Source organism: Lemur catta, chromosome 15, assembly GCF_020740605.2.
Source record: "Lemur catta isolate mLemCat1 chromosome 15, mLemCat1.pri, whole genome shotgun sequence".
Taxonomy (NCBI): domain Eukaryota; kingdom Metazoa; phylum Chordata; class Mammalia; order Primates; family Lemuridae; genus Lemur; species Lemur catta.
In genome coordinates, this window is record NC_059142.1 from 12,525,412 (window position 1) to 12,652,833 (window position 127,422).

Sequence of the window (127,422 nt, forward strand, 5' to 3'; positions counted from 1 at the left end):
ACAGTTTTTTCCACTGATTTCAATGTCTGTGGAAAGGTACACAAAACATGTTTCTAACTCACTCTATCATCTGATATTAACAGTACTATTAGGGATTCAAAACTGTCTTAGAAATTGTAGTTACAAGAACTTAAATTGAAAGCTTTAGTTTTCCCTTGATCTTGTCCACTCTTGATTTGCTAGCAGGTTATCTGTACATTATGTTGCTATAACAAAGTTTTTGCCTAGAAAAAAAATTCCTAAACTGTTAATTTTTGTATAGTAATTTATTTTAAGATAAAAAGTGAATGATTGTTAAAATCCAAAGAGAATCTCAAAACAGTCTCACTCTTTAGAAATATTGGCTGGGTGCAGTGGCTCACGCCTGTAATCCTAGCACTCTGGGAGGTCGAGGCAGGGATGGATTGCTCAAGGTCAGGAGTTCGAGACCAGCCTGAGCAAGAGCGAGACCCCGTCTCTACTAAAAAAATAGAAAGAAATTTTCTGGCCAACTAAAATATATATAGCAAAAATTAGCCGGGCATGGTGGCACGTGCCTGTAGTCCCAGCTACTCCGGAGGCTGAGGCAGAAGGATCGCTTGAGTCCAGGAGTTTGAGGTTGCTGTGAGCTAGGCTGATGCCATAGCACTCACTCTAGCCCGGGCAACAAAGCGAGACTCTGTCTCAAAAAAAAAAAAAAAATTAAATAAAATTTAAAAAAATAAAAAAATAGAAATATTGGTGTACTCAAGTTTACACCCAAGTTGGAAAATGTTTTGAGACTATTTCAATTGTTTTTAAAACAGCTTAATCTTGATCCTCATGTAAAAAAAAAAATTACCACTTTGTGTCATTGTTTGAAGTGCTAAGGATTGGTGCTGAAGGGTTTTTTTCCAGTCTACAGTCAGGTGATCACATGTCAATGGGGTTCAGAAAACCAAAATGAAGTCCCCAGAAGCAAAAGTTCTCTGACCTTGCCTTGTCCTCCTTCCTCTTGTTTCAATTCTTCCCTGAGGCTAGCCATAAAAAATCAGAATCCCTCTTCCCCAAGGCAGGTCATAAAAGCCAGAACCCCTTTTTCTGAAAGCTAGCCATAAAATCTAAAATTATTCTATGTAAAAACTGGCCATAAAGTAATTATCTGACCTACTTTGTTTTACTGTAAAACCCCCATTCCAGAAATTGCCCTGCCCCACACCCAGAAGAAAGGAAGGCGCGCTCAGAGAGGCCAAACTGAATCTAGATATTAGGTTGGTGCAAAAGTAATTGCGGTTTTAGCATTGTTGAAATTTGCCGTTTGATATTGGAATACATTCTTAAATAAATGTGGTTATGTTATACATCTTTTTTTTTAAAACTGGACCATTTAATGTTTTATACAATTTAATAAATTGTTCTTTTGATGACTGCAGACATGTAAGGCTATTTGGTGGCATTCAGAAACATCACAGTAATGGTGGTTTTCCCAACTGGTATGTAGTCTTCAATAAGAAGTTACTTGTATGAAACTGCTATCAGACCAGTAAGACTGCATTTATACATCCATCATTTTCAGGACTGTTGGTAACCTGGGCATATTTCCCCCAGATAACCTTGCCCCCTTGTGTCACAAGGCCCAACTCACTCACATTGACCTCAATGATAGTACCTTTGGTAATAACACGCAAAGCTGTATATAACGGGGATAAGGGATTCTTCTTTACACCAAGTATTGGTAGGTAAAAGGTAGCTTTCAGTTCAGGATATGTTACATGGGCCTTCTTGAAATGTAAACCCATTGCCCTAATGAATCTTTCATATTTAGGTGGTTTTCTTGTAAAGCCATCTCCAAGAAAGCAGACTTTAGTAACCATCCTCTTCCCTGCCTTTTTCTTTCTCTTTCCTATTTGAATAACTTCTGTTTCTCCCTCGGCACGAACTTTGGGCAAAGGGACATTCCATTTTCTTGCTTTCTCTTTTCATTTTTGCTTAATCATATTGGTTTTTTTGTTTTGTTTTGTTTTGTTTTTGAGACAGAGTCTCGTTTTGTTGCCCGAGCTAGAGTGAGTGCCCTGGCATCAGCCTAGCTCACAGGAACCTCAAACTCCTGGGCTTCAGCGATCCTACTGCCTCAGCCTCCCGAGTAGCTGGGACTACAGGCATCCGCCACCATGCCCGGCTAATTTTTTCTATATATATATATATTTTTAGTTGTCCAGCTAATTTCTTTCTATTTTTAGTAGAGACGGGGTCTCGCTCTTGCTCAGGCTGGTCTCGAACTCCTGACCTCGAGCGATCCACCAGCCTCAGCCTCCCAGAGTGCTAGGATTACAGGCGTGAGCCACCGCGCCCGGCCTGTTTAATCATATTGGAAAGTACTTTGGCTTGGGCCTGTCCTTCTCTGTCCAGCAGATAGGCAGGTACTGCTCCCTGTGGAGTCCTTTCATCATTCTTCTGTTTGGTGTTTCTCTTTTCATGCATCCTGATAGTCTTTTTCGTTTGTATTTTCTCAGCATGGCGCTGCTTGTGGTAAAGCTTGGCCTTCAGACCAATCATCTTCTTTGCCTTCTTTGACCATTCATGAGCCTCTCAACTTTCCTTTTTTCTCTTTTTCTCATGGTAATGCAAACGATACCCATAGCATACCCATAGCATTGACAGTGTCATTCAACATATTCATTTTGTGGCATGGTGACGGCTGCAGAGCCGCCAGTCTCAACCCCTCCGGCACGAAGAAGCTCTCAAACTTCAGCTCTCAGAGATCCACTAGCCGACTCCTCGCAGACCGTGACAGGTAAGGTCACTCTTTAAAAGATGTTATACATCATTTTAATGTGCATTTCTCACTTTATGATTCTTGCTAATGACATTATTACTTGCTGTTTATTTTTATTTATTTTAGACTATGGAAATGATGTTAGACAAAAAGCAAATTCGAAGAGATTTTTTTTTTTTTTTTTTTTTTTTTTGAGACAGAGTCTTGCTCTGTTGCCCAGGCTAGAGTGGATTTTATATACCAACCAGTGACAACCAGCTCAGTGGTTGGACTGAGAGAAGCACTTCCCAAAGCCAAACTTGCACCAAAAAAGGTCATGGTTACTGTTTGGTGGTCTGCTGCCACTCCGATCCACTGCAGCTTTCTGAATCCCAGAGGAACCATGACAGCTGAGAAGTATGCTCAGCAAATCCATGAGATACACCGAAAACTGCAAGGCTTGCGGCCAGCACTGGTCAACAGAAAGGGCCCAATTCTTTACCACAACACTCTACCCCACATGGCACAACCAATGCTTCAAAAATTGAATGAATTGGGCTACAAAGTTTTGGCTCATCCGCCATATTCACCTGACCTCTCACCAATTGATTACACTTCTTCAAGCATCTCGTCAGCTTTTGCAGGGAAACACTTCCACAACCAGCAGGATGCAAAAAATGCTTTCCAAGAGTTCACTGAATCCCAAAGCATGGATTTTTACGCTACAGGAATAAACAAACTTATTTCTCATTGGCAAAAATGTGTTGATCGTAATGGTTCCTATGTTGATTAATAAACATGTGTTTGAGTCTAGTTATAATGATTTAAAATTCACAGTCTGAAACTGCAATTACTTTTGCACCAACCTAATAGGCTTTGCTGGGTTCCCCACTCAGCCTGTTAGCATAAGTTCACACCCTTTTTGCCCAATCATATTTCTACATGGCTGTCCATACTTTGTTGACCCTAAACATAAACTTGGACAATTGCCCCTGCATCTTTGAGTATTTATTCTGAAGGTACCCATGTATAAGTTTGTAATTTTTTTCTCCTATTAATTAATCTACTTCATGTCAGCAAATTTTCAGCAAATCTTTATGGCAACAGTGGCCTTTGCTCCCTACAGTTTGAGTAAATTTTGGAAGCCAGGGACACTTTGATCCCTACATTGTAGACGTTGTAGTATTTACAAAATATTAAAACATTATTAAACATAAGTTTAAGGGCCAGGCGAGATGGCTCACGCCTGTAATCCTAACACTCTGGGAGGCTGAGGCAGGAGGATCGCTTGAGCTCAGGAGTTTGAGACCAGCCTGAGCAAGAGTGACACCCCGTCTCTACTAAAAATAGATAGAAATGATCTGGACAACTAAAAATATATGGAGAAAAAATTAGCTGGCGCTAATAACAGGCATGGTGGCGCATGCCTGTAGTCCCAGCTACTCGGGAGGCTGAGGCGGAAGGATTGCTTGAGTCCAGGAGCTTGAGGTTGCTGTGAGCTAGGCTGACGCCACAGCACTCTAGCTTGGGCAACAGAGCGAGACTCTGTCTCAAAACAAAAACAAAAAAAAAAAAAAAAACCTGACAGATTCAGGAGCCACTTAAGGAAAAGTCAAGAAGACTTGAGGTCTGGCTGGGTACAGGATTAAAGTTTTCTAGCCTGGGTGACTATTTCCACTGATGGAGACAAGAAAGTCAAAGCGAGATGAGTTTGGGGAATAGTATGAGGTCAGTACGAAACTGGCTGAATTTGAGTTAAAACCAAGACATTCAAGTGACCATATCCTTCAGGCAGTTAGATTTGGATCTGGAGGCATCAATTTTGGAGGTGACTATTGGCAGAGGGAACAGCTAATTCCCTGGGAGGGGATGGGCTTTGTCAGGAAGGCTACAAGGAGAAAAAAAAAGACCTGGAGCTGAATCTTGGCCAGATGCGGTGGCTCAGGCCTGTAATTCTAGCACTCTGGGAGGCCGAGGTGGGAGGATCGCTTGAGGTCAGGAGTTTGAGACCAGCCTGAGCAAGAGCGAGACCCCATCTCTACTAAAAATAGGAAAAAAATTATCCAGTCAACTAAAAAGAGAAACAAAAAATTAGCCAGACGTGGTGGCTCATGCCTGTTGTCCCAGCTACTTGAGAGGCTGAGGCAAGAGGATCATTTGAGCCCAGGAGTTTGTTCCCAGGCAACAAAGTGAGACTCTGTCTCAAAAAATAAAATAAAATAAAATAAAATAAAATAAACATAAGTTTAAGTTTATATACCTTGATACCTTCTTTTCATATTTAGGAGTGCTAACATAATAAAATTGGGGACTGATAACAATACAAAGTTACTTTAACTTTCTGGGTATTTCTAAGAGTTGACATTTTGATTAATATATGTAATTAAAACTACAAGATAAAAGAGGAACAATTCTATATGAAAAATAAGTTTTTGGCCGGGCGCGGTGGCTCACGCCTGTAATCCTAGCACTTGGGAGGCCGAGGCGGGTGGATCGTTTGAGCTCAGTAGTTCGAGACCAGCCTGAGCAAGAGCAAGACCCCGTCTTTACTAAAAATAGAAAGAAATTATATGGACAACTAAATATATATAGAAAAAATTAGCCGGGCATGGTGGCATGTGCCTGTAGTCCCAGCTACTCGGGAGGCTGAGGCAGGAGGATCGCTTGAGCCCAGGAGTTTGAGGTTGCTGTGAGCTAGGCTGACGCCACGGCACTCTAGCCACGGCAACAGAGCGAGACTCTGTCTCAAAAAAAAAAAAAACTAAAAAAAAAAAAAAGAAAAATAAGTTTTTTTCATAAAAAAGGTTATAAAGACATACAAATAGGGTTTTTTTCTTTTTTTTTGAGACAGAGTCTTGCTCTGTTGTCGTGGCTAGAGTGCCATGGCGTCAGCCTAGCTCACAGCAACCTCAAACTCCTGAGCTCAAGCGATCCTCCTGCCTCAGCCTCCCAAGCAGCTAGGACTACAGGCATGCGCCACCATGCCTGGCTAATTTTTTTTTCTATATATATTTTTAGTTGTCCGGCTAACTTCTTTCTATTTTTTTAGTAGAGACGGGGTCTCGCTCTTGCTCAGGCTGGTCTCGAACTCCTGAGCTCAAACGATCCACCTGCCTCAGCCTCCCAGAGTGCTAGGATTACAGGCGTGAGCCACCGCGCCTGGCCTACTTTCATTCTTCTTAAACAAGAGTTTATAATCAGCTACAGTCCAAGATTTGCTTCTTTAAGAAAAATGTCATGGAAAGAACTAAAATATTTTTTATGACTTTTTATTTAAAACATTACTGATTCTCTTGCTTTGTTTTCCAGAGTCATGGTGAGTTTTAAGTAAATAGGAAGTTTCCTTGATATCTCTGGGATTTAAAAGGATTGAATCCAGAGGGGAGAGGTGGTGGGGAACAGAAAAAAAAAGGATCGAATCCAGCAGGGCCCAACATGTTATTCACTGCGGACGCCCTGTGACTAAGACTGAAAACATCCTCCCTCTAGGCCCAGGGACTATTACGAAAGAGGGGGTGTGTGAGATTGTAAGGACTGATTCCGAGGCACAGAATTAGTTTAGTCTCTCCAGATCAAGGATGGGTGCACGGAGGCCTTAAACAAATACTAAATGAGAGACTTGCCTTTCCGGGCCACGCGGTACAGATATCCATCTCAATCATAAAAAATTTCCTGCTTCCCATAGACTTAGAACTTCTTGGGTATAATTGTTCTCAGTTTTGAGGTCTATACAAAAGGAGATACAGCAAGAAATTTATCAGCCACCTTAGGACAAATTACTAAAGAGACTAAAGTATTGCGATGCAACAAGTCTCTAAATTCCTTAGCCTGAATGGTTAACAATGCTTATGTTTGCTATAAGTCTACAACTAAGCCCAAGAATATAAGAGCTCAATACTTATAGACATATTAATTTTGTAGCCTTGCCTTTGACATTTTGGTTTTACTCTTATGTTGACTAGGTTTTAAAGGGTGGATGAGTGCCTGTCTATCTCCAGTCCCATCTGGCCTAAAGCATTTGATTGGCTGTAAGCCCTTTTGGCTATTCAGTGCTCTTGGCCACAAGGACCCAGGGCAGGTAGCCACACCACCCCCGCAAGAGATGGGACAAAATAAAAGTCTGGCCATAGATCTTACCTCTGGCAGATCTTGACCAAAAGGGAAGGATTGTGGACTAAAATAAAATCTTAAGCTCCACCCCCCGCCCCCAGCTGACTGAATGGATCCCCTCTTGGCCAAGAGGATACCCTAAAATTGAGTTATTGGCCATGAGAAGGGAGGTCAGACAGGCCTCATCATCCCCCTCCCTTTTTGTAGGTACCCTTTGTAACTCATTACAAAGCTGTCTCTGATTAACAGACTTCCTTACCTTCATTTAAAATATTCCAAACCTTTAGACAAAGCTTCATTTCTTTAACCAATTACAAGTCAAACAGTCTTTAAACTCACCTATAACCTGTAATTCCCCCCACCAACCTTTTCAAGACAAAGCAATGTATGCCTTCCACGTATTGATTCATGACTTTACCTGTAATTCTCCCAGAAGTGTACAAAATCAAACCGTAACCCAACCACAGTGAGTCCACTTGGTCAAGGCTTGTTGGGTGTGGCTCTGGGCCATGGTCCTCAAGTTTGGCTCAGAACAAATCTCTTTAAATTATTTTACAGAGTTTGGCTTCTTTTCTGTTGATAATATACTGAAGTCCTAACCCCCAGGACCTCAGAATGTGACTGTATTTGGAGATAGAGTCATTAAAGAGCTAATTAAGTTAAATATGATGGATGTCCTTATAAAAAGAGGACATTCGGACACAGACACACACAGAGAACAGACCATGTGAAGACACAGAGAGAAGACTGGCAAGCCAACGAGAGAGGCCTTAAAGAAAATCAACCCTGTTGACACCTTGATCTTGGACTTCTAGCCTCCAGAACTGTGAGAAAATAAATCTCTGTTGTTTAAGCCACCCAGTCTGTGGTATTTTGTTATGGCAGCCCTAGCAAACTAATACACTACTCAAAATAACTCAAGGAAATGGGAGACCCAGGTGGCAAGCCCCTTCTCTTCTTCCCAGGTATGTTTCTAATGACCCTTTAGGGAGAAATCCACGGAGAGGGAGGGGATAGAGCATAATGTGTTCCAGCCAGGCTGCCACTCAATGGTCCCTAATAAGGAAGTAGTGATGCCTGTTAGATGACAGTGAGTTGATTCCCTGTTCAGATTCTGCCTTGCTAGCCTCCCCTGATATGATATGTCATAAGGGGTTGTCTTTTTTTTTTTTTTTTTTTTGAGACAGAGTCTCATTCTGTTGCCCAGGCTAGAGTGCCGTGGCATCAGCCTAGCTCACAGCAACCTCAAACCCCTGGGCTCGAGCAATCCTCCTGCCTCAGCCTCCTGAGTAGCTGGGACTACAGGCATGTACCACCATGCCCAGCTAATTATATATATATATATATATATATATATATATATATATATGTTTTTAGCTGTCTGTATAATTTCTTTTCTATTTTTAGTGGAGACGGGGTCTCGCTCTTGCTCAGGCTGATCTCGAACTCCTGAGCTCAAACAATCCGTCCGCCTCGGCCTCCCAGAGTGCTAGGATTACAGGCGTGAGCCACCGCGAACGGCCAAGGGGTTGTCTTTACTACAACATTTAGAACATTTCTCCTGGGGTTAAGGAGAGAGACCTCGGGTGGAGCTCCTGCTTTTGCAACCTCGCTCCTGGCACTGCACCTAAGATGAGGACTCACTTGTAGATAACTCATAGACAGCTCCTCATTCCTAAGACTCCACCTCTGTCCACAGTTCTCTCCTAATCCCTGCTGAGACGGTGCCGTTTCTCAGTAAACATCATCTTTTCCTCCCTATGAAAAGAATCTATTCCCAATACCTTCTTGTGTCTTGCAAATATTACAGCCAAATGCATTTTTTTTCATACTTCAGTCTTTATTCACCAAAGACATATAGTAGAAGGTGAGGGGGACATTGAACTCTGGTCTCCTTGTCTACAGGGTTCTAAGCTGTGAGAAGGAAGAGGAGAAAAATGCCAAGGGGCTACATTTGCAGGGTTTCTACTGAAAAATCTGAATTCAGCCGGGTGTGGCAGCTCATGCACATAATCGTAGCATCTCAGGAGGCTGAGATGGGAGGATTGCTTGAGGTCGGGAGTTTGAGATGAGCCTGGACAATATAGCAAGATCCCACCTCTAAAAATTTTTTTTTTTTAAAGTAGCTGGGCATGGTGGTACATGCCCGTAGTCCCAGTGTAAAACCCTCCAATGGCTTCTAAACTCCTCACAAGGCCCAATGTGACCTAGACCCTGACTATCTTTCTGACCTCATCTTGGACAATTCTTCCCCATCCTAATCTTTGGAAGTTCAGTAAACTGAACTTTTTTTTGGTTCCTTAATGTAAGCTCTTCTCCCCTGAGATGAACTTTGCCTGTTCCCTCAACCCTGACTGTGCTCTTCCTCCAGCTCATCACGTGGCTGTCTCTTCTGTCCTTCAGGCTTCCTCCAAGAGGCTCCCTTCTCTGGGTGGTGGTGACAGAGCATTGTGGTCAAGAGCACAGATGCTGGAGCCAAACTGCAAAATCCCCTGTCTCCTTATCGGCAGGGGTGATGATCATAGCTCTGATTCCTCAGAGGTGTGTTATAAGAATTATGGGATTTAATATATGTAACTCAGAACAGAGTCTGGGATACAAGCTAACTGTTAGTTATTATTACTATATCCTGAAGGCCCACTGCTAATTTGTAGGGGCCAAGAGAGCAGCACAAATGGAGGCCCACATATGGCAAGTCTAAATATTTATTCATTTATTCATTCATTCATTCATTCATTTACTTATTTTGGAGACAGAGTCTCCCTCATTGCCCAGACTAGAGTGCAGTGGCGTCATCATAGCTCACTACTACCTCAAACTCCTGGGCTCAAGTGATCCTCCTGTCTCCCAAGTAACTAGGACTACATGTGCACATCATCATGTCCAGCTAATTTTTTAATTTTTTGTAGACACAGGGTCTTGCTATGTTGTCAAGGCTGGTCTCAAACACCTGGCCTCAAGCGATCCGCCCATCTCAGCCTTCCAAAATGTTGGGATTACAGGTACGAGCCACAGTGCCCAGCCAGGTAAGTCTAAAGATTTAAATGTATAACACGAGCTATGCCAAGGCCTGGCCCACATTCACACCCTTAGCTTGCTCACCTGGGACAGTCCTCACAATCCAGAAGCTAGAGGAGCCAAACTCTTCCCTGGGCCAGGGCTGCCACCTGCAAGCCTGAGCGTCAGCCCAGAACTGCTGGGGCAGGGTGGACAGGGCTGCTCTGGGCCCAGACTCCCGTGCAGTTTACGGTGCAGTTTACAGACCCCACCAACACGCAGGCTCTCAGCTCACTTCCACTTCAACTCACACATTTCTCTTCCATGATTCCCATCTGCTCAGTTGGTTACTGAAGTTTGGAAAACTTTCTTACAAGGTAAAAATGAAAAGGGGGTTTGTGTTTCAGTATTTGTGATATGCAGGGCCCTCTACAGTAGTATCAGCATCACCTGGGAGCTTGTTAGAGATGCTGGTCCCACCCCAGACCTACTGAATCAGAATCTGCATTTTCACAAGATGCCCAGGAGATGTGTATGAAGTTAGAGAAGCACTGGACTAAGCAGAGAGTCCTGCCCAGGTCTAGGTGTGGTTTTGATTCCCTGGCCACCAAATCTAGAGCAGCCCTCTGCCCAGTCACCCTCTACCACACCACTCGGTTTATTCCCTTCATATAATTTGGCATAATCTTTATTTATTTTTTTTAGAGTTTGGTGTGTTACTTTTGGAATTTATACTAATTTCAATTTAGCATAATCTTGAATTTCTAGTTTGTTGCCTGTCTCTCCAAACTATTATATAAACTACAGGAAGGTTCCTTGTCTGTCGCGTTTAGTGCTGTATCCACTGGGTCCATAACTGGGCCCATACAGAGCAGGTTCTCACTACTGAATTTCCATGATTCAAAGACATCTTCAAATATAATACGTCATTTTATGTACCACTAAGAAAAAATGCTGTCAGTTAAACTATGATTCAATGCCTTCTTAACACCTGAATTTTTATTTTATGCTAATTATAAGCTTTTCCAGATCTTTTTTTTTTTTTTTTTTGAGACAGAGTCTCGCTCTTTTGCCCTGGCTAGAGTGCTGTGGCAGCCTAGCTCACAGCAACCTCAAATTCCTGGGCTTAAGCAATCCTTCTGCCTTAGCCTCCCGAGTAGCTGGGACTATAGGCATGTGCCATCATGCTCAGCTAATTTTTTTCTATATATAATTTTAGCTGTCCAAACCATTTCTTTCTATTTTTAGTAGAGACAGGGTCTCGCTCTTGCTCACTCTAGTCTCGAACTCCTGACCTTGAGCAATCCTCCCGCTTCGGCCTCCCAGAGTGCTAGGATCACAGGAGTGAGCCACCGCACCCAGCCTTTCAGACCATTTTTAAAAATCATTCTGGTGCATACGTGAAAAGAAAAATGTTAGTAAAATGAATGGGTTAAAATATTCTCAGAAATGCATTTTTTACATTTTAACTTTAATTTCCTTTTTAGAGACGGGTCTTGCTCTGTTGCCCAAACTAGAGTGCAATGGCAGAATCATAGCTCATTGCAGCCTCAAATTCCTGGACTCAAGGGATCCTCCTCCCTCAGCCTCCAAAAGTAGGTGGGATTATAGGCATGAGGCACCTCAATCAGCCCAAAAATGCCTTTAAAGTCTGACTCCTCTGAATCACTTTCTGATAATCAATGACTGTTTTCCACACAATATTGTCCTCTGCCATCAAGGACATTGGTGAGGCAATATTTCTTAAAAGAGGGTTCCGCTATTGTCTCCAAGACTTTCTTCTAGGCTGTGGGCATGTCCCTGTTTTACTAGATAGTGTCAGCAGAATTCACACCTTCACTAACAACAAATTTTCACTCTGCTACTTTGTTTCCATGCTTTTCTAAATATATCATTACCTTTTTGTTCCATTTTAAAACACGATGTAATCTTTATGAAGACTTTTAAAAAAATAGACTTTATTTTTTAGAACAGTTTTAAGTTTCTTAATGTCTGCAAAATTAAGCAGAAAGTACAGAGAGTTCCCTTATATCCCTACCCCTCACCATACACACAGCCTCTCCCACTATCTGCATCCTGCACTAGAGTGTACATTTGTTGCAATCAATGAACCTACATTGACACATCATTAGCCAAAGTCCGTAGTTTACATTAGGGTTCACTCTGGGTGTTGTACGTTCTATAGGTTTGGACAAATATATAATGACATGTATCTACCATTATAGTATCATACAGAGTAGTTTCACTGCCCTAAGAAAATTATCTGTGTTCCACCTATTCATCCCTCCCTCTTCCCACCAACCCCTGGCAACCACTGACCTTTTGACTGTCTCCTGAGTTTTGCCTTTTCCAGAATGTCATATAGTTGGAATCATACAGTATGTAGCCTTTTCAGATTGGCTTCTTTCACTTAGTAATATGTCTTTAAACGTTCTTCTGTATCTTTTTACGGTTTGATAGTGCATTTCTTTTTAGCACTGAGTAATATTCCACTGTCTGGATGTACCAGTTTATCCCTTCACCTACTAAAGGACATCTTGGTTGCTTCTAAGTTTTGGCAACTTGAATAAGATTGCTCTAAACATCCTGTGTGCAGGTTTTTGTATGAACACAAGTTTTCAAGTCATTTGGGTATAAATACCAAAGAGCGAGATTGCTGGATTGTACGGTAACAGTTTAGTTTTATAAGAAACTGTCAAACTTTCTTCCAAAGTGGCCATACCATTTTGCATTGTCACCAGCAATAAATGAGAGTTCTTGTTGCTCCACATTCTTACTAGCATTTGGTGTTATCAGTATTCTGGATTTTTACTGTTCTAAAAGATATGTAGTTGTATCTCATTGTTCTTTTAATTTGCAGTTCCCTAATGACATATGATGTGGATGACATATGCTTATTTGCCATCTGTATATCTTCTTTGGTAAGGTATCTGTTCAGGTCTTTGGCCCATTTTTTAATGGGTTTATTCATTTTCTTATTGTTTTCAGAGTTATTTGTATATTTTGGATAACAGTTCTTTATCAGATTTGTCTTTTGCAAATATTTTCTCCCAGGCTATGGCTTGTCTTCACAGAGCCTACGTTTTTCATTTTAATGAGGTCCAGCTTATCAATTATTTCTCTCATGGATCATGAAAGTCATTGTCAAGCCAAAGCTCAATTAGATTTTCTCCTATATTATCTCTAGAAGTTTTATAGTTTTGCATTTTACATTTAGGTATATGATTTATTTTGAGTTAATTTTTGTGAAGCACGTAAGGTCTGTGTCTAGATTCACTTTTCTTTTTCAAATGCTGATGCCCAGTTGTTCTAGCACCATTTGTTGAAAAAGACTGTCTTTTTCTCCACTGTATTGACTTTGCTCCTTTGTCAAAAATCAATAGATTCAGAAATAAGGATGGTATTTAAAAAACAAAAGAAAAAAAATCAATAGATTACATTCATGTGGTTCTATTTCTAGACTTTCTAGTCTGTTCAATTGACCCATTTGTCTATTCTTTAACCAATACCACGCTGTCTTGATTACTGTATTTTCTTCTTATCAGGACGATTTACAAATAGTATCTGGTCCCCTAAAGCCTTCACAGCTTTCTGGCAATTGGGCAGTCCCTCTTCTATGTTTTCTAAAAGAATCCCTCCTAATGCTCTCTGGTCATGCTTATCTAAGAGCCTAAGCAGAGCCTTCCTATCTTTCAAGTTGTACTTGGGCTTGAAAAGCACACTCCCCAGCTATTATTAAATACTTCAATTTTCAGATTGTTGACTAATGCCTCAGTCATTAGCCATTGCTGCCATTGTTTCTGCTTGAGCCCAATAGCTAAATGTTGTGTTTCATCCAAGATTTCTTCTAAAGTTGGAGGGTATGTATCTCCTGGCTGATGTGTCTTCCTGTAATTCACAATCTCAGCAAGAACACCAAACTTATATCCAGAGCTTCCTGATAGGGCTTTCAAGTTAAATCATCCATTGTTCTGATCAGAATTTTGTTTAGCACCTGATGATCCCCTATGTTCTACCGTTGCTTCCTTCTTCTTGGATGATGATGGTGATGATGACGATTGAGAAGATACTGCACATTTTTCTGTTTCAGGACTGGAAAGAGCTCGTTTTTTGAGCAGCTCCCTCTCTCTCAGCAGGCTCGGGTCCACAACGCTGAGCCAGGAGGGCGGCCCCGCGCGACCTGCCACTCCGCCGCCCCCGCGTGCCTAGGTTCAGCCAGCCGCCCACGCCGGCGCGCCCGCACTTCCTGCTTGTCGCCAGCGCCCCCGGCCGCCAGCGCACGCCCCGGGCGGACCGGCCCGCAGTCTCGCCGCTGGCGCTGGCGGCGGCCGCGGAGGAGGTGACTGCGGCCTGGGGCTCCCAGGATAGAAGTTTATTTCTTGCTCATGAAACAGTAAGGAAGCAGGTGGTCCACGGCTGCAACAGTCCTCCTCAGGGCTGTCCAGGGGCCCAGAATCCGCCGAGCTTGTCTCACCATCTGTAGGGGCTGTCCTCATCCGCAGAGTCTAAATGGCTCAACTCCTGGCCTGCATTCCCGGAGGGGAAGGGAAAGGCACGCTCATTCCCTAAAGTACACTACCAAAGCTGAACACATCGCCTCTGTGCCCTCTCATAGGTCATAACTTAGTCACATGGTCACAGTTAGTTTCAAAAGAAGCTGGACAATATAGTTTTTAGCTGAGCACCCATGTTCCCAGCTAAAAAGCCTGCTACTACATAAACACAGAAGAATGGGGCTAACTCATAAGCTCTGCCATATACTTGCTCAGGCATACACCTCTGGCCTTCTCAGCTATGGCCAGAGAGTATGGGATCATGGAGTTTAGACAGATTCCCTGGAGAGGTAATTTGTTGGATGCCTCTCCCATCATTCATTCCATCCTTCCTAATAGTGACCCTAATTTCCCATCCTGATGGTTTAGAAGGAATTGACAACTCCTCCTGTTCTAGAGTAGTCCCTGAGTGACTTAAGTCAATTAGCATGTTCTACCTCCTGGCCACAGTGAGCTGGGTAAGCAACAGGCACAGAACCAATCCAAGCCAAGAAGTTCTCTGGGATATGTAGGCAAGAAGCTTCTTCGCTCCTCAGGGAAAGCTATGGGAAGAGATTCTCTTCCTCCTGATGGTATGGTGTAAAGACATGAGGTCTGGAACTGCTGCAACTAATGCCACTATCAGGAGGTGGGTCCAGCTTAAGGAGGGAGCCAAAACCAAAAAGAAATAGAGAGAATGGCAGAGAAACAATATAAGAACAGCGATGACATCTTGAACTTGAAGATCAAAAGTGAACACCCAGGCCTATCCCCTGGGTATACTGCAAAAAAATTGGGTGAAATGTGGTCTGAACAGTCAGCCAAAGATAAACAACCATATGAACAGAAGGCAGCTAAGATAAAGGAGACATATGAAAAAGATATTGCTGCATACCATGCCAAGGGCAAAGGTGAAGCAGGAAAGAAGGGCCCTGGCAGGCCAACAGGCTCAAAGAAGAAGAATAAACTAGAAAATGAGGAGGAAGAAGAAGATGAGGATGATGATGAGGAGGAAGAAGACGAAGAATAAATGGCTATCCTGTAATGATGAGTATGGAGTGTGTGTGTATGCTCAGGCAATTGTTTTGCTAAGAATGTGAATTCAAGTGCAGTTCAATATTAGCTCAGTATAAAAATAGAGTGCTCATTTATAGATAAAAAAACAAAACCCACTACCTGAAGTAGTGCTACCTTGTTTTCATTGGCTGAACTAGTAATTTCCCTTTCTCTTTCAAAAGAGTTGAGTTTTCTGTTACTTAATATAGTTCCTTAAAATGGACTTGGCGTGGCAGGCAATAAATGATTGATATCTTTAGTACTGTCAATATCATTTGTATTTTTATTTTTTTATTTATCTTGTATTGAGACAGGATCGTACTCTGTTGCCTAGGCTGGAGTACAGTGGCTCCCCCAATCATAGTTCACTGTAACCTCAAATTCCTGTGCTCAACCAATCCTCTTGCCTCAGCCTCCCGAGTAGCTGAGACTACAGGTGTGGTGTATGCCACCACACCCAGCTAATTTTTTTATTTTTTATTTTTTGTGCTGGGATATTAGGCGCCCAGCCTAATTTCATTTTTAGAATTTATATTCTATGTTTTCTCTTTAAATGATTTTTGAAACTTACACCTAGTTTTGTGACTAGATTTATAAAAATTATTTAGACTTAAGCGAAGACTTCCCCATTTGGAAGTTTTTATTTTACTTCATCTCTTGATGAGCTAAGATGACTTCCCCAAAAAGGAGAAGAAGGAGACACAGGGTTATTTCCAAATCCAAACATTCTCAGAAATGCAATTCTGTTGCTTTTTACACACAAAAAGCAACTTGAACATGTATACAATAATTGAGTAATAACTTCTTTTTGTTGATTCAGCACTCCAACAAAAAGAGAACTTCTTTGACCTCAGAATGCCAACCAAAAATACCCAGAGATTGATTCGCACAGTACTGGCTTGGATCACGTGGCCGTCGCTGAATCAAACATGGAGGCCAGAGAGCTAGAATGCGCTAATCAGTCAGGCCTCAGTCTCAAGCCAACCCTCAGAAACAGGTATGGCCTCAACAGGAGGAAGGGTCAATAATCAGATACTGAGGAAAAGAAATGAAAGGACAATGAAAGCCCACTATCATCTTTTTAGTTTCTTTCTAGGAGGAACTCTCCCTGTGGCACCAATAAAAAGGATGAGGCCACCATACATCTGCTTTGTGCTTCCTAGTTTACAAAATACTTCTCATGTTGCCCCCATTTGATCCTCAGAACCCCCCATGAGGCAAGTGACATCCCTATACCCTTTATACAGATGAGGCGACTGAGACTCAGAAACATTAAGGGGCTTGGCTAAGCCACAGTGTAGTTAAGGGACCGACAGAGGGGCTGTGGAGAGGTGCATGCACAAAAAAGAGCAAGACACTAACCCCAGGCAGCTTCCTCTGCGTGTCAAGCTCCCCCATCTCTGCCCACCACCGCATCCCCCACTTCACTTCAGGGCTGCAGCACCTCTCCCTCTCCCTCCTGTGCCACTCTCCCTTATCGCTGTCATCCAGCCAGTTTCTGCCACTCCTCTTCCCTGACCTTTGCTCCTGCTCCGGGCTTGTTTTCCTCTGGACCTGGGAACCTCCTGCACTTTCACTCACCACCTGGCCTTCCTATCGCTTTAGCATGTGCACGGGAAAGTGTGCCCGCTGTGTGGGGCTCTGCCTCATCCCCCTCTCCCTGATCTGCATCGTGGCCAATGCCCTCCTGCTGGTGCCTAACGGAGAGACCACCTGGACCAGTGACCACCTCAGCTTGCAAGTCTGGCTCATGGCGGGCTTCATCGGCGGGGGCCTGATGGTGAGAAGGCTGGGGACTGGGGGCTCAATGCCACTCTAAGGGGCTCTGAACAGGAGGGAGAGGGAGAGGGAGAGAGGAAAAAAGGATGGTTGCCTGGGAAAGGATAGCAATGGCTTTGTGGGAACAAGAAGTCCACCCAATTCTTCCCTACACTAGTTAGGCACACTTTGCCTAGGGTCCTAGGCTGAATGTCTGAGGGAAACAGGAAGGAAGGAAGCCTCACTGCTCTAAAGAGCTTCCTGACTGGGTAGGGAGCGTGTCCTACCTGTTCCTCCCCACTCCCACTGTTGAGCAGATGCTGGGGACACCTCACTACTAGGGTCGAGGCAGAAGGAGCAGCTGGCTGTGAGAGATGTCATCAGGGCAGGATAATAATAATAGGCATAGTAGGGTGAGTGTAGTGAATATGTCTGAAGCCAGGGAGTGACATCACAGATTAGTAACTCTACACTGTTAACTCAGTGTCACCCTCCCCCACATCCACATCTGTTCCCTCTCTGCCCACGTTTCTGCATGCCCACTCTGTGCTGGGTGCTAAGAATAAACTCAGAGCCTAGGGCAGTATGGCAGAGAAGGTGCCCCCAAGTTGTCCTTGAGACTAGGATCTGTCAGGAGAAGTGAAGGAAGAGGAGACAGATTTCCAGACTTCCTAACCCCCATCCTCCAACTCCCTCCCCATTTAGGGGAACTTCTGAATGGCCAACCTAGTTCAAATCTTCATGGGATAAAAACAAAAGATCTACCCAGCACAGGTTTCCACTTCTCAGGACAGTTCACTGATGACATTCTCTAGGAAAGATCTCACCTTCCTCCCTTTTGTGGTCATGCTTCTGTTAGCTAACAGTGGATACCTCTCCTTTATCCAACAATCCTCTCTTACCGTCTGGTGTCTTTTCTCCTCCTCCTCCTCCTGCATGGATTCATGGCTTTTGGACTCTCTCTATTCCTCTGAATGCAACTCTCTCTGAGATGTCACACTCCTTTACCCAGTGTCACACTGCACCCCGTCTCCAGCCTAAACCACCTCCACCCCCGCCCACACTCCTCTGCCCAATCTAACCAGCCCGCTTCAGGGGAGATCTCCAAGGCTGTCCCCCAACACACTGATTCACAGCTGCCTTCCCCCACCTCTGTGCCCAGAGTCACTCTCAAGAAGCACCACCCTAAGCCATGGGGACACAGACAAGATCTCTGCTCTCCCAGAAGCTTGTGTTCCTGTTGGTGAGGCAACTGGTATCAAGGAAGCAAGACCACAAGCCCTGTAAGAGCAAGGACTGCCTATTTTGTTGGCTACGATGTGCCTGGTGCCTGGATTAGTCCCTAGCACTTAACAAGCACTCAATTAACAGTCATTAAATGAATGAAGTAAATAAATAAGAGAGATGATTTCAGATACAAGTAGGTGACATCAAGATATAAAGCAGGTTGCTATCATAAAGAGTTCCTAAGCAAGGTGGGGGAACCACTTTTTTTTTTTTTTTTTTTTTTTGAGACAGAGTCTCGCTCTGTTGCCCAGTCTGGAGTGCCGTGGCATCAGCCTAGCTCACAGCAACCTCAAACTCCCGGGCTCAAGTGATCTTCCTGCCTCAGCCTCCCAAGTAGCTGGGACCACAGGCATGCACCACCATGCCTGGCTAATTTTTTCTATATATTTTTAGTTGTCCAGATAATTTCTTTCTATTTTTAGTAGAGACGGCGTCTCGCTCTTGTTCGGGCTGGTCTCAAACTCCTGACCTCGAACAATCCTCCTGCCTCAACCTCCCAGAGTGCTAGGATTACAGGTGTGAGTTACCATGCCTGGCCTGGGAACCACTTTTTATAGCATTTTGGGGAAGGCCTCCACGAGGTGATGTCTGAACTGAGACCCAAATGACAAAAAGAAGTTGTGAGCATTGGCCTGGTGTGGTGGCTCACGCCTGTAATCCTAGCACTCTGGGAGGCCGAGGCAGGTGGATCGTCTGAGCTCAGGAGTTTGAGACCAGCCTGAGCAAGAGCGAGACCCCGTCTCTACTAAAAATAGAAAGAAATTAGCTGGACAACTAAACATATATAGAAAAAATTAGCTGGGATGGTGGCACGTGCCTGTAGTCCCAGCTACTTGGGAGGCTGAGGCAGGAGGATCGCTTGAGCCCAGGAGTTTGAGGTTGCTGTGAGCTAGGCTGACGCCATGGCACTCTAGCCACGGCAACAGAGTGAGACTCTGTCTCAAAAAAAAAAAAAATGAATCTCGGGATATCCTACACTGCACATCACAGCAACCACTAGCATAATCCTTCCACTCTCTACCATAATCCCAATTCAGCAGACACTCCAACGCCACTATCTCTTCCTGCTGCTGAGAGAATTTATAGTTATTGAGCATTTACTCTGAGCCAGTCTTGAAACCAAGTCAGCTTGTTATCTCATTAAATCTTAAGAACAGCTCTGTGAGGTACCTCCTGCAGACCCATTTTACATAGGACACAACTGAGACTCAGAGAGATGAATCAATTCATAGAGTGTGAAGTAGTGCAGGGTTGGCATTAAAACTCAGGCCTCCTGACTCCCATTCAGTTGGGCACCTACTGTGTGTCAAGGAATATAATGATATTGGACTCTACCCTCCAGTAAGCTACAATCTGGACAGAGATAAGGTAGGCACGTAAATAATGATATACTATTTATGTAAAGCCCAGCAGCTCTGGGAGAAGTAACGATAAGGTCTCCCTATAGTCCAATGTGTTGAGGGCATCACAGCAGCCTCCCAGAAGAGATAAGCGTTAATACAAGCAAGGCTTTGTGGATAGGGGGTCAGGGTGGGAAGTGAGGGTTGTGGGGACTTGTTATCACACTGACTCTTGCCCCACAGGTACTGTGTCCAGGAATTGCAGCTGTTCGTGCAGGGGGCAAGGGCTGTTGTGGTGCAGGCTGCTGTGGAAATCGCTGCAGGGTAAGATCCAAATTAAGAAGGAGGTCAGGGCCAGGCGTTGTGGCCCATGCCTGTAATCCTAGCAATCTGGGAGGCTGAGGCAGGAGGATCCCTTGAGCTCAGGAGTTCGAGACCAGCCTGAGCAAGAGCGAGACCCCGTCTCTACTAAAAAATAGAAAGAAATTATATGGACAACTAAAAAAAATATACAGAAAAAATTAGCCAGGCATGGTGGCACATGCCTGTAGTCCCAGCTACTCGGGAGGCTGAGGCAGGAGGATCGCTTGAGCCCAGGAGTTTGAGGTTGCTGTGAGCTAGGCTAACGCCACGCACTTTAGCCCGGGCAACAAGTCAAGACTCAGTCTTTGAACCTGTCCTCGCAGAGCCACAGCACTCTGTACAGAATTCCTAGCTACAGGAGCTTGTCTGCAGAGTCCCAGGCTCTGCTTCACCCGTCCCTCACACCCGCACCCACACCCGCAAATCCTAGGCCTCAATGTGCCTGGCCGGAGGGGACTACAATCCCCATGAACCTCTGCCCGCTGGCTCCTAGGGTTAGCCTAACTCCAAGCCTGGGGTTTGATGGGAAATGTATTTTAAACCTGACTCAAGAGGAGCGCGGTGATGTGGGGGCCAAGCCAGGTGCGGTGGGACAAGTGGGGAGGTTGTGGTCGGATTCACCTCACCTTCCACACCACATCCAGATGCTCCGCTCGGTCTTCTCCTCGGCATTCGGGGTGCTTGGTGCCATATACTGCCTCTCAGTGTCGGGAGCAGGGCTCCGAATTGGACCCAAATGCTTAATGAACGGCAAGTGGAACTACCACTTTGAAGATACCGAGTAAGGTTTAGCCTGTATTCCTGTCTTCCATTCTTTGCCTCTTCCCACCTATCCTTCCCACTGGGAAACGTGGGCAGGTCTCAGCTTTGAGAGAGCTCCCTTCACGTGGGCCAACTGAGCCCTTTGCAAATGCCCTAGACGTGTGCGTGGGGGTGGGGGGGGCACGCCAGATGACCTCCTCTCACGTGACCCTGTCCCACCCACAGAGGTGCTTACTTGCTCAACCGGACTCAATGGGATTTGTGCGAGGAGCCGCCTAACGTGGTCCCCTGGAATGTGACACTATTCTCCTTGCTGGTGGCGGCCTCATGCCTAGAAATCGTGCTGTGTGGGATACAACTGGTGAACGCAACCATTGGTGTCTTCTGTGGAGACTGCAGGAAAAAGGAGGTAGGATGGCATGGGGTGGAGTTGTAGAAGGAACCTGCTTGCTCCTGGCTGCGTCCTCACTTTCTCTTTTCCGCAGGGCACCCCTCACTGAGGCTTCACTGACCATCCAGTTACACCTGCTGGTTTGTTTGTCGACACCCGCTTGGCCCCTCCACACCCTGGTTGGCTGGAATAAACTCTTTGAGCTCTCTTCGCATCTCAGATTGTGCCCTATGCAAGGAGGAGTATGCGAGGGCTTCCAGATACACTCAGGCTTGGGGCTCTCATGTTTGGGATCCCTGTACCCTCTTATTATTATCTTAACAAATGGATACTGAGCTATTAGGGGTTGCACTGAAAATAAAGTGGTAAACAAGATAGACGGGTTCTGGGTTCTCAAAGAACTTAACATTCCAGGAGTGAAAGATGGGCAATTTATTAAAGAGGCAAAAGATTATTTCAATTGGTAATAAGCACTTTTTTAAAACTCATTGGTAGGCTGGGTGAGGTGGCTCAGCCTGTAATTCCCGCACTTGGGAGGCTGAGGCGAGAGGATCACTTGAGGCCAGGAGTTCAAGACCAGCCTGGTTAATGTAGCCAGATGCAGTCTCAATTTAAAAAAAATTAACCAGGAGTGGTGGCATGTACCTGTAGTCCCAGCTACTTGAGAGGCTGAGGCAGTAGGATTCCTTGAGCCCAAGTGTTTGAGGCTGCAGTGAGCTATGATTGAGCCACTGCACTCCAACCTGGGCAACAGAGTGAGGCCCTGTCTCTTTAAAAAAAAAAAAAAAAAGGAGGTGTGTGGTAGCTCACAGCTTGTAATTCTAGCACTTTGGGGAAGCCATGAAGTTTGAGGTTGTAGTGGGCTCTGATCAGTCCCCTGCACTCTAACCCTGGCAACAGAGCAGATGCTGTCTCAAATGTACACAAAAAGAAAAACCCAAACCACACACAAAATAAAATTCTTTTAAAAAGTTGGTAATGGGATAGAGGTTGACTAACAGAGGGACTATTTTTTATGATAGGTGAAGTCTGAGAAAGTGAGATTTGAGCTGACATCTAGTAGGTTCGCTAACCATCTGGATTGGGTGAAGGGGTTCCAGGCAGAGAGAACAGGAAACAGGAATCGGTATTTATAAAAGCCACTGTTTGGGTTTTGTAGGAGAAAATAAGGGAAATTATGAAAAAGACACTTTAGCCTCTTAAACTCTAGAAAAGGAAGCCTTAAAGCCTTGTCACATCCTAATTTGGTAGAATTTTCTTAATCTGAGGTCACTGGTGGTTCAGAAAGGAGGCAGCCTGGGCTCTTACTGGGGGCGGGGTGTCTGCAGGTGGGCTCAGAAAGCCAGAGACCTCCTTTACCTGTCTGAACAAGTATGTGTTTAGGTGCATTTTTCTGGACTATGGATCCGTATCTTTCAGCGGTCTGCCACGGACCCCTGAGACCAAACCCCAATGTACGCCTTGCCCAGTGCTAGATAGAAGGGAAAAAGGAGACGCGGTTTCCCATCCCTAAAACAGGCAAGACCAAACCCGAGACCTAGAAGCTTTAATAGCGGGACGTGGGACTAGCCTTTGGGTAGCGGAGAGGGCGGCGGCGGTGTCAACTGTGGCAGCAGAATAAGCGCGCGTCGTTCAGCGCCGTGTCATCGCGGAGACCTCTAGGTCCCTCGATCTTGGTCTGCAGGCCGCAGGAGCCTTTGGGGCATGGGTCGCTCCAGTCTCCATACTCTCCCCAGCTCAGCCCAGGCCCCTCCATTTCCGTGCCGTCGGAGCAGCGGAAGCGCACGTTGTTAGCTGCTGTGTTGTCCCCGGGGGTCACGGGTGCCTCCACGCGAAGCGAGAAGGCCACTAGGAAGCCGCCGCCGGGACACCACAGCGGCTCACTCCACGCGCCCCACCTGCAAGCAAAAGGAAGACGCGATAGATTTGTGGGCTCCCCCTGCCCACCTCCAGACCGATCCAGCCCTTGGGACTTTCCAAAGCAGGCGCTACAAGACCCGGTGAGTTGCATCTGGCCACCGGACTCCGCGGACGTTCGGAAGAGAGGTCTTCCATTCACAGGCGGCTCCCACGCCCAGGTCTAAACTGCCCTGTAGCTCTGGAAGAGCCCGCCTGCCAGGCGGGGGGCGTATAACAGGGGATAAAGGACATGCCCTCACCCTAGGGGATCCTTGACCCCTGCCCCCCACCTTCCAGACTGGGACTCCACCACATGCGTGTTGCGCTGGGCATTCCCGCGCGCGCAGTGCAGCCGGATGCCGTTCAGAGCCGTGTCGTCGCCAGGAATGCCTTGGGGGGGCTCCACCTGGGTGGCGAGGAGGAGTCAGGGGACTGCCATCCTTGGGCTCCGCTGGCCCCGCGCATCTCTGCCCCCTCCAGCACCTAGGCCTGAGCCCCTACCTTGAGCGAGAACCCGCTGGCGAAGAATCCGACAGGACACATCTCAGGCCAGGCCCATTCTCCCCAGGGACCCCCGTTGGTCACTTCGATGACCGACGTGTAACCGCTTGGGCCATCTGCCCCTGCACGTCTGCAGCAAGTCACCCACAGCAGCAGCAACAGCTTCGTTCCCGAGCCCCGTTCCATCCTTCAGCGCCTGGGAACCAGGCCTCTTAAGTAGGTTTATATCAGTTCGGCTCATATGGAGGGCTCCGATTGCGGAAGGACCTCTCGGATTAAGTGACACTCAAAACTAATCCTCTCCTGGATCCCCGCAGACTCGATTTCCTGCTCGTGGAGGCCTAGGCTCCCAGTGCTAGGGGAGGAGGGGCAGTGAGGGCAGGTGAATTCAAATGAGCTTCACCTACTGAGGTTTACTATAGCTACTAATTGTGGTTAGCGCTTCGCAGCAGCCGTGTTTTATTTAATCCTCACAATTTTAGGAGGTGAGAATTACCCTTCCTATTTTGTAGATGAAGGAACTGGGGCTCAGAACTGTCAAGCAACTTGCCCAAGGTCACAGCTAACAAGCCTGGAAACATTCCAGCTCTGGGAGCGGAGACCAGGGCTAGGAATGGAAATGATCCCGCAGGAATCCCTCCAGGGACAGGACTGGTCAGGAGCAAGGGACCTCCAGTACGTGAGGGGGCATCAGAGTGAGGATAGGGCCTAAATCCATGAACTGTAGGAGCTGGAAAGGGTCTTCTTAGAGATTGGGGCCCTGATTCCTTGAGATTCTGGCACACCCCTCCCTACCCCAGAAGAAAATATACCCAGAGAGAAAGAAACAATTCTAAGAAGTTTAGGGACAGGGGACTAAGAATCTTTAAGAACAAATGATGCTGTTTCTTCCATTGCTTTCTGTACACTCCTATCTTTTCCCAGAATGCCTTCCCTCACATGACCACTAGGTGGACTCCTAATTTACAAAACAAAAAAACCCCAAAAACTGGCTAAAATTGACAGGGGTCACCACCCTTGATTCCTCATACACATTCCTTTTTTTATTCAATACATGTTTATTTATCAATAATGTGTTTTGGCTCAAGCAGTATTCCAAGTGCTGTAAGAAACCAAGAAAAACAAGCCCCTGTCTTCATCAGAGTTCACATTCCAGGAGGGAAGACAGATGATAAATTCGATAAATTCTCTCCCAATGGACCTTGAGCTCTGTGAAGGCACTTTTTTTTTTTTTTTTTTTGAGATAGGGTCTCACTTTGTCACCCTGGTTACAGTGCAGTGCACTGCAACCTCAAACTCCTGGGCTCAAGTGATCCTCCAGGTCAGCCTCTCAAAGTGGTAGGATTACAGGCATGAGTCACCATGCCTGGCTGAAGGCACTTTTGTATTCTTGAGGCCTAGTACAGGGCCTGGCTTGTGGAAGTAGTTAAAGGTTGGTATAATGAATGATTGAGGAGCCAATCTGGGGAGTTTAAAATATTAAACCACAAAAATGTAAAAGGATAAAACCTAAAGCATATGATTGAGAGGTCATGTATCCAAATCAAGACAAGGCCCCCTAGGGATAGGAGAGAGAATTTAGAAGTGGGTGTTCCCTGGATCCTGGAGGTCCCCCAGTGCTTGAACTTTTATAAGTAAGATTTATAGGGCAATTGTGGTCAGCCTTTTCATTTACAGTGTTTTCACATACATTGTCATTTAATCCTCACACCAGGCTTGCAAAGTACCTATTATTATCCTCAATTTACAATGGAGGGAACCCAAGCCCAGAGTTAACTTAGGGCCCACACCATTGCTCAGTAGGGGAGCTGGTTCTGACCCCAGCCTCTCTTCCCAATACCCAAGCTGCCCTTACTACAGCTGGCTGTACAGGGAAGGGAACTAGAGACCTGTCATTGCCACCACAGAATTCCCCAAATTCCCTTAATCTGGTCCCTCACACCCAGGGTACTTGCCCTCTGGGGCAAAGGGCAGAGGGGAGAGGGGGCCCCAGTAGGTTAATTATTAACCCTTTGCACCTCAAGGCACCACAGGCTTCTCTCCCCTCCTGGAGACAGAAGGACACTACTGGCCAGGGGCTGGTGGTGCCAGCAGCAGCCATGAGGGTCCCGGGGCGGCCCCTAGCCCTGCAGCACTGGTTCCGCCACTCAATTCCTCTCACTATCTTCCTGCTGCTGCTTCTTTATCTCAGTGTTCGGATCCTGGGTGAGCGTCCCCCTCTCTCAGCTGTTCTGGGAGGAACTCAGGAGTCCAAGCCCTGCTTCTCAGGTGCTCAACGCTCCCCCTCTCCTCAGGGGCCCTCTTAGGCTGCGGATCTGGGGCACAGGCCTGCATTCGGGAGGGACCGCCGCCCTTCCAGGTAAGTTCAGGGCCAGGCTAGGCGTGGGAGCTCCAGATGGGACCCTGAAGAGGGGGATGTGAAGCCAGGCTGAGCATCTGGCAAAGGGCGGTCTTCCCACTCCTCTTCCCTCTCTCATCAGAAGCTGAGAGTACAGCAGGAGGGACACCAACTAGACCTTAGGAACAATTTCTTCAGAGCAGGACTATGCTGCTAGCTAAGTAGGTCCAGCAGCCTAGAGGCTCTGCTCCCGCCCCCTTCCCCTCATATCTATCCCCCAGGTCCAGCAAGAGTTGGGAGCCCTGGTGGCCCCACAATGGAAAGAGCCTCCCTGTCTGGAACCTCAAGGGATGCTGGGCCGCATGATGAGGCCATTCCAAGCCAGTCTGAACCCCGCAGGGGATGTGGAGTTGTCGCAGTATTTGGCAGGATGGAGGGAACTAGTCAAGTGAGTGGTCTCCCTCCCGCAAGCCAGTCCCCTCCTCCTCGTGGTTCCATCGCCCTCTCTCAAGTGGTCTCTCCCATCCCACCACCAAACACACAGGCTCCTAACTCCCTTGGGCTCCATCTTCACCTTCGCCACAAGCGAGGCCTCCACCAAGGTGACAGCCCTCGAGGCTCGGCTGCGCGGCCCAGACGCAGAGCACTACACTTCGCTGGCGGCCATGGCGGCGTGGGAGCGGCGGGCGGGCCTGCTGGAGCGGCCCGGGACCGTCCCCAGGGACCCGGCCCGGTCCTCGGGCTCACGCACGCTGCTCTTGCTCCACCGCGCGCTGCGCTGGTCCCAACTCTGCCTCCACCGGGTGGCGACCGGGGCGCTCGGAGGCCCGGACGCCGGCGCGCAGTGCGGCGACGCCTACGGCACGGCCCTGGCCCCACACCACCCCTGGCTCATCCGTCAGGCCGCCCGCCTCGCGTTCCTCTCCTTCCCGGGTCGCGGCCGCTTGCTCGAGCTGTCGTGTCCAGGAACCACAGAGGCGGAGGCGCGGACCGCTCTGACCCGGGCCGCCGGCACCCTGGAGGATGTCTACAACCGCACCCAGGGCATGCTGGCCGAGCTCGGCCTGACGCAGCTGGCCTGAGGACGGCGGCTGCAGGGGACCGGCACGGAAGGGCGCGCCCAGGGGCAGGGCCAGCGAAGCCCAGGCTCCAGGCTGGCGGCCTAGATACCCCGCCTGCCTAGTGACGCCGCCGCGGCTGAGGCCCGCCCTCTGCGGGGGATGATTTTGAGTTCTATCCGCCGTCTCAGAAAGATGGGAGGAGCTGTGAGGAATAAAAAGTGTTCTTTGGCAGCTGTCGACGCAGGGCGTTTTGTGTGATGACGGCAGGCACTTAACGGAAATAAAAAAATGTATATGGGAAGATGTGTCATCCCTGTTCCCAGCTGCTGAGAGACTCATGCTACCCCTGGCCTATCTCAGCCACTCCCGTGGCAAATGCATGCCAAGTCTCCAGCCCAGACCTATCCCCTGAGCTCCACCCCATACAGTCAACTCTTTCCTGGACACTTCCAGACACCGCACAACTTCCCCCCAGAACTGCACCACCTCTGTTCCCTGTTTCTGTGAATATTAATAAATGGCAACCGCTCCCTTAAACTACCCAAGCCTAAAACATGTGCGTCATGCCTCACACCAAGCGGGGTGCTCAGAGAGAGTATTTTATTTAATGATCCCTTGGCCACTCCCATAACAATAATGAATATGAAAGAGCTTGACCATTTCATACACTGATAATTCCCAAATCATAACTCCAATCCATTTTCTCCTGGATTGCAGAATCCTCCATATACAACTGCCTATTCAGCATTTCCATTTGGATGTCAACTAGACTTAGTAAGCTTAACATGTCCAAAACTAAGCTTCTAATACCTCCTACCCCCAAAGAGCTCCCTTTGTTGTCTTTGCTGGCTCAGTAAATGACAACTCCATTCTTCCATGTCCTTAGACCAAAAACTTTGTCATCTTGATTCTTCTGTTTATCTTTTACCACATTGACATCCAATCTCTGAAAACCTAACCATTTCCCACTTTCTCCACTCCTCTTACCCTTGTCCAAGCCAACCTAATATATCACCTAGACTATTGCGATAGTCTCCTAATGGTCTCTCTGCCCATCCCTTCCCTCCTTATAATGTATTTTCAATAAAGCAGTCAAAATGACCCTTTAAAATGTAGGTCATAGCATGTCACTTCCCTGCTCAAAATCTTCCTTCCAATGACTTCCCATTGTACTCAGACTAATTTTTTTTCAAGTTTAAGCAGATTTTCTGGATCATATTTTTAGTGAGAATACTTTGTAACGATCCTGCATTATCTGCTCTAGCCAAATTGACCTCCTCAGTATTCATCAAGCATGTCAGGCATGCTTCTGCCTCAGGATATTTACAGTTGCCATCCCTCTGCCCAGAATGCTTTTCCCTCAAACAGACAAATGGGTTCCCTCCTTAAACCAGAAAAAGAAGAGTAAACTAAACCTAAAGAAAGGAGAAGGAAGGAAATAATAAAGATTGGAGTAGAGATAAACCACATAGAGAATAGAAAAACAATAGAGAAAAATCAATGAAACCAAAAGGTGATTCTTTGAAAAGATCAACAAAATTGACAAGCTTTAGCTAGACAGGCTAAGGGAAAAAAGAGAGAAGATTCAAATAACTAAAATCAGGAAAGAAAGAGGGTGCTGGGTGTGGTAGCTCATGCCTGTAATCCTAGCATTTTGGGAGGCCAAGGCAGGAGCGTTGTTTAAGCCCCCTGCTTAAACCCTGTCTCTACAAAAAATTAAAAGGTTAGCTGGGTGTGGTGGCCTGTGCCTGTAGTCCCAGCTACTCTGGAGGCTGAGGCAGGAGGATCACTTGAGCTTAGGGGTTTGAGGTTGCAGTGAGCTATGATGATGCCACTGCACTCTAGCACAGGCAACACAGCAAGACCCTATCTCAAAAAAAAAAAAAAAAGAAAGAAAGAAAGAAAGAAAGAAAGAAAGAAAGAAAGAAAGAAAGAAAGAAAGAAAGAAAGAAAGGAAAAGAGGGGACATTACTACTAACTACAGAAATAAAAAGGATTATAATAAACACTATAAAAAATTGTAGGCCAACAAATTTGATAACCTAGATGAAATGGACAAATTCCCAGAAAGACATAAACTAACAAAATTGATTCAAGAATCCATAGAAAATCTGAATAGAGCTATAACAAATGAAGAGATTTAGTATTTATTTATTTATTTATTTATTTATTTTTTGAGACAGAGTCTCACTTTGTCGCCCGGGCTAGAGTGAGTGCCATGGCATCAGCCTAGCTCACAGCAACCTCAAACTCCTGGGCTTAGGCGATCCTACTGCCTCAGCCTCCCTCAGTCTCCCGAGTAGCTGGGACTACAGGCATGCGCCACCATGCCCGGCTAATTTTTTCTATATATATTTTAGTTGGCCAGAGAATTTCTTTCTATTTTTTAGTAGAGACGGGGTCTCGCTCTTACTCAGGCTGGTCTCGAACTCCTGACCTTGAGCGATCCACCCGCCTCGGCCTCCCAGAGTGCTAGGATTACAGGCGTGAGCCACCTCGCCCGGCTGAGATTTAGTATTTAAAGAAAAACTTCCCACACAGAAAAGCCAAGGACAAGATGGCGTCACTGATGAATTTTACCAAATGTTTAAAGAATTAATGAGACCCTTTACAAACTCTTCCGAAAACAGAAGAGGAGGGAATACCTCCTTACTCATTCTATCAGGCCAGTATTACCCTGATACCAATGCCAAAGATCTCACGAAAAACAAACAAAAAGACTACAGACCAATATATTTTATGAAGATAGATGCAAAAAATCCTCAAAAAATATTAGTAAGCTGCATATAAAAAGGATTATGTACCATGACCAAGTGGGATTTATGTCAGGAATGCAAAATTAGTTGAACATATGAAAATCAATGTAATATACCATATTCACAGAATAAAAGAAAAAAACACATGATCATCTCAATAAACTCAAGAAAGCATTTGACAAAATCCAATATCCTTTCATAAAAAAAAAACAATGAACAAACTAGGAATAAAAGGGAACTTCCTCAGCCTGATAAAAGGCATCTATGAAAAACCCACAGCTGGCCAGCATGGTGGCTTATGCCTGTAATCCCAGCACTTTGGTAGGCCAAGGTTGGAGGATCACTTGAGGCCAGGAGTTCAAGACCAGCCTGAGCAATATAATGAGACCCTATCTCTACTAAAAAATGACCTGGGCGTGGTGGCACATGCCTGTAGTCCCAGCTACTTGGGAGGCTGAGGCAGAAGGATCACTTGAGCTCAGGAGTTCAAGACTGCAGTGAACTATGATCAGGCCACTACACTCCACACCACCTTGGACAACAGAGCAAGATCCCCATCTCTTAAAAAAGAAAAAAGAAAAAAAGAAAAATCCACATCATACTTAATTATTAATATGAAAAACTTTTTCCTCGACTTTCCCCCTAAAATCAAGAACAAGAAAAGATGTCTGATTTTGCCATTCTATTCAACATTGCACTGGAGTTTCTAGCCAGGGCAGTTAGGCAAGAAAATTAAATAAAAGGCATCCAGATTGGAGAGGAAGAAGTAAAACTGTATTTGCAGATGACATGATTATATACACAGAAAAACCCTAAAGAATGTACACACACAAACTACTAGAGAAAATAAATGGTTTGATGAGGTTGCAGGATACAAGATCAACACCAAAATCAGTTGTACTTCCATATACTAGCAATGAGCAATCCAAAAGTGAAATTAAGAAAACAATTTCACTTACAATACCATTGAAAAAAATACTCTGGGAAGCCAAGATGGGAGGATTGAGGTCAGGAGTTCAAGACCATCCTGAGCAAGAGTGAAACCCCTCTCTACCAAAAATAGAAAAAAATTAGCTGGGCAAAGTGGCATGCACCTGTAGTCCCAGCCACTCAAGAGGCTGAGACAGAAGAATCATTTGAGCCTAGGAGTTTGAGGTTGCAGTGAGCTATGATGATGCCACTGCACTGTAGCCTGGGCAACAGAGCAAGACTCTGTCTTGAAAAAAAAAAAAAGATAAAATACTTGCTAACAAGTATTTCAGTTACTATCAATTAAACTGGGAACAAATTTAACCAAAGAAGTGCAAGACCTGGACATTGAAAACTATAAAACATTGTTAAAATAAATTAAAGAAGATCTAAATAAATTGAAAAACATCTCATCTTCATGAGTTGCTAATCCTAAAATTTACATGGAGATGCAAGGGACCCAGAATAGCCAAAACAATCTTGAAAAGGAAGAACAAAGTTGGAGGATTCACATTTCCTGATTTCAGAAATTACTACATTCAGAAACTAGATAGTGGTTATGATTGCACAACATTGTAAATATACTAAGTGACACTGAATTGTACACTTTAAAATCATTAATTTTGATATGTGAATTTTACCTTAATTTTTTAAAATGTACAAAAAGCTACAATAATTGAGACAGTGTGATGCTGGCATAAGGATAGACATATAGATTATTGGAATAAAACAAAATCCAGAAATAAACCCATATATATATGTATATATGGTCAACTGATTTTTGATAAGAGCGCCAAGATCATTCAATAAATGGTACTTGAACAACTGGCTATCCACATGCAAAAGAATGAATTTGGACTCCTTCTTCACATCGCACACAAAAATTAACTCAAAATGGATAAGAGACCTAAAAATGGAAGAGGTAACACTATACAACTCTTAGAAAAAAACAAGTATAGGCGGGGTGCGGTGGCTCACGCCTGTAATCCTAGCCCTCTGGGAGGCCAAGGCGGGTGGATCGCTCGAGGTCAGGAGTTCGAGACCAGCCTGAGCGAGACCCCGTCTCTACTAAAAATGGAAAGAAATTATCTGGCCAACTAAAAATATATATAGGAAAAATTAGCCGGGCATGGTGGTGCATGCCTGTAGTCCCAGCTACTTGGGAGGCTGAGGCAGTAGGATTGCTTAAGCCCAGGAGTTTGAGGTTGCTGTGAGCTAGGCTGACGTCACGGCACTCTAGCCCAGGCAACAGAGTGAGACTCTGTCTCAAAAAAAAAAAACAAAAAACCTTAAGATGCCACTTCACATCCACTAGAATGGCTGTAATCAAAATGATGCACAATAACAAGTGTTGGTGAAGATGTGGAGAAATCAGAACCCTCATATGTGGCTGGTGGGAATGTAAAATGGTGCCGCTGCCACGGAAAACATTTGTCGATGCCTCAAAATGTTAAACAGAGTTACCATAGGACTCAGCAATTCCACTGCTAGCGTATATACCCAAGAGAAATGAAAACATAGTGTAGTCATTCTAACTCAGAGACCCTCAAGTCTATGCTGTGGGCCCTTTGAACTGCAACTCCAATAAGATAAGCACTACGCAGGCCAACAGGAACGTTTTTCGCAGACTTTTTTGTTGTTGCTTGCCACACTGCCAACAAGTGCTCACTGTCGTAAAAGAACTGTACCTACGCCGTACCGCACGTTTCTTTTCCCTTCTGCCATCAACCGCGGCGTAGCTTCACTCCAACAAGACCTCAGAGCGCAGCTAACGAGAGTGACAGAGCGCTTTACGACAGTTGCTTTGAGGCAGCACCGGAGGAGGAAGATGGCGGCCACCTTGGTAGCTGCTCGGGGAGTGGGGCCGGCACCGGCCTGGGGGCCGGAGGCCATCACTCCAGACTGGGAAAACCGTGAAGTTTCCACGGGGGTGAGGAAGGAGTCGGGGTTCATTAGATGTGCACAAAGCCTGACGCTATGGAAAGAAAAATGAGTAGGGTTGAGAGATTTGATGGGGGTGACCGAGGGGAGGTGGACTGTGTTGTGCTCGAGACAGGGGGAGAGGTGTCCTGAGGATGCTGGGGTGGCGTGGTACGTTCGGAGTGGGAGGTGAAGGGTGTCCTGAAACGTGGAATTCTGGAATTCTTCAGGGCGAGTGAAGCCCCTGGGCTTAAGGACGGGATGAGTCTTTTGGGATTTGAGGGTTGGGATTCTGGTATTCTGAGGCTGTTGAGGACCCTATAAATTTGAAAATGGGTCGGCGGCGCACGAATTTCGTATTCTGGAAACTGAGTAGAGGGATCTTTGGGGTTTGTGTACCCTGGAGAATGTGGAAAGACCCAGACTCACTCCTTTCTCCCTTTTCCCAGACCACTATCATGGCCGTCCAATTTGACGGGGGCGTGGTATTGGGGGCCGACTCCAGAACAACTACTGGGTGAGTGAGCTCAGGACAGATTGTGAAAGGTCTTCCCATGTTTCCTTTCCTTGCCTGCCTGCCAGCGCACCCTTATCCAACACAGACCACTGTGGGAAGGGAGGTGTCTTCTCTTTCTAGAGATAAAGATTTGTCCCAGCTTCTACTCCCCTCACCATTTGGTGAAATCCTTGCAAAAGTCTGTTCTCTGTCCAGCCTATTTCAGTTTGGTTGAGAACAAATAGGCAATACTGGAATTCCTATCCGTGGGCCCTAAGGAAGTGGATAGTGATGGGATGGAGGTGGGAGGCAGATGGGGTCCTTCCATCACTATTCTGCCATCCTGCAGGTCTTACATCGCCAATCGAGTGACTGACAAGCTGACTCCTATTCATGATCGAATTTTCTGCTGCCGCTCAGGCTCAGCAGCTGATACTCAAGCAGTAGCTGATGCTGTCACTTACCAGCTTGGTTTCCACAGGTGCTGTGGGGTAGGGGAGGAACACATATCTGAAGGCAGTTGGACCTAAGAAGCTAAATGGCCTGACTCCCAGGTCCTGACACTTCTTTCTGTGTGACTCCTCTCACCGTCTAGCATTGAACTGAATGAGCCTCCACTGGTGCACACAGCAGCCAGCCTCTTTAAAGAGATGTGTTACCGATACCGGGAAGACCTGATGGCGGGAATTATTGTTGCTGGCTGGGACCCTCAAGAAGGAGGGCAGGTCAGACCCTCTCCTCCTCCCCCCACCCCCTGCATGAGAATTGGAACCATGTCTTCGATCCTCTCTCCCCATCCTTTTTCTATTTTGCTTTCTAGTCTCTACATCACTTACTCTTACTACTAACTCTCCCCAGACAAATGCCCCAATGGAAAGGTGAATATACATGTGTTGGAGGGAGGGTACAACAAGTGACTCTTCTCTCTCCGTCTGGTAGGTGTATTCAGTGCCCATGGGGGGTATGATGGTAAGGCAGTCCTTTGCCATTGGAGGGTCTGGGAGTTCCTACATCTATGGCTATGTCGATGCTACCTACCGGGAAGGCATGACCAAGGAAGAGTGTCTGCAATTCACTGCCAATGGTAAGAACTTGGGCTTCTGGGCCTGTGAGCTTCAAACCCTGCCCCTCCCCTCCAAGCCAGCCCAACATTCCTCCTTCCTTGCAGTGATCTCAGCATCTGACTCTGAACCCACCTTTCTCCTTTTATCCACAGCTCTCGCTTTGGCCATGGAGCGGGATGGCTCCAGTGGAGGGGTGATCCGCCTGGCAGCCATTGCAGAGTCAGGGGTAGAGCGGCAGGTACTTTTGGGAGACCAGATACCCAAATTCACCATTGCCACTTTACCACCCTCTTGAATCCCAGTATTGTAGAATGCAGTAAGAGATACCCCATACCAACACAAGATTTAATAAAGTTTGTGAAAAAGTATCTGTGCTTTGGGGTTCTTTTCTTGACCTCAAACATGAATTTATTTGGCCCACTCCTGTTGATACAGACCACTGCACTGAATTCAGAGAGAGTTGGAGAGGAGATGAAGGGAGTTTATGAATGTTTCATTTCTCACTAACCCTTTATGTGGGTGGTTTTCAAACCTCTTCTCCAGACCACCTTCCTGCAAACTTCTTTTCCCACCATATCCAACTCCTTGAGCCACCAGAGTGTGGTTGATGTGGGGGCTACCAACAACACCCCCTCCCTGTTCAAGCCCAAGGTGGAACTCGGGATTGTGACTGATAATAGGGTCACCTCCCATCAGCCTGCTTCCTGCCAGTCACCATGAGTGACTAAAGGACTCTTCTCCAACCCAGCCTCATGGTCCTCTCTCTCCACACTTAACCTCTGTCACCTCATCTGTGGTCAGAGCAGCAGTGTGACTTCCTTGGCATTGAGAGAAAGGTGGGCCTTGTCTGCAAATGGAATCAAGGTTAATGTTGGGTGGCAGAGGGAAGCCACTAGGAGTGCTTTTGGCCAGCTCTGGAAACTGCCATTCCCATGGAGGATGTAGTAGTAAGACATTCCTCAGCCCCTTGGTGGGAGGCTGTCTGGCCCCTCTGAAGCTGTCCTCACTTAAGCCACGCACCTAAAGGAGCTCAGTGGTGCTCACTGACAGTGACCCAGTCTCAGTCTGCCCCAGTTTTATTTTCTTCAGTCTATGGATCAGGGAACCGTGGGAGCCACATTTGAAAACCTTGTTGTAGAATACAATCCTATCCTAGAGGGTTTCAGAGGGTAGGAGGGAGGCTTCCTTAGGAGGTAAACTCCTGGATTAAGTGAAGAAGAGCAGAAAAGGATCTCTGACCCCAAATATGTATACCTCCAACTTAAATAAGCAGAACTTTTTGTGCCAAAACCTGTTCCCTTAGTCCCATCTCAAGGCATCATCTTTGATTCCTCTTTTGCCTTGTACTCCACATTCAATCAGGACAGTATGTCCTAAAAACTTTCTAAAAGTATATTTAGAATCCATCTACCTCTCACCATCTCCATACCACTGTCTTTATCCAAGTCACCATCGTCGCTTGCCTGGAGGATGACAGCTACCTCCTCAATGGCCGTGCTGCTTGCACATTTGCCTTTATATAGTCCTTTTCCCATACAGCAATCAAAGTGTTCTTTGTATGTGTGAGGCCATTTGTTTCCCTGCTTAACATTCTTCAATGTCTTGCCATTCCACCTAGAATAATATTTTGGCTCCTTACCATGGCCTAAATTAGAAGACCTAACAGTTCCCCTAATCTTGACACTGGTCACTGGCTTTTATTTTCTGTTTCCTAGAACCTCTGGGATTTTGCACTTACACTTGCTATATTTTCTGACTGGGACTGTTCTTCCATGATTTTTTTTTTTAATTAACTTTATTTTTTAGAACAGTTTTAGGTTCATAGCAAAATTGAGTGGAAGGTACAGAGATTTTCCTTATGTTACCTGTCCCCACAAATGCACAGCCTCCCCCAATATCAACATCCTGCCCCAGAGCTGTACATTTGTTAGAACTGGTGGACCTACACTGACACCATCCCCTGGTTTTCACATGGCTACTCATCATTCAGGTCTCAGCTCAAATGTCACGTCTTCAGGAAGGCCTTTCCTGACCACCTGAAATTAAAGCAACATCACCCTTCCCTGCACCACTCTCACATTACCCTGTTTAATTTTCTTCAGAGCAACACTTATTACTATCTCATATTATCATGCTTATTTGTTTACTTATATCTTATTATCTGCCTCCCCCTTCTAGAAAGCTCAATGAGAAGAGAGAATTCTTTCTTCTTGGTTCATGATACATCCTCAGTGCCTGGCAGGGGGGTGGACATTCGATATTTATTGAATGAATATTCTCCCTAACCCTGTCTGCCATCCTGCCTAGCCCCCAGCCGCCCAAACGACTCTCACCACAGTCAACTCTAAAGCTTAACTTCAGCAAACTTTTACTTTCCTCCTAACCACACCTGGGCTCTGCATTAGAACAGCTGCCTTGTATTTGTATTCACCCTGTATTCACCATTCCTGTGTTGCCACTCCCACCCCATGCAAAACTTCCCACATCAGCCCCATAACCCAGTACTAGCACCTTGCACTCTCCTCCTTTACTCCCCAACCCCAACCCTCCCCCACCCACACACAACACTTGGCAACTCTGAAAGTATTTAATGAGAGAGTTATAAGTGACTTGGGGAGCCAGACACTGGGATCACAGAAATGGGAGAAGGAGGATTGCCAAGCCTTCCTGGAGTTTCAGCACTTGGTTGTCCCCTTTAAATGGTGGAGTCATTGGCTGATGCTATGTCATGCAGCTGGTGGCGGAAGGAGAGTCGGGCTTTCCTGCTGAAGTAGGCACCAGCATCTGGCAAGGGTATCCCTCCCTCAGCTACAGTGGGGGCTGTAGCTGGGCTGGGATCTGAAGGGGCAGCAGGACCCAGGCCTAAAAGGGAGAGATCCAAGGAAGAAGAAGGAAGTTGTGGGTCAGGGTTCAACTCCTCCTCACTCCCTACTCAGGGCTGAGGAAGAAGGAAGCTAGGGAAGACACCTGGGGGCCTGGGGGTGGTAAGGAGTGCTGGTGGCAGCAGCAGGGAGAAGGAGAGGGAGGGGGGATCTTGCCCAGCAAGGAGGGCTGGCTCTCAGGCATGCAACCTGTGCAGTTGCACAGGGTGCCCCCTACTCAGAAGGGTCAGTCTAGCTCACAGCAACCTCAAACTCCTGGGCTCAAATGATCCTCCTGCCTCAGCTTCCCAAGTAGCTGGGACTACAGGCTCAAGCCACCACGCCTGGCTAATTTTTTCTATTTTTAGTTATCTGGCTAATTTCTTTCTATTTTTAGTACTGACAGGGTCTTGCTCTTGCTAAGGCTGATCTTGAACTCTTGACCTAAGCGATCCTCCCGCCTAGCCTCCCAGAGTGCTAGGATTATAGGTGTGAGCCACCATGCTCGGCCTAGTGCTCTGCTTTCACCATCTTGGAATTCTTAAACTTTTAACAAGGGGCCCCACTTTTTCATTTTGCACTGGGCCCTAGGAAGTATTTAGCCAGTCCTGTGAAGACTTGAGTGATCCACCTCCCACCCAGGGAGAGAGATGATCCTTTTCCCTTTGCTGGTTTGGGCATTTATCTTTTTCCCCAATGCAATTGTCTATCTGCCTGACAGCCCCTTTTGCCGTAAGTACATCCCCATACCTGCGCCTCTTTCAGTCCCCCGCTGTCTCCAGCACCCGCACCATGGGAAACACCATGCCCCCTTCAGACCCATCTCAACAGTGGAGGAGACCGAGTTGCTAGGAATGGCCAGGAGGGCCTCAGGAGGAGGGGTGTGGTTTCCAAGCCCCCCCACCACGGGCAAAACTACCACTTAGCCTCAGACTGCCTGGTGATTATAGGCGCCAGGAGATGGAAGGGGGAGAGGAGGGAGAAGGGAAGAGGTGGGGGGATACTCTCATTCAAACACCTATTCTTTTATGCCCCCTTAATTGGGGGGTTCTCTCTGATCCCCATGGAGAAGCAGGAGATTGGGAGGGGTGGCATGGCAGAGACAGACACACAGGTGCTGTGACAGACAGATACAGTGAAAATTAAGCACAGCAATACCTGACAACTTGGTGCCAGGCTGACACTGCTGGGGATTTGTTTGTATTTTAGAATGAGAATTGAAGTGCCCGAGATGTAAAGCTTTAAAGAATATTTTTTTTAGGACGAGAAACTTTACTAGCCAAGGAAATGTTTTCATTAAGTGGCCTGATAGCTCTTCTCCCATTTTGAAGATAGTTGTAATTGATTAATTATGCTATTTCATCTCATTGAATCATATCAGTGATCTTTTGAGGTAACTGTTATTACTACCGTGATTTTACAGATGAGGAAGATAAGATGCAAAATAAGATAATATGCTCAAAATCACACAGTTATCATCCAAACAGAAACCACAATCCCCTCAGAACGCTCACGCTGAGTCAATCTGACCCCAGAGTCCACACTCTTCCCAGTGAGCTTCCCAAGCATGTCCACAGTCACTGATGCCCTCAGCCAGGTCTGGGGTGGCCAGAGCCCAGGCTGGGAGCCTCAGGTCCAGAACACCCTAGCCAAGGGCTCTAAGTGCCCTCAAGTAAAGCTGTGCAAATGCTGTATCGTCCTTCCCTAAGAGTGCCACCATGTGGGAAATGTTAGGATGCACTGTCGATTCTACTGTACTGCCTGACTTACACACAAACGTTTGGTTTTTGTTTTTTAAATGAACTTTACTGAAGTAAAAATGTACAAATGTCTTAATGTACAGTTTCATAAGCATTGGCAAGTGTATACACCCATGCAATCATGAGTCCTATCATCACCCTGGAATGTTCCCTTGTGTGCCCTTTATAGGCAATCTATTCCCCACACCCTGCCACAGGCAAATACTGATCTGATTTCCATTACTATAGACTGGTTTTGTCTGTTTTAGAACTTTATATAAATGGAATCTTATTGTATTTCTCATTTGTGTCTAGCTTCTTTCAGCATAATGGTTTTGAAATTCATCCATGTTGTATGTATTAACACTTTATTAATTTTATTTGTGGTTTTAAAACAGCTTTATTGAAATATAATTCACATACCATAAAGTTCACCCTTTTACAGTATACAATTCAGGCCGGGCGTGGTGGCTCATGCCTGTAATCCTAGCACTCTGGGAGGCCAAGGCGGGAGGATCACTCGAGGTCAGGAGTTCAAGACCCCATCTCTACTAAAAATAGAAAGAAATTGGCCAAACAACTAAAAATAGAAAAAAATTAGCCAGGCATGGCGGTGTGTGCCTGTAGTCCCAGCTACTTGGGAGGCTGAGGCAGGAAGATCACTTGAGCCCAGGAGTTTAAGGTTGCTGTGAGCTAGGCTGACACCATGGCACTCTAGCCTAGGCAAGACAGTGAGACTTTGTCTCAAAAAAATAAAATAAATAAAATATACAATTCAGTGTTTTTTTACTATATTACAGAATTGTACAACCATCACAACTATATAACATTTTTATCACCCCCAAAAGAAAACCTTGTATCCCTCAGCAGTCATTCTCCATTTTCCCTTCTCCCCAGCCTCTGGCAACCACTAATCTACTTTCTGTCCCTATGAATTTGCTTAATGTTATTTCATGTAAATGGAATTGGGCCTTTTGTGTCTGGCTTCTTTCATTTAGTATGTTTTCAAGGTTCATCCATCAGTACTTAGTTTCTTTTTATGGCTGAATAATATTCCCTTGTATGGATATACCACATTTTATTGATCCATTCATAAGTTAGTGGACATTTGAGTTGTTTCCACTTTTTGGCTATTATGAATATAATGCCATTGTGAATATTTGTGTACAGATTTTTCTGTGGACATAGGTTTTCAATTCTCTCGGATATATACCTAGGAGTTGTTGCTGGGTCATATGGTAACTCAATGTTTAACATTTTGAAGAACTATTTTCTAAAGCAGCTGCACCATTTTAGATTTTATTCAACTTATTGCTGAGTAATGTTCTACTATAGAATATACCACAGATTAATCAAAATCAAAAACTTCTGCTCTTCAAAAGGCATTATTAGTGAGAAAAGGAAAAGACAAGCCATATTCTGGGAGGAAATATTTGCAATACATACATCTAATAAAGGACTTGTATCCTAAATATACAGAGAACTCTTACAATTCAATAATAAGACAAATAATATGATTTTTAAAAAATAAGCAAAAGAACAGACACTTTATAAAAGAAGACATACCAATGGCCAATTAGCACACGAAACATGGTCAACATTAATCTCCAGAGAAATGCAAATAAAATGACAATGATGTACCAATAACACCTATTAGAATGGCCAATACTAAAGATTGACAGTATCTCACCCGGAGATACTGTCCCATCACTTCCCGGAGGCTTCGCATGTTCCTAGGATGGAGTCCCCTGAGAACCTCTTCCCTGCCGGGGGTGAGCTGGACTCCAGCCAGTTACAGATGGAGTCAGATGAGGTGGACACTCTGAAGGAGGGAGAGGACCCAGGTACACATGGTCCTTGGCCATGCTGTGGAATAACTGGAACTACCATACATTGATTTTGGAACTGTACCATGGAACAATCATTTTGAAAAACGGTTTGGCAGTTTCTTAAAGTTAAACATATACTTACATGACCCGGCAGCTCCACTCCTAGCTATTTACTCAAAATAAATGAACACATATATCCACAGTAAGACTTATACGGAAATGTTTATAGGAGCTTTATTCACAATAGACAAAACTAGAGAGAAAGAAATCTGCTTTTTTGAAAAAGATGGAAATATCTTGTCTTTTAGTAACTGAAATAATTTCGTTTCCCCCTGGATTGTAAATTCCAGGATAGCAGGTTCCTTGACTATCTTATTTACTACATACACTCAGTGTCTGACACGGGGTAAGTGCCCAGTAAATGTTTGGTGAATGAATGAAAGAATGCAAGCCTTCATACGTTAATGAATCTGTAGCCATGATTCTTCTGCTCGTACATACGCTATCTGGGCTAGGCCCGATGTGGTCTGTGGCCGCCCCGGGAAGGGGGCATCGGCAGGTCCCGGCTGCGGAGGCGCGTCTGCCGCCAGGGCCGAGGCAGCGCCGGCGACCGGGGCGGCCCCAGCGGAGGAATGTGCGCAACGCCGAGCGCAGACCAGGCGGCGGAAAGGCACGCTCGGACAGACCGCGCGGGACGGACAGACGGACGGACGGACGGCTGACCCCCTGGCCAGACGCACCAAGCGGGCCGCGAGCCCCGCGGGGCAGAGGGTGCCCCCGGGCAAAGCGCTGCGGCCAGGACGCCGCGCAGGGCCGCGGGCGGCGGGGGCGGGACAGACGAGAATCCGGCGGAGGTGAGGCCGAGGGGCCGTCCCGCCCCCGAGGGCAGGCCCTGAGCCCCGGCCTCGCCCCGCCCGGCCCGCAGGGGTGTGGGCCCCGGCTGCGCTCCGCTCGGCTCCCTTTGCTCGCGAGCCGGCTCCTGCTGCCAGGGTGCGGGGGCCGGGAAGGGGCGCCGCGGAGGTCCCGGGCCCCGGAAATCGGGCGGAGACGGGAACCGGCTTGGGCTGCGGGGCCGCCTGACTCAGCCGCACGCTCAGACTTCGGGTTTCTCTCCCGGGCCGGAGCGCGTAACTTCCTCATTCCCGCCTGGACCCCCGCTCCCAGCCCGCTCGGCCTGGCTTGAGCCCTGGCAGCCCCGCCCTCTCTCGACCACCCCGCCCGGGCCCCCTCCCCCGGCTTCTGCGCTGCCCCAGCTCGGGGCCATCCCGGCCTGGCTTGGTGCTCCCCCGGGCTCTGCTTACGGGCCAGGGGCCAGGACTGAGGGACTCTGGATGAAGCACTGAGGTGAGGGATGGAGGTTAGAGGGGGGTCGGCGGGGCATTGCAGATGGGTGGGGCTGCAATCAGAGAGAGGTTAGGAGCCAGTGGGAGCGAGGCGGGAGGGGAGGATGAGGACCCGTGAGAGAGGGAGGATTTGTGGGGGTTAGGATTGGGGCAGGTTCTGCAGGACACATCACTTCCCGGAGGCTTCGCACGTTCCTAGGATGGAGTCCCCTGAGAACCTCTTCCCTGCCGGGGGTGAGCTGGACTCCAGCCAGTTACAGATGGAGTCAGATGAGGTGGACACTCTGAAGGAGGGAGAGGACCCAGGTACACAGGGAGTACAGATGGCCCCCGGGGAGGGGAGAGAGGAGGTGGAGCCTCCTGGGCTCTACCCTCATGGGCTTTCTTTCCCCCCAGCTGACAGGATGCACCCCTTTCTGGCGATCTATGACCTTAAACCTCTGAAAGTGCGCCCATTGGTGTTCGCCACCGGAGTCCCTGTCACAGCCCAGGTGGTGGGCACTGAAAGATACACCAGTGGATCCAAGGTGGCTGGCTGGCACCAGAGAGGAGGGGAAAGGGAGGGCTGACCAGAGCCGGGGGGCTGGGGCCCAACCAGGGGACATCAACTCAGTTCCTCACACCCCCAGGTGGGAACCTGCACTCTGTATTCTGTCCGCTTGACTCATGGAGACTTTACCTGGACAACCAAGAAGAAGTTCCGTCATTTCCAGGAGCTGCATCGGGACCTCCTGAGACACAAAGTCTTGATGAGCCTGCTCCCTCTGGCTCGGTGAGCGGGACCAGACTGCTTCCTGTGAAGGGCAGGTGCCTCTCGCCCTCCTTTCTGCCTGTCTCACCCCCAGCTACAGCTTTCCTCCTCCACTTTCCTTCCTCCGACTCCGGCCACTGGGCCCCCTTCCCTTGTCCCCGGTTACTAGGAGACTGTCCCTGCTCAGCTCTCCCTGTCCACAGTTCTGTGCCAATATCTCAGCTGGGCTGGATGCCCAAAATGCCCTTGGCAGCCTCCCCCTTCTCTTGTCTCCATTTCCAAACTAGGGGCCCTTCTTTCTGCCAGCCTCTAAGGCCTCCTCCAAGACCACAAGTCCAGTGCTTCAGGACCCAATCTCCCAGCCTCCCAGCCCTTCCCTGATCCTCACCCCATCTTTCCACAGCTTTGCAGTTGCCTATTCTCCCACCAGAGAGGCAGCCAACAGGGAGATGCCTTCTCTGCCCCGAGCAGGTCCTGAGGGCTCCACCAGACATGCAGCCAGCAAACAGGTGCGACCAGACACCATGTCCTCTGGGAAGGCGTTTGGTGTGAAAATGGCTCTGGTCCCATCTGTGTCTCCCTCTCTCCCATCCCCACTTCAGAAATACCTGGAGAATTACCTCAACCGCCTCCTGACCATGTCTTTCTACCGCAACTACCATGCCATGGTAAGGTCCAGGGACTGGATGCCTGGGTCTTTGGAGGTGGAGCAGGATAGTCAGACCCTCAAGAGGGCAGAGGGCCGGTCGGTAGGGGATGAGGGGCTGAAAGCCAGGTCTCTCCTCTGAGCTTTTGTCTTCCTCTGCAGACAGAGTTCCTGGAAGTCAGTCAGCTGTCCTTTATCCCAGACCTGGGCACCAAAGGACTGTGAGTGTCTGACACCCTTCACCCAGGTGTCTGTAGACATCACTCTTGATTTCTCCCTGCCCGAGAATGGGGCAAGCAGTGCAGGGTGGGCTGGGGCTCTGGAGTCCTCATCTAGCACCTTGTCCCAATTGTCCCCACAGGGAGGGGGTGATCCGGAAGCGCTCAGGCGGCCACCGTGTTCCCGGCCTCACCTGCTGTGGCCGAGACCAAGTCTGTTATCGCTGGTCCAAGAGGTGAGGGCTGGGGCCGAGCAGCTGGGCAGTGGGTGGGTGAGGAAGGAGATGGCAAGGGCAGGGAGGAACGCACGGAGCCCTTCTGCTCCAGGTGGCTGGTGGTGAAGGACTCCTTCCTGCTGTACATGTGCCTCGAGACTGGCACCATCTCATTTGTTCAGCTCTTCGACCCTGGCTTCGAGGTGCAGGTGGGAAAAAGGAGCACAGAGACACGGTATGGGGTGCGGATCGACACCTCCCACAGGTAAGGCCTCCCTGGCGTCAGAGACACCTGGGGAATGGAGAGCCAGCCCACGGCCCTGAGGGGAGTTGAGTAGGAGAGACCACGGGAGAGAGGAAGATTTTTTCCACTCGCTTGGACCTGGTCATAGTTTTGAACCAGGGAGCTGGGCCAGCCAGATGCTTGACACTGCTCTTCGGTCTGGGCCCAAAGAAAGGGGGTTAGTAAAAGCCTGGGGCCGGAGCTCCCAATATAAAAGAAAAGGAATTCCATTCTTTCATTTGTTCATTCCACAAACCTGAGTGACAATACCAGTTGCTAGGGATCCAACTGTGAATGAGGCAGAGATACATGCTCTGTCCCTGTGGAGCTGTGATTAGGGACCAAGGGAGGAAGTGGGAAAGAAGGGTGGAGTCTCTTGGCAAGGCCACAGGGTGAACGGTGAGGATTAGTGGTCCTTCTCATTGCTCCTGTCCAGGTCCCTGATTCTCAAGTGTAGCAGCTACCGGCAGGCGCGGTGGTGGGGCCAGGAGATCACTGAGCTGGCACAGGGACCAGGCAAAGACTTCTTGAAGCTACACCGGCATGACAGCTATGCCCCACCCCGGTCTGGGACCTTGGCCCGGTGGTGAGACCCTGACATCCCTTCTGGGCTTGTCTGTGGCCTTCTTGATCCCTCAATATTCTCTGAGTCCTTGATTCTCTCTTTTGTGTCCTCTGACCCCTTCTGACTTCAATGACCCCTCTCTGTGACTATTCTAATCTCCCTGATTCTTGACCTCTTTAACCATGTTGATCTCTCTGATTTCCCTCTGACCTTTCTGACCCCCAAATTTGGTAATCTACTCTGACTTTTGACCTCTTCTGAGAGTGCCCCATTTATCCCCTTTACTACACTATCTGTTCTCTATGATCTCCTCAAATCTCTCCTTTATTCCTCATTTAATAAATATTTTCTGAGCAGGTACTATGTGCTTAGAATAAGAGCTGGCAATAAGAGACAGGCTCCTCTGGTTTAGGGAAGGAGGTGATCTCGTCATGAGATGATGTGGACTTGCCATACTGGTGACAGATACAGGGTGATGAGCACAGAGCAGGGGGCAGCTACCCCAGTGTGAGGCTGTCAAGACAGGTGTCCAGGAGAAGGTAACCCTGAGGTTTGCCTTAGCAAGATAAAGAAAACAGTCCAGGCAGAGAATATAGAAATAGCCTGGCGTGTTTGGGTACCACCGGGACTAATTGTTGTTGCAGAGTGAGGAGGGGCGCTCAGAGGAGGGTCTGGGAGTTGGCAGCATCCTTATTAGTGGATTAAGCTGAAGGGGTTGAACTTTATCATAGGCAGAGGGAGTCATGGAAGGAATTTTTTCTCAGAGGTGCTGTCGATATATATATTTTTAAACATAAGAAGTAATAATAGCTAATACTTATGTAGCATTTACTAAGTGCCAGGAACAAAGTGTTTTACATGTATTAACCTATTGGATCCTCATAACAGCTCTGTGGGGTGGGTACAGTAGTTATCTCCACTTTACAGATGAGAAAAGGGGCAAGGGGAGGCTAAGGAATTTGCCCAAGGTTATATACCCTGTAAACAGTGGAATCAGGATTCAAATCTAGACAGTCTGGGTCAAGACTTTGCTCTTGACTGGGCACGGTGGCTCACTCCTGTAATCCCAGAGCTTTGGGAGCCTGAGGCAAGAGGATCGCTTGAGGCCAGGAATCTGAGACCAGCTTGAGCAAGAGTGAGATCCTGTCTCAACAAAAAAATTTAAAAAGTTAGCCAGCCATGGTGGTGTGTGGCTATAGTCCCAGCTACTTGGGAGGCTGAGGCGGGAAGATCATTTGAGCCCAGGGGTACTAGGTTGCAGTGAGCTATGATTGAGCTACTACTGTATTCCAGCCTGGGCAACAGAGCTAGACCCTGTCTCTTAAAAATTTTTATAAACAATTAAAATTGTTATAAAAATTCAAACAATACAGTAGTAACACATTAATTAGAAAATTAAAGTTCCCATTCATCACACAGCCCTGTACCCCACCACTTCTTCCCGGCAGCCCCTCCTGACAACTCCATTTCTGTTCACGAAAGTAAAGCTGGCAGTAGTTTGATATCTAGAACCTAGGACCTAGATCTTTTCCTGCATGTTTTCATATGCACATGCACGTTACTTTTTGTTTTAATGTAAATCAGATCACAGACCCTCTTCTGTGCCTTTTTTTCCAGTTAATACATGTATTAGAGATTAGATATTTAGGTTATTTCCCATTTTTCACTCTTACGATGCTGCAGTAAATACAATCTTTGTGTAAACATTTTATAGGGTGAATTCCTAGAAACAGAATTACCATGGACTCCCTCCCTTCCCCTCCCCTTCTACCAAAAAAGAAAGGAAAAAAAGTTACTGTGAGTATTTAATGGTATTAAAGGATGTGTTCATTTAATAGTTTGATAGACACTGCTAAATTATCTTCTAAAAGGTATAAATAACCAATATATATTCCCATGGTCTCTGAGAATACCTACTTCCCCATACACTAATATTGAATGTTACCAATGATTTTAATTTTTGATAATCTGGTAGAGTTTTTAAAAAATGTTATTTCACTTTAATTTCAGTGTCCTTGTTTACTAGAGAAATGGAACATCATTTCCCATGATTGACCATTTTAATTTCATCTGTGAACTGTCAGTTCTTATTCTTTGCTCATTTTTCAGTTGGCTATGTCTTTTTCTTATTGATTTGTTGGTGTTCCTTATATATGATGTATTAGTTCTCTCAATCTTCAGTTGATTTCTTTAGTTTATTGGGTCTTTTGTAATTTTTGTTTTGATTTAGCTCATAATGGTCATCCCCACTTTGATATATCCAATACCATCTGTCCTCTCTGATCATTCCTGATCTTTGACCCTGCTGTCACCTCTGACCCATGCCTGTCCTCCGGTCTTCACTCTCCAGAGCTTTCTGGCTTCTGGCTCCCCTGACCTCCTTGGCTTGGGCTCCCCCCAGGTTTGTGAATGGGGCAGGTTACTTTGCTGCTGTGGCAGATGCCATCCTGCAAGCACGAGAGGAGATTTTCATCACAGACTGGTGGTGAGTGGGGAAAGGCTCACGGAGGAAGGGACAGGACTGGGCCTGGGGCCGATCAGCATATGGGTTGGAGGAGGGAGGAGAAGGGGAGGCGTGGCTGGTTGTCTGGGCATAGCTTGCCCCTCATCCCCTCCCCTGAATCCCAGGTTGAGTCCTGAGGTTTACCTGAAGCGTCCGGCCCACTCAGATGACTGGAGACTGGACATTATGCTCAAGAGGAAGGCGGTGAGGAGAGTGATCAGGCTGCAGGGGGCTCAGGGTTTGCTTGTGGGTGGAGGTTGATTAGAAGGACTGCAGTGTGGGAGAAGGTAGGGAATCTGAGGCTTCAGGGGAGGGCGAGTGCCCATCCTGTCAGATATCGCCTCCTCCCTCTGCCTCTTCCCTGAGGAGTACTGCTAGCTTCCTCTTCATGCTCCCCTCCACCTGGCAGAGACTTCCCTCCCAGTACCCCAATCACTTTATTGTGTTACCTGAGAGTGCACATGTCTACTCTCTCACTGGGCTGATTAATATCACTAGTTGCAGTCCAAGGCACAGTGCCTGCCTCTGTGGATGTTGATGGATGGGAGGAAGGATACAAGGATGAAGGAGGGTGGCTGGCAAGTGGATGGATAGAGGATAGAAAGGGAGATGGATGGGAGAATATGAGTTGGAAAAGTGGAGGGACAGGAGGGTGAGGGTAGATGGATGGATGCATGACAGTAGATGAGGGGAAGAGTAAATGGTTGGGAGATGGATACAGAGATAATGCAGGGTAGGTGGCTAGATGTGTGGATGGATGAGTGCGCAAGCAGACAGATCACATTCAATCTAAGTTTGCTGCATGCAGCAAAGCAAGGTATATGTGGCAGAACCTCTAGGATCTCCAGGCAGGGTGGAGGGACATACAGGGATCCCCTGAGCATGGGGAGGGGTTTGGGAGGGTGGAAAGGGGCCGCTCTGGGAGAGCCACTAGGATCTGATTCCTCACTCACCACCAGGAGGAGGGTGTCCGTGTGTCCGTACTGCTGTTTAAGGAAGTGGAATTAGCCTTGGGCATCAACAGTGGCTATAGCAAGAGAGCTCTGATGCTGCTGCACCCCAACATAAAGGTGACTCTCGGGCCTTGGAGACCCTTCCCACAGTAGAACCCTCCTCACCACACGTTCCCAGCCCTGAGCCCTCTCTCTCCTGGAAGTCTCATCCTCCCATCTTCCTGTTCTCCCTCCCAGTGCCTCTTCTGTCTTCCCGTACCTGAACCACCCTCATGAACATGTCCTTACCTGCTCCAGGTGATGCGCCACCCAGACCAGGTGACGCTGTGGGCCCATCATGAGAAGCTCCTGGTGGTAGACCAAGTAGTGGCCTTCCTGGGTGGGCTGGACCTTGCCTATGGCCGCTGGGATGACCTGCACTACCGCCTGACTGACCTTGGGGACTCCTCTGAGTCAGCTGCCTCACAGGTAGCTCCCTGGAGGCCTTCCTGAGCGCCCCCAAACTCAGATAACCCAAATCCACACCCCTTCCCAGCTCCAGCCTCCCCCCACCCCAATCATTGCCGGCACTGCCCACCTCAGAGTTCCTCAGCCTTTCTGGGACTGCAAGAACCCACTTAGAAAACACTATAACCCAGTGCCATCTAAGGGTATTGGATGGCCAATGCAGCCAAAGGGGAGGGCTGGGCAGTGAAATTCTCTCTGTCTCATTCTCACTGTCTCTGTCTCTCTCACACTCTTTCAGTGCTCCTATCTTCTCTTTGGCCCTGGCTCTGGCTGGCCCCCCATGACCTCCCCTTGCCCCTGGCTTGGGTATGTTCCCCCTACAGCCTCCCACCCCGTGCCCAGACTCTCCGGCCACCCCAGACCTCTCTCACAATCAATTCTTCTGGCTGGGCAAGGACTACAGCAATCTTATCACCAAGGATTGGGTGCAGCTGGACAGGCCTTTTGAAGGTGAGCCCCCCTCTTCCAAAGCCCCCGGGAGCTGGGAGCAGGGGCAGAAGTTGGGGCTGGGACTGAGGATGAGACGAGAGGGGCCAAGGATAGTGCAGCTTTGCTTCCAGCAGTCTCCTCCTCCTCCCTGCCCTAAGTATCCCTAAGAGACCAGGTCTGACCACTCCCCTGACTGTCCTGCAACCCCCAGATTTCATTGACAGGGATACTACACCCCGGATGCCATGGCGAGATGTTGGGGTGATTGTCCATGGCCTGCCTGCCCGGGACCTCTCCCGGCACTTCATCCAGCGCTGGAACTTCACCAAGGTGCTCACCCCTCCAGTGGGGGCTGGAAGTAGGGAGGGAGGCAGGGTCAGCTTGCCACCTCCTGCTGACTCTGCCATCCCTCCACCTCAGACCACCAAGGCCAAGTACAAGACACCTATGTATCCGTACCTGCTGCCCAAGTCCACCAGCACCGCAAACCAGCTCCCCTTCACGCTCCCAGGGGGACAGTGCACCACTGTGCAGGTGAGGCTCCTCACTTCAGCCAGCGCCCAGCTTACTCTCCCCCAGTCTCCACCTCTCCTGGGACTGGAACCACTTCATACTCACTGTCCCTCTAGGTCTTGCGGTCAGTGGACCGCTGGTCAGCAGGGACTTTGGAGAACTCCATCCTCAACGCCTACCTGCACACCATCAGAGAGAGCCAGCACTTCCTCTACATTGAGGTCTGGCTGGGTGAGGGTAGAGGGAGAGAATGGACTGGAAGTCCCAGGAGAGAGACCTGGGAAGTCACTGGGGCCATCACTGGGGGCTGCTGTAGCTGGGCTGGAACAGGAGCAGATGCCTGGAGCCTGGAAGCGGGGACAGGGCTGGGAGCTGAGGGCAGGGCCTGGGGCCACACTGCTGATGTCTGTCTCTGCTCCCTGCCATAGAATCAGTTCTTCATTAGCTGCTCAGATGGGCGGACGGTTCTGAATAAGGTGGGCGATGAGATTGTGGACAGAATCCTGAAGGCCCACAAGTAAGGTGGATGGTCCGGAAGGTGGGGGCTGTGAGCGTGGCTCAAGCCCCACTGGAGGGGGTGGGGTTTGAGGGACCGGTCACACCTCTGACTCCAGCCTCTCCCCAGACAGGGGCAGTGTTTCCGAGTCTACGTGCTTTTGCCCTTGCTCCCAGGCTTTGAGGGTGACATCTCCACAGGTGGTGGCAACTCCATCCAAGCCATTCTGCACTTTACTTACAGGTACAGACCCCCAGCCAGACTCTGCCTCTCAATGTCCACCCCCCCATGCCCCTTCCTGACTCTGTCCTGATCCCTCCCTGCTGGACCTTTGAGGCTATGACTCTCCTGACCTCCCTTTCCCTCCCCCAGCCTCTACCATCCTCACCCTTTTTTTTCCTCTCAGGACCCTGTGTCGTGGGGAGTATTCAATCCTACACCGCCTGAAAGCAGCCAGTGAGTGCCAGGGACTGGGGGTTCAAGCCCTGGGCCCTGGGGAGAGGGAGATTGGGGAGTGTAGGCCTGGGAATGTGGGGAAGGAGGCTGTCATTCTTGTGTGCCTCCGAGGCTGTTCAAACCACAGGTGGCGGGCCGGGCACGGTGGCTCACGCCTGTAATCCTAGCACTCTGGGAGGCCGAGGTGGGTGGATTGCTTGAGGTCAGGAGTTCGACACCAGCCTGAGCAAGAGCGAGACCCCGTCTCTACTAAAAATAGAAACAAATTAGCTGGCCAACTAAAATATATATAGAAAAGATTAGCCGGGCATGGTGGCACATGCCTGTAGTCCCAGCTACTTGGGAGGCTGAGGCAGAAGGATCACTTAAGCCCAGGAGTTTGAGGTTGCTGTGAGCTAGGCTGACGCCATGGCACTCACTCTAGCCCGGGTAACAAAGTGACACTCTGTCTCAAAAAAAAAAAAAAACAAAAAACCACAAGTGGCTTTTCACTGCAGGGAGAATTATATAGACCAGACTCTAGGAAGGCCTCCTGAAGTGAGAGGAGAGGTGGGACAGGGCTCCATCTGCACACAGGGGGCACCTTGACCCTACTCCCCTCTCGCCTACCCCGTCTCTCTTGTGCACAGTGGGGACCGCGTGGCGGGACTATATTTCCATCTGCGGGCTTCGCACTCATGGAGAGCTGGGCGGGCACCCAGTCTCAGAGCTCATCTACATCCACAGCAAGTTGCTTATTGCGGATGATCGGACAGTCATCATTGGTCAGAGCCAGATCTGGGCCCCTGGCAGCGAGACGAGGGTGGAGGGGGACAGAGGGATGAGGGAGTGGGATGACAGGATGACAGGGACTGCAGGCTGAGTTTCATGTGGGGGTGGAGGGGAAAGAAGGTGTTGCCCTCGGGCCAGTGCCCTGCTAAAGGTGATGGAGCATGGGGGTGGTTCCCCTGGGCCCAGACAGACATAGTGTGTCCCCCATACCCCTAGGTTCTGCAAATATCAATGACCGGAGCTTACTGGGGAAGCGGGACAGTGAGCTGGCTGTGCTGATTGAGGACACAGAGATGGAACCATCCCTCATGGATGGGGCAGAGTATCAGGCGGGCAGGTTTGCCTCGAGTTTGCGGAAGCACTGTTTCAGGTAGAGCCTGGGTGGGGTGCCACCAGTGGGGTTGATTTGGGGGGTGGGAGGGTGGGGGCGGGTCTGCCTTTTGAGCCAGATGTAATGGCTGCTTAGAAGTAGTACTGGATTCCCAATAGGCACACATCCAGCTTAGGGTATGAGCAAAGCAGGAACACCAAAAAAATGAGAAAAAAATATTTAAAAAATAGTCTGGGGCAGAGTGCAGTGGGTTACGCCTGTAGTCCTAGCACTCTGGGAGGCTGAGGTGGGAGGATTGCTTGAGGTCAGGAGTTTGAGACCAGCCTGAGCAAGAGTGAGACCCCATCTCTACTAAAAATAGAAAAAATTAGCCAGGCATCATGGCACGTGCCTGTAGTGCCAGCTACTCGGGAGGATTGCTGGAGCCCAGTGGTTCGAGGTTGCAGTGAGCTATGATGATACTACTGCACTTTATCCAGGGTGACAGAGTGAGACTCTGTCTCAAAAAAAAAAAAAAGAAAAATTAAAAAATAATTTGTTTTTCTTTAAAGCATCAAAGTAGTCATCAAAGTAGAGACAAATCAAAGTCTGTTGGACTTCTTTACACTTATTTTACTTTTTTATATTGCATTTATTTTAATTACTCGAGTAGGGACCTGGTACTCAGGTTCTCTCGGGATCTTAACTTGGCCCTGCTGGGACCCCTTTCTCCCACAGCGTGATTCTTGGGGCAGATGCCCGGCCAGACCTGGATCTCCGAGACCCTGTCTGTGATGACTTCTTCCAGTTGTGGCAAGAGACAGCTGAGAGAAATGCCAATATCTATGAGCAGGTGGGAGCTTGGGGGGATGGCCTGGGGAAATTTACAGATTATCCTGCTGCGGGGGGCGGATAGAGAAGCCCCTCCACGCCATCATTCTCAGAAGGGGGATGAGAGTCTGGGGAGCATCTGCTGCCAAGGGATTCAGTGGCCTGGGGTCAGTGTGGGGGTGTCAGAGATGGTGTGGGGATGGGAGAGTCCAGCCCAGCCGGGCTTGGCTTCTTGGGAGCATCTCCCCAAGCCTTACTGGCTTCTATGCCCCCTGCCCACAGATCTTCCGCTGCCTGCCGTCTAATGCCACACGTTCCCTACGGACACTCCGGGAGTATGTGGCCGTGGAGCCCCTAGCCACGGTCAGCCCTCCCTTGGCCCGGTCTGAGCTCACCCACATCCAGGGCCATCTGGTGCACTTCCCCCTCAAGTTCCTAGAGGATGAGTCTTTGCTGCCCTCCCTGGGCAGTAAGGAGGGCATGATACCCCTTGAAGTGTGGACATAGCTGAGGCTCCAGCTGGGGAGAGGTCACCAGCTGCTGCACTCCATCAGATCTGGCTCCCTTACCTTAACCCTGAGGTCAGAGGGCAGTGCCCTTTGAGATCTGGGGAGACAGGCATCCCTGAAGGGGACTAAAGAAGTCACAGAAGACCTTTACTTGAGAAGTAGCCAAAGAGGGCACTCCCACCCCTGGGCTGGGGTGGCAGGAGAGAGTCCAAGAGAAGTTCATCCTCCCTGCTGCCCCGTTCAAACCACTACCACGGAGGAGAAGCACAACTCCTGCCAGGGCCACCAGGGTCAAGCCTATTCCAGGAGGAGCAGACTCTGCCCTAGGCCTTCCCCATCTCCCCTTCCTCCTCCTGCCCTTGAACCCCCTCCCTGCCCTAGGGCCTCTCCCAGCCCAGTACTGCCAAGGTAGAGGGAAGAATAAAGCCACTTTTGACTTTAGCCCCCACCAGAGGTGGGAAGGGGGCCACATTAACTCCCTGTACCAATCTGCTGACAGACACTAACTCACTATCCGTTTGATAAGCATTTCATAAATAAAAGTATAGAAAAGGTCCGTGCCTCTTCCTTGGAGGAACTGAGTGCTAGTCTCAGCCTTCCCTCCCTTCCTACACAGGGCACTAGTCCCCTTCACCTTATCTCCACCCCACTCCTTTCTTCTTTCTCCTGTCTCCATCTCTGTTCTACTTGTCTGTGGCTCTGGGAGCTGGGCCACCTGGCTCCTGAGAGGTGTTCATACAGTGCTACCTGGGTAGAAGGAAGAGCAGGGCCAAACCAGGACACCTGGACAGACACTGAGCTCACCTGGCAGCTGCAGATGAGGGAGGTGTGCTGAGAAGGTCCTGGAGAGGCCACCTCTTCTTCAAATGACAGCCCTGGTGGAGGCTTTGGGAAGTCCCTTTGGGAGTGGTTAAGGCTTGAGGTTAGGGAGAACTAGGCCCAAATCCCAGACTTGTCAGTTAGAAGCTAGGTGACTTTGTCAAGTCACATCACTTCTCTGGGCCTCGGTGGTCCCAGGGAAATGGGAATAATACTTACATGACTGGCTTGCTATAAAGACTCACTCAGTCATTGCCTCAAATGTTTATTGAGCACCTGCTATTTGCCAGGCTCAACATTGTGGCACTTACGTTCTGGAGTTTCAACTGTCCAGTACAGTAGCCACTAGCCACATTTGGCTGCTCCAATTTAAATAAATTAAAATGAGAATTAAAAATTTAGTCCCTCACTCATACCACATTTCAGGTGCTCAGGAGCCGCTTGTTGCTAGTGGTTAGCAGATTGGACAGTGCAGCTATAGACCGTTTCTATTGCTGCACAGAGTTCTACTGGACGGCACTGCTCCAGAGGGAAGAGACAGTAAGTGACGTAGTCTCTGAAAGAGCATAGCACATGCACAGAATCAAGGATAGTTACCTTCCAGGAGGGGTATACAGAGAGTTGGTAACTTTAGTTTCTTAAGCTGAGTGGTTAAGTATATGGATTTACACATACACCACCCCTCACACATACACACACATAACTTTTCATAAGTCTGAAATATTTTGCAATTAGAAAAACGATTAGCACAGATCCTGACTCTTGCTGTTCATTCCCCCAGCTTCACTGCCTAAGTCTCAGAAGTGACCACCGAAGCAGGAGAAACCAAGGGGAGCAGAGGGAGGACTTTAGGAAGCCTTCCTGGAAGTGGGGTGTGCTGGGTAGGTGAGGACGTGAAGAGAGGGAATGTTGTTGCCCTGTCCTGCCCTCTCCTTTAAGTCCGGCTCTCAGTCCTCTCAAGAAGCCACTCCAATGCAAGAAATCCCCCTTCCACATTTACCTCATCTCTCCTCTCTCCAAGTACTCATTTGTTAATTAGCCTCATTGTCAGCACTAACTGCCCTTTCCCTAGGGGGACCATTACCTCATTAAAGGAGTAGGGTAGAAGCAGCAGCTGCCCCAGGCTGGGCCAGGGGCAAGGTGAGCTTCTGCTCCACACTGGCCATCTGCCTTCCCCTCCCTCCTCCTGGAGTTTCTTGAATGGAGGCCAACCGCAGTGCAGGGGGACAAAGCAGAGGGCTTAGAATCTGAAAAGTTGGCTCTAGATCCAGAATGGAAAGAGTCCAGCCTCCCTGGGTTGATGGGAGGCCCTGAGGGTGACTGTGCCTGTGCCTCCAGGGATCCTATAATTTGTCTTATTTTTTAAGATTTTAACTTTTCTTGGAGCATGGTCCAGGGCTCCCTCCACCACGTTGTCTCTTCTTAAGTTTTTATTATGGACAACTTATATATATATATATATATATATATATATGTAGATATATATATGTAGAGAATGAACCCTCATGTATCCACGTATGTCCACGTATCCTTACTCTAGCTTCAATAATTATCAGCACGGGCCAGTCTTGTTCTCTTTCCTCCCCACCCCTGAGATTATATTGCCACTTGGGGCTTGAGTGGCCATTTATCCCATCCTTGTGATCTTGATTTGCTCATTCACTCCTTTAGTATCTATATATTAAACACTCTATGAGTTAGGCATTAGTAAATTTACTGAGGACCTAGTATATGCCAAGTGCTTTACATACATAATTTTATTTTATCCTAACCTCTATTTTACAGATGATAGAATTGAGCCTCAGAGAGGTTAATGGTTTGCCTGAAGCACTAATTTCAAATTCCATGCTTTTCCTACTATTCCAAGATCTAAACCTTGAGCTAATACTGTGCCCACCTAGACAACTGATGCCTTCATTAACTGATTTTCTAGTGGGTGCCAGGCCCTGTGTTGAACAAGACCAATATCATTCCTGCCTTTAAGGACTGTGAATTAAAATAAAATCTTAAGCTCCCCCCAGATGACTGAATGGACCCCCTTTTGGCCAAGAGGACCCCAGAAATACTCAAAAGCTGACTTGTTGGCCATGGGAAGGATGGTCAGACGCACCTCACCTTCTGCCCTCCCTTCTTGTAGATATCCTCTGTAACTCATTAACAGGCCTAAGACTATGCAAGACAAATCTACAGGTCCTCAATTTACATAACAAATCACTTGAGTCTTGGTATTTGGCTTGTGGCTTATCTCTGATTAACAGACTTCCTTATCTTCACTTAAAACATTCCAAGCCTTTAGACAAATCTTCATTTCTTTAACCAATTACAACACATCAAAGAGTCTTTAAACCCACCTATAACCTGTAACCCCCCCTCCCTTGAGATGTCCCACCTTTTCCAGCCAAACCAATGTACACCTTCCATGTATAGACTTAGGAGTAGTTCCTGTCTCTGAAATGTATAAAACCAAACTGTAACCCAACCCACAGCGAGTCCACTTGCATAAGGATTCTTGAGCATGCCTCTGGGCCATGGTCCTCAAATTTGGCTCAGAATAAACCTCTTTAAATTATTTTACAGAATTTGACTTCTTTTCTGTTGACAAACAGAAGAGTGACATCAAATTTGAATTTTAGGAAAATCATTCTGGGTATGAAGAATTGACTTGAGGGGTTTGGGCAGGGAGGCCAAGTAGGATATCATAATGGAGGAATGTGGCGATTGTGGCTTGGAAAGGACAATGGTGAGGAAAATGATTTGGCGGGAAGGAGAGCAAGATTGAATGTGCATCCAGATGCTAAGAAGGGTCCAGAAAGGAGGGTGTTCAGCTTTTCTCCAAGGACATTTCATTCAAACTCTGGTAAGTGATGTTTATCACTCACTGGTGATAAAGGCTGGTGGTGGAGTCTTTCCGATACTGTTGGTGCTAGGAGAGATCTTGAGGATCATACAGTCTTCCTCTTCAACTTCACAGGAAAAGAAAAGCCCAGGGAAGCAAAGCAATTTGCTCAAGGTCGCACAGCATGTCAGTGGCAGAACATGACTCCCTGTTCTTACACAGCATTACCCAGCCTCCACAGAGGCTAATGGCTGGGGGGGCTGTGCCCACATGACTAGATCTAAGGTGACCTAAGCAAGATTTGAAGGGACTGAACACAGATTCCTCCACTTCTCCTCTGTTGCCCCTTCCCCCACGCACCACTCCAGGGATCGGTCAACGAATAATTGTTGAAACAGTTCCTTTGTGCAGAACACTTTGTTAGGAGAGGTGCAGAGATACAGTCTGCAGTAGGATTCCCTAACCCGAGATCTGAGATCCCCTCCTCACACTCCCCACTCCAGTTAGGGAAGGGAGTAAAGGGCATTCCTGAGGCAGCCAGTACCCCCACTCCACCGCCCCCCCACTCCCACGTGGTTTCTCTATAGCCAAGTTTTCACAGGGAGGCCCCTCCTTCAGCGGCTCCACTGTTGCCATGGCAATTGGGTGGGTGGACAGCCCGTCCTATCTAGAGGCCACCCAGCCCTCGCGTGGGGAGTTGCCATAACAACCCCCCTAGTACTAGAGGGGGTGGGGTCCCGCCTCCCTTCCCCCGCAAATAGAGAGGTGGGTGGCTTGATTGGCAGCTGGGCACACGAAAGAAGGAAGGAAAGGGAAGCAAAGGCGTCAAAGGAGATCTAAGAAGGAAATCGGGGACAGAGAGGGCAGAAAACAGGGAAAGGAAAGGAAAGGCGTGTGCGCACGCGCGCCAGCTGGTGGGCCCGCTCCGCAGCCGCCTCGGCCGCCGCCCACTTCTTTCACTCCAGGCTCGCGCGGTCGCTCGGTCCTCGCGCGCGCCTTTCGCCGTCTGTTCTGCGCCTGCGCGCAGGTGTCGGCGCCTAGGGGGAGGGGGACCCGGCGCGCTCGCGTCACGTTCCCTCTTCCACCCTCCCAGTGTACCGCCGCTCTGCGCCTGCGCAGGAGAGTCGGGAGGCTCGGGTTGCAGGCTCCGGGGCGATAGCTCGTGTCAGGCGGTGGGTCGGTCCTCCCGTCGGCCCTCCCCCTCCCCGGTCTCCGGGGGAGGCGCGGTGGAGTCCGCCCCCAGGGTCCCCCGATGGGGGAGAAGCGGCGACGGCGGCAGTGGAATAATCGACCCGGAGCGTGAGCGGCCCCGGGGCCCCGTTCCCCGCGGAGGCCATGGGCGACCCAGCCCCCGCCCGCAGCCTGGACGACATCGACCTGTCCGCCCTGCGGGTGAGCGCGCCGCCCCCCAGCCTCGCCCCGGTTCCCGTCCCCGCCGCAGGGGAAGGAGCGGGGTGGCTGCACGCCTCACGTGCTCCCTGGGCGCCCCCTCCACCAGCCTGGTTCCCCTCGGCAACCCATGCCCCTTTCCCGGGCTCCCGCCGCTGCTGGGCGCCCGCCCTCCTCCCCTTCTTTCTCCACTCGCTGCAGATTCTGGGAGGCAGTTCGGTCCCCACCCTGTGGTGCCCCGCCCCCACACTTCCCTGCCACCCCTACCTTTACTCTGGGGTTCGGGACTCCCTGCTCCAAGGTGTTTCAGGCTCACCTTCTGGCTCCCCCAAACTTAGGCCTTTCCCCCCATCACCTGCAAAATTTTTACTGTGGCCCCTCACCTTCTCTTGGCCCTGTTTCCACCTTTGCCCTTACTTACATCTCCTTCCTCCCCCTCTTTCTTGGCTCCTGGAATTTTGACTTTGCAACTGTCTTGACAGCCTCCCCCTCATCCCTCTTTCTCTTCCTCACCCACCCCTGAATTGTATCCCTTCCCTGGTCAGAATTTCAGCCTCCCCACCCCACCCCACACCTCCTGCTGTCACCCTCAATCCCACGTTCGGTTTTCCGTAACCCTTCTCTCTTGTTTCAAGTGCAGCAGTCCAGAACCTGGCATTTCCGGTCTCAGGGTCCCTGAATATTACATTACCAACTCTGCAGCTGTGTGGGGCTGGGAGGGTAGACAAGTACACTGGGGGAGGAGGGGAAGCATTTATTCTTTTTGAAACTCTATCACGGGCTCGGAGGAGGATGTTTATGTCTGTACACACACAAAACACACGCTGCATGTGGTCAAGCATGTGGTCAGGCTGGAGGTTTGGAAAAGCAGTAGGTACGTGTGTGTGAGCTGAGGGGTGGAAACAATGGAGATCACTTAGGGGAGGGGCTAATTAGGAAAGGGGTTGAGAGGAAACAACTGCAGCAGGAATTTCTTCGAAATACCCATTTGTTGTTCCTCGTGGGGCACTTACATGCTCTGGTTTAGGAGCTTTCAGCAGCATTTATGTGTTTTTCTTCAGCCAGGAGCTTTGGCTTAAGGGGCAACTTAGTGATTTCAAGGTGAACACTCCAGACCATCACCCAGGTGGTGTTTTGATCCTGTGCCCTTCCAGTTCTCAACAGGCCAAGGTGTGGGGACAGCAGGATTTCCCAGCTCTAGGTCAGCTTTTCTGGAGGCCTCTGTTCAAATTGTCTTCTGGCTTTTGAGTTAGCCAGGGAACATGGCCAATAGCGGGAAAAGGCGGTCAGCCACACAGGTGCCCCGGATAAGACTGGAGGGGAGAGGGGAATTGCAGAGAGAGCAGAGTCATGTTGTTAATTGGGTTTCTCTAGGTGACACAGTTTTTTCTTGCCATTCAGGTCATAATTTGTTTGGTGCAATGTTGGTCTATGAGACCTGACTTGCTGGAGATAATGTGATAAGAGGCTAGGGAGGGAGACTAGGCATTGAATTTCTGTGTGTGTGTGTTGATGGGCAGAGTGTCTGAAGGCTTTAGGAGGGAGATTCTTAAGGTCAGCATAGCCAGGGCTTAAACTGGGATGCTAAAGTCGGTTGGGATATTAGATGGACATCCAAATTCTGAGTAAAAGTCCCATAATGTGCTCCACTCTGGGATGAACCCCCACCTTCCCACCTTGGTTTTTTTTTTTTTGTTTTTTTTTTTGTTTTTTTTTTGAGACAGAGTCTCACTTTGTTGCCCGGGCTAGAGTGAGTGCCCTGGCATCAGCCTAGCTCACAGCAACCTCAAACTCCTGGGCTTAAGCGATCCTACTGCCTCAGCCTCCCGAGTAGCTGGGACTACAGGCATGCGCCACCATGCCCGGCTGATTTTTTCTATATATATTTTTAGTTGGCCAGATAATTTTTATTTCTATTTTTAGTAGAGACGGGGTCTAGCTCAGGCTGGTCTCGAACTCCTGACCTCGAGCGATCCACCCGCCTCGGCCTCCCAGAGTGCTAGGATTACAGGCTTGAGCCACCGCGCTCGGCCCTTACTTTGGTTTTTGATTAACTCTGGTTACAGGTTCCTGTGTCTGTGTTGACTGAAATACAATAAAAAAATGGGTAGGTCTAAACCATGACCTTTGGCTTGAACTCTGTGGGACTCTGCTTGGGCTTCTTTTTTCTTTTAGCCTCTTCTGGTAGTTTGGCCTGGACCCTCAACCTGGGATTTCCAGCAATTCTGTAAATACCCTCTGACCTTGGATATGGTGTTTCCCTTCTGGATTTCTCAGCTTGAAGCAATATTAGCATTGTCTTCAATTGCCTCGTGCCTTATTCTCCTCCTCCTCCACTCAGGAAGCTGGGTGACCTGCTCCCAGTGCTTCTGTCTGTCCTGCCTTATGCTTCTTAAGAAAGCATTCTGTGTCCCCTGCTTCCACCTCAGTACCTCAGGGCTTGAGGAAGAGAGCTGTACTTTCTTTGAAATGGGCTGGAGAGGGCCTGCTCTCCCTTGCTGCTGACCTTTTCTCCGTGCCTATCCCCTCCACTCCACCTGAGAGGGCTGCTGTGGCACTGTCAAGCATTAGCTCAGTCGTCTTTTGTTCTGTTCCTGTCTGTTTTCCAGTGAGAAAGGATGTTTCCCTTTACTAAACCATCTTGTATTGGAGGCTGGGGAGGGGGATGGGAGAAGAATATATTCAGCATTTATTTGCTGGCCTTAAAGAGTCCAAAGTGTCTTTCTGTTGTTTCAAGATAAGGCTTGGTTTTCAGCTGGTGATGAGAGTAATAGTCTGATGTTAGGGAAGACTGAATTGCATCAATCTCTTAGCCATGTATGGGGAGGCCTATGGACCTGCCACTTTGTGGCCACAACCACACCTGACCTCTCTGAGGCTCCTTTTCTCTACCAGCATGGTAGTAAGGCATGGTGAGAAGCAGCATGGGGTTTGGAGTTGTATTCCTGAGTTCAAGTCCTGGCTTCCTCACTGTGTAACCTTGGCCTTGCTCCCCTTACTGCAGATTCTGCCAAGAGTCTCACCTCTCTAAGCTCCATTTTCTCCTGTATATTGGGTATGGTAGTAGTACTGAACTCAGAGTTGCTGAGGATTAAATGAAGTACTGTATGTTAAGTACTTAGTCCAGTTCTGGGCAAATAGTGATCATATATGTGGTAGCCCTTGTTGTGTTTGTTATCAAATTGCAATCAGAGAAGCCTTCCAGGACAACTGTATCTAAAATAGCAAATATCCCTTGCTTGCTTTATTTATTTATTTTGAGACAGTCTCGCTCTGTCGCCTGGGCTAGAGTGCTGTGGCGTCAGCCTAGCTCACAGCAACCTTACACTCCTGGGCTCAAGCGATCCTCCTGCCTCAACCTCCTGAGTAGCAGGGACTACAGGCATGCACCACCATTTTTTTCTATTTTCAGTAGAAAAGGGGTCTTGCTCTTGCTCAGGACTCAGGCTGGTCTCGAACTCCTGAGCTCAAGCAATTCTCCACCTTGACCTCCCAGAGTGTTGGGGTTACAGGCGTGAGGCACCGTGCCCGACCCTTACTTGATTTTTGTATAAAATTTTATGTAGTATTCCCTTAGTCTGCTTTATCTTTCTTCATAGTATTTATCACCAGCTGACATATATATTTATTTCTGTCAACACCAACTAGAATCTGAGTTCAGTGAAAGCCAGGAATTTAACTGCTTTGTTCATTTTTGTATCCCCAGTGCCCACAGCAGTGTTTTTGTTCATAGTGAGGGCTCAGATGTTTGTTGAGTAAGTGTGTAAGTGAAAGCACTTAGCACAATACTTGCTTAGAGAAAGTATTCAATAAATGTTAGTCTTTTTAGGCTTCTTCTTGCCCCTCTTTTATATTTATATAAGTAAGAATATTTCTTTTCTGAGATGTTTTTGAAATCAGACCTTGTCTGCAGTAAACAGGGTTCTGGAAGCCTCCATCTGAATGATGCCCTTGAAGTAAAGTTAGGATCATCCAAGAGAAAAACATGGGCTTTTTGTTTCAAACCTTCTCTGTGTCCAAGCTTGGTTATATTCCAGAAGAATCTTCTGACTTGGAACTCTTGGCTTCTCACAAAGGATAAGTATCAGCGGAAATGGTTGGGACAAGGAGGGGCAGACCCCAGGCTTACTACTTTCCTTTTGCTTTGCTCCTTTTGGTTGACCCACTTCATAAATCAAACGGCTTCTTTTTACTGTCAAACTAGCTGGAAGTTTTAGACTGCAGTGTCCTTGAAACTATGGAGCTGTGCTTCGTATTGCTATATTGAAATAACATCATGCAGCACATTCAAGAAGGACTTGTTGCTAGGTGGTAGCTGCTGACAGAGATGTTCTTTTTCAAATGATATTTTGTGTTGTGTCTGTTCTTTGGAGAAGTCTCCTCGCCTTCCTCCTCTCTTCATGTGGCTGTGGAGCCAGCACCACTTGGAAAGCTGGCAGTTCTGGGCATGCATTTCTAAGCTGCTGAGCAACGTGAGACTGCCGCTGTGTTCTGATGTGCTAGCTGTCCAAATGTTGACGACAGATGCCTTAGGCAGGGGAATGGGAAGACTGACCTCCTGCAGCAGAAGTAAGGGCATGATGTAGTGACTTTTTTCCTGGAGAACTGCAAGTGGGGACTGGGGCCATTTGGGTAGCTTGTGGAATTTGCAGTGAAGTGACATGCTGCTTTGGCAAAATGATAAAAGAGAGCTTACAGAGAACTTTGCTGAAACTAGGTGTTAAGCCATCCCCAAACAAGGCGTGAGATGCCACCATCCTTCATGCTATGGGATAAGACAGATTGCCATGGCCTTAGTGATATACCTGGAGGGGAGGTTCTTTGGGAAAGTGAGGTTTTGGCAGTTAAAGTAACAGTAAGAATATCAGCAAGAGCCAGCTGGTCCACCTCCATCCTCTTGTCCCAAGAGCTCAGTTAACGCTATGATGTATAGAACGCTGATTTCAAATCTGGCCTCCATTCCTCTCAGCTTTGAACTGTGTACCTGTGCTTGGACGTGTAGAGCATCCTCGTCTGTCATTTAGGACACAAGGTGGCAGGAAGTGTGCAACTGCTCTTGGTAAGATTGCATTCTGGCATAGGTCTATAAATAAGGAAAACAGTAACCTCTCAACCCAGAAACATAAAACAGTTTCAGACTGAGAGCATCTCCAGAACCCATCTGAGAGTCTGTCCATCTAATCTTTCTATCTCCAGACAAAGTTGAATCAGAGAAAATTATCAATAATATCTTTTCCTGTAAGTCAGTCACCAGACATTGTCAGGCTATTGTATGGAGAATCAGGTTCTGTCTCAGGGTTGGGGAACCTGCAGCCTCAAGGCCATGTGATACTATGGGAAGAAGGTAACATTGTGCTCAATACTATACAAAGCCATTTAGCCAGAACTCTGGGAGCGTCCACCTAAGAAATGCCTTTGCAAACTCATGCTCTCCTTTTCTTCACTGTTATTGCTTTCCTCAATATCTTAGAACCCTGAAGGTTGGGACGTTTTTGTTAAATCTGATTGCCATGAATTACACTTATTTTCTGTTATCCTGTGGTCTATGGTCAAGAAACTAGGTGTTAAGCCATTCCCCTTGAACATTCCTCTTGAAATCTGATGTTCAATCCCCATTCTCTTTAGCACCCATTTTATACCACTATCCCTCCCAGTCTTTTCTTCCCTAGGTTGAAGAAATAGAGCAAAATGTAATCAGGTTAATAAGTCAACTCCGAAAGCATTTCTTTTTTCTTTTCTTTTTTTTTTTTTTTTTTTTTGAGACAGAGTCTCACTCTGTTGCCTGGGCTAGAGTGCCATGGCATCAGCCTAGCTCACAGCAACCTCAAACTCCTGGGCTCAAACAATCCTTCTGCCTCAGCCTCCCGAGTAGCTGGGACTACAGGCATGCGCCACCATGCCTGGCTACTTTTTTCTATATAGATTTTTAGCTGTCCAAATCATTTCTTTCTATTTTTAGTAGAGACGGGGTCTCACTCTTGCTCAGGCTGGTCTCAAACTCCTGACCTCGAGCCATCCTCCCGCCTCAGCCTCCCAAAGTGCTAGGATTACAGGCGTGAGCCACCATGCCTGGCCCGAAAGCATTTCTTGAATGCCCACAGAATATAGAAAAATACGAAAACATTACTTGGTAGAAGACTTGGACCCTGTCCGCAGTTCACATTCATTCTCTTCTCTCTCCATTTCTGGCCATTCTCCTCCCAACCAACCAGTCCTTGAGTCTGGACTTTTCCCATCTATAGGAAGTTCTTCTAGAGCTGTGGTCCCCAACTCCCGAGCCAAGGCCCAGTACCAATCCATGGCCTGTTAGGAAACGGGCTGTGTATCACCGCCTGAGCTCCGTACCACCTCCCTGCTACCATGACACTCCACCCCACCACCCTCTGTCTGTAGAAAAATTGTCTTCCATGAAACCAGTCCCTGGTGCCAAAAAAATTGGGGACCACTGCTCTAGAGGGTAGCTGAAAAGGTTCTTGAGGCTCTTTGTTCTTACTAAGGGTAGGGAATGGGGGGCAAAGAAGAAAGTGATCCAAGGGAGCCCCTGGAGATTTTCTTCAGTGGCCAGATAGCCTGAGGATGTACCTGCTAACTGTGGGTAGGATTTCATGTTCTGTTTGAGGAAGGATTTAGAACTAGGTACAGAGGACACAGTGGTGAACAAGACAGACACGGTTCTCCTACAGTTTAGTAGTGAGGAGAGACATTCACGAAATAATCATTCATATACATATATATATATATAAAATTGTAAGCCATGATAGGGACTGTAGCAGAAAACTTTAACATGCCATGAGCACATGTAACAAGAATTATTTTTTATTTTTACAAGATAAAAATATTTGGTTGGTTCATTGAGAGAGACATAGATCATATGTCAGAAAGCCAAGCTGGGGTTGCTACAGAAAGAGTAGATAGAGGTGAACCAGCAGGTAGAGTTTGGTAATGGCCAGAATTGGGAGACCTTAGAATGGAGCCATTCTTCGGTTGGAGCATTTGGTCTACAACCAAGGGCTGGGAGCCTGAGAACGGGGTGGAAACTCCAGGCTTAACTTCCAAAAAGATTTCTTCTGAACCTTCCTGTGGGAGGGGAAAAAAATTATGTGTTTTAAAAGGTAAGGACATGTATATGGAAATGGTATATGACTTAGATAACCCTTAGTTTTACTTATTTGGGGGGAGGGTCTGTGGACTCACATGTGGCTTGGCAGAGGGTGGGTGTATGAGGGAGAAGAGGGTACCACTAGATGTTATTAGCCTACATGGTGGCTAGGGTTTGGAAGGTAGGTAAGTCTCCCAGAAATAAGAGCAAGTAGGCCCAACCCTGGGCTTAGCTCTTGTGGTCTGTGGGAAGTGGTATTCTTTCTAACATTAGATAGATACTGTATATAAATAGATGGGATTCTCAATTTACATTGTATACAAGTAAAGCATGAGTAGGGTGTGTAGGGGGAGTGTTACTGATTTTGCATGTTTGAAATGAAATGGGTTGGGGAAGCCACAAGTCTTAAGCTTCTTGGAGGAGCCAGACTCCAGGAGCAGCTTGAATGTCAGGAGGATGGCGACGTAGAAGATGGTGGGGTGGGCTGTGAGAAGTGTTTGGTGGCACAGCCTGTGGGAGGAGCCTGAGTGGCTAGAGAGAGATGAATGGAGGGAATGGGGGCCATTTGCCCAAGAAAAATATTGATGCTTGGTAAGGAAGGAGGCAACAAGACTCAGGAGTCCGTGTCCCCACAGCAGGAGACTCTTTCAGGGCCAAAGGTGACAGATGAGGTGGGGAGTTTCTATAGTCACAGCTGGGAACCCCCACCATTCAGAGTCTATGACTCTGTGTGTGCGTGTGGCAATGACTGCTTTTTGATTCTGTCTTGGCACTTCCACCTTGCCTTTGGGATAAGAAGGCCTCCTGCAAGCAGGCCTGATATTACCGGTCTTCTGAGGGGGATTGGGAAATTTCTCAAACGCTTTTTTACCAGGAGCCATCTGAGGGTGTTATTTGAAGGGCTTGGATTGCTAATTGCTCCTGAAGCCACAGATTTAGAGGAGTTTTTCCATGAACAGCGGTCCTTGCAGGGACAGCCTGAGAGTCAGTAGAGCTGGGTAAAGAAAATCCTACCTCCTTTAAGAGCCACATCGACTTCTGGGTTTTTTCCACAAAGCCTCCCCTGACTATGCCGGCCCTCACTGATCACCTTATTCACTTTCTCACAGACCTTACCATTTAGCATTTGATTGTCTGGTGCCTTATGTTGAATAATGTCTTACAGTCTAATTTTTCCTGCCACTTCCTTATGTATAGGGACTGTGATCTATATTTCCTATTGATCCCTCGCTGTGCCGATAAAAGTGACTGGTCCTTTCCTGCTAGAATCAGTCCACTAGCAGTACGGGATGCCTAATGTGTGCTGGGCCCCATGGGATACAAAGCAGTTCAGGCACTGACTCAGTGGTTCTCAACCAGGGTGCACTGCCCTCCAGGGGGTGTTTAGAAATGTTGGGGAGGGAGGCTCAACTGTCATGGTGTCTTGTGCATACTGATGGCATTTAGCACATGGCTATCAGGGATGGCAACCGTCTTGCCATGTCTGGGTCAGTGCACTGAAGATTTTTCCATGCAGATTGCCAGTAGTGCCTCTCGTGAATTTGTTATGGACATGGGAGAGGCCGGGAGAGGGACTAGACAGGCTTTCCTCATGAAATAGGAGGTAGTTCCCAATCCCCCTTGTTTACTTCTTTCTGGATGGAGAGAGGAATGTAGGCTCTAAATTACTTTTGTGCATGGCACATATCTCTTCTAACAGCTTTTATTTGTCTGCCAGCATACCTCCGAAGGTAAAATGGGTAGGCTCCCAGCCAGACTGTAAGGAAGATTTTCATGTTCTCTTTTCACCACCCACCCACTCTCTTTCAAGGCACATTTATAAGAAGGTGGCTGAAGCATGCAGTACTTGGTCTTTAATTCAAAGTGGCTCTGGGAAGAGTCTTCAAGAAAACAGTTGGACAGGGCACCCCAATGCCTGTAAGCAACATGAGGCAGATACAGGCATGTACATGCAGGGTTTGAGAGAGGGCCCAGCACATTTGTCTCTTCTCTTGGGTGTTTTCACCCCACAGTTGTCCTTTTGAAGACAGAGGTGTGGTGAATGAATGTCATTACTCTTATTGCAGAGGAATGACCAGAGGGTAGAAGGCACCTTGCCCAAGTGTATCCATGGGAGGTGGGCAGTGGCTGGGAGCAGAGCAGCCAGGCAGGACACACCGAAGCTGCACAGCAGAGCTGCCATTCACGTCTCACTGACTCCAGATCTGAGTCAGGAGAGCAGAACTTGATAGGCCCCTGGCCTCGTCTAGGTAAGGTGTGGAGAAGCTGGAGAGGGTCCCTCTGACCTTAGCAAGGCCTTTCGTCACAGTGGAACTACCTGTCAGTAGGGCAGGAGGAACATCACTATGTGGATCAGAGCTGGTTGGTTCTCTATCCTTCTAGACCTCTAGTAAGCCCTTCTTTTTCTGTCTTCAGTTCGGAACAAAGATTGCTCTGATAGGAGTCATTTCTGTTATAATGTGGATTCATTTCAGAAGGCAGCTTTTGTGGCTGGAATAAGAACAATAATGAAAACTTACTATGCATGGCTGGGTTTGGTGGCTCATGCCTGTAATCCTAGCACTCTGGGAGGCCAAAGCGGGAGGATCACTTGAGGTCAGGTGTTTGAGACCAGCCTGAGCAAGAATAAGACCCTACCTCTACTAAAAAAAATAGAAAAATTAGCTGAGTGTCGTGGGGTGTGGCTGTAGGCCCAGCTACTCAGGAGGCTGAGGCAAGAGGATTGCTTGAGCCCAGGAGTTTGAAGTTGCTGTGTGACCTAGGCTGATGCCATGGCACTCTACCCCGGGCAACAGAGTGAGATTCTGTCTCAAAAACAAAAAAACAAAAAAAAAAAAAAGAAAACTTACTATGCAGTAGTTCTTTTCTTATGTAATCTCATTATTCCTCACAGTAACCCTTTGAGGTGGAGTGTATTTTCCTCATTTTTGAGATGAAGAAACCAAAACTTAAGAGAAGTTAACATGGAAATTAAGTAACTTGCCTAAGGTTGGACAGCCAGTAAGTGGCAGAACCCAGATTCAGACTCAAGTTTGATTCACTCCAGAACCAGAGCTTGTGTTCACCCACCTACTCCCAGGTGACAAAGTATATGTGTGGATAGGGCAGGAGGGCAGTCTTTAGCTAGCGTTCTAGACTATGTGCAACTGGTATTGTTTTCTGCTTGATTTAATTATAAATGTATAATTTCTGTGACCTGTAGTAAACAGGCTTTTTGGGCTGGCTGAGGGCTAGAACACCATCCATAATGTTTCGTGGTAAAGTATTTGGTGACTTGTAGAATATGGCCTGTTTCATGGATTGGAGACACCCTATATGAGAAATAGTTGCACCCTCCAGGAGCACATGGTCTAGATCTGTGTCTTGGTAGAAGACAGGTTTCATTCTTATACCTGGGACTTTTTTCGAGGTAAGAGGGAGTAAGTAACTTCTTTCCAAGCCTTTGGGAACTGCTCGTGGGCTGGCACTGGTGGGCACATGCTGGGAGTACAAAGTTCCATGGGGCTTGTATCCAGAACTGATAGAGATTTCTGAATGTTCGGCTGCTGAACAGAGCCCTCTGATGACAAGAAGGGAAGGACATGCAAAAGAATTCAGAAGATTTAGTCTGGAGGAAAGAGAGTTGAATAATTCAGAAGAAAGCCTGATCTTCCAAGGGAGGAGAGGAAGGCTGTCTTATCTTCCCCTACCCTTTAAAAAATTTTTTAATTGTGTTTAAATGTATGTAAGACTTACCATTTTAACCATTTTTAAGTTACAGTTCTGTGGCATTATGTACTTTCATGTGGTTGTGCAACCATTATCACCATCCATCTCCAGAACTTTTTTATCCTCCCCAACTAAAACTCTGTACCCATTAAACACTGACTCCCCGTCCCCTCCTCCCCCAGCCCCTGGCACCCACCACTTTGCATCTCATCCTTTTTTGTGTGTGCCGAGTTGAGCAGAGGGTCTGACGAGTTGAGCAGAGGGTCTGACGTAGCAGGTGCTTAATATTTGTCAAGTCAGGCGAGGTGAACATCTCAGAAGTCCATGTGTCATCAGCCAACCCAGAACACACCCCTCCCTCCTGGCTCTAATGCAAGATGATCAGCCTCTGAAAGGGATTTTAAATGAAATGGCTGCCTGGAATCACAAGAGGATTGGGCAAGAGAAGTTAGGGTTTCTCTTCCGTATTCAGCTCCTTTTGCCATCCCCCAGCTATGACTTGCTTTCTGGTTCTGTTGTGCTTATATGCATCATCTTGCTTGTTTTCAGCCTCTTACTTCATCTCATACTGGGGGGCTGGTGGGCAGGTGCTAGAAGAATTTGGAAAGGAGGTCATTTAGGGGATGAAGACAATAAAAATTAACAGCATTTCTATGTGAGGGGTACATGTGTTAAAGGGGGGGTCCCCCTCCTCAACCTCTAGGTCTGGACAGTTTAGAGCCAGGTCAGGCTGTATATCCCTCTGTGGTGTCTACACCCTTGGACAGACCCAAAGCATGACCTAGAATTGAATTGGAGTTTTCTTTTTTTTAAGAGATGGGGTCTCATTTTGTTGCCCAGGCTGGATGGAGTACAGTGGCTATTCACAGGCAGGATGATAGTTCACTGCAAACTTGAACTCCTGTGGTCAAGTGATCCTCCCACCTCAGCTCCCTGAGTAGCTGGGACTACACAGGTGCATGCTACTACACCTAGCTGAGTTGGATATTTTAGAACAGAGGTGACCAATTTGATGGCCTGCCTGGCCTCCTCACTTTCCCTCATCCACACCATTTGCGTTTTCTTCATTGACCTTCACAGGGGAAGAGGGAAAAAGGAGGGAGAGACAGGTTTGGTATTCAAGTGACCTAGGAAGAAGGGAAGGCAGGAGAGCCCCCTGTCTTAGAGGTCAAAATCCAGACCACAGAGGCCTCTAGCTGGCAAGTTTGGGGTGATATCTTAGGGTACACTGTTTGGGTCTGTGCCCTTAGATTACCAGATAAAAGCCTGTGGCTCAAGAAACCTCTGCATTTCCTCACAATAGTGTCAGATCCCAAGGATCGAGGGGAAGCTTGAGGACTCATGAGGTCCTCTGTCTTCTGTTCACAATCTGAGAGGAAGCTACACGTATTTAACATTACCTTCCAGGGCTACCCCATGGCCCTTCTCACCACAATTCCTTTCACTGCAATCTAAAGTCTGCTTTTTTCCTTAGATTGAGGCAGGTATGAATTGGGGTCAGTTCTTTCCTTTGGACTGAGCTAGTCTACCCAACCTTGCTTCTCAAAAGTTTAAATGAAAGAATGTTCCAGTTGCTGACTCCTAAGAACACTAACATCCTTAGGTGTTATCCTATAGTCTGGCATTATGCCTGTATATTGTTATCATCATCATCACTAATAAAAGGTGCCAGCCTGGGCCATAACAAGACCCCATCTCTACAAAAAAGTAAAAAAATTAGCCAGGCGAGGTGATGCACACCTATAATCCCAGCTACCTGGGAGGCTGAGGCAGGAGGATCACTTGAGCCCAGGGGTTTGAGGTTGCCGTGGGCTATGATATGATCACGCCACTGTACTCTAGCCCCAGCAACAGAGCAGACCCTGTCTCAAAAAAAAAGTAAAAAGTGATTTAAGGGCTGTAAAGCAAAGCATCTGTGGGCCATCTTACATTTTAAAAGGTGCCAGCAGTAGGCCAAGGTCTCAGAGCTAGTTGGAGCTGACTTCCCATGCTCCTGTGCTTATTCACTCTAGTGTACTAATCAGTCCGCACCAGAAACGAAGAGCTCACGTGAGATCAGTCAGATTAGGGTCTCAAGTGCAGTCTTTGCAGATTAGGTGTGTGTCACAAGTGAACAATGAATGTCCCTGCTGTTACCCAGATCCCCTGCCCGAACCTCATAACCTCCTCAGATGGGTAAAATTGTGTCTAGAGAGCTCTCAGTTGGAGGCCTGCTGATGTGAGGGGCGGTTCAGCTTTGGTAGCTGCCTTTGAGGCAACATGATCCATGGAGTGAACATGGCATTAGGAGCTGGAAGACCTAGTTCTAGTTTCAGTTCCATTTCCATCTTAGGTCTCTCTGGGACTTGGTTTCCTCACCCACAAAATGAGGGGATAGGAACTCAGTGGCTTTAAATCAGAAGCTCAATCAGAATCACCTGGGTAGCCTTTTAAACCTTCACATAGATATCCAGGCCCTGCCCCGGAGGTGATTCAGTTGATCCAGGGTGGGGCCCTGGTATGTGTGCTGTCCCAGGTGAGCTGATGCAGATTTCCTGCTGAGAACTGCAGGATCAGATGATCCCTAAGATCCCAGGCACAGGAGTCCTTCTTTCCTAAAAATTTTTGAGTGCCTACTATGTGGTACACTGTTCTCACACTGACTTATGCGTATGAATAGATCATATGTGTGATTTTCTACATGTAAGGAAAGGTGCACGTATGACATGGTGATTGTGTGTTAAGCTGGGCAAAGGAGGAGTTGAGAGAAATTATGGGGGGTGGGGTGCTGGCCAGGGCGGGACAGTGGTCTCTCAGAGCTGGTCTGGGAAACGTCAGTCCTACTGGGTGGAGATCTCAGGGTTGGTGCAATGTTCGAGTGTGGGTGTGAGGCCAACCATCTGTGGGAAGGACACAAAATAAAGGAAAGGTTCAGAAAAAGGTCTGAAGGACTAGTTGAAGTATGACCTTCAAAATGTGTTCACTCTCAAGACTGTTTCCTGAGTCTGTTAGTGGTGAGGAGGAAGAGCTGTCAGAACCAAGTGAGGATTAACATGGGAAGATGGGAATTTTCTCTTGGGTTTTGAGGTCAGAGAGGGACCTGGAGTAGGTGGGTCCTTCCCCACCATCACTGGCTGCTGAGGCCCTGGAGACAGACTTGGATTCACATTCTAGCTCTGTCACCTATTGTGTGATCTTTGGCAAGTAATTAATACCCCTGTGCCTCATTTTCATCCTTTGTAAAATGAGGCTCACCTAATAGGGATATTGAGAGGATTAAACAAGTGATGTAAAGTGCTTAGTCTGGTAAATGCTCATTAGATAGGTGATAGCTGCCCAACTGCTCTTATTGAAGAAAATGCCCAGAGAGGGCGTCTCCTGGGGTTCTGTTAACATTCCTCTCTTCCTGACTTAGTGTTTTGTTTAAGAAAGAGAAAACCACCCAGCTTATTGATTTCAATCTTAATGGCTGTGCGTGAGTCACTGAACCTCAGGTATAGGCCTGGAATTCTGTGGGCCTGGCTCCCTTTTCCCTGTCCTAGAGCCTAATACTATCACCTTAAAGTCTTCCAGCATCACTGGAAGAAAGAGTAACTTCAAAATCTTATATCAGGCCGGCCGCAGTGGCTCATGCCTGTAATCCTCACACTCTGGGAGGCCGAGGCAGGCGGATTGTTTGAGCTCAGGAGTTCGAGACCAGCCCGAGCAAGAGCAAGACCCTGTCTCTACTAAAAATAGAAAGAAATTATATGGACGACTAAAAATATATAGGAAAAATTAGCCGGGCACGGTGGCGCATGCCTGTAGTCCCAGCTACTTGGGAGGCTGAGGCAGAAGGATTGCTTGAGCCCAGGAGTTTGAGGTTGCTGTGAGCTAGGCTGATGCCACGGCACTCTAGCCTGGGCAACAGAGTGAGACTCTGTCTCAAAAAAAAAAAAAAAAAAATCTTATATCAGAACACGAAACTCCTGTTTGTCCTGCCCCCTGAGTCAGGAATTCTGGCAATCTCTGGGCAGTCACATTGGCCCTGCGGTGCTTTGTGTAAAAGCTCCAGACCCACCCAGAGGAAGCACTCTGCCTGCGGGGAAAACCTGCACCTCACCCTTGGGGTGTTCTGATGGGGATACTGGACTTTGTGGGGATGTGAGAGATTAGACATTTGCACAAAAATGAAGAGCTTTGTGGAAGGCACAGAGTCAGGGCTGGCTGGTTCAAGGGCTTGGCTCCTCATACTGCCTTGCCTGGATATCAAAGACTCTTCTGGCTTAGAGCCTTGGGCCCTCCCCAACCCCGCCCTTTGTGAGGTTAGTTCTTGCTTGTCCTTTTGGCCTGGGCTTAAACATCACTTCTTAGCAGCTCTTCCCCGGCCCCCTTCCCCATCATGACCTCCCTTGAATCTTTCTTATAGCTCTCAGCACCTTTTCTTAGAGTCTTTCACGGGTGTTGTGTAAGTATGTGTTTAATGTCTGCATCCTTGACTAGACTGTAAGCTCCATGAGGGAAGGGACCATTTCTGTTTTGTTCATTGCCACTTTCTAGTATCTAGCAGTGCCTGGTATACAGCAGACACTCAGTGTTTGTTGAATGAATGCTTTAACCGGTTCACTGGGCCCTAGAATTGGCATGAGAGGAGTCAGGGAAGGTTTCTTAAGAGAAAGGAGAAACAGGCCTGCTGAAAAGCTGGGTGAACATGTTTGCTCCATCCTGCTGGTCTCACCTATATCCCTTCAACTGTAATTTATTCTGGGTTGGTCCTTGGTCGAGCTGGAGAAGATTTGGTCCCCACCCTTTGGAGCATAACCCTGGTATTCCTTTCAGAGTGTGTGATTCAGACAGTCCTTCTTCCCCTCCCTGCTGGCCCCACCCTCCACCTGCTCTTCCTAGCACTGACTCAGATTTGCACCCTCTACCCCTCCTTCCAGGGCCTCTTTCCCTGTCCCCTGTCTTTCATAGCATATCTCCTAAGTTCTCTCTCATGGCATCTCATCGGTCTTCTTCTGGAATTAGAAGCCACGTGGGGGGTAAGACAAGTCACAGGTTCTCTTGATCATGAAACTTCCCCAATCTCTTCCCTTGGGTTTGTGGACACTTGACTCCCACAGAAGGAGGTTGGCAATGAGGTAAAATGGTTTGTTTGTGCTACAGTTGAAAACCAGCAGTGAGAAGCCTTACCATTACCCAGCCCGTGATTATCAGCGCTGTCCTCCTCCGTTAGCTTGGATGGGCCTGGCTCTCCTTTCCTGCTTGCACGCTGTGCCCGTCCTTGCTATCTGGGTGTCTGCTTCCCAGGGACTTCCCTCCTCTCAACTGTACTCTTTTTAATCTTGTTCTTCTCTCCTGAGCTGCCACTCCTTACTCTAAATCCCAGTAACACTACCAGTCTTAGTAAATCACCTTTTGCCACAGTTTTTCCTTGCTCTGTGGGAGCCAATTTCTTCACAATGACTCTGTGCAAATTTATAGCACTTTATGGATTTCAAAATGTTTTTACATCCATGAATTCTTGGGAGATGGGATTGGGTAGGTAAGGAAAAGAAGGTCCAAGAAGTTAAGTGATTTATTGATTTGTTTGATTACATAAAAGAATCAGGCCAGAGATGGTGGCTCCTGCCTGTAATCCTAGCACTCTGGGAGGCCAAGATGGGAGGATCACTTGAGGCCAGTAGTTTAATACCAGCCTGAGCATGAGTGAGACCCCATCTCTACAAAAAATAGAAAAATTAGTTGGGCATGGTGGCACGTGCCTGTAGTCCCAGCTACTTGGGAGGCTGAGGCAGGAGGATCACTTGAACCCAGGAGTTTGAGGTTGCAGTGAGCTACGATGACGCCTCTCTACCTGGGGTGACAGAGTGAGACTCTGCCTCAAAAAAAAAAAAAAAAAGAGGAACCACTGCATTAAGGAATGAGGAAGGTTTTTCTGGATAACACCAACTTTCATTTGTATATTCATTCATTCCACAGATAAGTATTGAGTGGTACTCTGACCTTTAAGAACTTAAGACAATTAGACAATCAGTCACAAAACTGTAATTGGTAGACGGACACAGTGGCTCATGCCTATAATCCTAGCACTCTGGGAGGCCGAGGCGGGTGGATTGTTTGAGCTCAGGAGTTTGAGACCAGCCTGAGCAAGAGTGAGACCCCATCTCTACTAAGAACAGAAAGAAATTATATGGACAGCTAAAAATATATATAGAGAGAAAAATTAGCCAGGCATGGTGGTGCATGCCTATAGTCCTAGCTACTCGGGAGGCTGAGGCAGGAGGATCGCTTGAGCCCAGAAGTTTGAGGTTGCTGTGAGCTAAGATGATGCCGTGGCAATCTAGCCAGGGCAACAGAGTGAGACTCTGTCTCAGCAAAAAACAAGCAAACAAACAAACAAACAAACAAAACTATAATTGGTGTCATGAAACAGTCCGTACAGGTTATTGTGGGAGCCAGGGATACTCAGGGGCACTTCCTGGAGGTGGTGATGTCTAAGCTGAAGTCTGGAGGGGTGGGCATGAGGCATGCAGCTAAAGGGGAGGGAGCAGTGAACTTGGAAGGGTGAGAAAGGGTGTGGCATATTAGAAGAACCAAGAGAATCCAGTGAGTGTAGGGCTCCTGTCCCTCTGCCTGGCGCCCATACCAGCAAGAAACAAGAGCACCAAGGTGAATCGGTAAGGCTCCCTGTGATTCACACTTGGGACAATCAACTATAAGGCAGTCACATCTAAGCCTGAGGAAGAATCTCTCTGGCCCACAGATGGCAAATGGAATCTAGGGAACAAAGCTTAGCCGTGGGGGGCAGTGAGGGGTGTGGCACACAAGGCTAAACAGGCTTGAGTTCTAGCTTCACCTTGACAAACACGTCAGTTGTCAGAGCCTTGGTGTTCTCATCTGTGGAATGGAGTAATAATTCCTGCCCAGCTTCCCTGTGGGTTTGAGGTACAACTGTGACAATGACTGCTGTGAAAGCACCCTGTAGACTAAAGTGCTGAGCAACTGGGTGGTGGCAGGGGCGGCAGCAGCCGTGAGGGGATGCAGTTGCCTCTGCTGACCACGGACAGAAACTGACCGTTGGGGAGGGAGACAGAGTCAAACTCTCTGACAGCGTGTAACATTTCAAAAGCTACAGCCTTACACTTACCTAAGGTGAGACTTGGGAAGGAGCACTGGGGAAGTAAAGGCAAAATACCACCTCAGCTGCCTAGAAGACTTTGCAGGGTCCTCCGGCTGGGGATTGGAGTGGCTAGTGTGACCTCCAACAGTCTTCACACCCAAGGCTGGGGCTGCCCTCCCAGGCCTGCAGTTCTCTATTTTCCCTTAGAAGGTTCTAGAGGCAGGCAGAACCTCAGAAGAAAGCTGTTTATCTTTTAGGTTGTTCGGTTTATTTTTAAATTTCTGGCTGTGGTGGTATTTATTTTTTCCTTTTCCCTTTCCCCACTTCCCTGGCTCAGCATCAGAAAGGGACCATCTGTCCCTTGCCTCGCCTGTGGCCATTTTAGAACCAGAGCAAGGCTGCTCAATGCTCGTCCCTTCTTCCCTCGCTTCCCCACTGCCTGCCTTCCTCTGCTCTGCACCCCAGCACCTCATCTAGCTCCCTCCGTGTGTCAGCTACCCACCTTCTGGAGGCCTCTCCATCTGTGGAGACCTCTAGACTGGATCAAGCCACCAGCCCAGGGTCCCTGTCTGAGGCAGCCAGATCTGTGGGGAACCTAGACACTGAGGTGGCAAAATCAACTTGTGGAAGGAGGAGGGGAATTATTCCCAACTCCTCTGCTCTGACAGGTTTCTGATGAGAATGGTATTTGTGTTCATGGATGTGTCATGTCCTAACTCGTTTCTGCCTCTGCGTGTATCTGCAGGTCCGTGTGTGTGCATGTTTCACACATCCTTCTGGCGTAGAGACCCAGGAAGAGCGAGTCATAAGCCACCCCTCCTCCCTGTACATGAATATTTTTCCTGGTTTCTTTCTCTCCCCTCTACTCGCAGAATCTGCCTGATTTCTTCCGCTTCTGTGCTTTATTCCTGTAAAAACACTTCAAAACATGGATAGCAGTCGATAAACAGGACTAGTACTTCTCAGTGTGGAATCAGAATGAAAGGACAGCGTGAGAGGTAGGGTTAGCAGCATGGAGTCAGTTTTAGAGAGTAAGGAAAGCTGGGGAAAAGTTTGTTGAAGGCTTTATTAGAGAGTCCAGTTTATTATGGGATGTGATGGACAATAGGGAATTGATGAGGGTTTCAATCTTCTCTTTTCTCTTCCTTTGGGTTTATTGGCTCAGTGAAGAAGTGCTCTGAAGCTCCCCTCTGTTCCTTCCTTTCTTGGCACAGGAGTATTTAATCCGTCCCCTGCTTGGCTTTGGGGTAGATGGAGAAATCTTCAGGCCTGGGAGGGCCACCTCCTGTTGAGAAAAGCCTGCATCTGGCTGTCTACTTTCCCTGTGGGTTCCTGGGGGCTGTGCCTGGTATCCCTGCTTGGGTAGGAAGGAGGATGTGATCTTTTCCTGCCACTTCTATCTTCTCTCTCTTACACATACGCACTCATTCTGTTTTTCCTCACACACACACCCTCCTTTTTTCTTGTGTGTGTGTGTGCAATACACACACATATCCTTTAGCTACTCGTATCTAATTGAAGGATATCTAAGACTCCACCCCCTCTCCTTCCACATTTCTGCCACAGTACTGTCTGGGTAAAGCCTGCGTCCTTGTGGGCCTTGAGTCCTTGGTGGAAACCCCCTGCCCCCACACTGTGGAAGGGGTTTAGGGTTAGTAATCTGGTTGGTGGTGGGACTAAGGGATGGGTTTTAAAGCTAAATTTGCATGGCAGTCACTGTTTTAGTACTTAGATTGTTAGTGTTTGGGGGTGGCTTTGAGAGAGCTGGTAAGTTGAGGGGAGGTTGGAGCCCCCTCCCCCAGGCTGTCCCTTGATACTGCCCTGCCTTTGCCTCCCTCTTCCTCTTTGTGTGGGCCCTTCTGGATTACAGGAAGAGCTCAGGAAACAGGCCCATTGTTTTCATCTGGGAGGGCGGGAAGGCCTCTGTGCCCAGCCCAGGCTCACTCTCCTCTGCAATGGTACCAGATAAATAGAGGCTCCAAGGCCCTGGCAGCCCTGTTCCTCCAGGAGTTGTTTGGCTTGGGACTTTATTATGCCAACTCTTCTTGGTTCCTTCTTTAGACCACAAGTTCCCATTCTTTACCTAGTGGCCCCCCTCGTTCTTTGCTCTCCCTTTCCCCATTTGTTTTTCTCTGTCACAGGTTTCTCTGAGTCTCTCTCATCTTCTGTGTGGTCCTTGTGCGGCTGGTAATAAGAGGAAGTCTGCCTTTTGTAAGTGTGAGATGGGAGGGGGGGGGTCCCCCCAACTCCTGTCTGGTCTCAGCCTGGCAGTTGGCTTCCTTTGCTTCATCCTCTTATGCCCCCAACACCCAGGCAGCCCCACCTCCTGGCACTGTTCCTCCATCTGGGGTGGGATGGCACCTTGCCTGGCTGCAGCAGCAGGACCTGCCGGGGCATATCTGAGTGAATAATCATTGCTGGGCTCGAAGCACAGGAGAGACCAGTCCTTCCCTTGTTTCCACTGGCTTTTTTATGTTTCTTGCCCAAGGACTTTCATTTGTTCCCCAGGCTTTATGATCCCAGTTCTTTCTACCATCTAGCAGCTTCCTAGAATTTCCTGGAATGTTTAATGGATCCTTCCAGCTCTGAAATTCTATAAGACTCATGAGTCAGCAAAAACATGGGGGATACATTTTCCTAACCTATCTGCTTCTCCTGCAGTTGCTTCACAAGCAATCTTACCCTTTATATTTTAGCATATGCAATTTGGGATGTTAATTCTCTTTTCTCTGTGTTGGTATCTGATTTATAAGTGCCCTGAAGGTAGAGCCAGGCTTTAAGAAGGTATGCTTTGTCAGGCATTTAATAAAGATGCTGGCTAATATTGATAAAACAGTTTGCATTTGTTTAAAAAACTTTACGCCTCAAGGGATTTCATCTAAATGAAAGCCAACATAGCAGGGATTACCTTCACCATCTGGAGACAGGCAATCAAGTACGAAGGGAAGGGGCAAGTTGTTAGAGGAGGGATTGTTAGTAGAATGAGGACTGGCAGCTAGAGTTCTAACCTACCAACTCTAGGCCACTTCCAGGAAATTTCACCCCAAACCTCAGTTGCTTGCCTCCTTTTGCTCATTCTATCATCCACCCCTTTCATCCTGGAGTCCACTCTGACTCCAGACCTCTCCCATGCATTTCCAGGTTTCCACATGCTCATCCTGAGGGTGTCAGTGGGGTTTTCTTCTTTATTCCCCTGGTCCTACACCCTTTGCTCCTGGGCACTGAGCTTCCATCCCCACCCCATCCCAGCCTCTAACCCAGACTGTGTTTTGGTGGTTTGAAAACAAGGTATCCATAAACCCACTTGCATTTTCTCTTGGGAAATAGGCAAAGCCTTTGTTTCTAATTTTAATCTGTCCTACTACTGCATTAAAATAACTTGTAGTTTCAAGGAAGGGAAAGGAAAATGTCAGTTGATGCTGGGCCCTGGGCATCAGGGGTAGAGCTGTTTCTTTCTCCTAGTGTGAGCTATGGAAGGAGTCCAAGGATCCCCTTGAGAGCCAACAGCAAGGAAGAAAGAACTCAAGGCCGGTTTGTGCCTGGTTCTCTCCTGGTCACTTGTAGGGAGCAGAGTCCATAGTGAAGGTGTAAGTCAGTATCCAGGGAGGGATCAAGGTGCTGTGCCTAGTCTTTGTTCAACACCAGTCTGGCCCCAAATGCTGGGGAGATTCTGAAACATAAGTCAGTGCCTTCAGAAGTTCTGGGGGTTGGCGCTGGGGGAACTAACACACTCGAAATAATTAAAGGGGGATTTGAGACAAGAGCAGAGTCTGAGGGGACAGCTCGTGCCCTCCTGTCCCTTACCCACTGAGGCTGCAGGTTTCCTCTCCCCCCACCCAGCTTTGTGCCTCTTCTCTCCCTCCAGCCCATGAGCCTCACCTTTTTTCAAAAAGGTTCCCTGACCAAGCCCATCTCTGCCTTGCTCCATCTGGCATTTAAACATTAAATTGATGAACATTTGAGTACTTTGTATATACTCAGAAACATACCTGGAGCTTCAGGGGAAATGGGAACGGATGACAGGCAGTTCCTGAGTGAGGTGAGGGTAAGGTCCCAAAGGAGCTGCGTCTCACTGACTACGTGCCGGTCGGGACTAAACATGCATGCAAGACATGGTCCTGTGTTACACGTGGAGTATGTGGAGTTACGTCCACCAAGAGAGTTTTTGCAGTTAACATCACTGTTGTCCCTTCACATCTCAACAAAGCAACAGGAGTAATTACACATTATAAACGACATCATGTGCTGCAAAGCACAGTGCCAGGTAACATCTCTCTGATGCTCTTGACCCACACAAGGGGGTCTGTCTGGTGTCATGGGGCCCCACCCTTCAATAATTGAGTCCAGCACTTATGATGCCTTCCACAGCTTCTCTATCAACCACAGGCTTCATAAAATTTTAATATATGTAAAATATGGGAAGATAAGAAAAGCTTAGTGAGTGAAAGAAAGCAGCCACAGACTGTTACCCCACATGTTCACTGTGCAACAAGAGTAGTTTTGTGTATGCTGCAGATCCAGAAAAATACTGCTGTTTTCATTCAGGCACCCATCTCAGTACAAGTCTGCATAACTCTCACACTGTGTATTACCCAGGTACCACCTAGACGTGGTTCCTGCCCCTCTTACAGAGCCTCCGCTCTACTTGGGAAGATGAGACATAATCACTTGAAAAGTCGAGTAGTGATGTGGTCTGGCCTGCTCGGTTGCAAGGAACCTCCTCTAGCTAGTCAAATAAAGGAATAGTTGTAGCGTAGACTCAGGAGCCGGCTACGTGCATTCAAATCCTGGCTCTGTCATTTAATTAGCTGTTGACCTTAGCAAGTTCCTTTCCTTCACTGAGCCTCAGTTTCTTCATCTGTAAAGTGAGAAGAATAATAGTTACTTACCTCATGGGGTTATGTGAGGATTGCATTGGTTGGTATATGTAAATTACTTAGCACAGTGCCTGGCTATCAATATTATTTTTTATTTAAGGTCAAGAATCTTGGCTGGGTGCAATGGCTCACACCTGTATTCCTAGCACTCTGGGAGGCCGAGGAGGGTGGATCGCTTGAGCTCAGGAGTTCAAGACCAGCCTGAGCAAGAGCGAGACCCCCGTCTCTACTAAAAATAGAAAGAAATTAGCCAAACAGCTAAAAATAGAAAAAAATTAGCCAGGCATGGTGGCACATCTCTGTAGTCCCAGCTACTCGGGAGGCTGAGGCAGGAAGATCGCTCGAGCCCAGGAGTTTGAGGTTGCTGTGAGCTGGGCTGATGCCACGGCACTCTAGCCTGGGCAACAAAGTGAGATTTTGTCTCAGCAAAAAAAAAAAAAAAGAATCTTGTGGGAATCTGGGCACCAGAACTGCAGCATAGATAGTTCCTTGGAACTAGAATCATAGAGTGGTTCTGGATTCATGGTAATACCAGGGGATGGCTAGAGTCTGTCAGTCACTTTCATACTTTGTCTCCTCTGCAGCTCTCATCCCCTCTCCTCCGTGTCTGCTGTGTTCTCTGTGTATAGTCTGGTGCTCTCTGCTCACTAACGGCTCCTCTTTCCTTTACCTGAGATAATGGCCTCTCGATCCCTGACCTTCCATGTACTCACTGTCTGGCATCTTCCCTCTTAGTTGGAATGGCCGAAGGGGATATGTGCCCTAGGTCTTCTTTTCCCTTCAGTCTTGGACTGACTCCCTTGGGTCAGGAACCCATCTCTTGGCTTCCTGCTGGGGCAAGAAAGGGGATCAAATAGTTGAAAATGTGATCCCTCAGGCAACAGGAGCTGAGTCTGGCAAAGCACACTGCAGGCTGTGGAGTCAAGTTTCTTAGGTCAAATCTTGGCTCCACCACTTCCAAGCTGTGTATAACCCTGGGCAAGTCATTTAATTGCTGTAAACTTCCTTCCCCTGTGAAATGAGTGTGACAATAGCACCTAGCTCAAAGTTTATTATGGGATTATACTTCTGAAGTGCTCAGCAGTACCAGAAGCAAAGAAAATGCTCAAAAATTACTAGCTATTGTAGTTATTAAGGGGTTGCATGAGAATGGGCAATGGGAATGATCTCTGAGACACCAATATGGTACCTCTCCTAAGATAGTAAAGATCAGGGCCAGATGGAAGGGACAAATAATGGCATTCATTGTTCAGAGAAGGGTGCTGAGACAGCTTTTAGACTGCAGCTTAAATATGTCTTCGAAAGAGCCTTTCCCTGATTCCCCAGACTTGGTCAAGTGTGTGTTCTCTTGGCACCCTATACTTCTCCATACCACGTAAGACTTACCGCAGCTATAATTAAACAATTAATGATAGAGTTATTTAATGCCTGCCTCCCCCATCAGAATGTGAACACCAGTATGGCTGGGACTGCCCCATTTTATTCACTGTGCTATTCCCCAGCCTGGCACAGTTTTTGGCACACAATAAGGAAGGAATCTTCATGGAGTGTGGACCTGAGAATTTGGAGTCATAAAGTTAGAATTGGAAAGTTTTCTTATCGTTGAAAGGGAACCCAAGGAAGTTAAGTGACTTGCCCCCAAACACACAGCCTGTTAGCAGCAGAGGCAAAAAAAGAAACCAAATTGGCCTGGCTCTTAGTCATATGAGTTGTTGTATTTTATTATTTTCCATGTTTGTCTTTTTCACATGTTATTAGTCCAGAAACATTTTACGGGTTTCCTTCCATGTTATTAGGGTAGCTTTCTTAGACTGGAAACTGTCATTAATCAACAACAGTTTATTGAGTACTGTGGTAAGTGCTCTTAGGATTATTTTTTTGGTGTTTTTTAAAAAGTGATGTATAATAATTATTCATATTTATAGGGTATATGTGATTTTGATACATGTATTCAGTGTGTAATGATCAAATCAGTAATTGGTATATCCATCTCCTCTAACATTTATCATTTCTTTGTATTAAGAACATTCCACATCTTCTCCCCTAGCTATTTTGAAATATACAATAAACTGTTGAAAACTGTGGTCACTCTATTATGCTGTCGAATGCTGGAACCTATTCCTTCTGTGCAACTGTATTTCTGTACCCATTAACCAACCTTTCCTTGCCCCCTACTCTTCTCAGCCCCCGGCAACCACCATTCTACTCTCCACCTTCTTATTTTAATTAATTAATTTCTTTTTTTAGAGTCAGTGTCTTACTCTGTTGTCTAGGCTAGAGTCAGTGGAGAGATCAGAGCTCACTTCAGCCTTGAACTCCTGGGCTCAAGTGATCCTCCTGCCTCAGCCTGTTGAATAATCTCTACCTTCATGAGACCAACTCTTTCTAGCTCTCACATATGAGAGAGTACATGCAATGTTTGTCCTTCTGTGCCTGACTTATTTCACTTAACATAGTATCCTCTAGGCTCATCCGTGTGGCTTCAAATGACCGGATTTCATTCTTTTTTTATGGATGAATAATATTCTATCATATATATATACACATATACACCACATTTTCTTTATCCATTCATTCATTGATGGACATTTAGGTTGAGTTCATATTTTGGCTATTGTGAATAGTGCTGCAATAAACGTGGGAGTGCAGTCATGCTTTAAAAAGGGCTTTTTTGAAAAAATAAACATGAGAGTGCAGATATCTCTTTGATATATTGATTTCCTTTCTTTTGGGTATTTACCCAGCAGTGGGATTCCTTGATCATATGGTAGTTTCGTTTTCAGTTTTTTGAGGAACCTCCATACTGTTCCATAATGGCTATACTAGTATACATTCCCACCAACAGTATGTACAAGAGTTCCCCTTTCTCTGCATTCTTGCCAGCATCTGTTAATTTTTTGTCTTTTTGCCAATAGCCATTTAAGTGGGGTGAGATAATATCTCATTGTGGTTTTGATTTGCATTTCCCTGATGATTAATGATGTTGAAGGATTATTTTTAATAACATCTTCATTGAGACATAATTCACATACCATAAAATTTACCCCTTTAAAATATTTTAAAGTGGTATTTAGTAAATTCACAGACTTGTGCAACCCTCACCACAATTGCAGAACATGTTCATCATCTCCAAATGAAACCTATTACCCATTAGCAGTCATTACCCATTCCCCCCTCCACCTAGGCCCTGGCAATCCCTAATCTGCTTTCTGTGTCTGTGGATTTGCCTATTCTGGACATTACACATAAATGGAGCCATGTACTATGTGGCCTTTTGTGACTAGCTTCTATCATGTTGTAACATCTAGCAGCACTTCTTTCCTTTTTATTGCCAATAGTACTTCATTGTATAGATACACCACATTTATCTATTTATTAGTTGATGGGCATTTGGGTCATTTCTACTCTTGGCTATTATGAGTCTTCCTGCTGTGAACATTCATGTACAGATTTTTATGTGGACATAAGTTTTTAATTTTCTTGAGTGTCTACCTAGGAGTGGAATTGTTGGGTCATATAGTAACTCTTTGTTTAACATTTGAGGGACTGCCTAACTGTTTTCCAAAGTTGCTGCACCATTTTACATTCCCATCAGCAGTGTATAAGGGTTCCAATTTCTCCACAGCTTTCTGGACCCTTGTTATTGCCCTATCTTTTGATTCTAGCTATCCTAGTGGAAGTGAAGTGGTATCTCATTGTGGTTTTGATTTATATTTCCCTAATGGCTAATGATGTTGAATAGCTTCTCATGTGCTTATTGGCCACTGTATATATCATTTTATTTTATTTTTATGTTTTTACTTTTTTAGAGATATGTATCACTCTTTTATCAAGGCTGGAATGTAGTGGTGTCATAGCTCACTGCAGCCTCCAACTCCTGGCCTCAAGCAATCTTCCCTCCTTGGCTCACCAAAATGCTAGGATTACAGGCATAAGCCAGCATGCCTGGCCAGCCACTGTATGTATATCTTCTTTGAAGAAATATCTATTCACACCCTTTGCCCATTTTTAATTGGATTATTTGTCTTTTTATTGTTGAGTTGTAGGAATCCTTTTTATATTCCACATACAAGTCCCTTATCAGATATATAATTTGCAAATGTTCTCTCCCATTCTGTGGGTTGTCTTTTTACTTTCTTGATGATGTATTTTTAGGCACAAAAGTATTAAATCTTGATGAGGTCTAATTTATCTATTTTTTTCCTTTTGTTGCTTATACTTTTGATATCACATGTAAGAAACCATTATCTAATCCAAGGTGATGAAGGTTTACTCATGTTTTCTTTTAAGATTTTTATGGTTTTAGCTCTTACATCTTTACATCTATGATTCATTTTGAGATAGTTTTTGTGTATGGTATGAGGTAGAGATCTAACTTCATTTTTTTTGCTTGTGGATATTCAGTTGTCCCAGCACCATTTGTGAATGATCTTCATACTGTTGTTGAAAATCAATTGACCATAAAAGTAAGAGTTTATTTTTGGATTCTCAGTTTTATTCCTTTGATCTGTATGTCCATTATTATGCCATTGTCACACTGGATTACTGTAGCTTTGTAGTAAGTTTTTTTTTTTTTTTTTTTTGAGACAGAGTCTCACTCTGTTGCCCGGGCTAGAGTGAGTGCCGTGGTGTCAGCCTAGCTCACAGCAACCTCAAACTCCTGGGCTTAAGCGATCCTCCTGCCTCAGCCTCCCCAGTAGCTGGGACTATAGGCACGCACCACCATGCCCGGCTAATTTTTTCTATATATTTTTTAGTTGGCCAGATAATTTCTTTCTATTTTTAGTTGAGACGGGGTCTCACTCTTGCTCAGGCTGGTCTTGAACTCCTGACCTTGAGCGATCCACCCGCCTCAGCCTCCCAGAGTGCTAGGATTACAGGCGTGAGCCAACGCGCCCGGCTTGTAGTAAGTTTTAAAATTGGGAAGTATGAGTCTTTCAACTTTGTTCTTGTTTTCAAGATTGTTTGTCTCTTCTGGGTCCCTTGTAGTTCCATATGATTTTTAAAATATGCTTCTCAATTTCTGCAAAAGAGCCAGCTGAGATTTTGACAGAAGTGCATTGACTCTGTAGATCTTAATATTATTTCTGATCCATGAATGTGAGATATCTTTCCATTTACTTAGGTCTTTAATTTCTTTCAACATTGTTTTGTAGTTTTCAGTGTACAAGTCTAACACTTCTTTGGTTAAAGTTATTCTTTTTGATGCTATTGCAATTGGAATTGTTTTCTTAATCTCACCTTTAGGGTATTCATTATAGTGTATAGAAATATTGTTGATTTTTGTATGTTGATCTTGTGTCCTGCAACCTTGCTGAGCTCGTTTATTCTAATAGATTTTTAGTGGATTTCTTAGGATTTTCTACGTTCAAGATCATATTAGGGGCTGGTCGCGGTGGCTCACGCCTGTAATCCTAGCACTCTGGGAGGCCGAGGTGGGTGGATTGCTCGAGGTCAGGAGTTCGAGACCAGCCTGAGCAAGAGTGAGACCCCGTCTCTACTAAAAATAGAAAGAAGTGATCTGGCCAACTAAAAATATATATAGAAAAAATTAGCCGGGCATGGTGGCGCATGCCTGTAGTCCCAGCTACTTGGGAGGCTGAGGCAGTAGGATTGCTTAAGCCCAGGAGTTTGAGGTTGCTGTGTGCTAGGCTGACGCCACGGCACTCACTCCAACCCAGGCAACAGAGCGAGACTCCGTCTCAAAAAAAAAAAAAGATCATATTAGGTACACATAGAGATAGAAATTCTTCCTCTCTAACCCAGATGTCTTTTATTTCTTTTTCTTGCCTACTTGCCCTAGCTAGCACCTCCGATACAACATTGAATAGAAATGGCAAGAGTGGACATCATTGTCTTGTCCTTAGATTATTTTTAAAAATATATCTACTTGGTCCTATTCTTGAGAAACTTAAACTCATGATGAAGATGAGATTAATATGTAAAATTGAGGTAGAAATTTATGGATAAGATAGCTTGTGATGGGCTAGAATAGCTAGGGGAGACTTCCTGGAAAACAGTTAAGCTTTGGCGTGGCTGACAGGAGAGAGGTCATTTTTAAGCAGAGTTGGTCACATGAATGTAGGAAAAAAATGGACCTGAGTCGTGTGCCTGGGAAAGGAGTCAGTGAGCACAGAAGTGTTATTGAACTGCCTTAGGGAAGAATAGTAGTCGATCACCCAGAGCGCTGCTGGTCAGCCTACCACTCTCAGGCTGCCTGACTTCACGCAGATCGCCACTGCTCCTGGATAGTCCTACATTTGCCCTTCACCTGCCTAGTAACTCTCTAGAGCAGTTTTTCAAAGCAGGTCCACTGACGCTCTGCGTTATAATCACCCAGGATATCTGGTAAATAAACAGATTCCTGCTCCTCACCACAGACCTGCGCTGCTAAATCAGAATCTCTGGAAGCAGATCCTAGGAGTCTGCTTCCCAATGACTCTTAGGTGCCCTGTAGTTTGAGAGCCACTACCATAAAGCACCCTGTATAGCATCCATTCTCCAGCTTTGCCACTTCATTCAGACCCCACTCCTACTTAGTAGATGATCTTCCCTCTGACTTAATCATCAAAGTCAAGGTCATTGAGTATTTATTACATTCCTTCATCTTCTTTCCTCTTTACCTCAACAGACCACTGTCTCCATCTCTTCCTGTCCTCCTCTCTCCCTCCTATCTTTATTTACCCATGCCCTTGTTTCCATCCCTCTCCATCTTCTAGCAGCTGGCTAGACAAGAACCAGACTGCTGAGGACAAAGAATTTGAGCTCGATGAGGAAGAGCCGGAGAAGGCCTACAACACTGTACTACAAAGTTGTGCCAGGACCGTCCACGGCTCCCCAGGGGCAGAGCACCTCCCTCTGGAGGCTTCTCTTTGAGGATGACCAAGAACAAAGACACAGTATTTGAAGGGCCCACATTTGTAGCCAAATCAATGCACAAGTCACATTGGAACTGTGTTACATATCTCCAGGCATTCTGAATCCTCGGATATGTGTATAATAGAAATAGGCCCTATTGTATTTTATCACTACTGTAAACCAGTAGAAAACATAGTTTATATTCTATGAAATAAAAACATACACACATATACATATATATTATTTAAAAAATCAGCTCCTCAGACATCCTCCCTTTTTGGCTTCTTCCCCTTCACAGGAGTAAAAGATCTTCCCTATTTTGAAAACCCTTTTGTCTGACCGTGCTGCCTCCTCTAGCCATCATCTGATTTCCCCGCTTCCTCTCAAGGTTAGACTTCTGCAGAGAGGGTGCTTCCCCCAAAGCTTTCTCTTCCTCATCATACCCCTCTCTCCCCCAAGCCCCTGCTGTCTGCCTTCTGCTCTCCTAACTGCAGTTCCCACAAAGGTTCCCAGTGGTTTCATAGTCGCCAAGGCCAGTGGTATTGTTTCAGTGCCCTCTGACCACTCTGCAGCATTTGAGGCCATCATCACCTTGTCCTTCCTGAATGATGGTCTCTGTGACCTTCTCCTCCTCTGATGTCTGTTCTCCTGCTCTCTAACGTGTGGCACGTGGCCACCCTTCAGAGGCTGACCTTGGCTTCTTTTTTCTGGTGCTCTATGCACTCTCCCTGGATATCTTGTCTGTATCTCCACCTCTCACACTCAGGAATGTCTCTCAATTTGATCTCCAGATCCTTACTTCTAACTGCCTGATAGACGTACTCCTGTGCATCCCCCAGCATCTCCAACTCAACATCCAAACCCAAATGGCTGTCCCTCAGTAGGGCATGGCCTTCTCCACTCTTAAATTCCTATCACCAGGTGGAAACTGACCCAGCCTCCAAAGCCCAGCTCCAGCACCATCTCCTCCAGGGAGCCTGCCTGAGATTCCCAACCAGAATGCCATTCTGTACCCTGAAACCCTAGAATGGACGTTTCACCGAATCCAACTTCCTCTCAGCTTGTGGAAGAAAAATGAGGCCCCAAGCAGTTAAATATTTGCTTAGGGACACACAACTAATGCCAAAGTTCTCACTAGAAATCTACTCTCCAGTGCTCTTTCCACCATACCAAGCAATTTCTTAATGGCTTTAGTGCTTTCCATTGCTCTTTTTTTTTTTTTTTTTGAGACAGAGTCTCATTCTGTTGCCTGGGCTAGAGTGAGTGCCGTGGTGTCAGCCTAGCTCACAGCAACCTCAAACTCCTGGGCTCAAGCGATCCTACTGCCTCAGCCTCCCGAGTAGCTGAGGCTACAGGCATGTGCCACCATGCCCGGCTAATTTTTTATATATATATATTTTAGTTGTCCAGCTAATTTCTTCTAATTTTTTAGTAGAGACAGGGTCTCGCTCTTGCTCAGGCTGGTCTCTAACTCCTGAGCTCAAATGATCCACCCACCTTGGCCTCCCAGAGTGCTAGGATTACAGGCGTGAGCCACCATACCCGGCCTCCATTGCTCTTATGACATGTATGACGTATAATCATACACTGCTGCATATTCATATTTGGGTACTTGGCCTGCCTATAAAATGATAAGGTTATTTGTTTCTCATTCATCATTGAGCTCCCCACTGTGCCTAGTTCAGGAGTTGTCACATAGTTAGCACTCAGTAGATATTTAAGGGATGAATGAAACACACTGAGATTGCCTGATAGGTGTTCCCTTATTAGGGCCGACCCCATTGCAGGACAGATGGAGCATGCACTCAGAAGGTATTTATTGGTTGGTTAATGCTGGGGCAAGTTTAAATATCAGGCTGAGGAGTTTGGACTCTGTTCTGTAAGCATTGGGAGCCATGCAGGTTCTGAGGCGGAAGAAAGCATGTTTCTTTTTTTTTTTTTTCCCCACGCCTCCCTGAGAAAGCATGTTTCTAGGAGGGTCCAATCAAGCAGTGGCAGCAGAAGGCAGATGTGATGAGGCGGAAGCTCCAGGAAGGAGACAGAGGGATTGGTCTGAGCCAGTGGTTTTTGGTACTCAGAGGAAGAGGTGGAGCAGGTGCATTTTAAAGGGGAAAAGACAGGGTGGCTGTGATGGGAGAAGAAAGGAGGACGAGCATGGGCAATGCAGAGGCAGGAATTTGGTGGGGAAATGGTGCTGCTGAAAAGTGGGACAGGGTGGGGCCTGTGTGTGGCGTCGTCTGCGGAGGGTGTGAGGTACCATGACCACAGTGTGATTCCCCGAATTGCCCTTTCAAGTAGGTGTGGTCAGGAAGTGGGCTTGAAACCCATGAGATGTCGGTATCTGAAGCCAGTGTGCCTGACCTCAAAGATGATGCTTTCATCCCTGCCAAGCATGTAGGAAGGAGACAGACTGGGAGTTAAGGTTACAGAATGAAAATGTATTTGTAGTGATTTGAGTTGATGGTGGTGGATCATTATGACTCTAACAGGCTCGTCATATTTGCCCTCTTAGTTTAGGAAGCATCCAGAAGATGGACCAAAGTCACGGCCATAAGTCCCTTTTCTGTCTACCCTCCATCTCAGAAGGAACTAAAGTTAGATCCAAGAAAGGACTTTCCAACAGTTGGAGTTAAGAGTCCCCAGAATGGATGAGGTGTTCTCTTGGGGAGATCTCTAGGGAACTCTGTTCTCTTTGAGCCTCTCAGTCTAGAATTGCAAATAGACCAGATGACTTCTTCCAGCTTCCTTGCAGCTCTCAGGTTCAGACAGGCCTCCTATTAGCCCCACCTGCAGTGACAGTGCCGCCCTTCCTGTGGGTCCTACTGTCTTTTTAGGCCTATTAAAGATTTTTTTTTAGTAACTTCAGCTAGAGATGAATAATTGAACATAAACCCATGAAGTTCTTGGTCTGGTCAGCCCAGACCTCTTCAGGGCCCACACAGAGGGAACCCCTCTTCAGTCTGTCGAGTCTGCTTGCCGAGCAGGTTGGGATGTGCTCTGGGGCTGCCGTGCGCCCAGCCTGGGTGAGGTGCTGGACGGACTGGATGAGCAAAGAGGGCTCAGTTCCTTTCTCCAGGGCATTTACAGGCAAGTCAGTGTACAATCACAGTGCTCTGTGATACATGCTCGGATAGGGCGCGCACAGGGAGCCAGGGGTACGTTTCCTGTCCTCCAGTTCCTTTCTGAGAAAATGGGCAGGCAGTGCTCAGTGAGGATGTTCTTAAAAAGCCTTGGGCTAGTGTCTCCCTGGTCTCCAACATGCCCAAGTCATCTTCTATGTGCTTTTACTTCAGTGAATGAAGGAAGTCTTTTGGCTTCTTTGTGGGGTGTTTTTGTTGTGGGTTCCTCCTGCCCCCAGAAATCCTATATTGGTTTTCATAATCAGGGAGAAAGGGAGTTTAGATTATATACTTTTAGGATTATCAGCACAGAGGACTGTGTATTGCCTGGAGAGCTTATTCCTAAATGCCTTCCTCACTTTCTGCCTCTGTTCTCTGCCCCAGCAGTAGGTGGGGAGGGGGCCTGCCCTGTGAAATGCCAGAACTGTCATTTTGCAAGAGATGCAGGAGTGTGGACAGTGCTGGGGCCATACCTCTCTCCAGCTTGCAGCTCCACCTCCCAACCTCTCTCTCAAAAAAAAAAAAAAAAAAAAAAAAAGTTCCTCCAGGAGGGTGTGGGTGGCTTCCTGACAGCAGCTGTGTTACTGAGGCCAGGCCTGCCTGCTCGTGGCCCAGTGGGAGGATGAGCCTCTTTAGAGGCTTTGTTCAAGCCCTTCGGGCCCTCTCCTCCTGGCACTGCTTGGCTCAGAAAAGTAGGAACAGAAAGTTCTCCCTTCTCCTCTGCTCTCCCAGAGGCCCTCTCTCACCATCACCTGGTCTGTTCCTCCCTGGAGGTCCCTGCTGCCCCCAAACCCTGGCCTGAAAGCCCTCAATCTCAAGAGGATTGGGAAGGGCAGAGAAGGACAAAAGGATGGTGGCTCTTAAATTCCTGTTCCTTGCTAGCTTTCCTCGTCTCTGCTTTTAAAAAATAATAATAATGAGGTCGGGCGTCGTGGCTCACGCCTGTAATCCTAGCACTCTAGGAGGCTGAGGCAGGTGGATTGTTTGAGCTCAGGAGTTCAAGACCAGCCTGAGCAAGCGTGAGACCCCGTCTCTACTAAAAATAGAAAGAAATTAGCTGGACAACTAAAAATATATATAGAAAAAACCTAGCCGGGCATGGTGGCGCATGCCTGTAGTCCCAGCTACTCGGGAGGCTGAGGCATTGCTTGAGCCCAGGAGTTTGAGGTTGCTGTGAGCTAGGCTGACGCCACGGCACTCTAGCCCGGGCAACAGAGTGAGACTCTGTCTCAAAAATAATAATAATAATGCTAATTAACTTTTATCGAGCACACGCTCTGTGCCAGGTACCATCTTAAGCATTTTATGGTTACTTCCTCGTTTACACCAACCACAGAGGTAGGTGCTCGGGCATCCTCACTTTGCAGATGAGGATACAGACACGCAGTTTGTCAGCAAGTTTGAAATCTAGAACATGTCTTTGAAGAGCCATCTGGGCTCTGACTTCTATGTTTTCTCACCTCCTTCCAACTTTTCCCATAGAACATTAATTCTGAACCAATGTAGGACGAGGCAGCTGGCCACCAGGGTTCCTACTGCAAGCCCCCTCCTAATACACTAGTGTTCACTCTCATAACCTGACTGAACACCTCTCTTCTCCCCTCCAGCTTCATAATCCTGTTCCGAAGTCCTGATGCCTTATTCTTTCTGTCTCCCTCCCACCCTCTCCCCGCAGGACCCTGCTGGGATCTTTGAGCTGGTGGAAGTGGTCGGCAATGGAACCTACGGACAGGTGTACAAGGTGAGACTCACATGGTGGGACTTTCTGCAGAGGGGAGTGGCTTTCTTGAGCCCCTGCAGCTGGCCTGCAGCAGAGCTGGAGCCAGAGCTCAGGCTTTCTGTTTTTGAGACTGCCTCTCTACCCCACAGAAGTGACATTTTTTTGGCCACTGATTGTAGCTTTTACCCTGGCCAGCCCAGCCCTCTCACATGGCCTCACCACTGCTCATACTTGGATGAGGGGAAGTGACTGCAGCAGGGAGTGGGGATGTTCGAGGTGGGTGCTGCCCCTGAGCTGGAGGCCACCCTCGAACACACAGCCTGCTTCTCCATCTCCAGACACAGTGCTTGGTATCTTCACAAGTCCCCTGCGTCTCTGTGGCCCTGTGTTTCCTGGACCACTGGGAGCCCTCACTTTTCTGTTACCCTCCTTCCCTTGTGAGCTTTGGGGAAACAGGCACTCCCCCCACCATCTCTTGCCTAGTTGTTACCATGGAAATAGTAGCTCTGTGTGCTCCTGCTTCTCTGGGCTTGGGGTCTTGAATAGCTGCTGAGGATAAAAATAATCCATGGGCTGGCAAAACCCATGTCCCCCCCAGCCTGCTTTTCCCCAGGAAGGCTTGGATTTCCATGCCTATGCCTTAGACGGCTCCTGCTAAGAATTGCAGAAGGATGGTGGGGGAGTGGGGAATGTCTGGGACACACTCAAGAAGTGGAAGTTTCTTCTCATTAGGACTGTCAGTGGCTCCTCTGTTTCCCCAAGTTCCCCCAAATCTCAGCTCTGTCTTTATTCTTTCCCTATCAGCAGCCATAAAAACCTTTAGGGGTAGGGTTGATTGTGGGAGAGGCCTCCTGTCTGCAGCACCCAGCATTTTTGTCTTGCTTAGGAGATGAGAGAGAGGCAGAAGTGCCCGTGCCCCTCCTTCCGTCCCTCCAGCCTTGATCAGGATGGAGAAGTATCTTTCACTCCCCACTCTGACTTTCATGCTGTAGAAAGTCCAAGCCAAAGGGGCTGGAACAGAACATAATTATCTCTCACTTATCTCTCTTGAGGTTCTTTTTTTGTTTTGTGTTTTTGTTTTGTTTTGTTGACACTCTCTGTGGCACCAGGTAGAGTGCCGTGGCGTCAGCCTAGCTCACTGCAACCTCAAACTCCTGGGCTCAAGGGATCTTCCTGCCTCAGCCTCCTGAGTAGCTGGACTACAGGCACATGCCATGATGCCCGGCTAATTTTCTCTACTTTTGGTAAAGACAGGTTCTCACTCTTGTTCAGGCTAGTCTTGCACTCCTGACCTCAAGTGATCCTCCCTCCTTGGCCTCCCAGAGTGCTAGGATTATAGGTGTGAGCCACCGCCCAGCCTCTCTTGAGTTTTGATGGAAGCAGAAAGTTTTTAATGTATCCCCTTCATCTTTATGGAGTTTATACCTCGGAAGTCCAACGGAGGTCATTTTTCTGTTAGCCATGATGGCTCAGGAACGTTCCCTCGGTCCACTCCTGTGGCCAGCACATAGACCAAGGTGTCTAGCCACAGTGATGGGCACTTCCTAAGAAACAAAATGGCCAAAAGATGTGGCCTCTCCCAGAATCAAACCCTCTCTGTGTTTTGCTCCCTGAGATCCCTCTGTGCTTGGCTCTCTGTCCTGTAGGGTCGGCATGTCAAGACCGGGCAGCTGGCTGCCATCAAGGTCATGGATGTCACAGAGGTAGGGAGCGGAGCTGGGTGGAGAGAGGGAGCATTGGGGAGGGGGTGTGGGGGGAGTCTAAGGGCTCAGCTCCTCCCATCCCCCTAGGACGAGGAGGAAGAGATCAAGCAAGAGATCAACATGTTGAAAAAATATTCTCACCACCGAAACATTGCCACCTACTATGGAGCCTTCATCAAGAAGAGCCCCCCTGGGAATGACGACCAGCTCTGGGTGAGAGATGCCCCCGCCTGCCCTCTCCACACTTCCCTGTGTCCAGGCTGCTCCTGAGGAACTCGGTGTCAGTGCCCAAAGCGTCTTCCTGCCAGCCCTCCCTCGGTCTACCCAGCCTCTCCTGTCTCTGGATGCAGAGAGACCCATGCCTCATAAGCACCACACTTCAGCCCACACGCACACTGCGGCCTCTCGTCCTCTGCGTGGTTGGTGGCGGGGCCCTGGTGTTGGCCCTGTCCTTTGCTCTGACCAGTCGCTCACATTGCGTCTGACAGGCACTTAGTAAATAGTGAGCAAGACAATCCTGGTAAGGGCTAGAAGAGACCACGGGGAGGTTAGTCTGTCAGTTTTCTTGCCTTGTGAGCACAGCTCCTGGCAAAGCAATGGAACCAAAATATTTGTGGATGGGGACAGGGCTCAGACCCCTCCCTGCAGTGCACTCCCTTCCGATGCTTATTCAAACCAGAGCCTGCTGTAGCTCTTTTGGGCCTCCCCTGAATTCCTCCTGGCCCAAAGCATTCATAAGAGTCATTCTCCTCCCTAGCCTGGGCCCTGGTGCCAGCGGATTCCCCAGCCTCACCCTCTGTGGTACTGAGCCCAGCCAGAGGAGAGAGCAGCAGGGAGTGTGGCAGTGGCTGTCGGGAGTTTAGGTGCTTATGCCGAACAACAAGTACTTATTAAGCGCTTTCTATATGCCCTGCACAGATAAACATGAACCATGGTCCCATAGGCTTTTTGGGGACACACGCACGCACGCACGCACTCACTCACTCACGAATAACAGGTAGGTTTACCTGCCAGGTGTGTGCAGTGGGAGATCACCGGGGGCTAGAGGCTAGGCACCAGTCAGCAAGCGCCCTCTTCTGGATGTATTAGGCACAGTCCTCCCCTCCTCCCACTGTGATCTGCTGTCCAAAGAGCAGGCACATGCAAATTACTCTATTGCATATGCAAATATATGTCCCCTTCCAGCCTTTTCCTGCATTGGACGTGTGGCTTTAATGAAAACTTGGGCAGGCATGCTGATTTCCAGAGGGACTGGTTGGAGCCATCTTCCCATTTGGCCCCAGCTTCTGGGTCTCAGCAGCTCTCCCCTCCTGGCCTTGTCACTCTGTGCTTGAGGAGTTTCTCCCAAGGCCTGCCCAGGTCTGTGGCTATCTAGACAGACTCCATGCACTGTTTTCATCTCTAGCAGGCCTGGAGAATTGCTGATTCTTTGTCCCTTTCTTGCCTCTGAGTCAGGGACTGGCAAACTTATTCTGTGAAGGGCCAGGTAGTAAATATTTTAGGCTTAGTAGGACATACTTGCTCTGTCACAGCTACTCAATTCTGCGGTTGTACCATGAAAGCAGCAATAGACGATACATAAACGAAAGACCTTGGCTGTATCCCCAAATACCTTTACTTAGGTCACTAAAATTTGAATTTTATATCATTTTCATGTGTCATGAAATATGATTCTTCTTTTGATTTTTTTTCCAACCATTTGAAAATGTAAAAACCACTCTCAGCCTACTGGCCGTACAAAAGCAGGCCTTTGGGTGGCTCTCATTTGCTGACCCCTGATCCAGAGCGATAGTTCTTAACCGTTTGGGCGTCTCGAGTCTCACTGAGAATCTGGTGAAAGCATTTGACCTTCCTCAAGGAGAATGCACAGACCCACATCATTTTGTCTACAATTTCAGGGCTTCCTTGGACTCACACTGTGGACCCTGCCAGTCCTTTCCCTGCCGTACCTCCTTTTGCTTTCTCTCTGGATCTCAGAGGTCCTGTGGCCTTTGTGAGGGCTCATGCGGCCCCTGCTCCCCAGCTTGTGCCAGGTCTAGCCCCAAGGCCTCTGGTCCTCCTCCAGCGGTCTAGTGAGGGGGTGGGGGAGGCCTTGCCTGACTGATACTTTCCCTTCCGGTACCTTCCTGGGGCTGTAGCTGGTGATGGAGTTCTGTGGCGCTGGTTCAGTGACCGACCTGGTGAAGAACACAAAGGGGAACGCCCTAAAGGAGGACTGCATCGCCTACATCTGCAGGGAGATTCTCCGGGTGAGCTCTAGCCTCTCCCCAACTCCTCATCCTGGGCTGCCCTGGCCAGAGCTTCTGCACGGGCAGAGCCCCTCCCTGCACCGGGGAGGAGATGCAGCTGCTCTCTGGAGGGAGACCAAGGCTGATGGGACAGAGGGTGGAGACAGAGTCCCAACCTTGGGAATTCTCAGGCTGTTGGAGGAAACAAGCCCCTCTCTTTCCAAGCTCTGCCACCTCTCCACTTGCAACCCTGTATCTGCTGGGGGATTCACCTGCAGCCACCACTCAGAGAAAGCTCCCCTAAGACAGCTCAGCCTGGACCTGGGCTCCGGGTGGGAAGGGTCTGCTCCTTCACCCCAGCCCTGTCCAGACTGACACTCCTGCTCCTCTCAACCCACTCCCACCTCCTTGCTCTTTCTCACTCCCTCCACACCGCAGCTAATTTTCCCTACTCTCCTGTCCCAGGGGCTGGCCCATCTCCATGCCCACAAGGTGATCCATCGAGACATTAAGGGGCAGAACGTGCTGCTGACAGAGAATGCCGAGGTCAAGCTAGGTGCGCTGGTTCCTTCTGAGGCCAACGGGACAGAAAATAAAGGGCCCCCTTTTCCCTCTGGTGGCTCAGGTCCAACTACCTGCCTGCTGTGGAGGCCTGCTCCTTTCTCTTTCCTCTCTCCTCTCCTGGGATGTCCTGCCTCCTGCTGAGAATCCCTCAGGATCTGTCCCTGCCACCTATTGTGCTCCAAGCACTGTGCAGGTCCCTCTGGGGAGGTGGGATCTGATGACCCCTCCTGCCTGGGATGCTGCCCCTTGGTTTTTCTCCAAGATGTAGGAAGACTGGATCAGGTTCTTCAGGATGTTGATGGGGTAGAAGAGGCTGCGGGGGTGTCTGGGTGGGGCAGGACCTCAGCTGCCTCAGGTGAGGCGTGCACATACATGCAGTAGCATGAGGCCAGGGAGCAGCGTGACTCCTGCACTGACCCTGCTCCACATCCTCACAGTGGATTTTGGGGTGAGTGCTCAGCTGGACCGCACGGTGGGCAGGCGGAACACTTTCATTGGGACCCCCTACTGGATGGCCCCGGAGGTCATCGCCTGTGATGAGAACCCTGATGCCACCTACGATTACAGGGTATGAAGTGCAAAGTTGGAGCATGAGGGCCGCCAAGGGCAGTTAGCAAGAGGGAGACGATGGGGCTTGAGCAGGCTGGGGAACAGAGGGAGGTCTGGTGCCTATTAGCCAATGGGGTTGGGGAGTATTTAATGGCAAGGAAAGTATGGGTGGGAAGACAGGGTGAGCTGGAGGACAGGGCAGGATGGGAGGAGAGGGCCTCAGGAAGGGGTGTGGCCCAGCATGGGGTCCCGGGGAGGCCAGGGATGATGGGTGAAGAGAGGTTACTGGGCAGAGTTGTTGAAAATATTCACCTGTCTCTTCTCTCCCTTCTGTAGAGTGACATTTGGTCTCTAGGAATCACAGCCATCGAGATGGCAGAGGGAGCCCCCCGTAAGTGCTGACCCTGCTGGGGTAGGATGGGAGAGAAGGGGGGCCCAGAGAGCAGCTGCAGGGAGGTCCTGTTGAGGAGGGGCCCTTTTGGCTCTCAGCGTGGTGAACAGGGCTGATGGCGTCTCTTCTGTGCCCAGCTCTGTGTGACATGCACCCCATGCGAGCCCTCTTCCTCATCCCTCGGAACCCTCCACCCAGGCTCAAGTCCAAGAAATGGTAGGTCTCTGAGAGTTTGGTCTCTGGGACGGAAGGCCTCTGGACAAGGCCACTCTCACCTTAATGTCCCTCTGTGTTCAGGCTTGGATCTGCACCATAGAAGAGGTGCCGGGGGGCCGGGGGTGGCGACTGGTGTTGGGATATGGTGAAGACAGGAGGGAAGTTGAGGTGGCTTTTGGACAAATGATCCACCCTTCCTCCTGCGAGCCCCCGTCTGAGGGGGGCCCTCCCAGTGTGAGCCACCACTGTTTCCAGGTCTAAGAAGTTCATTGACTTCATCGACACGTGTCTCATCAAGACTTACCTGAGCCGCCCACCGACAGAGCAGCTACTGAAGTTTCCCTTCATCCGAGACCAGCCCACGGAGCGGCAGGTCCGCATCCAGCTCAAGGACCACATCGACCGGTCCCGGAAGAAACGGGGCGAGAAAGGTCAGTGGGCGGTCTTAGGAGACACTTTGGCTGGGCCCCCTCCTTTAGCCCTGCCCCACCTGGCTCCCCTGAGTTCTCCGGTCCCCAGCTGTCCCTGCACGAGGAGATCTCCTTTCCTACAGTTCCAATCCCCAGTCGGCCTTCCTAATGAGAGCTGTCCTTTCACATCTTCACAGAAGCTCCATATTGAGCACATGTGTGTAAGTGCACGCATGCGTGCTACCGCATCCCATCTCCCCTGGGACTGAGTCTCAGTCTCTGTCCAGGCCCAGACCTGAGACCCACTGTCTCCCCATTGCTCCAAGGAGGTGGGTGGTGACCCTTACACTTGGTCATCCAGATGGACCTTATTGGTGATCCCCATCTAAGGTTCCCCTAGCTCAGGGTGGGGCCTGGGGCACTGGGTAAAGAAACAGCAGTGATCTCCCCCCTGCAGAGGAGACAGAGTATGAGTACAGCGGCAGTGAGGAGGAAGACGACAGCCATGGCGAGGAAGGAGAGCCAAGGTGGGCTTGGCAATGGAAGTGGGAGGGTGGGGGCCGTCACTCACTGTCAGAGGGGACAGCAGTGGTCCTCAGCTTTGGGGACTCTCAGTCTGGGGCAGTGGGCACAGAGGGGTAGGGACAGACCTGTATAAACCAAATCCCTGAGTGCTAAAAAGTGGGACAGATGAATGAGCCAGAGGTGGGGAGAGGGTGATTCAGGGCTGAAGGTGGGGTGCAGGCAGGAATATCAAGAGGGCAGGCCTGACAACTGGGCAGAGGGAGGACAAATCTCCTGGCCACCTGGGAGTGGCCATGGGCAGACTGGTCCAGTTACTGTACCCACTGAGGTGGCGCCCCAGGGATGAGAATGGGAACCAGCAGGGTTCTGACCCCAACGCTTCTTTGTGCCACTCTGACCCAGCTCCATCATGAACGTGCCCGGGGAGTCGACCCTGCGCCGGGAGTTTCTCCGGCTGCAGCAGGAGAATAAGAGCAACTCAGAGGCTTTAAAGCAGCAGCAGCAGCTGCAGCAGCAGCAGCAGCGAGACCCTGAGGCGCACATCAAACACCTGCTGCACCAGCGGCAGCGACGCATAGAGGAGCAGAAGGAGGAGCGGCGGCGTGTCGAGGAGGTGGGGCTGTCCTGGCGGGGCCTGGGCCCAGGCCTGGTGCAGCTCGCTGCTCACCTGGTCCGTCCTTGGTTCCATTAGGGCCACAGGGAGACAGGGAGCGAGCTGTCTTCCAGGCTTGTCTTCTAGGCTTTTATGGAAAGGCCTCTATTATCAGAGGCTCCGTCCCCAGGCCCTGGTCCCCCCGCCCAGCTGTGTGTGGATGGTTGTGCCATCAGCATCCCTTGAGAGCAGAGGCATTTCCATTCCCCATGACAAGACTATCCCTGCCTTGGTTTCTGCATGTAAACCTCCACTCGCATGGCTCTAGCTCCCTTGCCTGTGGTGCCGGTAGCCGGGGATCTGTGCACAGACACTTCCGTGCACCTGTGCGTCTGACTCCAGCAAGCAGCTGTCTGGCCTGCGTGTGAGAAAGATCCTTTTAAACACCCTCCTTTTACTTTTGGTGATTTTGGCTCAGATTTTTTGTAAAGTACAGTCTTGTCAGTTTGGACTAATTAGAGGTGGGTGGAAGAAAGTCATTTCAATTAATACAGAATCTTACTTTAAATAAGTGCAGTTTTTTTTTTTTTAAAATATCACCAGTTAAAAATATATATATATATAAATCTATTTTGTAGGAAGGCATGGTGGGGAAGGATAGGTGTTGATTGGTTTTTTAAATGCCTTAAATTATGGTATTTTTGTTGAAACAATTACATGATTTCAAAGTTCATGAGCTGTACTTAACAAAATATTAGTCAAAATAATAGGCACTAGACACAGCAGCCACGCTGTCCGTCTGCTGCTCCCCAAAGTTGGCCCCTGTCTTTGTTCAACAAAAAATAATTTGTGGCTGGGCGTGTGGTGGCTCACGCCTGTAATCCTAACACTCTGGGAGGCCGAGGCAGGAGGGTCGTTTGAGCTCAGGAGTTTGAGACCAGCCTGAGCAAGAGCGAGACCCCGTCTCTACTAAAAACAGAAAGAAATCTGGACAGCTAAAAATATATATAGAAAAAATTAGCCGGGCATGGTGGCGCATGCCTGTAGTCCCAGCTACTCGGGAGGCTGAGGCAGAAGGATTGCTTGAGCCCAGGAGTCTGAGGTTGCTGTGAGCTAGGCTGATGCCATGGCACCCTAGCCTGGGCAACAGAGTGAGACTCTGTCTCAAAAAAAAAATAAAATAATTTGCAAGAAAGGCTACTTCAGAAGAGCCTTGTGTGGGCTTTTTTTAAAAAAATAAATACAGTGTTCAGATAGCAGAGTAATACAATCATGTCTAATTAGGCATTTCCTGGAGAAGGCCTGCCACCAGCAACTTCACAGAAATAGGTGCAAGTTCCCTCAAGCGTAAGGCCCCCGTAGGACTTGAGCTTAACATTTTTTTTTTGTTAGAGGGCAGACTCTTTGGTCAGAAATACAGTGAAAATAAAGTGCACCCTGGGCGCTGATGACTGACAAGGAGGGGGCCTCGATCTCTGTTTCCTTAAATCCAAGGGGTGCAGCGGGCAGGGGCCTGCTTCCCTCTTGTGGCCAAAGACTATCACTACAGCCCACTCTATCAGACTTAAGTGGAGGTGGATTTGGGGCCAGAATTGTTGGTGGGTTTGTTGTTGACCCTTGGTTTTGTGGTCTGTGGGAGTGTGAGTAGGGGAAAGTGTTGTCTCACTCAGCCCACTCCAAGGGCAGCAGTCAGCCCCACAACCTCTCTTGTGGCATGCTTACGGCTACCTGTGGACTCTTGTGTAGGGGTGGGTGTATTTGCAGAAACAAGTTGAAGCTGTCCTCTCTCGCCACCCTCCTAGGGAGCAAGGAGAGCTGCCCTCACTGCCCACGGAGCCCGCCTCCAGGGCTGTGCTGTCTCAGCACCTGGGACAGCCTCTAAGCTCACCTGCCTCTCCCCACAGCAACAGCGGCGGGAGCGGGAGCAGCGGAAGCTGCAGGAGAAGGAGCAGCAGCGGCGGCTGGAGGACATGCAGGCCCTGCGGCGGGAGGAGGAGCGGCGGCAGGCGGAGCGTGAGCAGGTACCGCGGCACAGCCCCGCGCACCGCACACTCAGCACTCCGGCCACGCTGCCCCCGCCCGCCCGCCCGCTCCGGCTGCCCGCCTCCCCTGCTGCCCGGTGCCCTCCCCTTCTCTCCCCACTCCTGGATTCCTCCTATCTTTTCTAGCTTCACTCTTTCTCTCTGTTTTCTCCCACCCTTCAACCCCTACCCTGGCTCCCCGCCCTCCTGTCTCTGTGCCTCATTCCGTCTCTGCCCTTCCCTCGTGGCCCCACCCTCCTTCCTCCTGGGCTTCCCCATGGACCGCATTGCCCCCTTGGGGCTCATGCCATCCCCTGTCTTACTCTCCCCTGCTCCCCCACCCTCCTCCAACTCCAACTCGCTGCTGCTGCCCCTCTGCCTCTTCCTCTCTCCCTGCCCTCTGCTCCCCACCCCACCCCCGCCCCCCAGGAATATATTCGTCACAGGCTAGAGGAGGAGCAGCGACAGCTCGAGATCCTTCAGCAACAGCTGCTCCAGGAACAGGCCCTGCTGCTGGTAACGGGGTCCCTCGCCATCCTCTGGGAAGATGCTTTCCAGAGCTGCTTTGCTGGAATGGGATGGGAACACGTCAAGGGAAGGGATTCACCCAAGCCCATCAAGGGAAGACATCTCTCTAGGCAGTTGGAGAAAAGAAAGGGCATGCCTGCTCTGACTCCCAGGGCCACACCCTGCTGAACCCTCTCTCCCTACCCTTGGGCCCAGGAATACAAGCGGAAGCAGCTGGAGGAGCAGCGGCAGTCAGAGCGTCTGCAGAGGCAACTGCAGCAGGAGCATGCCTACCTCAAGTCCCTGCAGCAGCAGCAGCAGCAGCAGCAGCTTCAGAAACAGCAGCAGCAGCAGATCCTGCCTGGGGATAGGAAGCCCCTGTATCATTATGGTCGGGGCATTAATCCCGCCGACAAGCCAGCCTGGGCCCGAGAGGTACTCACTGCCTCCTTCGCCTCCTAACACTCCATCTTCCCAGTCCACTGCCTGAGTCTCAGAGAGTTGCAAGAAGCGATTGTGCCACAGTAGCAGGCACCGAGAAGGGGAAAGCAGCGCACAGCACAGGCTGCAGGGCCGGCGTGGTTGGGGCAGGTGGGGACCTAAATGCTAAGAACAGGGAGGCAAGAGCTGGCCTGCTTGGCATCCCTTCACATCACAGGTAGAAGAGAGAACGAGGATGAACAAGCAGCAGAACTCTCCCTTGGCCAAGACCAAGCCAAGCAGCACAGGGCCTGAGCCCTCCATCCCCCAAGCCTCCCCTGGCCCCCCAGGACCTCTTTCCCAAACTCCTCCTATGCAGAGGCCGGTGGAGCCCCAGGAGGGACCGCACAAGGTGAGTGTCTCCGCATTCCCGTCTTAACTCGCAGACACAGGGAGTTTCCCTCAAAGCACAGGTACAGGTGTGCGTCCATGTACACACACACCTTCACTCAGTTCTTAGCCAGGATCAGGGACCACAGGATACCTGGGCAGAGATAGTCACCTGCTTGCTGCTGCATGTGTTTGTTCTTTCGTCCTACCTGTTCTTGGGCTTTAGGAATCCCTTGTCCTTGGATGGAGGAAGGGGCAAGTAATTCTCCTTCCCAGTCCACACCCCGACTTGCAGGTGGGGATGTGCCACGGAGCGGGCAGCCCACCCTCCCTGGTCTTTCCCTGCAGAGCCTGGTAGCACACCGGGTCCCACTGAAGCCATATGCAGCACCTGTACCCCGATCCCAGTCCCTGCAGGACCAGCCCACCCGAAACCTGGCTGCCTTCCCAGCCTCCCACGACCCTGATCCTGCCATCCCCACACCCACTGCCACGCCCAGTGCCCGGGGAGCTGTCATCCGCCAGAATTCAGACCCCACCTCTGAAGGGCCTGGCCCCAGCCCGAACGCCCCAGCCTGGGTCCGGCCAGACAATGAGGCCCCACCCAAGGTAAGGACAGAAATAGTAACAGGAGGACAAGGAGGGAGAGTGGAGGGGCAGGGAAGGTGGAGACAGCATTCAGAGTGGGAAAGGAGGAAAAAGCTAAGGCGTCTGCACAGTGCCTGCCCTGCAGGGGTTGGCCGGCAGCGGATGGGAGGAGCACAGATCCCCATGGGGAGTATGGGGATGGAAGAATGCCCAGGGTGTCTCAGGAGCACTACGGGGCAGGCTTTCTGGGTTAGGGTCCCAGCTCTGCCATTTCCCAGCTTCGTGGCTTCCGACGTGTTCATTAACTTCCCTGAACCTCAGTTTGCTCATCCATAACGATGGTTGGGGGGACTGCCCAGCACAATGCCAGCACATGGCACGCCGACCTCTCTCTCCCCTCCTCTCCTCAGGTACCTCAGAGGACCTCATCTATCGCCACTGCCCTTAACACCAGTGGGGCCGGAGGGTCCCGGCCAGCCCAGGCTGTCCGGGCAAGGTAACGCCTGGGTGGGGTCTAGGGGCAGCCTAGGGAGTCTGGTGGGGTATGGGGAACTGTACCAGGTTACCCACTTAGGGGTGGGCAGGCCCCAACCCAATCACCGCAGCCCCCTCCCCGCCCCCCGGCATCCCTGTGCTCCCTCCACAGACCTCGCAGCAACTCCGCCTGGCAAATCTATCTGCAAAGGCGGGCAGAGCGGGGCACCCCCAAGCCTCCAGGGCCCCCTGCTCAGCCCCCTGGCCCGCCCAACGCCTCTAGGTAATGGGGTATCCCCCACTCACGCCCACCTCTCACTCTGCCACCTGCTTCCCCTGGTGATGGCTCCTTCTGCAGTGCAGTGTGATGCCCCTGGGAGGGGAGCACCTGTTCCCTAACCCTGGCTTTGCCCCCCCACAGTAACCCCGACCTCCGGAGGAGTGACCCTGGCTGGGAGCGCTCGGACAGCGTCCTCCCAGCCTCTCACGGCCACCTCCCCCAGGCTGGCTCGCTGGAGCGAAACCGTGTGGGAGGTACGTGAGCCAGGGCTGGGGCAGCCAGCTCTGGGCCTGGCCACGGTCTTGATCAGGATGGACCCTGCCTTTGGTGGCTTTGGACTAGGACCTGCACCCTGCAGGTGCAGGGCCAGGGAGGACCTGGGAGGGCATGGAACATGGCACTGAGCTCTGGGATTCAGGACCAAGGGAGGGTCAACTCAAGTGTGGGCTTGAGACCATCCCCTGTCCAGGTAGCGGTGACCTCCCTTCTCCCTCCGTACTTTGTCCAGCCTCCTCCAAACTGGACAGCTCCCCAGTGCTCTCCCCTGGGAACAAAGCCAAGCCTGATGACCACCGCTCACGGCCAGGCCGGCCCGCAGTGAGTCACCTGATGGCAGGCGTGGCCCTGCATTATGCTGGTTCAGGGCTTAGGGGCAGAACCTGGAGCCTCTAGAGCCCCTGGGAGGCAGGGGCAGGGCCCCCACTAATCTGCTGAGGACCATGGGGCTGGCGGGGCTGGCACTGCTCACACCACTAACCTCTCCAACCTCTCTCCTGCCTCTCCGGCTGCCTTTCTTGCCCTGCGGCCCCTGCCAGAGCTATAAGCGAGCGATCGGTGAGGTTAGTGAGGTGGGGCCTGCTTGTGGGAGCCCTCTCCTGCTGCCCTGCCCGGTCTCCTCTCCTCCTTTGTACCACCCCCGCCTGAGCCCACCTTCTGCTCTCCCCTCACGCATCTCCTCCCCTGCAGGATTTCGTGTTGCTGAAAGAGCGGACCCTGGATGAGGCCCCCCGGCCTCCCAAGAAGGCCATGGACTACTCATCGTCCAGTGAGGAAGTAGAGAGCAGCGAAGAGGAGGAGGAGGAAGGCGATGGCGAGCCATCAGAGGGGAGCAGAGACACCCCTGGGGGCCGGTATGGGGGCATCCTGGGGGCGGGGCCCTCCTGCTCAGAGGCCTAGTGAGAGGAGGGATGTGGGCAGAGAAGGAGGGGACAGGGCCGTGGGCAAGTCTGAAGGAAAGTAGCTCCGATTCTCCAGAGAATGGGGTGAGGGTGCTGGTGTCCTTTCTCTCCGCCATCCTGTTGTGGAGTACGCCCTTTCAGGTGCCTCTCTGCCCCGTGCCAGCCTGGCCCATGCCCCATGCAGGGCACACCTCACAGTGGAGCAGAGCGGGGCTGTTCGGTGAGGGCTGAGCAGGTCTCTGGCTGTCATCTGCCTCCTGTGGCACTCGTGTGGCAGGCAGGACTTAGAGGGGCCCCACCTTCCTCTCTCCCACAGCAGCGATGGCGACACAGACAGCGTCAGCACCATGGTGGTCCACGACGTCGAGGAGATCCCCGGGACCCAGCCCCCATATGGGGGTGGCACCATGGTGGTCCAGCGCGTGAGTGGGCCTCTCCCACCATGCCCCGTGCCTGCTGTGTGCCCTCCTCAGCCCCAGCGCTGACCCTTCCCTCTGTCCTGTAGACCCCTGAAGAGGAGCGGAGCCTGCTGCATGCTGACAGCAACGGTTACCCAAACCTGCCTGACGTGGTCCAGCCCAGCCACTCGCCCACCGAGAACAACAAAGGTCAAAGCCCTCCCTCAAAGGATGGAGGCGGCGATGTAAGTGGGCTGGATGCAGATCCGTGGGGAGAGAAGAGCCCAGCACTGTGCAGGAGATCGGGGTGCTGGGTTCCTGTGATGGGTGCAACAGAGCACCTTGAGCTGCATGGCCAGGGGAGCTGGGGCCTGGGGACAAGAGCAGGGCAGGGCAGGGCCGCAGGCTGGGGTCGCGCTGGTTTGCCTGACCACTGCCCTCCCTACAGTACCAGTCCCGTGGGCTAGTAAAGGCCCCTGGCAAGAGCTCGTTCACCATGTTTGTGGATCTAGGGATCTACCAGCCCGGAGGCAGTGGGGACACCATCCCCATCACAGGTGAGGATGGGAGGACAGATGTGCTGTGAGGCTGGGGTCCAGAGGCGGCCTAGAGGGGGAGCAAGTGGTTCTCTGAGTACGCAGCTTTACAAAGTGCAGGCACAGCCCCTCTCCTGTGGGCCTTTGCACCTGCCCTGGCACAGAGGCAAGGACGAGCTTCTGAGATCCCTCAGCAAAAGAGGAAAAATGCTCAGAGAAGCTAAGGGACCTGGGAAAAGATTCAAAACTAATAAGTGACAGAACTAGGACTTGAGCCAGGCCTTTAACGGGGAGTCCAGTGCTTTGTTGTATCTTCCTTGCACCTCTGTCCTCTAGTCTTTCCCCTCTCTTCTGAGTGTTCTGAGACTACTCGGATCCCAGGTCAGATGGAGGGGGATGGGGATAAAGAGAGACAGGGGTTAGAGGGCTGTAGCCCATCCTCCCTCCTCTTCTTCCTCCTGGCAGCCCTAGTGGGTGGAGAGGGTACTCGGCTCGATCAGCTACAGTACGACGTGAGGAAGGGCTCTGTGGTCAATGTGAACCCCACCAACACCCGGGCCCACAGTGAAACCCCTGAGATTCGCAAGTACAAGAAGCGATTCAATTCCGAGATCCTCTGTGCAGCCCTTTGGGGTAAGCTGGGGCTGGGACAGCTGAGAGGGGTCTGGTGCACTCCCATCCTCCTGGTCAGGTGAGGGCCTAGCTTGGCCTCTGACCTGCCAAAGGGCTCCTGTTGCAGGGGTCAACCTGCTGGTGGGCACGGAGAATGGGCTGATGCTGCTGGACCGGAGCGGGCAGGGCAAGGTGTACGGACTCATCGGGCGGCGACGCTTCCAGCAAATGGATGTGCTGGAGGGGCTCAACCTGCTCATCACCATCTCAGGTACGCGAGCAGAGCCTGGCGGGCAGGGAGGGGCTCAGCTCCTTGGCATTGTGTCACCGTCCCCCCCGCCCCGGGAGGAGGGCAGCCTTGGTCCAGGAGCTCGGCGGTGGGGGGCCGCCCTTTCTCACCCCTTGCGGTATGCGGACAGAGGATGGTGGGAAGGCAGCAGCTGGGCCTCTGATGAAGATGAGAGTGTGTGTCTGTCTGTCTGTCCCTCAGGGAAAAGGAACAAACTGCGGGTGTATTACCTGTCCTGGCTTCGGAACAAGATTCTGCATAATGACCCAGAAGTGGAGAAGAAGCAGGGCTGGACCACCGTGGGGGACATGGAGGGCTGCGGGCACTACCGAGTCGGTGAGGACGCCACAACAGGGTGGCCGGTGCTTGCTTGTTCATTAGAAGACAGAAACCAGTCCTGGGCCGGATGGCTAAGAAAGCCTTGAAGCCAGAGACTTGGGGCCTGGGACGGGGCGGTGTGGTGACGACCATCAGGAGGGGCTGGCAGCCGAGAAGGGCAGCCTTCGCATCCCTCTTCTCTCCTGTCCCCAGTGAAATATGAGCGTATTAAGTTCCTGGTCATTGCCCTGAAGAACTCTGTGGAGGTCTACGCCTGGGCCCCCAAACCCTACCACAAATTCATGGCCTTCAAGGTAATCCCAGCCTTCGCCCGCCAGCCCTGCCCCAAGGTTCAGCTCCTCTCCCCGTCCCCGCTGAGCCCTCCTCTCCTCCGCAGTCCTTTGCTGACCTCCCTCACCGCCCTCTGCTGGTCGACCTGACGGTAGAGGAGGGGCAGCGGCTCAAGGTCATCTACGGCTCCAGCGCTGGCTTTCACGCAGTGGATGTTGACTCGGGGAACAGCTATGACATCTACATCCCTGTGCATGTGAGCAGGGCAGGGCTGCAGGAGGGTGGGACCAACCAGTCTGGGCACCAGATGAGGGGACTTCAGCACACCTTCTCCCCAGATCCAGAGCCAGATCACGCCCCATGCCATCATCTTCCTCCCCAACACCGACGGCATGGAGATGCTGCTGTGCTACGAGGACGAGGGCGTCTACGTCAACACGTATGGGCGGATCATCAAAGACGTGGTGCTGCAGTGGGGAGAGATGCCCACCTCTGTGGGTGAGTGAGGTGCCGCGCTCGGAGCCACGTGCCCCTGAGGGGGCCCGGGAGCGCATCCTGGGAGAGGGGCCGGGCTGCAGCCACTCAGCCCCCAACTGCCTTCTCCCCACAGCCTACATCTGCTCCAACCAGATAATGGGCTGGGGTGAGAAAGCCATTGAGATCCGCTCTGTGGAGACAGGCCACCTGGACGGGGTCTTCATGCACAAACGAGCCCAGAGGCTCAAGTTCCTGTGTGAGCGGAATGACAAGGTGGGAGGCTCTTTCCCTCTTGAAAGGACCCCTGTGCTGTGCTGGCTCCTATGACCCGAGGCCCCTGGGCAGGGTTCTGGGCGAGGGCATGGTGGTGGTATCTTCCAGAAAGGGGGCGCCCTGGGGGTGCGGTGTGCAGTCCCCACCCTGCCCTTCCCTGCCTTCAGTTTCTGAGAACTCTGCAGATGCCTTCACCCCGAGGGTCTGGTAGTGTCCCCTCTTCCCCAACATTTCAGCCTTGCACAGGGGTGAGGCAGGCACTCTGAGAGTCATTCTACAGTTTGTCTCTCTCTGTCCCCTACTCCCTCTGTCCCAACTTCCCTCTCCCAGTTAATTGAGATTCCAACACTCAGTGACTTCTTCTCACACCCTACCCAGGTGTTTTTTGCCTCGGTCCGCTCTGGGGGCAGCAGCCAAGTTTACTTCATGACTCTGAACCGTAACTGCATCATGAACTGGTGACGGGCCCTGGGCTGGGGCTGTCCCACACTGGACCCAGCTCTCCCCCTACAGCCAGACTTCCCAGGCCGCCCCTCTCTCCCCTCCCTGGGCTTTTGCTTTTACTGGTTTGATTCACTGGAGCCTGCTGGGAACGTGACCTCTGACCCCTGATGCTTTTGTGATCACGTGACCATCCTCTCTCCCCAACATGTTCTCTCCCCAAAACTGTGCCTGTCCCCAACTTCTGGGGAGGGACACGGCTTCCCCTTACCAGGAATTGAGTGGGCCTCGCCCCTCCCCCACTTTTCTCCACTTCAGAGGAGAGTGCTGGGGCTTGGACCCCTTACCCCACTGCTGCTGACTGGGCAGGGCCCTGGACCCCTTTATTTGCACGTCAGGGGAGCCGGCTCCCCCCTTGAATGTACCAGACCCTGGGGGGGGTCACTGGGCCCTAGGTTTTTGGGGGGTCACCAGCCACTCCAGGGGCAGGGACCATTTCTTCATTTTCTGAAAGCACTTTAATGATTCCCCTCCCCCTAAACCCCAGGGAATGGAGGGGGGACCCCGCCAGCCAAAACATTCCCCCCTTTCCAACCTCCTCCCCTCCTCTTTGCCTCTGCCCTTCCTTGGTGGAGTGAGGGAGCAAGACGCTCGCCCTCCACCCCTTCTTGCTTGCATCTGTATATAGTGTGAGCAGCAAGTAGCCCTTTCCTTTCCTCCCTCACCCCTCCTCAATGTAGTGGCCTTGGATTTCCCGTTTGTTAATAAAGACAATTCAACCAGCTCCTACCCTTTCGGACCCCATTTTATTGTTTTCTCTCACAGTCCTGGATGCTAGACAGCCTGCAGAGTCAGGATGAAAGGGGCAGGTAGGGTGGGATCTGCAATGAGTGAGTCTTGCGGGGGTGGAGTGGGGTGGGCAGTGCTGGGCCAAGAAAACCTAGAAGAAATGACTGCGGGAGCGCCAGGGCATCCTCAGTCCCAAACCTTTGGGCCTGAAGACCACCTGCACGGAGGGTATTTGGGCCCCTCACTCCAACAGGGCCAGGCCTGAGAACGACAGGGCTTCCTGGCTCCAGCCTCCCTATGTGCAAGCCCTGCAGAGGTCTATCCTCTCTGGCTATCAAAGGGACAAAGTAGCTTAGACGCTCACAGGCTCCAGAGTCACCTGGGGCTGGGGCTGTGCCTGAGGAGGGCAATCCTTGCTTTCCAGAGGATTGTTACCCAAGAGCCCACCTGCATCCTCTGCCCTCTCCTGTTGACCCCTGGCCTAGGGCCAGAGCTATGCACATGAGCACACACCATTGCTCTTGGGAAGTTCACAACATACAGATTTATCAGCAGTGGGAAAGGACCATAATACAGTGGTGGCAGCAGCTTTTTTCAGAATCTATTTCCTACCGGAATTGGGTGGAGAAATTGAAGTTGGTGCGGGCTCAGGCTGGATACAGGGTGGGTAGGGGAGATCCGGCACTTGGTTGAAGTAGCCCCCAAGGAAGATGAGGCTGGAGCCCACGCTGAATAGCACCAGAGCGGCCCAGAAGCAGATGTTGTCCAGGGCCTTCCCCATGCGCACCCAGTCGGACACCTCCTGGGGAAGGGATGGCACAAACTGAGTCCGCAAAACGGCAGCTGCAAGAGCCAGCGGCAGGCCCAGGAGAGAGTGGGGGGCCTCTGCAGTGCCCCACCTCGCCGGCGGCCTCCTGGTCTCGCATGCTCTCGGCCACGAAGTTCACGGCATCCACACAGCAGCGGATCTCTGGGGCAGCGGCGCCCAGACTCTGGCAGAGGGCAGCTGGCAGGGGCAAAACCGGGGATGGGTCATTCGGAGCCTGCCCCGCTGCAGGTGCCCCTGTTGGCCTGTCGGGTCCACTGCGCTCACCGGTCCGGGTCCCGTGCCGGTGTCTCTGCCCCTCAAACACGAGCTCGCTCCGCGGCTTTTTCAGTATCAGCTCCTCCGCGCGGAGCAATAAACCCACTGATGACGCCCGCCTTGGGGGCGAGGCGGCCCGGGGGCCCTCGGGGGGCGACCCGGAGCCCAGGAGGCGCGGCAGCAGCTCCAGGAAAACCTGGGGCGGGGGCGGGGATTAACTCGGAGCCCCGCCCCCACCCCAGGGCCGCCCCGCCCCGCCCCGCACTTACGTGGCGCAGCCGCGAGGACATGGTGTGAGTGGTGGGCGTCCGCAGAGACATGTTGAGCACGATGACGCAATTCATGACAATGAGCGTGGCAACCACCATGACGAAAATAAGGTACCTGCGGAGCCCCAAATGCGTGGCGTCACAGCTGCCCACTCCCCCCACCATGGAGGGCGCCGCCCGTCGCCTGCGCTCACAGACACCTTCTCTCCGCCTGGGCTGGGGTCGCCCCCCAGCTGCGCACCCTCGGAGAGGCCAGACGTGTCCCCGGCCTTTCTGCCCCTCCTACCACCTATGGCGGCCATGAAGGGGACCCCCAGCTCCCTGGACACCCTGCTGTGGGTCTACCACTTCCACAGCTCCACGGAGGTGAGACTCTGCCAACGGCACCGCCCAAGGGCGGCACCTCGAGACCCTCTGGGTAGGTCTCCAGCGCTCCTCCTCCTCCTCCCTCTCCGTGACCCCTGCCCTATGACCTGATGACTCCACTGCCCCTGCTCCTCCTCCAGGTGGCTCTCCAGCCCCCGCTCCTGTCTTCCCTGGAACTGTCTGTGGCCGCAGCCCATGAGTATCTGGAGCAGAGGTTCGGAGAGCTGAGGTCCCTGGAGCCCCAGCAGCCGAAGGAGCCGGGGAAGTTGCCCGACCCGAAGCCCACCCTGGGGCTGGTGCTAAGAGAAGCCGCGGCCGGCATCGTGAGCTTTGGCGCCACCTTATTAGAGGTGGGTGGACAGAAGGAGTCCAGGAGGGGGGCTAGGGCAGCGGGAGCAGGAACCTCCGAACTTCCACTAACCCCTATACCCGCAATGCAGATCTCAGCCCTGTGGCTGCAGCAAGAGGCGCGGCGCCTGGACGGCGACTACGGCACCCCGGGCCCAGCCCCAGACGCCGGGGATCCGGGTAGAGCGCTGGCCCGCGTAGCCCAGGCCGCCAGGCAGGGGGCTCTGCACGCCGGGGCTTTGGCGGGCGCCAGCGCCCGGCTCCTCGTCCAGGGGGTGAGGCTGTGCCTGTGTGGATGGGGCCTGCAGGGCTCTGCCTCATTCCTGCCACAGTGGCGACGGCAGCTGGGCCTCCTTATCCCCCGGGAACTGGTGAGTTCAGGGTGGGGGTGAGTTGGGGGGCCAGAGGCAGCGAGGCTGGGAGGCACTGAGCCGGACCGCCCCCCAACAGAGATACTCGAGAGACCTCAGGGTGGCGTCCAGCAACAGCGCGGAGGACGGGGGACCGGAAGATCCCGCACCATCCCAGCCCCACCCCGCGTCCAAATAAAGCCCAGGAGGGGACGAGACAGCCAAAGCTGCTCCTAGAGTCGCTTGGTTTTGGCGGCGGCCCTACGCCGGCACCCCCTTTTGGCCCCGCCCTCACATTGGCCACGCCCCCGGTGTGACAGCCGGGACCCAGTCCGCCCTCACCTGCCCAGCAGCGGCACGCTCAGAGACGTCTCTGGGATTTTCTGGGCTATTAGGAACAAGAAGACGGTCTGGGCGAGCAGGACGTTGATGGAGACAGTGCATTTCTGGCCGCCGGCTGGAGGGAGCGCCCAGTGAGAGCGGGCCCGCCTCCGGGAATGAGACGGATTTAGGGTCGGGGCGACTCCTTACCCTGCGCCGGCAGGAAGTAGGCGAGCAGCACCAGGCCCGAGATGAGCACGCAGGGCACAATGATGTTAATGATGTAGAAGAGAGGCTTGCGGCGGATGATGAGCGTGTAGATGACGTCGGTTTCCCCAGGGCTGTCTGCAGAGCTACCGTCGTGGTGGCGGATCACCCCGGGGCAGAAGTCGATGGCCCACTCGCCGTTCTCTGCGGGAGGGAAGAGGCAAGTGCGGTCGGCGCGCTCCGGAGGCTGGGTGCCCTGCGCTGCTTTCTGGCCGCACACCTGACCGCAGAAACCTGTAACTCTGGGCGGAGCGGGAGGATGCCGCAGTCTGGGCCAGGGTAGACTGCCTGGGCCACGAGCCATAAGATGGGGGCAGAAAAGGGCATTCCTGGGGAGGGTATGGAAAAACCTCCAGCGAGAAGGGAGAACTAGAGTGACAGTCGAGAATGATTTCGGGAGAGGGGCAAGCTAAAAGCCCGGTTGCCAAAGTCAATCCCCGTATCGTTGGTCTGGAGCTACCCCACTCTGAAATTCCCCTCTCTGGACCCCATCTAGAAGCGGGTCTTTAGGAGCAGCAAGGGGCTTCACCAGTAAAGGCCGCAGTGTCGATATCGATCTTGTTGACGGGCTCTCCGTTGTCGTCCACGGCAAAGGTGAACTCCACCTCTTTGGCATTGTACGTCTGAGAGCTGCGGAGCCGGGGCCCGGGCCCCCACCCCAGAAGCTCGGACCTGGGCCCCAGCCTCAAGCCCAGCCCTGGAAGCGTAGACCTTGCCGAGTAATAAGGCTCCACGCCTTTACCCAGGCACAGCCTGCACGCCTCTTTCCACCCCTGCTTGGACCCCACCCCATTCCAAGGCCTGGCTCCGCCTCCAGCACAAAGCCCCGCCCCAGCCATGCCACTTTCCCATCTGGCCCCGCCCCTGTCCCGGGTGCCTCCCATAATCGTCCAGGCCTCTGGGTAACTCTTCCCACCGGAAAATGAGCGAGCAGTTCTGCCAGTCGAAGGGGAAGTAGGTGACCTCCACGGTGCAGGTACTGCGGTAGATGGCCGGGGGTAACCAGGTCACGAAGCCTCCCTCATAGACCAGCACGTTGGTGTAGTAGGCCACGTCGAACTGGCCATCAATACTGTGGGCTCAGGGAAACCGAGCTTTTGCACAGGTCCGTACCTCTTCCAAGCACCCCCTGCCTCAGCCGAGTCCAGCCCAGCACCCCAGGCTGGCTTCCCTCCAGCCTGGCGTCCAGCCTGGTCCTTACTTGTTTTCCAGCACAATCTCCGGTAGCCATACGAGTTCTGGAGGGACCCGCAGGGTTTGTACGCCCCCAAAGTCTTCCTTGCTGTAGTTGAGTCGGTAATCTTGCCAATCCTAAGGGGTGGGGGATGGAAGGATGTGATGCCCTGCATCTCCCGCCTGATGCTGCTCGGGAGAAGTTTGGGGGAAAGGGGTCCCCTGGGTGAGACCTCACAGTGTTCCCCAGCTTTGACTCACGATTCCAATCCAGACGCTAGTCGTGAGAGTCTCCTCTTTCTCATTCTGCAGAGGGGAGATGGGGATGATTGAAGTGGGATTTCACCGCGAGAAGTGAGCTTTAGGACAGAGCTCAGTGGTTAGGGCCAGAAGTGGGATTTTAGGCTTGGGGTGAGGGTGGGAGATCTTACCAGTGAGATGAGGTTCGTCAGGGTGACCTTGAGGCTGACAGTGACAGTATCCTCAGGCTCCCTCACTGGCCTGCTTTCTGGGTCATAGTTGTCGAAGAGATGGTGATAAAGAGGCAACTCCTCATTCTTCCCCACGCCGCTGCCTGGGATAGGATCAGGAAGGAAGGGACACTGGAGCTGAAGAGGCTGGAGCACCCCTCCTCTGGGACTGCACAGGTCTCTGAGGCTTCGTATTTTTCTGTGTCTGTCTCCTGAACCCACGATATTGCTCCTGGGGACCAAATATCTTGTCCCAGACTACGCCTTGGTCTGTGTCTTTGCTCTCCTTGTCCCCTTATGTCAGTGTCTGTGTGTCCACTTGCTTCCCCTGACCCCTGTCCATACCAAGGAGCCCCAAGAGAAGCAGGGCAGCAGGCAGAACCCCCACCATCCTGCTGTCTGGTTCTCAGGGTTATTCTGAGCTTTGGCAGGCTTGGAGGGGCAGGCCAGGGTGCATGTGTGAGGGGGAGGAGGGTGTTAGTTCCGGGCTGGGTTAGAGGACTGTCACCTAATCCTCTACCCACCTCCGCTGCAACTGGGGACATTTTGGCTGCTTCCAGAGGCAGCTGCCCTATCCTGAGTTCCCTGTCCCCTGCCCCCACCGCATCCCAGCATCCTTTGCCTGGGCTTCAGCCAGCTCCCCAGCCACAGACCTGATCCTCGTGAGAAAAGCAGGCCTTTGAATAGCACCTGGAACCACAAGGCCGGCAGTGGGGAATGGGGACGCTGCTTTCAACATGCACTGGTGTCCTTTGAGTAAGCTGCCTGTGGAAATGGCTTTGCCCGGTGAACATATCTGGGGATGTGACACAACCCTTGCCTCCCATACTCACCCATGTGGAACACACACTGTCACCACCCACAGCCCGGCCAAAGTCACAGTAACGCCGTTCCTGTCAAGTTCCTGTCCGCAGAGTTTGGCAAGAAGCAGTCTCTGTAAAGACCTGGGAATAAGACAGGTGGCCACAGGGGATTAGCCTGCAGTAACACAGACTCCGCCTGGCAAATGAGACCACGCTCAATACAGGGCCCACCTCCTTCCACACAACCTGATCCCCACGTCTGCCTGTAGGCCCCTCTGGGTGTGTACACCTGGCAGACTTGTTTCTCCTTGCCACTCCCTGCTGCCACCTTGTGGCCACATATAAAAGTACTATCTTCCCCACCCCACCGCAGAAAACACATCCTCCCCCCCCTTAATTGATCCTTTCAGTGTTTCTCAAAGTCTTCTTGAATCACTCTAATCAATCACCTGGAGTGCTTATTTAAAATGGAGATTCCTAGGCTCCATCCCCAAAGAATCCTGATTTAGAGAGATGGAGTGCTAGGAATCTGGTTGTTTTTTTTGTTTGTTTTTTATGTTGGAGACAGGGTCTTGCTCTGTCACCTGGGCTAGAGTGCAGTGGCATGATCATAGCTCACTGTAACGTCAAACTCCCAGGTTCAAGCAATCCTCCTGCCTTTGCCTCCCAAGTAGCTGGAACTGCATGCGTGAACCACAATGCCAGGCTAATTTTTCTACTTTTTGTAGAGACAGGGTCTGTGTTGCTCAGACTAGAATCTGTATTTTTAGGAAGCTACCCAGGTGTTACTCATAGGGCAGGAGAGGCTGGACTAAGCACTTTTTATGCCTTATGCTTCACTTCCTCACACCAATCCAGCAAAGCAATTATCCTTGTCCTGAATGCATGAAAGAGGACCCTAAGGTCGAAGTCCAAGGTCACACAAGTAGATTGGCAATAATGCATTAGCCTTATCAAGCAACTATATTGATCGTGTACACCTGTGTTCATTTTACACTTCACAAAACACTCATGTCCAGCAGTTTGGGGTCTCCTCTCTTTACCTGTGATGTCCCACGTAATCACCTCCATGTTACAAGTGAGAACACCACACACCAGAGTGTCCATGTAGCTCCTTGTCCATTTCCCACACATCTTTGAAGGCTCTGCTTCCACCGCCAGCTGCCTTTTCATCTCATGCTTTCCAGTTCAGACTCCCAGAAAGGATCTCTTTGACCCAGCTCACCTCCTTGCACATGGCTGGTACATGGACTGACTCTTAAATCTTCACGGCTGCTGATTCCACAGCCACTGGGTAAGGGGTCAAGAGTTGTGATAAATACAAATGTTTATTCAAACATTAATGAGCACTGACAAGGTTCCCCTCACAGGCCAGGTGCTGTGGTTACAGAGGTGAACAAGTCAGGCCTCGAGTTATCGTCGGCCGGGTGCAGTGGCTCACACCTGTAATTCTAACAGTCTGGGAGGCCGAGGCGGGCGGATTGTTTGAGCTCAGGAGTTCGAGACCAGCCTGAGCAAGAGCGAGACCCCATCTCTACTAAAAATAGAAAGAAATTATATGGACAGCTAAAAATCTATGTAGACAAAATTAGCCGGGCATGGTGGCGCATGCCTGTAGTCCCGCTACTTGGGAGGCTGAGGCAGGAGGATCGCGTGAGCCCAGGAGTTTGAGGTTGCTGTGAGCTAGGCTGACGCCACGGCACTCTAACCGGTACAACAGAGTGAGACTCTGCCTCAAAAAAAAAAAGGAGTTATCGTCTAATAAGGAAGACACATAAACAGCCAGTGACACCAGAACTGAGAAAAGAGTAGAACACAGGAGCCGTGGAAGCTACAGGCAGGGGAATCAGATCCACTCAGATTTGTCTTCAAGAAAGAGAGGTCTCCTGGAGGATACCACATGGACTGTCACATGCCAGTGTCCAGGGCGGCCCTGGGGACCAGCCACCCCCACCTCTCCTGTCTCTGCTGCTCTGTGCCCCTCTCACTACCGACTGGCATGTCTGTTCTAATTTGTGTGTCCTCTTTTGACTGTGTCATTTCTGCTTTATTTCACCATGGTCTTTGCCCCAAATGGACTTCTTGGCTTCTCTCTGCAGATGCAGCCAATGCGCCTTTGCTCCCATCACTACCTGCCCCATGCCATGAAGCTGGGGGTGCAGACACTGATGGGTCATTGGGTTGGCCTGAGATTGTTCCATTTCCCAAGGGTGGTGGGGTGTGGCAGGCCCTATGACTGGCCACATGTCGGATGCCTGCCATCCCCTACCAACCCAGCCCACCTCCTACATAATTACTTCCCAGAACACCCTGTCATGATCCCATGCTCACTGCTACAGCTGAAAATTCACTGTATCTTCGCCAGCAGGACTGAAACTTGAAATCTTGCTTCCAAAAGTGATTGTGGCAGGGGCCCTTCAAAAAAAACTCTAACCCAGAGTCCAGTGTCCTCTAGTTTAAGTACAGTCTCTCCCAGGTGTGATTTCCATTCATTCTCCTAATGATGGGCCAAGTCCTCAGTGTAACCACATCAGGACATCATGTATAAACAATCCATCACGCACACACCTACCACCACCCACCACCACCACCACCACCACCACCACATACAAAATGCAACAGTGGGCAAAACTACATTTGGACCAACAACCTGCATGAAGGAGAGGAGTTCGGGGTTGGGGATAGAGCGAGTAGAAATCCTCATCCCTTGATCCCCAGACCCACATATCGCTGTTGGTCCCAGGCAGGGATCACAGTCTACAGGAGAGCCCCTAGCTGTGGAGCCCCTGGATGGAGATGTAACTTGCGGGTGAAGGTCTCGCCCAGACCAGTGAATCCCGCGAGATTCTCCTGCAGAGCCAGCACACCAGCACTCCTTCCCCGGAGTTGTGGGTGCAACCGACCCCCGCCCCCACCCCCGCTAGTGCTGGGAGCAGAGCCCAGACACCATCTTTTCTCGGTTTGGTTTGCCCACAGTGAGGATCCCCTGAGGGGCTGAGACGTCCAGGCACAGGCCTGTCAGGCAGGCCTGGGTTCTGTATTTTTGTAATGGAAATTCCACAGAACCTTAGTGGGCCGCCTGACAAATTCTTTTCTAGGGACGTCTTGACACACAAGCCAGACCCAAAGATCTCAGCTCGACAGGAAGCCACTCCCTTCACCTACTGGCTCTTAGCTGGCAAGTCGGAACAGCTGCAGCCGCCCCCAGCGGCCGGGCTGCCAGGCGGCCGTTTCTTAGCCATCCGTGCCCTCACGGCGGAGACATCCCCAGGCTGGCCTGCTGAGGGCCCCCTCTGCCTTCCACACAAAGAGCTGCTCTTTCTTTTGTGAACCCGAGAAGTAGGTTTGGCTGAGCCAGGACAGGGAGGTATAGTAGACGCTAATCTCTAGACTGCCTCTCTCACCAGAACCCAGGCTGATTGCTGAAACCTTGCTGGTTTACCTTCAAGGCACATAGTGCACAGCCTGGCACATAAGAGATGCTTGATAAATATTTAGTGAACAAATGAATGAGTAAATGAAGAAATGAGTGCTTTTTCTTCCAGCACCCTGCCTCCTACTGAGAACTGTTCTCCAGTCATATGACCCCCTGGGACCTACCAGGTACTTACAGACCCCGCCCTCTGGCCAGAGTTGATTGGTCTTGGGGAGGACACCAAGCCAGGCCAGAGAAAGTCCTTCCCTAGAAATTTTCTCAAACAAGAACTCAGGAAGGCAGTCTCTGTCTGCTACCACAAGATAAGAAATGTAGATGCATGAGGCAGCCATATTCATGCCTTGCCTTTTATGTGGAGTGAGAGAGAAGCAGTTGGTACACAAAGACAAGTAGAGGCAAGGAAGGGCCTTCAGCATTCCAGACGTGGTCCCTGAAATTCTGGAGGCCCAGCTGTGCTCGATTCCTTCTATGGGCTGGTTGCCCAACACATCCTTTGATTGAATGAGGTACCTCGGCATCTTTCCGGTATATCCTCCTTTTGGCTGGATACGGTGGCTCAGGCCTGTAATCCTAGCACTCTGGGAGGCCAAGGCAGGAGGATCACTTGAACTCAGGAGTTTGAGACCAGCCTGAGCAATAGTGAGACCCTGTTTCTACAAAAATAGAAAAATTAGTTGGGCATGGTAGCACACGCCTGTAGTCCCAGCTACTCAGGAGGGTAGGAGGGAAGAGGCAGGAGGATTGCTTGAGCCAGGAGTTTGAGGTGACAGTGAGCTATGATCACATTACTGCACTCCAACTGGGGCAACAGAGCCCTGTCTCAAAAAAAAAAAAAAAGAAAGAAAGAAAAACCTATTCTTAGCTTAAAAATCTTAGGATTTTTTAAGAAAGAAAATAGCATAAAGAAAATCCAAAATGACTCTGGGAAGCCGAGGCGGGTGGATCGCTCGAGGTCAGGAGTTCAAGACCAGCCTGAGCAAGAGCGAGACCCTGTCTCTACTAAAAATAGAAAGAAATTATCTGGCCAACTAAAATATATATTAAAAAAAAAAAATTAGCCGGGCATGGTGGCGCATGCCTGTAGTCCCAGCTACTCGGGAGGCTGAGGCAGTAGGATCGCTTAAGCCCAGGAGTTTGAGGTTGCTGTGAGCTAGGCTGATGCCACGGCACTCACTCTAGCCCGGGCAACAAAGCGACACTGTCTCAATAAAAAAAAAAAAAAAGAAAATCCAAAATGTCCCATAACACAATACCCAGAAAAATCCTTCTGACAATAAAAAAAGTAATGCCTGCCATCCCTAGAAAAATTAAAGAATACAGAAAGACACAATGGAAATTAAAAGCTTTCCTCTTTCCAGCCAGTCCCTCTCCCCAAAGATTAATAGCTTTTTGTAAATCCTTCTACACTGAAATCTAGTGTGTGTGCGTGTGTGTGTACAAAAGCATCAGACTGTGTTTACTATTCTCCAACTTTTTCTCACTTAATATATTGTAGATATTGGCCCATATCAGGCAACAAGTCTTCCTCATTCTTTTTAACTGTTGCTCAGTGTTCCATTGCATGAAGTTACCGGAGCTAATTTATCCTCTTCCCAATGGATAGACATTTAAAATGCTAACCATTTGGGGTTTTGCTATGACATACTATACAACAGTGAACATATTTATGCATATCTCTTTGGCATATTTTTGCAAATATATCCATAGTGTAAATTCATAGCAATGAAATTTCTGAGACAAAGAATTTATGCATTTTTTTTTTGAGGCAGAGTCTCACTCTGTTGCCCAGGCTAGAGTGAGTGCCATGGCGTCAGCCTAGCTCTCAGCAACCTCAAACTCCCGGGCTCAAGTGATCCTCCTGCCTCGGCCTCCCAAGTACCTGGGACTACAGGCATGTGCCACCATGCCTGGCTAATATTTTCTATATATATTTTTAGTTGTCCAGATAATTTCTTTCTGTTTTTAGTAGAGACGGGGTCTCGCTCTTGCTCAGGCTGGTCTCAAACTCATGACCTCGAGCGATACTCCCACCTCAGCCTCCCAGAGTGCTAGGATTACAGGCATGAGCCACCGTGCCCAGCCTATGCATTTTTTTTTTTTTTTTGAGACAGAGTCTCACTCTGTTGCCTGGGCTAGAGTGCCCTGGCTTCAGCCTAGCTCACAGCAACCTCAAACTCCCGGGCTTGAGCAATCCTCTTGCCTCAGCCTCTCGAGTAGCTGGGACTACAGGCATGTACCACCATGCCCAGCTAATTTTTTCTATATATATATATATATATATATATATATATATATATATTTTTTTTTTTTTTTTTTAGCTGTCTCCGTATAATTTCTTTTCTATTTTTAGTAGAGACGGGGTCTCGCTCTTGCTCAGGCTGGTCTCGAACTCCTGACCTCGAGCGATCCTCCCGCCTCGGCCCCCCAGAGTGCTAGGATTACAGGCGTGAGCCACCGCACCCAGCCCCTATGCATTTTTTTAAAAAAACACTCTGGACACCTTTTGCCAAACTGTTCTCAAAAAGCATGCACTCACTTATATTCATGCCAACAGAGTATGAGATTACCTGTTTCCTCATTCCCCAGGACGGAGTATTGTCAAAGTGTTTAATTTTGCCAAAGGATAGGTGAAAACTGCTGTCTTGTTATTTTGATTTACATATCTTGATGAGAGTGATTGAGCTTTTTTTTTTTTCTAGGACAGATATACTAACCATATATATTTATTTTTTCTGAAAACTGCTTATTTATATCAATGGAACAAAGTAACAGTTATTCCGGTATATAAGAATCTCCAGCTATACAATGGAGATAAAATATTACATTAATGTAGAAAATAATACTTAAATAAACACTGTTGGGACAACTGGAAAACCAATCATCAAAATAATAAGCAAACCCTCATCTCTCTACTTCCACTGGGTAGACCAGATACTTGAATGTAAAATGAAGCCAAGAAATTTCTAGAGTAAAACAAGGATCAATGTACTTATTCATTATCTCAGAGGTAGGCCAGGCGTGGTGGCTCACGCCTGTAATCCTAGCACTCTGGGAAGCCAAAGCAGGAGGATTGCTGGAGGACAGGAGTTCGAGACCAGCCTGAGCAAGAGTGAGACCCTGTCTCTACTAAAAATAGAAAGAAATGATCTGGACAGCTAAAACTATATATAGAAAAAATTAGCCGGGCATGGTGGCACATGCCTATAGTCCCGGCTACTCAGGAGGCTGAGGCAGGAGGATTGCTTGAGCCCAGGAGTTTGAGGTTGCTGTAAACTGGGCTGATGCCACAGCACTCTAGCTGGGGCAACAGAGCGAGACTCTGTCTCAAAAAAAAAAAAAAGATATCATTATCTCAGAGGTAAAAAGGCCTTTTTCCCCTTCTCTACAGCCCCAAATCAGAGACCATAAAGAAAAAGAAAAAAATGTATAAATTTTTTTATATATAAAAATATAGGCCGGGCGCGGTGGCTCACGCCTGTAATCCTAGCCCTCTGGGAGGCCTAGGTGGGTGGATCGCTCGAGGTCAGGAGCTCGAGACCAGCCTGAGTGAGACCCCATCTCTACTTAAAATAGAAATTTAAAAAAATTATCTGGACAACTAAAAATATATATAGAAAAAATTAGCCGGGCATGGTGGCGCATGCCTGTAGTCCCAGCTACTCGGGAGGCTGAGGCAGGAGGATCGCTTAAGCCCAGGAGTTTGAGGTTGCTGTGAGCTAGGCTGACGTCACGGCACTCACTCTAGCCCGGGCAACAAAGAGAGACTCTGTCTCAAAAAAATAAATAAATAAAATAAAGCCAAAGGTAAGCAAATGGCATGCTGGGAAAAAAATATCTGCAACCAATGGCTTACCTCCTTTATTTATTATATAAAGCAGTGGTCCCCAGCCTTTTGGGCACGTGGGTCTAGTTTCATGGAAGATAATGTTTCCACAGACTGAGGGGCAGAGGGGTGGTTTCAGGATAATTCAAGCTCATTACATTTATTATGCAGTCAAACCTCTCTGGTAATGATAATCTGCATTTGCAGCTGCTCCCCAGTGCTAGCATCACCACCTCAGCTCCACCCCAGATCATCAGGCATTAGATTCTCATAAGGAGTGTGCTACCTGGATCCCTCTCATGTGCAGTTCACGGTAGGGTTAGCGCTCCTATGAGAATCTAATGCCACCACTGATTTGACAGGAGGCAGAGCTCAGGCGGGGAACAGCTGTAAATACAGATGAAGCTTCACTCCCTCACTGCTGCTCACCTCCTGCTGTGCAATCTAGTTCCTAACAGGTGACGCTGGTCCTGAGGACCAGGGGGTTTGGGGACTGCAGATACAAAGTGTTTACAGGGCCGGGGGCAGGGGCAAGCACTTGTAGTCTCAGCTACTTGGGAGGCTGAGACAGGGGGATTACTTGAACCCAGGAGACCAGCCTGAGCTATATAGTTGTGAGATCTCATCCCTTAAAAAAATAATAAAATAAAAATATAAAGTGCTCATAGAAAGTGATAAAAAGCTGACAACATGGTGAACAACTTGGGCTGCTGTTTCTCTCCTCAAAACGCAAATATAGAGACGCAGCAAATGTATTAATAAAAGCACTGTTGTCAATGTGAGAAATCCCCCTGGGAAGAGAGGAAGTCCTGGTTTTGGAGGGAACAGCCCACCAGAAGGGTGGCTGGCGCCTGGGAAAGAGATAAACAAAAATGGTAAAAACTCATAATAAATTCAGAGAGGGGCAAAAATGCGTGCGGGGGCAGATGGAGAAAGGGAGAAGACAGAGAGGGGTCAGCAGTCTCCTTGGGCATCTGGTGATGCTGAAGGCAGCCAGGAGTCCCCAGGCCCAGGGCAAAGCGTCCCCCCTCCCCAGGTGGCAATCTCTGTACCAACTTGGGTGAAGAAGAAAGAAAACAAAAGTCCTTGGGACTTACCAGTACAGGAGAGAAAGTCCATACTGGTCATCTTGTTAGAAAAGATCTCGAATCAACTTCTTACTTCAGAACTGAAAAAGAAGACAAGAGAATGAATAATATATTCTAAACTAACTATAGCAAAACATTAATTTTTTTGGTACTTAGTTAACTGTTAATGATTCTATTCTATTCTTTTGAACAAAAGCAACACAATGGACAGCTACATATACACCTGTTAGGGCTGCTAACACTCTTGAGCCTTTGGAAAGCAGTCTTTGTATTATTTGAATTATATAGCATGTTACATTTTTTATCAAATGTGACTAGTTGGTAAAGGAAAAATTTAATTATTTTTCTGATCATTTGATTCTTTCTATTGAAGAATAGGTAAAACAAATTTTTTAAAAAGAATATGTGATCAAAGTTACATTAATTTTCCTGATATGGTCTAAATATAGAGAAAGCATATTCCTATATTTGATTATGATTTCTTTATTCCCATCATCAAACAATGATGAGAGGCTTTATTGAGCAAGAATCTGAAAAAGGGAATTCTTTTTGTTTTATACCAAGGCTGGGCTTATTATTCATTTGTTTATTAAAAAGAAGTGCTACTTTATACATACAAAAAAGGAGGAAGTATCAATAAACCAAAGCAGAAAGAAGCAGTTTCAAAGACTAGCTAGAAGTGAAGTGGTAATGAAAGATCTCTCCTTACATCTGGTGGATGTTTGAATGGATACTAAGGTAATAAGAATGTTGTAAACCTTTGTGGAGAAAACTTTGAAACTATTAAAGGACATAAAAGTTAAGTATAAATAGAGAGATATTTGTTTGGATGGTTCAACTTAATGTTATAAAGATGTCAGTTCTCCCTTAAGTAATTTATAAATTGAATGTTTAAGGACTTGACAAACTTATCCTAAAATGTATATGGGTCCTTGAATAGCCATGTCAGTTTTGAAAAAGAAAAAAGGAGGGAATCACCATGCAGATCTTAAAACATACCACAAAAGCCACAGCAAACAAACAGCAATGAACACAATGTTTCTCCTGTTAGCTTTATGAGTTTGCCTTTTGTTTGAAAGTCTATAATTCATCTGGACTTTACTTTTGTATATGGTGTGAGGTAGGGATACAGCTTTGTTTCTTTTTTCTCCATAGAGTAAGGCAACTACTCACTCCACCTGTTAATCGAACCTTTGCCCACTGATGTCATGCTACCTTTATCCTGTATCAAGCTTCCATATGTATGTGGGCTGTTTCTGCACTCTCCATTCAGTTTCACTGTTATATTTGTCAGTTACTAAACAGTACCACATTGATGGATTTGAGCACATTAAAACTAAGAATTTTTGCTCAACCAAAGACATCACAGACCCTTTCCCACTATTGTTTGCCTACTCTGCTTACATTGTTTCACTCATTCGAGAAATATTTATTAGGCACCATGTTAGGCACTGGAGCTACCACAGTGAACAAGGCACAGAATAGTGTGATCCCTGCAGAAACATGCTGGACTGGCGTTGCTGAGCAAGGCAGCAGGGGCAGCTCATCTTCTAAAAGTGTCATCTTCTCAATAAATGTAAAAGTAGTATTTTGGCAGGATCATTGGTAAGACTATAATAAAAAGACATTAGTGGGCTGGGTGCGGTGGCTCACGCCTGTAATCCTAGCACTCTGGGAGGCCAAGGTGGGAGGATTGCTGGAGGTCAGGAGTTCGAGACCAGCCTGAGCAAGAGCAAGACCCCGTCTCTACTTAAAAATAGAAAGAAATTATCTGGGCAACTAAAAATATATAGAAAAAATTAGCCGGGCATGGTGGCACATGCCTGTAGTCCCAGTGACTCGGGAGGCTGAGGCAGAAGGATTGCTTGAGGCCCAGGAATTTGAGGTTGCTGTGAGCTAGGCTGACGCCACGGCACTCTAGCCCGGGCAAAAGAGCGAGACTCTGTCTCAAAAAAAAACAAAAAAGACATTAGCGGAAAGCTTATAAAAGTGAGATCAGAGACACATACAGAGAAGCCCAATAAGGTATCTTATTTAATGTTTTAAATCAATCCATGGAGCAGTTTCCACCCCTTAGATCATGGGCTATGTTTCTGAATACCTGCTGTCCCAAAGTTTGCCATCTAGAGAGACAGACAGACATTAAAACAAAGTATCACAATAGCTTTGGCAAGGTGCTGTGGGGATTTATAATACAGTAACTAATCCAGTCTAAATAGCTCAAAGTACAATTTCCCTCCTACAGTTGATCCAGAGCTGGAGACACAATCCACCAAAGCCCCACTGACAGAGCACCCATGTTTAGAATCCAAAAGACCCAAGGTGGCAGCTTAATTAGTGGCTTTGTCATGTAAATACTCGATAGAAACATTCAAACTCCTGGGCTCAAGCAGTCCTTTCGCCTCAACCTCCCCAATAGCTGGGACTACAGGTGTGCATCACTATGTCTGGCTAAAACCCCACTTCTGATTCTAAATTCTGTTTTAGTTGGGCCTTTTGGTTACAAGGAAAAAAGGAATAAACTTGAATCACCTAAAAAAGAGAGTTTTTCAATCATCATGCCAGTAATTGATTCAGGCAAGAATCATCAATCATGCTGCAACCTATCGGCCAAAGTTTGATTAGGGACAGGATATTCACATAGTATCAAAGTATCTCCCCACAAAAGTGCTTCTTAGTCACAAAAGGAAAAATAGAATCTTGACAGCGGAGAAATGTGGTGGATTCCACCTTAAACAAATGATCAAAGTTAACATCCCCAGTAATGGACCAAATTGATATAATGTGTTTCCTGACATGATGCTCCAAGAAAGACGCAACGTCACTTACGTAATATTCCTGCCTGAAACATGTAACCCATATCCAATCTTGTGGAAACAGCAGACAAATTGAGAGACATTCTACACAATTACTGGACTATAGTTTTCAAAAATGTCTAAGTCATAAAAAAATAAAGACAGGTTAAGGAACCAAAGGAAATTAAAGAGCTATGGTCCTGGATTGGATCCTGGACAGGGCGGGGGGAAACAGCTATCAGGGACATTTTAGGACAATTGGCAAAATGGGATTATGAACTGTGCATTGGATAATAGTACTGTATCAATATTAAATTTCCTGAAATTAATAACTGTACTACAGTTATGTAAGGAAATGTCTTTGTTTTAGGAAACACACACTGAAATATTTAGTAGTAAAGAGACATAATGTCTCCAAATTACTCTCAAATGCTTCAAGAAAAAACAAGAGAAAGAATGATAAAGAAAATGAGAAAAAATATTAACAAACAGTGAATCTGGGTAAATGGCATGCAGGAGTCCTTTGTACTATTCTTGTTTTTTATGTAAGCTTTAAATTATATAAAAATAAAAACGTATCAAAAATACTAATGTCTGGGCCTCGCCCACAGCACAGTTTCTGATTTAACTGTCTGAGAGGAGGGGCGGGCATGGACATCCATTGCCCTAAAGAAATGTGCAATAGGATACAGGGAGTAGACTTTTGACAACAGTATTGTTTGTAATGGAAAGAAACATGGAAACAATGCAAATGTTTATAAACAGCAGAAAGGAAAAAATGTCATACAAACTAAATACAGTGCAGCAGCGAGAATGAATGAA

General features: G+C 49.1%; 9 protein-coding genes and 2 pseudogenes across 29 annotated transcripts; 6 read left to right on the forward strand and 5 right to left on the reverse strand.

The window, feature by feature from the left end:
• Positions 1-1,513: 1,513 nt before the first annotated feature.
• Positions 1,514-2,648, reverse strand: LOC123621231 (annotated as a pseudogene).
• Positions 2,649-13,342: 10,694 nt separating this feature from the next.
• LOC123621137 lies at positions 13,343-14,509 on the reverse strand (annotated as a pseudogene).
• A 2,349-nt stretch (positions 14,510-16,858) lies between these two features.
• On the forward strand, positions 16,859-21,684 carry TM4SF5 (transmembrane 4 L six family member 5). Its single transcript, XM_045527087.1, has 5 exons — positions 16,859-17,188; positions 20,037-20,117; positions 20,801-20,937; positions 21,144-21,327; positions 21,404-21,684. Exons 1-5 carry the CDS (start codon positions 17,015-17,017, stop codon positions 21,416-21,418), a joined length of 591 nt encoding a protein of 196 aa, XP_045383043.1. The 5' UTR covers positions 16,859-17,014; the 3' UTR covers positions 21,419-21,684.
• A 1,161-nt stretch (positions 21,685-22,845) lies between these two features.
• VMO1 (vitelline membrane outer layer 1 homolog) lies at positions 22,846-26,709 on the reverse strand. 3 transcript variants are annotated; one of them, XM_045527089.1, is made up of 4 exons: positions 26,622-26,709; positions 23,710-24,064; positions 23,499-23,614; positions 22,846-23,207 (listed from the first exon to the last, which is right to left on the reverse strand). In XM_045527089.1, the coding sequence occupies exons 2-4, from the start codon at positions 23,893-23,895 to the stop codon at positions 22,910-22,912; spliced, it is 600 nt and encodes a 199-aa protein (XP_045383045.1). In that variant the 5' UTR covers positions 23,896-24,064; positions 26,622-26,709; the 3' UTR covers positions 22,846-22,909. The 3 variants fall into 3 exon arrangements, with proteins under 3 accessions (XP_045383045.1, XP_045383046.1, XP_045383048.1); XM_045527090.1 differs by having other exon boundaries at positions 23,710-23,905; positions 26,622-26,708; XM_045527092.1 differs by lacking the exon at positions 23,499-23,614 and having other exon boundaries at positions 22,855-23,207.
• Positions 25,775-27,584, forward strand: GLTPD2 (glycolipid transfer protein domain containing 2). Its single transcript, XM_045527088.1, has 4 exons — positions 25,775-25,914; positions 26,004-26,068; positions 26,329-26,495; positions 26,592-27,584. The coding sequence occupies exons 1-4, from the start codon at positions 25,809-25,811 to the stop codon at positions 27,127-27,129; spliced, it is 876 nt and encodes a 291-aa protein (XP_045383044.1). The 5' UTR covers positions 25,775-25,808; the 3' UTR covers positions 27,130-27,584.
• A 5,031-nt stretch (positions 27,585-32,615) lies between these two features.
• Positions 32,616-34,681, forward strand: PSMB6 (proteasome 20S subunit beta 6). The gene is made up of 6 exons (XM_045527093.1): positions 32,616-32,763; positions 33,203-33,270; positions 33,599-33,730; positions 33,845-33,974; positions 34,189-34,333; positions 34,466-34,681. The coding sequence occupies exons 1-6, from the start codon at positions 32,662-32,664 to the stop codon at positions 34,606-34,608; spliced, it is 720 nt and encodes a 239-aa protein (XP_045383049.1). The 5' UTR covers positions 32,616-32,661; the 3' UTR covers positions 34,609-34,681.
• Positions 34,682-36,881: 2,200 nt separating this feature from the next.
• On the reverse strand, positions 36,882-38,011 carry C15H17orf114 (chromosome 15 C17orf114 homolog). The gene is made up of 2 exons (XM_045527094.1): positions 37,925-38,011; positions 36,882-37,175 (listed from the first exon to the last, which is right to left on the reverse strand). The coding sequence occupies exons 1-2, from the start codon at positions 37,995-37,997 to the stop codon at positions 37,009-37,011; spliced, it is 240 nt and encodes a 79-aa protein (XP_045383050.1). The 5' UTR covers positions 37,998-38,011; the 3' UTR covers positions 36,882-37,008.
• Positions 38,012-41,665: 3,654 nt separating this feature from the next.
• On the forward strand, positions 41,666-53,595 carry PLD2 (phospholipase D2). Of its 4 annotated transcripts, none has more exons than XM_045527095.1 (25): positions 41,666-42,086; positions 42,285-42,391; positions 42,482-42,612; positions 42,715-42,857; positions 43,240-43,345; positions 43,439-43,504; positions 43,645-43,703; positions 43,844-43,936; positions 44,028-44,180; positions 44,635-44,784; positions 47,165-47,248; positions 47,392-47,470; positions 48,226-48,336; positions 48,517-48,687; positions 49,050-49,176; positions 49,367-49,485; positions 49,576-49,689; positions 49,785-49,889; positions 50,097-50,185; positions 50,294-50,407; positions 50,571-50,620; positions 51,250-51,384; positions 51,608-51,761; positions 52,440-52,554; positions 52,815-53,595. In XM_045527095.1, exons 2-25 carry the CDS (start codon positions 42,286-42,288, stop codon positions 53,037-53,039), a joined length of 2,799 nt encoding a protein of 932 aa, XP_045383051.1. In that variant the 5' UTR covers positions 41,666-42,086; position 42,285; the 3' UTR covers positions 53,040-53,595. The 4 variants fall into 4 exon arrangements, with proteins under 4 accessions (XP_045383051.1, XP_045383052.1, XP_045383053.1 ...); XM_045527096.1 differs by having other exon boundaries at positions 48,517-48,537; XM_045527097.1 differs by lacking the exon at positions 48,517-48,687.
• Positions 53,596-57,786: 4,191 nt separating this feature from the next.
• On the forward strand, positions 57,787-110,007 carry MINK1 (misshapen like kinase 1). Of its 14 annotated transcripts, none has more exons than XM_045527099.1 (34): positions 57,793-58,088; positions 92,503-92,568; positions 94,194-94,250; positions 94,338-94,463; positions 96,389-96,499; positions 96,944-97,034; positions 97,480-97,610; positions 97,928-97,982; positions 98,120-98,198; positions 98,454-98,629; positions 99,066-99,135; positions 99,536-99,746; positions 101,630-101,746; positions 102,176-102,262; positions 102,470-102,688; positions 102,912-103,085; positions 103,412-103,672; positions 104,062-104,147; positions 104,298-104,408; positions 104,547-104,659; positions 104,914-105,002; positions 105,221-105,244; positions 105,372-105,535; positions 105,900-106,005; positions 106,089-106,226; positions 106,430-106,538; positions 106,983-107,150; positions 107,257-107,400; positions 107,620-107,754; positions 107,950-108,050; positions 108,134-108,283; positions 108,366-108,525; positions 108,638-108,777; positions 109,156-110,007. In XM_045527099.1, the coding sequence occupies exons 1-34, from the start codon at positions 58,032-58,034 to the stop codon at positions 109,237-109,239; spliced, it is 4,110 nt and encodes a 1,369-aa protein (XP_045383055.1). In that variant the 5' UTR covers positions 57,793-58,031; the 3' UTR covers positions 109,240-110,007. The 14 variants fall into 14 exon arrangements, with proteins under 14 accessions (XP_045383064.1, XP_045383069.1, XP_045383068.1 ...); XM_045527101.1 differs by having other exon boundaries at positions 105,903-106,005; XM_045527104.1 differs by having other exon boundaries at positions 103,472-103,672.
• Positions 110,008-110,027: 20 nt separating this feature from the next.
• Positions 110,028-119,508, reverse strand: CHRNE (cholinergic receptor nicotinic epsilon subunit). Its single transcript, XM_045527118.1, has 13 exons — positions 119,405-119,508; positions 115,489-115,599; positions 114,617-114,759; positions 114,447-114,491; positions 114,214-114,323; positions 113,929-114,084; positions 113,542-113,642; positions 112,956-113,156; positions 112,767-112,881; positions 111,361-111,475; positions 111,101-111,287; positions 110,907-111,013; positions 110,028-110,809 (listed from the first exon to the last, which is right to left on the reverse strand). Exons 2-13 carry the CDS (start codon positions 115,490-115,492, stop codon positions 110,609-110,611), a joined length of 1,485 nt encoding a protein of 494 aa, XP_045383074.1. The 5' UTR covers positions 115,493-115,599; positions 119,405-119,508; the 3' UTR covers positions 110,028-110,608.
• On the forward strand, positions 111,367-113,564 carry C15H17orf107 (chromosome 15 C17orf107 homolog). Of its 3 annotated transcripts, XM_045527116.1 has the most exons (4): positions 111,367-111,726; positions 111,867-112,076; positions 112,167-112,445; positions 112,525-113,564. In XM_045527116.1, exons 1-4 carry the CDS (start codon positions 111,490-111,492, stop codon positions 112,621-112,623), a joined length of 825 nt encoding a protein of 274 aa, XP_045383072.1. In that variant the 5' UTR covers positions 111,367-111,489; the 3' UTR covers positions 112,624-113,564. The 3 variants fall into 3 exon arrangements, with proteins under 3 accessions (XP_045383072.1, XP_045383071.1, XP_045383073.1); XM_045527115.1 differs by having other exon boundaries at positions 111,867-112,445; XM_045527117.1 differs by having other exon boundaries at positions 112,167-112,596.
• Positions 119,509-127,422: the final 7,914 nt, after the last annotated feature.

Bases quoted from the DNA above. Each gene is read 5' to 3' on its own strand.
- TM4SF5 (XM_045527087.1), top strand. From the start codon at position 17,015: ATGTGCACGGGAAAGTGTGCCCGCTGTGTGGGGCTCTGCCTCATCCCC. The intron at 17,189-20,036 runs GTGAGAAGGCTG...CTTGCCCCACAG, and splicing joins TCATCGGCGGGGGCCTGATG to GTACTGTGTCCAGGAATTGC. The intron at 20,118-20,800 runs GTAAGATCCAAA...CACCACATCCAG, and splicing joins GCTGTGGAAATCGCTGCAGG to ATGCTCCGCTCGGTCTTCTC.
- VMO1 (XM_045527089.1), bottom strand. From the start codon at position 23,895: ATGGAACGGGGCTCGGGAACGAAGCTGTTGCTGCTGCTGTGGGTGACT. The intron at 23,615-23,709 runs GTAGGGGCTCAG...CTCGCCACCCAG, and splicing joins CCAGCGGGTTCTCGCTCAAG to GTGGAGCCCCCCCAAGGCAT. The intron at 23,208-23,498 runs GTGGGGGGCAGG...TTTTGCTTGCAG, and splicing joins GTGGAGTCCCAGTCTGGAAG to GTGGGGCGCGTGGAGTGAGC.
- GLTPD2 (XM_045527088.1), top strand. From the start codon at position 25,809: ATGAGGGTCCCGGGGCGGCCCCTAGCCCTGCAGCACTGGTTCCGCCAC. The intron at 26,069-26,328 runs GTAAGTTCAGGG...TCTATCCCCCAG, and splicing joins AGGGACCGCCGCCCTTCCAG to GTCCAGCAAGAGTTGGGAGC. The intron at 26,496-26,591 runs GTGAGTGGTCTC...CCAAACACACAG, and splicing joins GGATGGAGGGAACTAGTCAA to GCTCCTAACTCCCTTGGGCT.
- PSMB6 (XM_045527093.1), top strand. From the start codon at position 32,662: ATGGCGGCCACCTTGGTAGCTGCTCGGGGAGTGGGGCCGGCACCGGCC. The intron at 33,271-33,598 runs GTGAGTGAGCTC...GCCATCCTGCAG, and splicing joins GACTCCAGAACAACTACTGG to GTCTTACATCGCCAATCGAG. The intron at 34,334-34,465 runs GTAAGAACTTGG...TTTTATCCACAG, and splicing joins TCTGCAATTCACTGCCAATG to CTCTCGCTTTGGCCATGGAG.
- C15H17orf114 (XM_045527094.1), bottom strand. From the start codon at position 37,997: ATGGGTCTGAAGGGGGCATGGTGTTTCCCATGGTGCGGGTGCTGGAGA. The intron at 37,176-37,924 runs GTATGGGGATGT...TCTCCCTTTTAG, and splicing joins GGGGACTGAAAGAGGCGCAG to GCCTGGGTCCTGCTGCCCCT.
- PLD2 (XM_045527095.1), top strand. From the start codon at position 42,286: ATGGAGTCCCCTGAGAACCTCTTCCCTGCCGGGGGTGAGCTGGACTCC. The intron at 49,486-49,575 runs GTGCTCACCCCT...CCTCCACCTCAG, and splicing joins AGCGCTGGAACTTCACCAAG to ACCACCAAGGCCAAGTACAA. The intron at 52,555-52,814 runs GTGGGAGCTTGG...CCCTGCCCACAG, and splicing joins ATGCCAATATCTATGAGCAG to ATCTTCCGCTGCCTGCCGTC.
- MINK1 (XM_045527099.1), top strand. From the start codon at position 58,032: ATGGGCGACCCAGCCCCCGCCCGCAGCCTGGACGACATCGACCTGTCC. The intron at 103,673-104,061 runs GTAAGGACAGAA...TCCTCTCCTCAG, and splicing joins ACAATGAGGCCCCACCCAAG to GTACCTCAGAGGACCTCATC. The intron at 105,245-105,371 runs GTTAGTGAGGTG...CCTCCCCTGCAG, and splicing joins ATAAGCGAGCGATCGGTGAG to GATTTCGTGTTGCTGAAAGA.
- C15H17orf107 (XM_045527115.1), top strand. From the start codon at position 111,490: ATGCGTGGCGTCACAGCTGCCCACTCCCCCCACCATGGAGGGCGCCGC. The intron at 111,727-111,866 runs GTGAGACTCTGC...CTCCTCCTCCAG, and splicing joins ACTTCCACAGCTCCACGGAG to GTGGCTCTCCAGCCCCCGCT. The intron at 112,446-112,524 runs GTGAGTTCAGGG...GCCCCCCAACAG, and splicing joins TCCTTATCCCCCGGGAACTG to AGATACTCGAGAGACCTCAG.
- CHRNE (XM_045527118.1), bottom strand. The intron at 113,157-113,541 runs GTGAAGCCCCTT...TCCCTCCCGCAG, and splicing joins CGACACTGCGGCCTTTACTG to AGAACGGCGAGTGGGCCATC. The intron at 111,014-111,100 runs GTGAGCGCAGTG...TGCCCCTGCCAG, and splicing joins CCGGCACGGGACCCGGACCG to CTGCCCTCTGCCAGAGTCTG.